Here is a 144,179-nt window from a genome sequence, read left to right on the forward strand (position 1 = left end):
AATAGAGACACCTGTGCAGTGGAATACAACAGCCATGCCAATAAACACTACCTTACTTGAAATGCTCACTTTTCAGCAGTTAGTGCTCACACTCAATGCAATGGTGCAATTTTAAGGTTGTACTTTGTGGTAGTGTTGTGTTAGACCACATTGCATATAGTAAAAGGTGTTTTTAATATGTTGCTCCCTTCATTTACATAAATTGAAGATCAAACATTTTAGAATTTACCATCAACTAAAATCCAATCCAATAACATCAAAAACTACATTCTCGAAACTTTCTGCATGGTTCAATCAACAACTGTCTAACATCCTTTTAAAACACAGCAAAACATATCTCAGTTTGTATTTTAAATTACAATTTCCTGTGTTGGATATATACGGATAGATATATTGACCTTTTCTTTAATTATAATTCATTAGCTGCACAGAAGAACACTAATGTGCATGACTTTGTGCTGAACTGAAAAGGTACTGACGCCCCACTGCAGTCTGTTCGTTTGTGCCGAGATGAAGAGTAGCAGCTCCTCGACTCTGTGAAAAAGCCTGTTTTACTTAAGTGTGTCAAACTCTATCCCATTATTATGCCTGCTGATAAAGGTAATACAAACACCCTGTGCATCAAAGGTCCATGAAAAATTAAATAGCCAATCAGCTGGCAATTATTCTCTTTAATCTCCTGGAGGCAGCCAATGGGGATGTGCCTCCAGTGGTGGTGGCCTGGAAGGGATTCATGCCTTCGGTTCTGCACATTCCACAATCCAAACACTTACTTTGCATTATGCTCAGCTCAGGCTAAAATGAAGTACGGGCAAACTTTCCAAACTGTTTTACTTTTCCTTATTTGTGAAAATACACCATCTCCAGTATTGATATATTAAAGCAAGATAAGTCAATTTGCCTTTGTTTCTCCTAGACTATTGATCATTTAAAGACATTTCAACCGGACAGAAAGACACCCTGTTTATGTTCCAAAAGAGCTGATCAATTGCTCATTTGAAGCAGCGGGATGTGGTGCAACGGTGTTTAGAGGAGGTACTGTTTATTGTATTATCATCAGTGCTTAAGACTGTTGAGTATGGTGTGTGATCTCCAGTTATTACAAAGTATTGAATACTTTGTTATGGCTTACGATAGATGCAGATCAGCAGTTACAAAAATGGCTTATCAATGCTGCAACATTAAAATAGGAAATTGATAGGAATAGGAAAGTGATGCTATAATTAGGGGGTCACAGGCGACATATATGCAAAACCAAATGCCACTCTCTCTGCTGTTTTTCTGCTGCTCTACAATATGATAAGAAACAAGGTCCTTAAAAAAATCTGTGTGCCAAATTGCACCTGAGGTGACTTAAAACCACAATGGCTGACACTAGAGGTTATACAAACCGTCTTACTTGGTCTAGTGTTGCTGTGGCTGTGGCTCAACCCACCAGTTTGATTCCTGTCACTCCTGTCCACACTATCCTCACTAACACCGACTCTCTCCCCGTCCAATCGATGGGCGCGTGGAGGCACTCAATGCCAATGATTCTCCCCTGATCTTAATTAGAGAAACACATCAGATACAAACGACATCTCAAATCAATCGACAAGTACTGGGTGAGGGGACTGAGGCCATATACAGAGGCAACTTTCAGTCTCTTTTTCCACAGCATGAATTTTAAGAAAAAAGTTCTAAATCCTAAATTTTTACTTAACAGCACAGAGGCCTCATATTAAACATAAGCAGCTCCATGCAAAATATCTTTCTGGATTGCAAATTAGTCAGAACCTTGCACAACGTAATTACCAAAAAGAGTTCCTAAATGTGCCGATAAAATATAGATGGAGAGAGATGCTATCCAGTCCATTTCCGACTCCTCCACTCTATGTTCTTTCCTTTACTCTTCATCTCCATTTTCCACTCCATCTCTTCCCCACTCTGTCATGGTAGATGGATGAATGGTGGCGTAAAGGCAGAAACAGGCTGACAGGCTCCTTAGCCGCATGGCTGAGTGTATAACTAGCAACATTAGTGAACACCTACACCCAAGGAGCCCATCAAAGACGAGGCTATTTAGTGCGGCGTCTAGGGAAACGCACACATACTGTACACACACAGAGGCACACACATGCAAAGAAACACACCTGTGTGCCGAATGCTAGTACACACATGTTCATTTTATTGGCACATACGTGCACATTGACACTGATGTGCTCAAATATGTAAGCAAGTATGTTCACACATCGATATGTTGCAAAGGTACACACACACACACACACACACACACACACACACACACACACACACACACACACACACACACACCACTAAGGGAGTCAATAGTGCTGATTTTCCTTGTCAGCTCCTCGGCAGCTACTGGTTTAAAGAGACATCAATCTGTGATGTCAGCACTTACCTAATGAACCCTCTCAGATCGATGGAAGCACTGGTCCGCTACACAGCCTGCCCTCACTGCCTGGCCTGCTTTTATGTATACTCTGACTCTTTTGGGATCTATGTCGGACCACAACATGTCCAGGTGTGTGTGTGTGTGTGTGTGTGTGTGTGTCCATGTGTGCAAGAGGCTGCCTGTAAAAAGGTGTGCTTATGTTCCCATTCCTTTTGCTTGTGTCTACAAAAGTACTGTAGATGTGCACAGCACTAAAAATACAACTGATCAAATGTTTCATTGGGTGTTTGTGTGCAACTGTAATTGCACAGCTATGCAAACCTAGGTAATAGAGATTGTTTGTGCGCTTACCGTTCACTCCTTGTTTGCATTTCTGTCATACCGTCATACAGCTCATGTACTGTACATATTCACACACTTACACACAGGTAAATATAAGTGCATATATACACACAGAGACACGCACATGATTGAACAGGTATATACTGTAGGTGTAAATGTTATGAATACAAGTTGTGTTTTTTTAGCCTATCGATGGCGAGCATGATTATGTGTCAGTGTATGTGTAGTGTCTGTAAATAAAACGAAGATCTAAATGTGTCTATCAACACCTGAGCAGGTGTTTGTGTGAGAGGGCTCCATGGTGAATACATTTCTCTGTATCTATTTTTATGCATACACATGTGCCAGACAAACAAAAGGGCACCTGGCCATCTCTGTACCTGTAAACCTGTACTTCTTTCTCCAAAATGCATCAGTTTATAGGCTGACTGGCGACGGCAATGGCCATGGAGGCAGCAGCAGCGTGAGATGCTGTGCAATTAGATTAGTTCCATTTCCTTTGATCGGCCTCACCCCGTCCCATCTTGCATGTGACACTTCAAATGCAGGAGCCTTCCTGCGCCACTTAATTGACCAGAATAAACATATTATATTGTGATAAGTGTTGCGATTGTAACAAATTGTACGGCGTGACTGACACAAATCATGGCATTAGCCTTGCCTCTCTTATCGGCGGCCTCCTCGTGCCTTTTCAATAAACAATCTAGTAGAAGGAAGGAGGGAGAGGGAGAGAGGGAAAGGAGAGAGGGAGGGATTGATGGTGGGTGAGGCAAGCGGGAGCGCTGTGGCCGTGATCTAACGTTTACCCACTTAACCATTCAAAAAGTCATCTTCTTCCATCAGCGCCTCACTCGGCGCTGCATGAGAAACATTATCTTTCCACAGGAGCTATCATTCACAGATGGCTTCCCCCTTCTCAGCAACCTGCCACCATGCATTTCCAGCGCTGGGTATGGTGTATGTGTGTGTGTCTTTCAAATTTGTTTATTTGTATGGGCATGTGAATGGTGTGGGAAGTTTGGAGAAGAAAGAAAAGAAAAGAAGGAGAATATGCTTGTTTATGGATTTTTTTTAATATGTTCATATTTATGTGTGCAGCTACGAGTGTATAGAGGTTCGCAGGGAGCAAGGGAAGGGATGAAGAGAACTGCTGGAGGCATGGGGGGGAGGGTGCATGTGTGTGTGTGTGTGTGTGTGTGTGTGTGTGTGTGTGTGTGTGTGTGTGTGAGGGAGGCTGACGTGTTAATCAGTGAATCAGCGTCCATCCACTAATGTCTGCCAGTGTAAATAAGGCCCTCATCTCCTGCCGTCACATACGCTGGCTTTCCAGCCCATTAGGCCCGAGCTGGCTGGCTGAGGCGGCCCACCGCTCGCTGGAGACTCATTTACGTGTCTATAGGCATCTGTGGCTGGTGATAGGGAGCCCACGTGAAATTAATGGGACTATGGGTGCTGCCAGCCAGCCAGCCAACCAGCTCTCCTGCGCCCACACACACACTCACACACACACTCTTTACCCACACCAATCACCAGCATGTACGCTTGAATGCATGAGCTCGCACACCTACATGTGCACACCCACACACACACACATAGAAAAAAAGCATGGACGCACACACATGCAGTGGTTTTTATGCATGCTGGGTAAACTAACCTTTGCAGTAAAGATTTAGCAGCTTTATTAGTTTAGGAAATGGCTGTAATTAAGGATAATTCATAATGGCTGCTTCTCCCCACTCTGTGGTATTAAAAGGGGGCTGGCCTAATTTAGACTGCTTGCGTTTGTGCACCAGGGCAGTAAAATGGGTGGGGTGGGGGAAATACATAGGCACGGAGAGTGAGAGGGAGGCCTCCGCAAGGTTCAGATATACTGTATGGTCAACAGGCCGGCTGAGGGTTATTGGCTAATGGCCTTTACACATCCTTCATAAAATTCAACATTTTACACAGCAACATTTTATATGTCTGACAGTTTCCAAAATTCACATCATTTACAGGAAACATACTATGAATTTGGATATAAAATAAGAAAAGCAATGCATTTCACCATCCCCAATTAGACGGTATAGTTTTCACGATGACAGTTATTTGCATGGTTATGGACTTTAACCCACAAAGCACTGCATGATAAAAGGAAAAACGTGACAATCCCAATGTTTTGGTTTAACAATAGCACTAGAGGACAGATATTTTGACACTTAAGTCAATCTCTAGACCAAGGCAAGAAAGGGCACTCTAATCAAAAACAGTGAGACACTCATGTCCCAGTGCCAGGTGGCCAGCCAGGGCAGAGAAACAGGGGAACAGGGGGCTGGGCACGTTCCCTAGGCTCCAGAGAAGAGGTGTGCGTCTGGGTTCAGCCCACCTCCTCTTTCTCCTCCCCCACCGGAGGTGAGGCACGAAACCAGAGGACAGGATCAATAAGTTCACAGATGCTGCCAGCTCCTTTCACTCATTACCACTGATGAATAATAGAGGACAGCCCCCAACCTCCTCAAGATTCTTGTCCTCTGTGAATGTGCGCACATGAAAAGATATAAAATGAAAGCACAAAGGAAAAGAAGCCAGTGCAAGAATATGAGGACAGGAGTCAGATCAAGTTCAATCTCGAGTGTCATAAATGCATTTTATCGCCGAGCTCCTGTGGTCAAGGAACAACAACTACTGTTAGTGTTGCATCTAACAGGAGATATAAAAGATGCTGGAGCATTTTGTTGAACATGCCGAGCTCACACAGCCCACGAAAAAGCAAATTAGTCTCCTCACTCTCTCTATGGACTACAAAACAACAAACAACCCAGTTCTGTAAGGCAGAAAATCCCATTCCAAAGGCACCTCAGTTTTGACTTCATCTTCTACAGCACACCTTTCACCCTCTAGGTATGAGGAGCAGTGAGGCACTGGCCATCAGTCCTTAAGTTGAAGAAAAAAAAGCAGCTTAAAGCTACACCCAATCAATTATGGAGTAGCAACCTGTCCAAAATGTGATTTCCACACTGTCCGCCGCATCTTTCACACCATTATCGATTACCTGAGCTTGTAACGTTTTCTGTTAATTCTGTTCACCCACACAAAATCTATATGTGTGCATTTCAAAGCAGGCATCTGAGCAGAGCACAGGCTGCCTCAGCTCTGCAGGCCAGACAATCACTGTCAATCTACCTAATGACCAAGTGTCTGCTGATGCATGCTAGTGAAGTGGAGAAAGTCCCCGGGTGCAACTTGAAGCAGAATGGAGAGCATCCCCAGCTTCTCAAAGTGTTGAAAGGGCATAAACCCCCCTGCTGGAGTTTTCCCAATGCTTCACACTTTCCTCTGTAACTTTAGTTAGATCAAAGAGAATGGGGCCCTTAAGTAGAAGTAGTACAGATCAACTAGGGTTGGGGTGAGTCACATAAGGATGCAGAGGGAAAGTTGAATGATAGAGTATTCTGTCAGAGTGCGATTCCTCGGCTAACGAAAGTGTGTTTTAACAATGTATGGCGCAAGAAAATCCTCACAGAAGGTTTAGGTTGAGGGAGGAAAGAGCAAAGGATGAGTGAAGAGCAGGAAGTTGCAAGACCAGAGGGCCTGCTGTAAAACCCTGCCCCCCTCCTCTTTCCCGTATCGCAGAAGGCGGCGGCTCTGTCCGGTACATCAGCCTAAGGATGTAGGAGATTGAATCAGACCTACCGGTTCGCCGGCCGTTTTAGCAGCAAAATAAATGACAAGGCAAGTGCTGGGGGAAAGAGAGCGAGGGCAGCCCAAAGGTGTGACCCCACTGATGAGATGAGAGGCAGTCCAGACCTGCCAGACGCACTATTAGAATCCGAGACAGAGATGGGAGATGGAGAGAGAGGGAGAGATAGTGGGGGCCCGGTGTCACTTTATCAAATTCCTCCCTGGCACATGGTAACAGAGGTCAGGGGAAGAAAAGCATGGGGGCAGAGTGTAAAGCTGAGTGAAAACACAGTGCTGCTCTAATACCTTTCATAAAGAGAAAAGCCTCCTCATCCACCAGCCATGATTAAATATAACCTGAGTGCTGAAAAACTAACCCCCGCTACCCCGCCCAGGCCTAACTTTGTGTGTGCATGTGAGTGCGTGTGTACACTCATGGGGTGAGGAGGGTAAAAGCAATTTGTGGAGAACTTGTTGGGTGAGTGGAGTGTGTTTTTCGTGGCACCAGGGAGGGGGTGGAAGGAGAGGTGGGTTCTGGATGCGCACATTCTGGCCTGCAGCTCTCTGACACCAGCCGGGCAACAGTTAATGTGTTAGACTGCTGGTCGCCTGAAATTAATGCTGTCATCAGCAGCTGGAGAAGAGTTAGAGTGAGGGAGACTATGTAACTTTTGCTGAACAGCGGCCACTGTGGTCCCATGTGGCAACCACAGGAAAATGGCATATACACACACTCCTCATTCTCTAAGATTCTCCTGAGCCTGCTGCTTTAAAGATACTATAAGGCGACCTGAGGCCCATGTCACCAGTTTTTCAACATCCAAGCTGCAATTTGCAACATCATATAATAACTTTCTCTCCTGTTAATTTTGGCATGCTTCTTTCATCAAAATAAATTTGCCACCTGTGCATGAACATCGAGCGACCTGCAGAAACAAATCTGCAATTTGTGATCAACAATCATTTGTGAAACATGACGTTGCCACAATTTGCAATCTGCATGTAAATAAGAGATCGTGGTTAAAAGCAAGCAGAAGTCCCAAAACATAGACTGTATGCAAAGATGGACAACAGCTCCCAAAAAGTGAAGGCAAAATATCTCAATGACCCCCTAGCAGCTGGCTGCAGTACAGATCATAAACGGATAGTACATGTCCCAAAATTGGTATCTGTCATTTTACGTATTTCCTTTTTAGGTCGTTTCTTATAAGTTTGGTTATAATTAGTTATTTGATACTTTAAAAAGGGGATTTGACGCCATGACTCAAAGCTGTGTGTATTGGTGTGCCCGTGGTCAGTCACACTGCTTGTGATTAGTCGGACGGGGTATGGGTGGGAACTTGATACTGCAGAGATCTTTACTACGCAGTCTCTGGCTCCAAACGGCGATACTAACAAAAGATGGCAACAGCTGTATCCAGGATCCTTTGGATTCATTTTTGTACAGTGGGAGGAAGAAGAGACACGTCGTCCATCTTCATCTTCCAGCCTATGACCCACAAGCAGGAAACAACAAACACATCTCTTGTGCTGTAGGGTGTGTTTACTTTTGTGATAAAATGGCTGAAATGTTCATCAGTCACACGCTTAAACATAGTGTAACAGTAGCACGGGTAAAAAAAAAAACCTAGCTTGTGTTTGCTAATGATAGTTAATGTTAGCCACCATGAGCTACTGCTCATATCGATCCAAGCAGCAGGAAAGCCCCAGTGTTTTAATTCAGCATGGGTGCATTCATTTGCTTATGAAATCAACTTTTTTATTTGTAAGACAAAGATTGTTTTATTTTTTCTTTTATTACATAGCTTGGCTTTAAGGACTGGGAGCCAAGTGGAGCTACAGTACACAGGGCACATTGTTTAGATCTCAAAATTCAATGACCACACATCCATTGTCCACAAAGCCAATATATACATCCAGTTGAACCTTACTTGCCCCTGAATGCCCCATGACATCCGGCCCCACCACTGAAATACATGTTTGTACATGAATAATTAGGAATTTTCTGTGCAATGCACCAAAAGAAGAGCTTACAGATACACAAAAGGAAGACTACACCATTGACACTCAGATGTGAGGAGCCAATATAAACAATAACCTTATTTTATATATGCCTATGTGGTCCTCGGAGATAGAGAGAAATTGGGCCATCAGTGTCACTCAGAGCCCCGGTGTGGAGCCTTGTTTTCTTGATCTAATAGAAGGTAATGATCCAGAGAGCAGGGCTAGGCTTCCTCTACCACGGAGCAGGCCTCCGGGGGCTACTCCACCCCTGACAGCGGCAGTGGTCGTGGCAGTGCAATAAGAATAAACACATGCAGGCGGGGAGTCTATTTGCCTGAGAGTGATGGCTAGCTTGTTGCTTATCCCAGCCCAATAAATCTCCATACAGGGCCGAGAGATGAGCGGCGCTTATCTCATCAGCCTCGCGACTGATGCCTCTGACCGAGTGCCGCCGCTCAGACCCCTGATTTATCAAGAACAGGGGAGGGGAGAAGTTCTTCGCCATAGTAAAGCTCAAATACAGCGAGGGAGAGGATGGGATACAGCGGGAGATGCAAAGAAAGGGAGGGAGGGAGAAAATGAAATAAAAAGGGGGAGAAAAATAGACATATTGAAAAGCAGAGGGCAAAGGCAGATAATGCAGAAATATAGAGAGCAAACAGAAAGGTTTTCAAGGGAAAACATGGAGGCTTTGGCGTGAGGCGACGCAATAAACTAAAAATAAAAACTCCCAAACCTGAGGAGGAGGAGGGTTGGGTGTGGGGGTAAATGTCACCATCTCCATGTCAGGGGGTGGTGGTGAGGGGAATTGCACTTGACGGCTGGATTCTGTGGGATTCAGCAGTTTTTTTTCAAGGCAGGGAAGAAGGATAGAAAGGGGCACCGAGCTGTTATATTTGAAGGGAGCCAAATGCACTCTGTCTTACAGGAACACATAGCCTTTTCCTGACTGATGCTAGTAGAACACAAACTGTCCCCTGCTTTCTAGGGCTGCTCACTATCAAAGAAAGTACTGTCCTAACTTAGTAACTCATAACATATATACATTAAATCTGCTATACATGCTACATTTTTAGTATTTAGGATTTAGGATCATGGCTGCCATCTTAGAATAACACACAGATGGAGTATCAGCATTGTAGCCTCCTTAATATCTCACTCAGCCTCCACAAACATGAGTTTCATTGTGACAAAACTTCACCAATGACACTGTGCCCCCATCTGCCCACCAACTCCCCAATGTGATAAACAGTTTGGCCCAGTAACACCAGCAGATTAACCCAATAAGAGTTTCTCAGCAGTGTGAGAGCCAAGGGCCACAGGACGAAGAGAATGTGCATGTGTAGGTGGTAGAAGTTGGCAGTCGTGGCGGTGATGTTGGTTTAGGAGGGGACAATAAAGAGGAGTAAGAGGGACTGGGAGAATTATGTTAGTGTGATTGTCAATCATGGGTGGCGGGGAGAAAGCGAGAGTCAAAGACGGCAAGCCAGAGGGGAGGCCTGTGTCCTGCTCCCTCGCTCTCATTTCACCTCCCTCGCTCTCTTTCTCCCCATCTTGTGGCCGTATGAATTAGTGTGGTGAGAGGAGAGAATGAAGAAGGTGGGAGGGGAGGATGGGGAGTGACGGGAAACAGACGGGTATAATATTCTCATCACTCTTCACTCTGCAGTCGTTGGTGAGGAGCGTGGCCCAGGGCACTCAGCGGCCCAGCCAGCCGCCTCGCAGACCCTGCAAATATTCCTAAACCTCAATTTTTCATATTTCCCTGTATGCATAAGGAGATGAAAAATCATCCGATCATTTGTATTGTCTGACTGAGGTTATACACAAATATTAGTTTATCTACCGCACCTAAGATTGCCTCCCTAAGCAAGACGGATTGGTCTTTTGGAGAGGGCAATATTCCCCGGGAACATATTCAGTCCATCTTTTATGTGCAGCAATTCACAGAGCAGCAGGTATGAGTTCCATCTCCAGACAGGCTCGATAAAGCTAAACACCCAGTAGAGACACCGCTTATTATCCACAATACGCTTTAATTGCTAGACAATTTGCAGCCAGGTAAAATTTATAGTTTTCAAAACTGATCATGCAAAGAGGCTTGACACCTAATATTCATATCTATTCTCTGCACATTTACTGAACACCTACCTAAAATGATTATTAAAGCAAAACAAGCAAAGGAATCAATTTGACTTGAGAGAGAGGGGAAAAGAGAAGAAGAAGAGAAAAAAACTCCTCTTCAAATCACGGTCTCAATTGATTTCCGTTACCTCTTCTGTGAACAACCGAGTGTCTGGTCCTCTGCTCCGAGAGAGCAGGAAAGGGAGAAAGTGAGAAAAATGAGAGGAGGAGGGGGTGTGAAGAAGAGTTCTGGGTCAGAAATCACTGGGTGATTATTCACCACTCAGCCATGTGTAAAACTCATTAGACAATGCGTAATGCCTTTAATCAAATCAATGGCACAAGCAACTCCAAACTGATAGCTCCCATCAAAACTTCCATAAAGCATGGCAAATTTCTCATTTACTTATAAAAATAAGTGAAGACAGGGGAATTATCCCCAAAATGGGCCTAATTGTTCTCTGTCTTCAAATCAATACTGTGGTGGGAAATAAATAAACAGATAAATAACAAAAGTTAAATGCGAGAAGAATGTGGAGAGAGGGCTGAGGGGGTGAAAGGGAGAGAGTGAAAGAGCGTCTCCTTTAATATAAAAGGTTTTCTGATCTGTAAGATAGAAATTTGCAGGTAAAAGTGATAAAACTGCTGTGTAAAATCAATTAGAACATACAAAAATGTTCACTTAACAGTGTGTAGTACAGCCAAACATTGCGACTAATCATCTCTGAAGCAGGAAAAATTAAACTGAGGAAAAAAAATATGGTACTGTACGATGAAGACCAGCAAGTGCTAACACTCATCTCACCTTCTCTTATTCCTGCTCCTCTCCAGCGAGCTTTGAGGTGGTGACAGACTAGGAAGCGGTTGGGCAAGGGTGTTGTGGGTAATTAGGCGGCTGGAGGTACAGATGTTGAGCTGTGGAGGACCCTTACCGGGACACTGAGAAGCACTGGAGCATAAATAACCCTGCATCTGCCTCCCTCTGCCAGCTCTAAGTACCTTTCTTTGTTAGGGTATGGGTCTTCATTTTTTACTGTTGACAGGCAATGTTATTTCAGTTATTTGGTGGCATCTGGTTAGGCTGGGTGTGAGAGAAAGGGAGTACGGGAAAAAAAAAACTGCTAACACACACACACAGGACGCACTTTAATTAATTGCGGGGAGATTACATGGTCTTCCAACCGTGTAGTTTGTCATCAGAGCCCATTACACACTTCTATTAGATGTTTCTTCACAGTGTCAAGTGTAATTTGAAGGAGAGTCTTGGTGGAGGATCTCTAAGTACAGTGAGAGGCCTAATCGGGGCTACTAAGGTTCATCTCGACTGAGGCAAAAATAACTAACTCTGCCACACCTCAATTAGCCGAAAGCAATGTGTAAACAAATAAGTCTTATTGGAGCGCTGCCTATTTCATGGTGTGTCACTCACTCATGCCGGTGAAACGGGGCTGTGGTTGTCTCCAGGCCTGGCGCTGGTCTGCCTCTGTTGCCCTGGTGCCATTGCTCTTCATTTCAGCGGGAGAAGCTTTATTTTCATTGCCAAGCAATGAAGTGTCTTTGTATGACTGCGGAGCACACCACAATCAATCTTACACCAGCGGAGTTAACAGGACAGAAACCAATGCAGCCGTTACTCGGCACAGAACATTACCAGTGTATGGACTCATTATTCATCAGAGGCTCCATTAGACACCGCTCACTACGCAGCCACACTGGATATGAGACAGACAGGCAGCAAGTCAATGCTGTGTCACACACAACACTGCCCACAGTGGAACAACACAGCAGAGGAATCATGCACAGGATACTATTGTATACACTGCAGCGGGGAACGCCACAGAACTCGCAACTCATGTTTGTTTCACTAGTTAAATTGAGGGTTTGTAGAGCAAATTTCATGACTCTACGCTATAACAAACCATTCAATGATGTATATTTTTAAAATGCAAGAAGCCAATTTAAAAGTAAAATTGATGTACTTGCTATTTTCCTTTAATTAGATGGCAACCATATAATGTGGTTCCTGGTTTACTCTACTAAAATTCCCCAGAATACTGTCACCGTTTTGCAGGCACATTCCTGTGTCCCATGCCTTGTACCCACAGAGAAATGTGTATGACAGACTGTGTGCCTTCCTGTGCCGCCACCGCAGTTGGTAAAGTAACTAATGACACAGCAGTTAATGGTCAACATTAGGGAAGAAGGAATAATAGACTATAATCCATACATCAGCCTCATAACCCCAGCTCTAATTGGCCACACATACTGTGTAAACCGGGAGGAACGCACATGACTTCAGTTGCAGCGTCACATACAAGATTTTACAACATCAGACAGCAGTTAAAAGTGGTGGGGGAGACAGACAGGGAGAGCTGGCTGCTGAGCAGAACCAAGGTGGCAGCACACAGCACATGAGGAGTCCCTTATAAGCCTGTCTGCTTCTTCCGCCTCCTCGCTGTCACCGCTGCAACCGTAACCATCCCCTGCCATCACTGCCAGTGGGGCCTGGGACAGCTGCTCACCAGAACAACCCCAACACACACACACACACACACACACACACACACACACACACATACACACACACACACACACACACCCCAAACCTACAACTACAACCAGGCACTGGGACCCATGGTAATTGGGCTTTCTCACTCCAGCAGCCAACAACAAGCAATGGCACATTCCTGTCTTGCCACAATGGCAGTTAAAAAAATGGCATAATAAAAGACAGCACAAACAAACATCCCAGAGGACCTCGGCAGCAACATTTCAGATGGTTGCAAACCGGGCGATAAACACCAGCTCGGGAACAGACGACCAGAACATGGTCAGGAAAACAGGAAGCGCTCCCACAAACAGGAAGTGACACGTGCCCTCTCATCTAGATCCGCTAGCTCAGTAATGTGCGGGGCAAAATAAAAAGAAAAGCTAATGAGAACAGCAAAGACATAGGTACGGCTGTTTACAAGTGTCTGCCTTCAATTTGAGAGAGAACTGAAATGGAAATTGAGGACAAACAATCAATGCCTCATTATAATCTCACATCATGTACGCAGGCTTGTTTTTATACCCCTGTCAGTTTATTGTGAGAGACTAATTTTGGCTTGTGTTTGTTATTCTACCGCTATTACAGGCTGATGTGTCCTCATTCTTAATTTCTGTCCCAGTTTTTTTTTTCTGCTTTCTTGTTTATATTCTGCTCAAATGTTTTCCTTCTTACTTTGAGTCTACTTTGCAGCTTCAGCAGGATATGTGCGAGTCCTCCAACAGTGAAATAGTTAAGTGGATGACATACCTCTCTCACGCTTTATCTGCAACATTATCTTTTTATTCTCATTTTCTACCCAAGGCAGGGGGAGTGTTGATGTCTGCTAACTCAACTCCTACTCTCAGTCAAACCTGCAATTACTGCCGTGTCTATCTCTACCTTAAACATTGCTTAACAAGAAAAATATGCCAATATGCCGCAAACGCTTTCATTTGGGCTCTGAAATTAAACAAGCTGCTCGGAGCCATGTTGTAAATTACCCTGAGGAATGTGCAACTGGGCGCAGACACAAAGAGCACATCACATAGACTCCCTCAATAGCAGAGCACTTATAATTTGTAACGTTTTAGAGATATTTATTATTTTTCAACCTGTTCTTTTGTCCCCGTGGCCCTCTCTGGCCTCGGGGGTTGAGCTCTTATCTGATTAGTGTGTCATGTCAGAGATTTGTCACAAAGCCATAACATGCACTTTGGCTTTCCAAAGGAGCAGAGGCACTTCCTTGGCATGTGAAGACATGGCCACATATAGCCGCTAATATGCAGAGGAGCTCAACTGTTTAGCGTCTGTCTGTCTCTCAGTGGCACAGTGCGATGTTGATAGTGCTCTACATATGTGAAAGTGCATCTCAGTGTGTGTCACTTAATATGTGCAGCTTTTCTTTTTGGCTATTAGACTTTTAAGTCACTGGTCAATTTCTACTAACCCAAACATCATGTGTAATTGCAACCATCCATCTAAATAAAAGGTAGCCTGACCTGCATGATACAGAATGTGCGAGTCAATGTCAATGTTGGGCTGTTGGTCCATGTTGGGCCGTTGGTGAGCGTCTGTTGCCCTAGTCTTTGATTTTTGTCCTGCATCATTGGCACCAAATGGCCCTTCTTGGCTTTTTTTCAACCGATTCAGCATGTTTTCTTTTTTAATGATAAAACAGACTACCTCCGCCTGCTGGTATTGAGAGTTATTTCCTCTCATGCAGGGGCAGAAGATGCGTGCTAGTTGGCTGTTGGCTGTTGGCTGTTGTCTTTGCAGTGTGTTCAGTGCAAAGTTTTGGTCAAGACACAGGTGACATGAGGCAACAAAACAGTTGTGTTTTGTCACCACAACTTCTTTTGATGTTGGTTTGGTGTGTGTGGGCCTTAAGCCTGCCATTGGCTGCCTATTCCATACAGAATTCTTCTCCCGCATATCTATCTGTGTGTTACTGCTGTCAAAATCTTTGTTGCTATGAGGAACTAGTCCCGCATAGCCAGACATATTTCCACACTTTGTTTTAGTGCTGTGGGTAAAACAATAACAGCAACCTCCTTGCCATTTTAATGCCTTGGCTCGTCTCCCCATATTCAAATGTTCCACCAAAACAAGTGATTGGTTTAAAGAAATACAAACAAACCAGTGTTATTTTAATTTAGTGCGTTTAGTATTATTTCAGCCAGAAGTTTCCCCAGCGCTGGCACAGTGCTAACACAAAGTGCGGAGATAGGTCTGGTTATGCAAGACTAGTGAAAAGGCAACCTGAAAAAGGGTTATTTTATAAATAGTTAACAATAAATAATATTTATGTCTATTTCAATGTTTGTTGTCTTGTGTTATAGAATGAGTAACTACAGATATGATTAGTGGTTAAAATGAAAATAGAGTCTAATTATGCACCGACAACTCGGTTAGTTAATTTTCCCTGTGCACAGACACCTGGCAGCATTTTTTGTACCACGGCATTCCTCAGATTTATGTTTCCCACACCTCTGATGTGCATAGTGTGCTGCACACATATAACTGAATGGCAAGTGTGCTTGGACACAGCCTGAGCACGTGACCTGGCACTTTGTGACGGACATCTCAATCAGATTCAGTCTCCGCTAATGGCCAGTAATTTGACAACACTACCCGCCACAATTAATTTTAACCCATTTGGTAAGTTTGCGGGTGTTCATTTTAAGTCCTGTGCACTCATGACCACTAGCACCTGAGGGCAGGACTGGGCTCTAAACAGGCCTTAATACCTGTCTCAGTGTCCCGCCCGAGGCTGCTGTCAGAGCATGACGGATCAGACACACCTGATGGCTCTATCTCTAACAAGCATCTCTGAATCCTCATCAGAGCACTTACTGAATTGTGATTAATTCCCTCCAACACTGCTGACAGACAAGGTGCTTCATCTGTCGCTGTTCACTTGCCTGGCTGGGCCCCGAGCGAAAGAAAAAAAAAAAAAAAACAGACAGGCAGAATGGAGCGATACAGACAGAGAGAAAAAGGAGGTGTAATGCAGTTTAGCTGCTGGTAAAACAAACAATATTGAGAGCAGCGTACTGTAAAGGAGGAAGAACAAAGAGAGTGAGTGATCTATTGGCAAACCTTTCATTTAACAAAGGGAGTACTGTGAGACCAGTAGAGGAGAGGGAAAGATGTAGCGCAAAGAGTGAGAGAGAGAAAGATGGAGCGGTAAAGAAGAATGACAAGAACAGAGCAGGAAGCAAAATAAAGAAAATGGCAGGCAAACAACAAAGGGATTACTGGAAAGACATGACGAGACGGGGAGATGTTCGTTATGCGGTAAGCGAGGGAGACAAAGACGATCTGCTTCTGACACCTTTACACTTTAATTGCCAAAATAGGAAATTAGTGCAGGCTCTTTGTGTTTTCCTTTGAGAAAGAGCGGCCAAACAATGAGCAGTCACAGGCAAAAACATACGTATCATGAGGAGGACATGTGAGGGGATGTCAAAGTGGAAGCCTCTATCTCAAGCCTTATGTGCCACACATAATGTATGGGTGTTGTCGGGGAGCAACCACCCCCCTTGTCAAAACTCTGCAAACTGTAAGAAGCCGCAAATGCAAAGCCATTATCCCTCTAAAGTTAAAGTCATCTGTTTTGAAAAGGACAAAAGGAAAACACTCCAAAAACTTCCCTCTATAGAATCTGCATGGATTTCATATTGCACTTCCTGCAGCTTTAAATATCCTGACCAACACTTACGGTTAGTTTGCATATCAGCTGACATAACAGGCTGGTGCTTACTAATCGTTTCCAGGTAGTGACATGTATGTTGTGCTCGATTAGAAGGCGGGAGGTTGGGAGTATCCGCTGCTTTGGTGGTTGGTCTCCAAGGCTGAAATGGAGTAAAGCCGAATCAATGCTAGCTGCTTTACCCCTGTCATCACTGATATCATAAGAAAGTGCTAATTAACTTACTGCAACCCCTGGAACAGCTCTGACCAGAGGGCTAATGTAGCCTAATCGCGTGTGGGGCCCTGCGCTTACTTCCCCAGGACTTTCTCCCTTCCCAGTCAGAGTTAATCGATCGTAAACTGCAGCTGGGGTCACGGCAGCCCACAACTTCCCCTGCTGACCCTTCCACACCCCTGGGCAGGACCTTAATGGAGCCATGCTCCCCAGAAATCAATACTCAAACCGGGCATGGATCACTATATGAGCCCCCTCCTGATGGGATCTGACAATGGCTGAGCTTTGAATGTCTAAATACAAGAAGCAGTTACTAGAATTTATAGGCTGCCTTACATTTTCCCCCCGCTAACCATCTTTGTGAAGCCATTCCAGAAAAAGATAAATGGAGCTGCAGCAAATATGAACAGCAAAAAATTACACTGGCACATTTTCTCCTCTGATTCGATTTGCTTTTTTTTTTCAATCCAGGAGCTTCCTCCAACCCGTGTCTCGATACGGCGCGTGCAGAGGAACACATGTTAGCTACGGGCCGATTTGGTCTATCGAGACGCCTAAGCCCACGCGCTGAGCAGGGAATGACCTAAAAGACAACAGCAGCAATAACCAATAAGGAAACCACGTTAATTCCTCCTCACCTTGGGAGGACCTGTTTGAGTGGCTGTGTCCCGTTAAGATTAATTCCCGCCTAATACTAATTGGTCCTTCGGCTGGGAGGGCCCTGGGGGAATGGTTCCCTTTGGTCCACTCTCACTGGGGCTCGCCACCATTGGAGGGGTGCTGATGAGCTGGCGTTTTTATCAGCCGCAGCATTCCGCCAGAGCTCCCCCAGGGCTCTGCACAAGCTATAATTAAGTCTCACACAATCCATAATTGCTGTGTTTACAATTACTGTAGAAGAGGAACACACAGGCAAAGCAAGAAGAAGATAGAGCGTGCACAAGGAAATGGAATGAAAGAGAAAAAAGGGGAAGGACGAAACTGAGAAAAGCACCAGCCTGGCCCTACATTAAAAGGTGCAAAATTCATATTAAAATCTCTTTTTCTGCTGCCCCATCTCCCTTCACTTCGCCTTAATAAGCTCTCAGGGCTGTTTGGCAGGGGTAAAGCCCATCACTTATTTATTTTTCCCAGATAGCCCTATTAATTTTCCCCAGGCCTGGAGTGCTCCGGCAGACAGAGATGTGGACTGGATCTGCCGTCCCTCGGGTGCTCCTCGAGGAAGAGCCGTAAATGACCCAAATAAAGGGTACTTTTGAAGGCTGCGGAGAGGCGCCGGCACCATTAAAACTAAATGAAGTGTTTATTAGCCATGCCGACAGCACTCTAAACACTGCCAGATCAAGGGCAGTTACAGTTAATGTGTCTCTCCAAAGCATTCGCTGTTTGTTTAGCCTTGCCAATGGGCCTGAAAGAACCAAAGGACAGACTTTTTCATGCTATTTTTCATGCATTTCTCTCGCCCAGTCTCTCCCTTTCTCACACCTGATCTCCCCTCGTCTTCTTTTTCTATCTCTTATGTCCCATCACCCACCACCAAGCTCCCTTTCCTGTCTTTCCAGCAGGAGAAAGCCCGCATATTGTGGTTTGCTCTTGGATCTGGAAGCCACACAGCGAGGTTAATGTAAGGGAGGTGTGACAGCGGCAAAGCACACCCATAGAAGGTAGAATAAAAACAGTGAGACATTGTGTGTCTCGGTGGAAAGGGGGCCCGTTACACTCTGTGTACTGTCTGTGGCTGGGCAGGAGACTCTCTGATGGGGGACCAAAAGCTGCTTTTAAGGCTCTGATTGCTCGGCATTCTGAAATTCCCCTTAAAAGTTTCCCTTCCCTCTAATTACATTCTTCGTTTCATTTCGGCTTTTAGACAAACTGCCAGGGAAGCTTTTGGAGAAGGCATAAAAAAAGAGAAGCTGGGCTCAATTTCACTTTATTTTTTTATAAGGTTTGAGTTTGTAATGAAAAAAATGTGCTGAAATTGGATAAAATGGGGAATAAACTGTCCATTTATCTTCTTTATATTTTCCCTCTAATAGGCAGAGTTATTACGCACATGACATAAAACAGACACTTACATTTACAGAAACATATTTCATAGCAAATACTGTACCTGAGGTGGCTCTGTGGCAGTTTTGGTGATGCCTAAAAAAATCAACCTGTGAGTGCTATTTTCTCATTAACTCATATTTAACATTTAAATGCAATTTTTTTTCCCAAGCTCTCGTATATTTCCTCCACAATAACACCACGTGTGAGTGAGAATAATGACACTCATTTAGAGCTGAATTAAAAGTTCAAACAATGAAAGCTGTGAACTTTCATATGCCACCTCAAAACACATTTTTTTTTCTTTCACACAGATCTCTAATTATTTTTCATAACCTCAAGCAGTGTACAGTAATATCACGGCTTCCTGTTCTAGCTTGCCTGTCTATGGCTGACACCGTTTAAGGCAAACCCTCCACCCTTCTCTGCCCCCCCGCCTCTCCTTAACACTTCACTTCTCCTCTTAAAAATGAGCTGAGTTGGAGACTCCACAACAGTCGCAAATGAAGTTCTTCTTTAAATTGCGGTGGTTTGGTATGAAGATTGATGTTGGGCACAGTACACTTCTGAAGTCAGAGGCTGAAATTACAATCCGGAGTGATTATCCTTGCCCATTAATAGCAGCAGATAGCATGTCACAATCAGGGATGTGCATAATTAATCAGTGGTTACTCTTTGCACCCCCTCCTCTCTCTCCTCTTACCCCTTTTCCTCTGGGCTATTTCCAATGTAAAACAGGGTTACGGACAATTCCCAGCAGTGTAACTAAATGCACCGCCCAAAGCTTACAAGATGATGTGAGTCCTGCTATTGACAAAACATCACTGACTAGTAATGAACACAGTGAGTGCTCTTACTAATTCCTGATTCATTCATTTATCATCTGTGCACATTATCACACACCTTCACGTGAGATCAGTTAGAAAAACACATGCGCTCCCACTTGAGCACGGTACCCACGAAGAAGACATCATTTATGTTCTCTCCCTTTGTTGATGCGTGTGTGCCCTTTTTAATGAGAACAGCCTGATTTTGTAATCCAGCATTATTTTTCTCATTTTCTTTTTGATATCAAAATAAAGCCCTTCAGGCAAGGCAAAAGACAGGGAGGAAATTCACAAACATTCGGCTCCCTTTTATATTTTTTATATCTTCACCTGTCCTGGTCTAACACACTGTTTGTAGATCACTATCAAAGCTTTCCTCTCTCTTTATTTGACCTTCCTCCCCAGAAGAAAACCTGCAGGCTGATTCCCTTCGCAACAAAACAACACTGTCAAACCTAAAGCCCGCTGACTTTCAAACTTTCCCTTAGCATACACAAGACTTTCTGCTCACCAGTCCTCTGGAGAACCAGGCCTTCCATCAATGCCAAGCCCGAACCGAGGAGCTCCAGCTCAGTCACTGTGATTTATATAAGTTATTATAGCCCATTACAGAACAAAAACAGGACAAAAACCCACTTCACAACAGAAGCCGGGCCAAACAATGGGACCACAGTGGTGAACGCCTGCGTATGGGGAGGGTGAAGTCCAGCACATGCCTGAGCCGCCACTCACCACACATTGTCTTTAATCTAATTCTACACATGGTTTCGTTTCAATCCGAATCAAAAGCTCTCATGTTAACAAACCATAACAGATCTCCCTTAATCCGCCTGGCAACAAAAGATGGATGCAAGAGACACTCCGCCTCTCCGTCCCTTAAATCACACCTCATTTGCATACAAAACACTTGCTGGAGGTAAGGGCATATATTAAAGCCATTATTTTGCGTTGTTCTCATTGAAGGAAAAAAAAAAAAAGTTTGCATAATTGTGTTTAGCATTATGTGGGATGGAGGCTCAGCTATCCAAGAGCAACTTAGCAAATCCTTCCTGTTGCTGCTGGCCATCCATACTCCTGCGTTCTCTTGATAATGCGAGAGTAGACAAATAGGGACATGTCTCTGTTGCAATAACCAAATTGGAGACACTGCTGCTTCAAAGGCTTGCATAGTGCGATGCTTCTATGCATGACCTTCTTAAGAGTGTGTCCTCCATGAAATTATTATAACAGCTGCACAGAAAGTCTCATTAAAAACTGTACTTTAAGTGACATACAGTATATTCTTTAGAAACGGAGCGTACACTAATGATTGACGCAGAAAACGCCATGACTTGCTGTATAAACATCAACTGAAATTACTCAATAAATACAGAAATTATCAAATATGAGTCACCACAGTCGTTTGTCAGCACGTCTACTGTTAACTTAAAGCAAGAGTATTAACTCCTTACTACTGTGCATGTTTGACACTGTGTTAACACTTTCTAAAAGTTCAATAAACATCCACAAGAACAAAGACAAAGACGTACTTCTTCGTCATGCCAAACACGGATGCCAGTCGTGTGATTGACAGGCTGGTAAGGCCATGAGCCCAACTGATGCTCCTTAAGAAAACCATGTGGGGAGGAGGGGGCGGAATCAAAGACTTAACTCAACTCTAACAATCATAGTGTGACAGCAGGCCTCAAGAACGTGTACTGTTTCCAAAACCCACAGCCAAGGGAATTAGTCAGTGCTAATGTGGCCACTTTGCTAGATCAAACGGTGGAGAGGTTAGTCAATGGCAACAGGACTGGGTAATAAGCATCCAACGGCATGTCGGTGCAGGAGGTCTGATTTGCACAATCTTCATACTCCAACGCAAACAGTAATGATGAGAACCTGACTTGTACATCTGTTCATGACAGCCACCTCGGGCGAAATATGCAAGGGCTGAATCAAAACATAATTCATTATGTTGATATGATGCTTTTTTATTTTTACAACCCCTCCACTCCCCTTTCCACACACACACACACACACACACACACACACACACATACTCACACACCTCTTTTTTTTTATCAGGTGATGTGACGTTTGTGTTGATCTCTATCACTGGGATACACAGTAACTCACTCAATCTGACTTGCTGGGCCCTGTTCTGTCCCGGGTGCCTCCAGGGCTTTTACCGCACACCTGTGTGTTCAACAGGACTTGAGCTGTCCTGAGCGGCAGTTTTCAATGTTGTCCCTGCCTCCTGGTGGCTCGGAGCAGCAGCAGCGTTACGCATGAAAAAACATAAGTCTGAGCTCGCTTCAAACGCATACATGAAGGCCTTGCTGGATGCTTTTATCATGTTGCACATTAGCCCTGCCCCGTTCATACATGTGAGTGCATTCCCTCAAAGGTGTGCTCATATCATACGTGTGCAGCCCTGTCATCAGAAGTGTGCATACACACACAAAAACACATACACATTAGCATGTTGTCATGGGTGTGTGAGCGGCAGCTGGGTGTAAATTGCACGCGGGTCTAGCGTAATGAGGACTGATGGCTTATGCCTGCTGTATATTCCAGGAGGGTGTCTTCTGACAGCTTTGGGAGCCGATAAAGTAATAACTAATAATGTGCAGATAGCGGCGCCACAGTGTGACAACTACGCTAACGCTGAGAGAGTGTGAGGTTGTGTGAGTGAGTGAGAGAAAGAAAAAGAAAGAGTGAGAGTGAGGTTTGGGGGGGGATGAGAGAGAAGGAGGGGGCCTGTGCTACGGGGGCTTCCTTTCAAGTTTCAAACACAACCTCCGGTGATGGTTTCAAACCTAATTCACTACCTCCAATAAACACACAGGCAGAAAGAGAATACATAAACTGTTTAACAATCACTCACTTTGGAAAAAAAAGAGAGGAGAGAACAGAAGGGGAAAAAAGAGAGGGTATCCATCTGGCATTGCTTTTTTATAATCCGTCAAAACTATAAACAGAAATTGAAATAAGAAGAGCTAAGATAGGTGTGTACGAGAAGCACCAGGGACAGAGGAGACTGCTCTCTCCCCCTCTCTCTTCCTTGCAGAAGCGAGTGATCCTGCTCAGGTTCTTACAACATGGAGACTCCTCCATAAATCATAGTCCCCACTGCAAGAAGACTGAGAAGTGTCTGGCAGTGACAGAAGACTGTGCATACTGCTCTCCATCTCTTCTTCTTCTTCTTCTCCTCCATCCTCTCTTCCACTACAGCTTTACAGGAGTCAAAGCCACCGTCTTACTGACAGGGTCTTGTGACTCGGTAGTGCAGAACAGACAACCTCCACAGAGCAAATACAGTAGAGTTCCGTGAACACTGGGGGAAGAGTTGTGGAGAGCCATTGGGGTTAGCAGGAGTTGGGATCACAGCTGCCGTACTGGAGCTAGCACACCATTTCCACAAAATGCGCTCCCGATCAGAACCATTTGCGCTAAGTAAATTGTACATGTGTTTCTCATGATATGAAATGAGTTGACATTCACAGTGCAAAGGATTAGCCTAAAGATGTGTTCAGACTGAAGGAAAGACAGGATAAAAGTAGATAGAAAGATGTGAACAGATAGAAACATGCATAGGTTCGCTCTAGGGGGTGTTAATCAACGTAAAGACACGTCGGTTCAGGTTAAGAACGAAGAATGTTTCATATTTGGAGGGGAAAATTGCAACCATCCCAAAACTGTATGACTCAGCTTCATGACATACACCAACAAGAGAAGGAAAGGGAGAGTCTGAGGGAAAATACGAGACAGAACAGGAGTTCCTGCTAAGTTTTTAAATCTGCCTGAGTCACGGAGGGACACTGAAAAGCCACACACAGTCAGTACATTTTGCAAGCTAACTACTTTATAGGTTATATCTGTATTGTCAACACATTCTAACTCCCAACTCCTCAAATAGCAGCGCCTGATCAGTGGCCTTACATGTCAAAATATGACGAGCAAGGTAAATGGACCTGAACTGGAATAGCACCTTTCTAGTCTTCTGACAACTCAAAGCATTTTTTACACTACTAGTCACATTCACCCATTCACACACAGTTATACACTGGTGGCCGAGGCAACCATACAAGGTGCCACCTGCCAGCTCTTTTTAACACACTCACACACCAATGGTACAGCCATCAGAAGCAATTTGGAGTTCAGTATCTTGCTCAAGGATACTTCAACATGCAAACTGGAGGAATCAGGAATCGAACCGCTGATCTTCTGATCAGTGGACGACCCTCTCTACCTTCTGAGTCATAACCTTCCCTCCTGCATAACCTTCCCTCCTGCATCAGCCCAGGGATGGTGTGTCAATTTATGCTCATCGCTTGCATTGAGTCTTTTCAAAATAAACTTCCCTTTTCACAGGAAATGTACAGTATCTGCTGGTTGAATGAATACACTCTTTTTCAAAATAAACTTACAACGTGGGTAGAAAAAAAATGTGTTTGGGTTTACTTTCTTAGGTTTTGGCAACAAAAGTACGTGGTAAGGTTTGGAAAGAAACATCTTGGTTTGGCTTAACATAAGTAGGGTTTTTATAAAAGTAATGTAACATCAAGTTTGTCACATGACACACACCACTACTGTAGCATGCTACACATACTAGCACACTATGCTGTTAATGAAAGACCTTGACTGACTTGGTTTTACATGAGACACGAAAGGCGGCCTCCCAGGCTAAAGTGCAGCGTTTGTTTGACGCATCCACCTCCCCTTTTTTCTCGCTCAAAATACTGCGGTAGCTGCGTGGAGTATCACAAAATGCCACCATGTACTGCGCCTCATACCGCTGTCAAGGGTGTCCCTCTGACACCAAGGGCCCCTGACCAAGTTTCAGTATTTGACGAGTTGGAAGTGTTTGTAACAAAGGCCAGCTGAAGACGGAATAAGTAAAAGACTTACCTACATAAAATTAGCCTGACCCTGAATGACAGTGTGGGAAACAACTTTGATGATAAGAGGGCACTCCCACTATTCTCTTCTTTGTTCTACAGTACAATCTCTAGTCTCTAAAACACCTGAAACACCACCAGTATTTCCCTGTTTTCACATTCAAGGTTTAATTAGCAGTAGACATTACATATGCTCTACATACACACATTCTGCTTCTACATGGCATGACAGCCCGCAAGGTTCTGACTCACACCCTGCAGCTGGAGAAGAAAATCTCTCTACCCATCTGAGATGAAACTAAGTATTCTAGCACCGTGCCTGAAATCCACGCGAGCTGTCAGGCTAGATTTTGGCCCTGGTGTTAATCCATTTATTAACAGATCTGTGCAGAACAGTGCAGCTGCACAATCAACTTTGATCAAGTTTGGTTGTAAAAAAGAAGAGTCATGACAGGAGGTGGAGGGAACGACAGAGTGGAAGAAAAAGAAAAGGGGGAAAAAGAGAGAACGCAGGAGTGTGGTTATGTTTCAAGAGGTAAACCACAGGTTGGGTCTGGTGTAGCAGGACTGATCCGTCTTTTCCCTCTGTGTGATTGGGTCTCTCATTAGGAGCCAGGCCCTGAAACCGGAGCCCGGCCTAATGCCTTGCCGTGTTTAGAGAAGCACAGAAACCATTTGGCTATAATAGCAACCTTTTCAAAAACAAACCTCTGAAATGAAAGGCGGCCAGACTTGCAAAAACCGACAGCCGATTATTTTGAAAAGGAGGCAGGGGAGACATGACCATGAAAAATCGTAAACTGCAATTGAAAATAAAGCCAGGCGCGCTGCGTGCACCACCCACTCCCCTCCTGCCATCTTTCCCATTTCCCTCTCCGCCTCCCTTCTTTCCACGGCTGTTCATCTGTGCGTCTTCTGTGTGTTTCACTCACCTTCACCCTCACCACGAGATATGTCAAAGGGTTAACTCACACACACATCAGGCCTTCATTCCACACTGATGCTGTCACACGATAAGCTGCTCTCTCTGTCACTTATCAGTAATTTACTGCTACTTCTTTTTCCCCTTCTGTCTCTCTCTCTTTCACACAAAATGAGCTTGTTTCGCCTGAAGCCATCCGACTGCTGTGGCAGACAAGCACGTATCCCCCAACTCTCTGACTCTAACACAGGGTTTACTGACATCAACAAGCGTTACCTAGGAATGTTCCATATGAACACAGTAAAGATGAGTAGTCTAAAGCACTGGTGTCTTCGTGTCTTGACTTGCAACAATCACCCTAATGAGCATGAAGCTGTATAGCCTGTGTGTTCTCATGTTAATCACCAAGGGTGCTTATGGTGGACATACCTGTTCCCAAGACTAAGGTGATAGCAAAGTCAAGGGGTAACTGGGTTTGGGGTCAGGGGTGCTGGGTGCGGACGCATCCTAAGTTCAGAGCTCCACGCTCCGGGGGACAGGTCGTCAAAGAGAGAAGGCCACCCTGTTTAGAGCAGCAGCCTAGGCCTCAGGGGCCCCACCAGTGACAGCTCCCATGTCACAGCCAGCCCTGTGGAACACAGGTAATGTACCCTGGGGGCCTGCTGAGAGATAAAAACGCACCGGGACACCTGCGTCTGAAGCTGTAATTTGTCTTCTCTCATGTTCAAGGTGTTTTATGAGAGCAAAAGGACAAGGTGAAACAGCGAACAAAACAAGCAAGCCCACGTACTCCTCCGGAAATCCTCCCTCTCTGTCTTTGCAAGCTGCTCGGAGAGTACTCTCAAATGAGCGGCAGCACAAATAGAAAGACGTGCTGCATGCTGTTTATCAAACTGAGGTCTTAAATAATATGAATAATTCCACTGTACAGTATTTTGGAAGGGTAAAATTAGTTCTTGCACCGTCTAGCTTGAGTGACTTACAGATCCATCAACTAGTAGGCAACATAAGTAAGAGTCAAAAAGTTTACTGAAAGTACTTTTCTGTTGTTGTCTAAGTAAGTGGGTGTGTACATGTCTATGTGTATGTATATGTGTGTGTGTGTATGGCTGGGGGTGACTGGTGATCCCTGCCTCTTCCTGTATATCTTATGCTGGGGTATTAGAGAGGGTCCCTCCCAGAGGCAGTGACTACACAGACTCTTCTGAGAAGGCGCTCATCAACGCCCCTGCTTTCAAAGGCAGCTTTAGCCAGTGCCATTCAAAGCAATCAGCCCAGTCAGGGTCTGCCCATCCAGCCCAAATCCCTTCATGGCTATCAGAAGAACTCTGAGCTGGGCCTGCTGGGGGCAAGGCAAGGATGGGGGGTGGGATTTGCTCATAAGGGATTGTGAAAAGGCCGTGACACACGCTTATTCATGCCCCAATAACCCCCAACAAAATATATATACTGTTCATAAAATAAATAATTAAAAAGATAGGAGTTAAGGGATACCCTGCTGCAGAAGTAATGGAGCCCATCTTGAGTATTGCACATATTTATGTACACAGGCACAAACGAGCACTCATACACACGTGCATGCAGTCAAGCTGCTATCTGCCATGGTGGATGACTTAACCTCCTACATTATTCAGATGCCATAGGACATTGCTTTGGTGTTGGGAGGAGATGGCATGGCAAAGGATGCCGAGTGCCAAAGAAGTGACTACTGAGAGGCCAGCAAAGCCTATGTCTGTATCAAAGTGGGCAATTAATATAGCTGTTGAAAAGCTGAACGACATAAATGACAGGCCAGCGGGAGCTTTCCTTTAAAGCTACAGTCGCTAACTTTATAAAAATAACTTTTTGTCATATTTACCCACATACTTTACCCACAGTACAACATACCAAAGATAATCTGAAAAAAATATGTTCCTCTGGTGTTTGCAAGAATACACCAAACCTGAATGAAAACAACCAATCAGACCCAGGGGAGTTTCTCATGCAGCCGTTAACCATGTCAATCACTGCTTGTGAACAGCGGTCAAACTGTCAAACTAGAAACACTGACCAAAAAATGAATCAAGACTCTGAAACTGCACTGACCTCAAATGTTTTCAGAAACATATTTTAGTGTATTGTTTAGCTGTAAAATGAGAACATGTGTTCCTGCCGGTGGGCGTTGCTTCATTTTGGCTTAGCTGTTTTTAACATTGCCGTCTGGTCACAAACTGGTTGTTTTTGTTCATGTGTGGTGGATTCTTGAAAATGCCATGCAAAGTACCATGTGGAGGCATAGGAACATATTTTTTTCAAATTATCTGTGTCATGTACTACCGTGTGGATATAGTGACAGTTTCGGCAAATATGACAGAAAGTTACTTTTTAAAAAGTTACCAACCACAGCTTCAAGACTCTCCAGTGGGGGCTACTCACTCTCCTACCTGAGCTACTGATTGACCGAGCCTGTTAACTCACATGCCTAACCTGGTAACCCATCTGCAACTGAACTGGCTCATTATATGCATTCCAAGGCTACTTACTGAATCTGCCTTGGTTGACAATTCACAGTCGTAGCAGTTGAGTCTGTTTAACACAGGATATTTGGGACATTGTTCATACTGAAAGTACCCCTGCCATGTACGCCCCGCAAATGTTTTGCTTACTAATGGTGCAGAATTATTTATACATACACAAATTTTAGTGGAACATGCTACAGTAGCGCCACAGTTTCCACAGTAAAGCCTTTCTAGTTGTTTATACTATGAGGCTCACTTCTCTGCTACTCTAATCCACAGCATCAACAGGGCATCAATCATTTTTTAAGATGGATGCACTGAGAAATAATGAAAGCAAACAGAAAAAGTGACTGCTGGAAAAACACCCATTATAGCCCTTTGTTTCAAGCTACTGTCTTAGATTATAAATGTAAGCAAATATCTAAATATGGTCCCAGCTGTGATCTTTTAACTGTATTTATTATACAGTATTTGATGTGTGTGAAAGAAAACTGCAACCACTCTGAGTTTTCCTGTGGACTGGTTTTGGTTATATGTGTATGTATGTGTGTGTGTGTGTGTGTGTGTGTGTGTGTGTGTGTGTGTGTGTGTGTGTGTGTGTGTCTGTGGAGGGGGTTCACAGGGAATAACACTGGGCAGAATTTACCCATGAGAAACAACAAAAGATGCTTCAGAAGTATGTCAGAGTGCCCTCATATCTCTGCGGCGAGGGCAGCGAGGGTACAGAGTGCTGAGAAGGGTCAGCCAATTTTAGAGAGAGTCTTGTTTTCTATCTGCATCTAAATCCAGTGGCTGTCTTTGGGCAGCTCCAGTGAAATGCATTACAAAAGCTTCTTCTTGAGAAACACTGAGCCAATCAAAACAGGCATCAGGAGCTAGATGCAGTAAATATGAGCCAGTTATTTGAAGTTTGAGGTTTTTCTCCTACCAAACAAGCTCATTTACTTTTCAAGGTTTATGACAATTTCCCATAAAAGAACAGAAAAAATAGTCGCACAAAACAATTGTTTGGGTTTTGGACCCAGATCATGATGCATTTCAAATATGTATAAAACACAGACAGATGAAAAAAAGACTTAAACAGATACAGCAGAGCTTAGCTTCAGTTATGTAAAAATGCAGGCTGAGAGGTTTGACCGAGAATGACTGTGAATACCAATAACAAAATTTACATCAACATACAATATTTCTGCCAATGGTTAATCTGTTATTTTTGTCTTTTTGTCATGGCAAACAACCTGGTTCTTCAGAAATATGTTACATGACCATGACCCCTTAACACAGCATTACAAGTGGTGGCAGGTAAAGTGTTAAAAATGATGTGCCAGCACCACAGAAACAATGCCAATGGTAAGTAAATTAGTTTCTTTGACATGGTAGACACACAATTTCCCTGGTTCAACAACATCAAGCAATGGGTGGTGGTTAGCAGGACAGTCTATGTAGGTTGGAGGTCAGGGCGGTCAAACAAACACAGTACTTTCACCGGGATTCTGCTGTCCATGTTCAGCATGAAACTAAAAGCCAATTTTGACCTTTACATAGATGTGACATTCTTACGTCACTTTGCAATATACTTACGTTCCGTATGTAAAAAAGGTAGTTATTTTAACCAAAAACAATCTTTTTCCAAACCTAACCAAGTGGTTTTGGTGCTGAAACCCAACTGTACCACCCTGTCTGTAACAAATAGAACTACTTTAAAACAAACCACAATCTTTTTCCTTAATTAACCAAGTAGTTTTGGTGCCTAAACCCAACTGTGCTCCCACCACATAATTCAACACATTACATGCCACCATCACGTAATGCGGCGTTAAGAGGTCGTGCTCACTGAATTAATTTCTGTGGGATCACGTTGTGCCAAAACCTTAAGTCCTAAGTTCAGTGTTTGTTTGGGCAGACCGACATGTGATATTTCAAACTCTGGGATAAATCACTAGCTTTAAATGAAGAATTATTTTTGCTAAAATGTTACTAAACAGTAAAATGATTTGTCAGTGTACTGCTAAGTTCAATGTGCAGTCTGAAAATTATCTTCTGTCGCATCCAACTGTCTTTACAAGGATAAATAAAGTTGTTCAGTGGGCAGTGAGGGTCAAAATGATTAGAATTATAATATACTTTATCATTCAGGCGAGAGTCAAGTTAACAAGGAAACCTTTGCATACTTCTACAAAACAGTCATGACCTGAGAGATGGTTGTGATGATGGGAGTCTTGGGTGGGCTCAACCATGTATGCTCTGCCCAATTAGCTGCAGCTTTCTAGGGTTGATCCACCAGTATGGAACCAAGGTCCAAGCCTCATCCTGCATCTGGCAACCTACAACTCTTAGCATAATTACCCCAGCAACTGTGCTCCTCCTCTGAGTCTTGCTAATCTGTGGAGGCCATGGCCCTGCCGTCAGCACCACGCGGCTGGAAGGGAGGGAAGGAGGCGCAGTACTGTACCACGTACACCCTTGCTGCTGTGAATCATAATGCATAAACAAAGCAAAAGAACAGAGGACATCTTGACCTAAAACAGGATGAGGGACAAGGGAAAGGGCACAGACAGGAAGGAGGTTATTGGCCCAAACTTTGAAAACAACTATCTGCAGAGGAGTTTAAGGAGGGCTAAAAATTCACCTACTGAGAGTTGAGAGCACTGGTGCTTTCAAGCCCAGGACAGTGGGGATATTAGGAAGGTAAAGGGCCTATTGAGTGCCGAGCTATCTTGCCCTGGCACTTAATCAAAGGGATTAAAGCTTGGGAAGCCAAGCCCACAGGTTATCCTCCAGGAAGCATACCAAGTAGTTATCAAAAACACCAAAGTTCAAAGCAGCTCAATTTTCCTATATTAGAAGTGTTTTGGTCAGAGCCCTCAGGCTTGTTTCTAGGTAAAAGAACTGTGTTAGAAATGTTTGTGCTTGCATGCTTGGAAGGCAAGCGGAGTGGGTGGATGCTTGTACTTTAGTGAAGACCTGAGTCCATCAGGCGCAACGCAGTGTGATCAATCATTCCCAGACCCTGCCTCAGTACCTAGAAAACCTGATCAGACTGTGTCTCATATTCACACAAGTGTTTCACACAGACCGAACGGGGTGGGGCAGTGTATTTGTTAGAATTAACCTAATCGCTTTTGGACCACTGTCAGTATGGTATATCATTACCTATTAGATTAGCCTGTTTACTGTTGTGCAGCTTTAGTAGCAAGTCCGGTAGCCATTGTATCTAAAACAGGATAGCAAGCACCAAAAAAACACTCTCTTTGTTCCTACTGACTACTGCAGAATTGTAGCAGCCCAGGAAGATCAGACTGGAAGGAAGAAGACTACTTTGTAACAGCATACACGATTGTGGCCAAGCTGTTTACACACATGCGCTTTGCATAAGGGATCTGTGTGAGATTGTGCGATTTTCTTTGACATTTATAATTGGCCAAGCATAGGGTCAGTGGTTTGAAGCTTAATGTGAGGAGTTTGAAAGTGAAAGCATGTGACAAATCCCATGACTCCTCAAAAGTTGTAAAGTACTGTGGCCTTTACAGTGGCCCAGTGCAGCTCAACCAGAATCAGGGTTCCATGTCCCACAAAATAACTAACTAACATTGTCAGGTTTAGCGGTTAGGGGCCCGATTAGGATTGGGGCTTCTCATGCTGAAAACATGCGCCTACATAGTGCTCTGAGGCGTTGTGCTAAAGACATGTGAAACATGTGAAAGAGGAGATGAATTGCTCTTAATGAGTTAAAACAATATTGGGGTACAGAAAATGCTATTGCATGTATGTATGACTATTAAACTTAAACATAACTTTGTATCATCCTGTGATGACAAACTGTCACTGTGTAATAACAGACAATTTTCCTTCAGATCTCCAGATTTTGGTGTGTCAACAATAAAACCTTAACTGCAGCAGTCTCATGTAACTTGGCATGAGTGAAAAGGGTCCCAAATGCATCTGAAACTTACACCACTAGGGGCAAATACCTATAAACACGAGTCCTGTATTTTTCCCGGACTATCGCCAAGGCTAAAGTGCGATGGCTTAACTTCATGAAAAAGAACATTTACCCATTCTAGCCCATACAGGCCTTGTTATGATGAAATCAGCCTGGTCGCATATTTAGCATGTTCATTACCAAAGCCTCTAACCTGCCAGGATCCTGGTATGGCTTCAATAGACAGACCCCATCTGTCTGACGTTAGGACCATTGGAAACAGATGGGCCTTTAATTGTATTTTTGTCCAAATTGCAAAATAGCTACTTGGGAAAGAAGCTAAAATAACATACAAACAACAGCAACTATGATAACAACTGCGCCTGGAATGAAATGAGTACAGTATGAGATCAAAAACATAAGGCGTACAAATTCAGCTCTGCTCTTTGAAAGGGGATCCCCCCTAACATTACTGGCCCAGTATTGATTTACTCTGCAATTTTGTATTTCTCTCCCCACGCCAGCTCCACAATCTCTGTCGAGCAGGAGGTCCGGCATATAGCACTCATCAGATTTTTCCAAAACATAAAAGATTGATACCTTGCTTCTTTTCAGACAAAGGAATAATTGAGGAAGGGCTGAAATTGGTGTTTGGAGAAAGAAGCACTGAAACCAAAAGGAGATAGCCGGGCCCCAGAGTTAGTTTAATAAACCATAATGGGAAAATGTTGCAGAAAGGGCACTTGTGTGATGGAAAATCTGTACCTTGTAAAAAGATCCGCTCTCACCTGTTAGATCCTTCAAATATAATGCCATGGTTATGTGGATTGCAGTGGCATTTGGTTTGAACACTGAACAGCGATGACAAGAAAAATGGGTAAATAGCTAATAATATGATGAAAACTTTTACAATAATACTTGTTGAATAATTTTCTACCAGCTTCAGACACTAAAACAAAAGAGGAGATTTCCTTTTTTCCAACCACTGCCAGCAGTGCAGTGTATCTGAATAGCCTCCCTTCCCTAAACCCTGCAATTTTCAGCCATGGACGAAAGGGAGAGAACAGATAAACAGGCTTTTTTTATATATTTCAGTCCAAATCACATCAAGGTATAAACAGTGAGCCCAGAGCACATCTCCTATTCTTTTTCAAAGTAAGTCCTGCTGTTCCATTTCAAATACCTCGGGGTTATGGGTCATAATGCTGCTTTCCAGCTTCTGAACACGTTTATTCAGGCATCCTACTGTAAATAGGGGGAGATTCAACATCAAATATCTCTATTCCCCATGCTGGCCCTTTCGTCTGTTCTGAGTGGATGTGTGCTTTTGGCTAACAAAGTAATGGTTTCTCCTCTTCTCTTACCAGACTCTGAATACCAAGTGGCAAAATAATTGAGGCAAGTGTTAGATATAGTTTCTCTTTGGTGTCACGATGCGTTAAGCAAGACCCCGAATAAGACGAGCTATGAAATCAATGAAGTTGGCAAAAATAACCAAAACCAAAAGATAACATAAAGCCAATATATGTCAGGAAATTAAATTAGTGTTAGCTTATGTTATGGCTCACAGCTCCTCGGCCATTAAAGGGGTAATAAATGTGTTATAAAGCTCTTACAAGCCCCTAAGGCCATTAAGGGCTGAGCTGCAGAGCTTTTTATGAGATTGTTTATTACAGGCTAGGCTTATCATCATTTACCACGCAGAGGTGGCTAAAACGAACTCTATAAATAGCAGATTCACTGGTACTAAGCCAAGCTAAACAAGGCAGCTTTAACAGGAATGAATGAATTGTCACAAATGCAAGGTGAGGCAAAGAGAAGAGGAGAGAGGAGGAGTGCTGGGAGGAGAGGAGAGGGCAGGGTGACTAGCAGGTGGCTTCATATTGTCTCTATCCGCCGCATATGTCCCGTCCACTGCTGAGATGACAGGTAGGGACACAATGTGTTGACCTGAGGGCCTGTTAGAGACCTGCAAGTGGATAAATATAGAGCAGTGGGAGAGCATAGGTGTCTTAAATGACATATCTAATTACGATCATCCTCTGCAGTCTATTCCCTGAGTCCAGGAGAGGCTTACGAGAACACAGCTGCCGTTGCGCAGGCAAAGCCACAGCTCTAACTGCTCATTCTTTGAAGTAAACATTGATAGCAGCACAATTGTGTCTTTCATTGTATCTTTCATGTGCTTCGACCAACACCCCTCCATCCTCTTCTCGCAGTCGCGTACACAATATAAACATAAACAGCCCTATGCCTCATTTGGATTTGCAGTGAACGGGGGAGATTGCAGCTGTGTGTGTTCCATTTGCATATGAGAAAACAGTTTCAAAAGGCTTGTCTATAATGCATAAGAGCCTTTTAGGCTGTCTTTACTGCAACACTCTATTCCTCCCACTGACAATCCATGCACGGGTTTGCATCATTTTGTGAGACATGCCAGTTTTGAATTATTCAGTCACTCATCTCTGCCACAGCACCGCATTTAACAAACACACATGCACATTCACATATAAAAGGACGGAGTGGTCTACAAGGATACTACAACAGCACCTCAGTCAGTCCCTTTGGAGAGGTGGGAATCCTATTACCTAGCTGTCAGAACCTGTCGGACGCCTTTCCCTTATGCCAGGCCCCCTTTGTTAGAGGGGGATACGTTGTACACCGCCAGTCCATTTAGAGGCTGCCTGCTCTGTGTGCTTTAATGGGCCTTGGGCCTTGAACGTCATGAGCAGAAGAAAACACAGTTCAATTTCCCTTCACAAGTGCATAAAACAAGCACCTCCACTGTACCAGCCCCATGCATAATTCACTGTCGGTGATGTGTGTCTTAAACGCTGCTGAAATATACATGGCGGCATATGCAAATTTGGCAGCGCTCTCACATGCTGTACTTGCTAAACAGACAACAAGAGAATAGCATGCCACGCAGACAGCCCCTTCTGGACACAGACAGTATGTAGTACAGTATGTAACTGTGTGTGTGCGTGTTGAGGGAGTGTTAGCCGTACATAATCGGACTTGAAATGTGTAGAGAAACGTGCGACGATGCTTGCTGTACCCTTAAATGTCCTCCAAGCCCACCGAGGTATTAAAATCATATGTAGGGATTTACACACTGAGGTGGAAAAACACAGAAGTAGCATCTGTGAAACTGAATATAGGTTTCTGAAGGTTTCTTGAAGGACGTTTTGAAGCTATAGGGTACTCAGTGCCAACTTGGTTATTATGAGAGGAATCCTGTGAAACCAAAGATTTTTTTTCCTGAGCCAGCATCTATTGGTCATTAGAAGAACTGCAGTTTAATACTCTAGGCTGCAGATTGGATTTTCAATGTGTGTGTGTGTGTGTGTGTGTGTGTGTGTGTGTGTGTGTGTTTGTATGTGTGTGTGTGTCTGTGATCTTTGTGAAGGGATGTTGATTAGGGAGGAGGAGAGGGCAGACTGGTGGTGTCAGATTTTATAAATGAGGGAGGAAATGTCTTTATCCCAGGTTTGGACACCCCCACCACTTTCCTTACCAATCCCTCCTGGTGTGTGTGCTCATGTGTGTGTGCGCGGTTTGGACCAGGCGCTGGCTCAGTCCGATTCCCAGCAGTGTATCTTTAACAGGGCCTTCCCGCCGGGCTGCCAGCCTGTTCCCCCCTGACGGGACAACAGCCCAGCTGACGCCCCCACAGCCCTGCCAACACAACCCACACCTTCGACACACAATCTGCTGCCCTGATCCTGATGGAGGGAGGGTGGGGAGTGATTAAAAAGACAATAAGGAAGGAAAAAAGGTAGATAGAAGGGGTATTCTACCTTCTTACACAAAGCAGGTAAAGACGGAGTATGTAATTCTCAAAAGGTATATTTTAGTAGAGCATTCCTTTAAGGGATGAACACACAAATGATGTGTAAATGTATGATAAAGGGCCTTTATTGTGCATTCTGCTAGACTTACAGTGTGTTCACAAGGAGCTCCAGTTCATCCAAGGACACATTGGACAAAACATGAGGTATATCCCGTCCAGGGTGCTGGTCTATCAAGTAAACAAGGGGAGAACATGTAGACTCTACACAGACAACAGTGCAAACCACTGATCCACTGTGCCACCCAGGTTCAGATATTCACAGGCATATTAAACTAAGGTTGTGTCTGTGTGTGTAGAAGGGAATTTTAATCAAACAGTATTCGATCAAAACATCTCTGGCTACAGAAAAGGAATGAAAGCACCTCAAAAAAAAAAAATCAGGGCATCTGTGCTAAGGTAGTAAAAAAAAAGTATCCAATTAAAAAAAGAAATACAGGACGTATAATAAAGGAACGCAATAACCAAATGTTTTATAACATATAAAATAATGCAATATCTGACCAAACAAAGAGTGGATGGGGAGTTGCAGGCGTGTGGTCATTAAACTTGAACTTGACATTCACTGAGCTGCTAACGTGCTGTGGATATGCTTTGATTTGACATTTATATTGCGGCGGCTTAAGCTTTTTTTATATATATATAAGCAATATTTTCTCTTGCATCTTTTTTTTTCCATTTTCTTATAAGTTTATTTAATGACTCCTACTTCAACCTTTCCATAAACGAAGACAATTATTACAATTGTAGTAACAGACATCACTATATTTGATTCTTTTCTGGATCCCACTGCTGAACTACACATTTTCGAGTGATCCTTTTTTCCCCAGAATACAACAAGAAGGCAGCCTTGGTCACTGAATCAGACTTAACTTTCAGGCATACTGCAAGTACAAATAGAATGAAAAGTGTGGCGTATATATTTTTGTTAATGCCGTCACATATCCAGTACCAGTAAATCTGGCCCTCGGTGCACGTGTGCAGCTGCCAAAGTTGCGGTGTCACTGGTGTTCACTGGTGTTGAACAGTGTGTTAACAGGATGTGTAATGCGGTGTGCTGGTCCTGTGCTGCAGCCAGGGCTGGGTGGCAGCAGCACTGTAGGCTGCAGTAGGGCGGTTATCATGGAGCAGTTATGTAGCTGCTCTGCTGGGCCAGTCTAATTACAGGAGAACAGCGTGCACCAGTCTGGGCCTCCAAATGGCACCATATGTTTTCCCAGACTAACCGGCTGAATAAATGCCATTTACCCATTCAGGATGCACTGTGCTCTGTGTCTGGGAAATCAGTCACTCACTCTCATATAAAACCATTCACACACCCCCCAAACACCCTGCCACCCACCTCTCCCATATAAAACTCAGCTGTCGGTGATTTACCCTGCTCACCCCACCATGTATCCTCACGCCGCTTCCTGTTCAGTTTAACCATTTACAAATCCTATTGTAAGCTGGTCTATGTGTCTCTAATACACACGGACTTGCATAATGATGTTGATGATTGTGCTGTAACCAGTTTAGTTAACTGAAGGGGTTTGGTTAATCAGAAACAGTGTTTCCAAAAAGCCAGGGTGTGGTCATGTCCATCCGTCTTTTTCTGGTGACACTTGGTGAGCGACCCGTGCAAAGAACATGATCGGTAACTTGACAAAGGTCACCATTAGTAAACTGGTTGTGGAGTCAGTGACACGGGAGGAATGAGAGACAAAAGAGTAGAAATATGTTCCTTTGGAGTTGTTTACCTTTTAAGTATTGTATATTCAAGGGACACATGGATTTTAGTTAACTGCTGTTTGAGGTTTACAGTTTTGCTATTTAGCAAATCAGGCTGTTAGCTGCTTGCGCTACTGCTTTTTAAAAGCCAATACAAACCCTGCACCTCAGAAACACTACTCAGTCAATGCTTTTCAAACCTTTTGGCTAGTGCCAATACAAAACGGAGCAGTAGGAACTCTATGTGAACAGTATAAGCAACGAGTAAAACATTGTCAGAATGCTTCATTTCATTTTAAATGTTCAGCGAGGACACAATTTAGTTTTTCAGAAAAACAAAACAGCATTTTGTGAAGGTTTTCTTCTTCCTTTCTTCTTACTGTCTTTAATGTTAATCATCTCACATCCCTACCCCAAATTGGGCAGCAGTGATTTAGCTTATTATGGGGCAATAATACAATATAAAGGTATACTAGGCAGGGTTTTCCTAAAAAAGAAAATAAAGTATAAACTTACGCAAAAGTCAATCATCACTTATGACTCACTAGAAGTGTGTGGCAGTGTCTTTACGGGCAGAGACCCTGCCCTCTGCCTGAATTTTCTTATTTACTTCTTACTTTGCTGTGTCTGGAAGATTTTAGGGCCGTGACCTCTGAGCACTGGTGTGTAGCCCCCAGCCAATAACAGCAAGCAGGTGAGGTCTGGACTTTATAAAAAGGTAGGGACCAGGTAGTAGCAGCACACATTCAAGACACAGTGCCAAAAACGGAAATATAGCGGTGAATTAAAAAAGCTTGTTCCAAAAAGAGAGGGAACCCGGGGCCTGCTTTTATTTTAACATACACTGGCGAGCACTGAAGGAGAGGATGGAGATAATGAACAACACAGAGTTAGCCATTTTTCTCTTGTACAGGTAGGTGGTGGTGGTTAGCTTGGTTAGCTTGCTAAACCATTAGCTTTCCATTACAACAAATGTGACGTTCCTGCAATAGTAGGGTGACCATATTTTGATTTCCAAAAAAGAGGACACTCGGCCCGGCCACGAGATAGCCTACTTAAATGATACTCGCAGTTTACTCAAAGATGCCTTATAATTTTAATATATTTAAAGTTTATATGTATGGATAGAAAATTCAGTTATATTACAAAATAATATCTCTCAAAGATAGAAATTCAGATAGGCCCCTATAGGGGACACATACACACACTAGCAGATAGGCCCCTATAGGGGACACATACACACACTAGAGTGTGGCTACCCGATCCGAGCCCGACAGGTCCCGACAGTAGGCCTACCCGACGGGTCGGGCCGGGTTTGGTCAAAAATGTATAAATTGTATTCGGGCTCGGGTCGGATTCAGTCAGCTTTCAGTGAAAATGTAGTGTAAAAATAATAAAATAAAATCCTATTGTCTGTCCTGTTTATTGCTTGGGCACTGTTATTTACGTGACAACACCTGAACACAACACACACACATTGGTTGTTTGTTTCTACCTCTCCCCTCGCTGGAACCCTCGGACCTTCCGCCGCCCGCCTCCGCCTTGATTAAACGCTGAAAATAAAATAAAAGAGGGAGACTAGTTTTCCTATTTTATCTTATTTTGTTATATTTCTCCCTCTCCCCTCGCTGGAAGCCTCGGACCTCCCACCGCCCGCTCCTGTCTCAAACACGGAGGTCTCTCTCTCCGCGGAGCTCCCACGGCGCACGCCCGGCCTGTTAAATAGCTTGTAACCATAACAACTGTGTGACACAAACTCAGTGCTTTAGTCATTAAATAATGTCCGGCTCGGTTCGGTTTCGGACATAACAAAACAGAATGACTGTCGGGTTCGGACAGAAATATGCGGCCCGTGCCGCACTCTAACACACACACACACACACACACACACACGGAAAACTGGACATTATTTATAAACACCCCCCGGGCGCCCCGGACAGGACGCGAAAAGTGGACATGTCCGGGCAAAAGAGGACGTTTGGTCAGCCTATGCAATAGTAGCTTGCAGAGTGCATGAGCCTCTGGTGGCTTGAGTCAGGAAGGCGGGGCGAAGTTTGAATTTGTTTGCCTTTAATAATGTTCTGATACAAGTTCATGTTAATGACTTCTTTCATTCAACTTTGATTCGAACATGGAGTATTTCCCCACCAACACTCACTGGCAAAATTACAATCACAGCGTCACTGATAACAAGAGCATAATTCTTTGTGGTTGCAAAAAGCTGACAACATTTGTATCATGACCTCTTTTTTTGGAAAAGCTCCCTGTATCATCACTAGATAGACCTATCACACATCATCAGTTTGTTAATGAGAACAGCCTAGGCAGAGGCGCTCACAGATGCCTATCGAGGGCAGAAAACAAAAAGAGAATGTAAGTAAATATGGACTGTAATTAGTATGACAAGGTTGAAAAAACAGATAACACACCGCAGCAGCCCGAAGGCCTACTCTTTCACATACACGCGTGTGCACGTGTACGCCTGCACATGCACAGGACACACACAGGCACTCGACTGTACGCTCACACACACACTGGGAACAAATCAAATGTTTTAATCAGCTTGCTACAGCACATAATGAGGATCCACTAAGCCCCAGCTATCAGCTGCCATCGGCCACTTACTTGTGCCTTCAAAGAGCTGATTTTTCACTTCTTCTACAACCGGCTTAACACAGTAGCTATCGAGAGCGAACACAGCCTGTGCATGTGCAATAAAACCTGAAAAGTGTAAGTGATGTTTCAGCAAGTGATATATATGCAGTAAAGCAAGAAAGCAATTATGTGCAAGTGGACAAGACAGTGCAGCCTATGGGGAAATACATTCTATTTGTCACCACTGTGATTTACAGTGTGGAAATACTAGAGAATGACTGTCTGAGGTCTCGGCTGGAGATCACATGAAAGCGTATGATGAACTACGCCACAGCCCATAAATCTGACATGCATTGACCGTGCATACCCTGCATAACCTGACTCACTTCTACACTAACAAGATACAGTATGAGCTTTACCTCTCGCCCTCAGTGCACACACCTTGTGATGCAGCGCACCTGGCCTAGCCACACCTGCTGCACAGCACAAGGCAATCACATGAATCAGTCGAGTCGGTTACAGCCAGACTAGTTTCCACAGAACTGAAGGTATGTCAGAATTCTTACTCAACCATCCAGGTGTGTGTGTGACAGAGAGACAGAGAGAGGAGGTGTGTACGTGTCGAGATGCAGAGAATGTGTGCAGGTGGGCCTCCCGGTACAGTTTTGGCCTCCTGGCACAGCTCTGACCTCTCTGAGGTGGGCTCGCAGCTCCAGCCCTCCAGCTGGAGAAGTGATGACCTGAGAACTGAATGAACTGAGAGACTCGTCCTCCTGTCCTTGTCTCTTTCCTGCCTGCCTTCTGCAGTGTGTCCTGACTGTGGGACATGCAGAGGTGGGTCAGCCTGCCTGAAGATATCAAGCTGGATGACTCTGTGTCCTCCTTTGAATCACATCTTAAGACTGCAGACTTCATTACTTAGCTGGAGTTTTATAAAGCTTTTCATCGTCTATCATCTACCAACATCTTTGTAATCCATGATATACAAAATATATGTATATAAAGTATGTCCTTGAGTAAATATAATGTTATTCCTAAAGGGGTGTATGTGTGTATATACTGGAAAATTGTGCAAAGAACATGATCTGAAAACATGACATGACTGAAAAACAGCTGAATGGCTTAACTACTTATTTTTCTGCTTCAGTTCATATTTAGAAAAAGACTTTAAAATTACATTTTGAATTAAAGTTAAACAAAATTGATATCTTTATGCAGGGCCGGGTAACATACCAATATTATGTTGATATCACAATATGAGACTAGTTATCCTCTTGAATTATGGATGAGCATTTAAGTAAAGTGATGCCATTTTTTTAACTTACCAGACTGTTCTGGCTGTACCCACTTAATCATTATATCCATATTACGGATGTTTATTTAGCAAAAATCTCCTTGTGTAAATATTTTGTGAAAGCACCAATAGTCAGTACTGTCTTAAAATCAATATCGAGGTATTTGGTCAGGAATATTGTGACATTTCATTTCCTCCATATTGCCCAGCCCTCATTTGATGAACCATTCTTGTACTGCACAACTGCGTAAAATATAGAAACAACATACCCCCAAGCAAAACCTTGTCCAACTGAGTGCGGCTCAAACAGACAGAGAGAAGCTGTCCCATCTGTGCCAGAGGTTGCCATACATGTCAAAGCTAAAGCAAGCTAACTCGGGCCTCTGTAGCAACATCCGGTGCAGCCTGCTGTAAAATAAATGACGTTGTTAGCTGCAGTCTCGCAGGTGAAATGTGCTGCTGCTACAATTATTCTAATGCCAGCATGCCAGAATGCCAGTGCTACCAAATGCTGCTGTCAACCCAGGGGTTTAATTAGTTTGGCACGTGTGCCACTTATAATCACCTGCCATTACCAGTTCTGGCTGCATCTGCTTACACGTCTGTCAGTGCCGGGCAGGCTGTGCATGTGTGTATAGGTTTGTGGGTGTGTGGGACAGTAGGGTGGTGAGTGTATAATTTGGCAACAGTCATCAACCAATGTGAAATCTAGACATAAAGGGCTCATTGGCACCGGTTCTCTACATAATATTTATACACACATATTCATGGGGAGAGACTGAAATAAATCAAACAATGTATTATACATCTTTAGTCAAAGAAGCTGTCGACTACAGCCAGGACAATTGTATTAGAGGTACAGACTTGTCAGCAGTCCATCTGTACAGATGCATTGTGAAAGCAAAGGGGAGCAGGGCTTCGTAGTGTCAAACTGCATTGTGAATAGAGCTACACCTCAGGCTGAATACATCACATTGTGATTTCATGAGAGCTGGAAGAGGAGGAAGAAGAAGAAAAAAACTTCAGGGCGGCTAGTGAATCTCGACCCAAAACATGAGAAATGGAAGTTAAAAGTGAATCGTTCACTCCCCCTGGCGTAGCAGTGGCTACCTCTGGGGCTGGGATAGGTGGAGGAGGAGGAGGAGGAGGAAGAACAGGAGGAGAAGAGGAGCCCCCTGGCTCTCACAGTCATGTGACAACTGAGCTCAATAGCTGAAGGATGGACCTCGGGCTGTGTATTTAGCTATCAGGTCATGAGCTCAAATGTGTGTGTGTGTGTGTGTGTGTGTGTATGTGGCTCCATACATTTGTGTGTACTGTAACTGTGTGTGCAGCAGAACACATTCATGTTCCCACTGACAAAAAAAAAAAAAAAAGAGCGGCTCAGTTCTCCAGATTCACCTATGTCTGCTGCAATACAATAGCTCTAACTATCCCTATTCTTTGCAGAAAGTTCCCATTTAGCACTAAAACAAGGCTTCAATATTGTGCCGCCTCAAAAACATCTGTCGGGGACTTGTGTGGCTACACTAATTACAAATATCTGCAGTAATCCGGCGCCGATAAGAGAGTCATTACTCCACCAGACATTTATCACTATGGGATTGATGACCCATTTCAGAGGCAGCCTTTGTACAGGGAAGTGAAATCGCTGATATCCCTTTTATCCTACATCGCTGCTGAAGCCATCCATTCGTCAGGAGGCAAGCTAGTTAGAATTGTAATTAACAGCTATGGACTTTGGCCCTAATAGAATTTTTGCAGGAAACTGCAGATTGACGTAGGAGGAGACAAGGGGGGAGTTTTACTGTGTTTTCTTTTCTTACTAATTGCCACTTGGAGTGGCTGTCTGTCGAGAAGAGCCGCTCTACGCTCTGTCAAGAAAGTGCCACGGCAGCATTCCAGTTTCTCCAAATGCAGAATTTCTGTACATTTGTAAATATGTAAGCATAGCCATTAGGAGATGTGCCTGCACAGGCACATTGCTTCCATGCAATAATCTGTCAAAGACACAAACGCACATTCATAGGTCAAACATAAAATATGCACTTCCCTGCTCGAATACATAAGTTATGGGTTTCCTCTTGACTCCTATTCATTCTCAAACACACTTGCTCACCCACCCACCCACACAGACACACATACACAGAGCGGAGCAGCAGATGATCACAGTAGGTAAGGACTAAAGGTCTGGCCACCTGCCGGCCACGTCCCGTCTCTGTAGCGGTAATGAACAGAGACAGCTTGGGGACCGCCCTGCGAGCTTGTCCCCCCTCCCTGTCTCTCTGCTTCGGGGCAGAGCTGGGGGCCCTGGGGTGACAGGGACGCCAGAGATGTTCCACACACTGACAGGCAGGTCTTACCTGGCCAGCCCTCTGTACACACCGGCCCAGAGACACACACAGGAACACGCACATGCACACAGGGGACAAATGCGGAGATACACAAAGACTTGCACGTGTGAGTGTCGTGTATACGTGCACACTGTAACTGTTCACATGTGTTCACGTACCTACGCATATGCACAAACTGAAGAACACACCCGCACACATACACACAAACGCTGACCCGGTGTAATTCCTCCAGCACACGGCTGGTGACAGGAGCAGCTGCGGCCGCTACGGCAGACAGATGAAATTTTCATAACTATCTCCTCCAACTTCCATCCTCACCTTCAGGATAATTTATGACCTGCCTGCCAGCCTTGAAGAGACAATATGCTTGATATGAAATGAAGTGTTCCAGCGGTGTAGGTTATAATTAACAGAGGAGGGGAGAAAGATGTGTGTATAGGGAGTGGAGGGGGTGGAGGTGTGTGTGTGTGTGGATGTGGGGGTTGTGGTAGATGAAGTGGAGAAAGAATGGAGCATGGGGTGTGCATGCATGTATAATGTGCATGTGTATGTTAAAACATGACATACATTCCTTCAGTTAATTCTGTCATATAGACATTAACGACTCAAAGCCAGCACAGATATGTTTAACCTCTGAGTGGCTGTAGCAAATCATACACAAGAAACACAATGTAAAACTTCAAGCATCCCATATGCAGATTGTTGTGTGTATACTTGTATGTTTACTGAGGCCTACACATAACTATTTACAGAATTCTCTGCCATGGTTCTGCTTTAATTAGCTTACTTACTAGTCACTTTTTCACATGCACATTTTAGCACAGAAATCTTAAGTTGGTCCACTTTCAACTTAATGTTTTAAAGACAGCTGCTATCCAACCAAGAACAAACAGCACTTAGATGAGATAAACTGTAATGACAGTGTTTTTGGTGAGCACACCCTCCACCGACCCATAATGCTATGTTCTCGGCATTTGCTTCACAAGCCTGCCACACATCCTCACCCAATCATGCCCTATCAGCTCTCTGGGATGTTTGGTTTGACCAGAAAGAATGTCCTGGTTTTCGTGACTACCAGTAAAACAGGCCCAAACCCATACCCTCCCCCTCTCTCTCCTCACCACATTGTCTTTCCCAAACACAAATCTCGTTTCCATATTAAAAAAGGCAGCATTTAATGAGCGACTGTCTCTGCAACAAGTGTGTTTAAACATCTGTGGGACTTTTAATGGCATTTTTAACTATCTCTTTCTGCCTTTCTCTGCCACATAGCATTGCCAAGCTCTTACTGTGAAATGCATAATTATGAAATGGCTGTTCCCATTAAAACCTGTGAGCAATTTAATGCAGTTGTGACTCAGCGAAGGATAAACGGAGAAAATTAACAAAGAGAGAACGTGATACTGATCCTTGCCAGTTGCAAGCCTTCCATTCCCACACTTAACCACAGAACGAGAGAAAGCATGTACCTCAACGGCCAATTACTGACTTGTTTGAGAACAAGGCAAGATAGAAGTAAGTGCATATTTACACGGGGAGAACTTGTTTGTACAGTAAGTAGAAGGAAAAGAAATAGCATCACCAGTCGTCTTATTCAAAGTACATTCCTGCAAGAGTAAGACATACTCTGAAGTACTTTACAGCCTGGGAGCTGACTAGGATCGGAGTACAAGTGCTACGGCAACAGCAGCTGTGAGGTTCTGCTGAGGTCAGGACATGTCATGCATAACTGACTGATTGCTAAACAGGGGTGGGTGCATGAGAGAAGAATTCATAATTTACAATCAAGCACACACATACACACACCTCACAAACACACAGGCCACAAGCGATCTCGCGGCACGCATGTAACCGGTCTAAGGGACCACACAGACATGTTTTAGATAAAGACAGACAAATTAGACGACAGCGTCTTAGGCTAACCACTGCGCTTGCACTAATTACAGGCTGGCCGGCGATGAAAGAGACAGATGACATGTACTTATTTGTTTTCTCCTCCAGTGCCCCGAACCGAGTAAACACAGCGATGCCGATGACGGCAAAAGTAGGTGGTACAAAGAAAAACACGCAGATGGAGAACATGGTTGTGGGATGACAGTTCCACCCACCACACACAGGTGTTTGCCCACTATTTCAGCAAGCAAACCCCTGAGCTAAAGAGAAACAATGGCGCAGCCAGCAAACCTTTTGGCTGGCATCTCATGCCAAGGAAAACAGACTGAGTTAGCCCTGTCTCTTCTGCTTGCAAAACAGGGCCGCTGTTGTGGGGGTGATGTAGCTGCTGCCTGGGAGATCTGATTAACCTGTCACCTTGGGTTGCAACTTACATCACACAGGCCTGGTTGACAACGTGCCCGGACCGACCTGCCGCCAACCAGAACTTTGGTTTGAGATGCCAGCCTAAACACCACCACCCTCGCTGATTAAACCTACTTACTGACAGCTTGATGCCATCTTCTCTGAACTGTACCACACAAAGCCTGTTTCCAAAACACATCCACATGATAGCAAGTCAGATTCCTTACACTGAAAGAAAGTCATGGAGGGACATGTTACCTACATTCTAAAATTTCAAAAACCCCACCCAATCACTTTTACAAGGACAGCTGAGCAGATGACAACTTTGCTAGAGGTCTATGGGAAGTTCTGCCTCGCCATGGGCTGTATAAAATAATGGACATAGCTATCATAACATCAACCATTGGTTTGTAGACTCCTGTTTTGAAGTCTCCCGTTCGGCACTTTGGTTTTTAGGAGCCACACGTGACCATATTTGAAAGAAACAGTGGAGCTGTACCAGGCTGTAAATGTATTTGTTTCTGCTGATAGGTTCTCTTACGGGCATCTATAGGGTTGACTTGCTTCTGGAGCCAGCCTCAAGTGGCCTTTTGAGGAACTGCATTTTGGCACTTCCATGTTGGCTTCATTCTTTAGCCCTGGTGGTTGTCGCTAATGCCCAGCAAACTCTTTTAAGTATAAAGACAGTGAGTTGTATATGGCGTGAGAGTAATCCCTGCAGTACAGCGTCTCCATTTCTAAGGCTTTAAGGAGGTCATCGGCCACATTAGAAAAGGCTGTGGTCTGTCCATCTTTATTGTGGATACGACACGGACAATCTTTCCAACTCCCATCTGGGACAGGGGACCTCCATTGTCTCCTAACTCCCTGTCCCACCCCAGTGCAGGAATTAGGGCGGGGTCTGTCAGGCAACAACACAAAAGAAATGTCACCACTCCCGGAATGGAAAGTGCCAGCCAACGAAGGTCTCTCTCTTCCTTTTTTTCTGTCTCTATGCGTCTTCACAGGGGTGCAACTGGTAGCTGACATCACCGGCGGGGTCATCCCCGGCTGGGCACAGCTTCAACCTTGCCTCTCTGGCCCTCTCTGGCCCTCTCTGGCCCCCGCTGGCCCCCGCTGGCCCCCGGTGACCCTTGCTTTTGATGACAGACTGGGCTTTTTGTGTAGAAGCGCCCTGTCCAGGTGAGGACAAGAGAGGGTGACAATGGCAGGAAACATAAAGCCGATGGAGGCTGAGAGACAGCCCTACAGGTCATGGGTCAAGCTGGACAGCTGAGTGATGAGTGCAGCTGTGGACACGTGGACCTCCTTCTCTGTCCTTTGGCTCTGCTTGCCATGTCAGCTGATGTTGCCTTTGTCTTAGGATAAAGACCTCACTAACTCTCAACAAGTTGGAGAAAAGTAATACACACAGGCGACAGATGTACTACGCCACAGATTCTGAGTGCACAGCTATTATAGTGACACCCCAACCTGTACAGAGTGGGTCAGCTCCCTGTCTTATCAAAGGGCAGCTGAAATGGGTCTAGATAATAAAAGGACCTTTGCCTGTGATTAAAAAAGTCAATTGTTGACATTTTCAACTAAAAAATTCAGTTCTTAAAAAGACCCAGAATAAAAACAAATATTAAAACTACACAGAAATAACAGGAACTAGATGCTGTCTCATGGATACATAACTTTGAAAAAATCTTAAAGTATGCAATGCTTCACAAATTGCCATCATTGCAAAAAGAGAGAAAAAAACCCTTGCATAAAATTATTTGTACAAACCAATATCACGTACAATGTCTTAATGGGCTTCAGATTAATTTCAGTATTTCCATCCCTGGCTGCCACTTCTGCAGAATTTACCATCTCTCTCTCTCGTCATTTGGTATAAACCCAAAATGCTGCAAAATTACAGCAATTTAACTTTTCACTTACAAACTTGTTTGTGCTTGCTAATCTGAGTGGGAGCAGGTCTGTGAACAAATGAAAAAGACTATTCTAAACCTTGTTACGTATTACCACCCCAGCCTATCAAGCAATGAAGACCTAAGTGCCAAACTACAGCGATTCACACATCCTGAGCTGTCCAACTGTTTCCGATGCCAAAGGTCAATGGCTGCCTACTCTCCTCCTGGCCCACACTGAGAGATGGGAGGACGGGGTTTGCCAAGTCATGCACAAACCCTGCTTTGGGTCATAAACACCTCCGCCTGTCTCCCCTTTTTCTTTTCTCCTCCACAGAGGTGAGTTGGGTTTGCACTCTGTTAATCTTTCACTACAGGCCCGCTTGCTTTTACACTGGCCCACTGGAGAACAGAGGAGGGGAATGAAAGAGGGGTAGTAAAGGACGAGAGTGGATAAAAGAGCAGGAAGAAAAAGCCATAGAGAGGGCCAGATGGGCACCTTCACAGTCCATTTATCAAACCCAATGTGGCCCTCCCCTCCCCTCCCCGCTGCTCTCATGTCCTAAACCCCCATGTAATTCTGTAATGATTTTCATTATCATATAATGACCTTACAAAGCCTACAGCAGTTTGCATGGTCAGTACAAAACTCACAGCTGTTCTCTTCAGTGTTTGCTCGCCGGCTGTGACAAAGCTCTTTTTTTTTTGGTTTTTCTGTTGGTCAGAGCAGTGACCTCTAGGCTCTGGAAGGTCGGCATGAGTTCAGCTCATCCAGGAGGTTCAATGGTAGCCATACTGTAACCATACAGATTCAAGATAGCATCACACTGAGTATCTACTGTAGGCAAGTTCAAACACAGCACTTTTGAAAACAAAACTATGGAAAAGTGTTGGATTTTGTGGGTACATACTTCAAGTGTTTGTCATACAATGAATCCTTCATCACCCATATTTGCGTGGATGTGAGACAACATCTATGCATTTTTGAAACCCAATAATTCCAGTGCCAAGTGTTTTGAATCTCTTCAGTTGTGGTGCCACTGAGGTGTGCCATTTCCTCTCCTAATAGGCCTGTTCCCTTGAGGTGGTTCCTTGCTCTTCAATCTGCACTTCATGTGTGGCATACTCAACTGCTCTCCTACAGTACAGTCACCCACCCACATAATAATCCATCTATTTCCAGGGCACTCACGGGGCATTTACCAAAGGGACACGGAGGGCAGCATCTATCAAAGAATTCACCATGTGCATCGGGAAAACCCAGTTACCAGAAAAGCTCATAAGAATAAAAAAGCTCTCATAACTTCGTTGGCTCAGAGTGAATGAATGGACTGCTTCCGCGAGCAGGGCGAGCCGAGGCATCACTCACTCTGAGTGCCTATAAGTCACTCGTGAAGAACCACTGGTCACCAGGTCCAATTTCTCTTTCTTTGCTTCTTGGTAGTGCTAAAAATGCCCCGGAGGCAGAAAATGGCAGCAAGCGGGCCCACGTTCCTGCGCACAGTGCTGCTTTAACTGGTGTTTAAGAAACAAAAGTCAGCGAGAAACTTAATCAATCAGAGCTGGTTGTTTATGTTTATGTGCCTCTAGCAAGAGTCATCAATCATGCTTTTTCTTTTCTTTTTTCTTTTTTCATCCTTTTGCAAGCATTATGCGCTGAATGGAAACCATGGAAACAAAAGGCAGTATTATGATAAAAACCTGCCTGTTGCATATTGTGTGGAAACCTAATTAGGACGCCCGTTATAAAAAAAAAAAAAAAAAAGCAGCGAAAAGAATCAGCAAATTAATTTCAAAAGTCCTATTCTGGTGAGTGCTTTTATGAAAATAAATGAAGGTTTAAATACATCTGACTGAAGTGAACTAAATTCCCTCTCTGTGTGTCTGATTCTGTAATACTATATCTTTAATTAAAAATAATGACTTTGTCTGTTAATAGTATGCACAAAAAATTACAAACTTTTTCTTTGTGGAGGCAATTCTTAACCCTCGTCAGCTGCAAATCTCTGATCAGTACCAGTACGTCCCACTTAACATTGCACATAGCCGTGTGTTGTGTTTTGTGTAAATGAGATCTGTTGACAACCACTTGACAGGATGACCCCTGGCTTTTTTGTAAGTGGGGGGTATGGGGGTTAGGGATAGACGTTTAATGTGTGTAGAGGTGAGAGGTGGCATCAGGAGCAGCTGGAGTTCAAACATATTGTGTGGGACGCTTGCCTTCGTCCAAAACTAATCTAATCAGTCTTTCACTGCTGATAGAGTAAACGTCTGTCTGGCCCGCCGACACAGACCGAGCATTTCCTGTCCTGGCCTGTGATACTACTTGTCAGGATCTTAAGGTGAGCTGAGTCTAGGGGATAGACATGGTTAAAAGGTGCTAACATTGCATTGTGGGAGGTGGGGGAACCAAAGTGGTGGGGGTGCGCGGATGTTGGTTGGGGGCAGCAAGATGGTTTGTAGCTTTCAGCACCTGCAGCTGGAATGCACTATCAGAGCAGGCCCTACATCAGAGTTGTGAGGCGGTGGGCGTCGACACAGCAAAGCAAGGTGTGTGGAAACAGCCTGTTTACAAGGCTCATCTGTTTGGGGCATAGCTAAGGGTCAACTTGGGGGGGGGCAACTCAAAACAGAGGGGCGCCATGGAAAGATGAGGGCAGCAACACTGCATAGAGTCGACATATATCTTTCAAAAGAAAAGATGTTGCTTTGGAGAATTTCTAGTCTGCAGATTCTGCCCCTGGCACTTTTGCTTCCTCTAGGCTCTGGATTACGTCTGGTCCAACATGTGTGTGTGTTTTTGTGTGACACTGAGGTCAAACCTGTTGATAGAGACAATAAGCAGTGAAGCATATGTGAATGCAGATCTAGTGTATACATGCATGCCAATGTTTGTGTGTGTCCTTGCTGAGGGGAATAGTGGCTGAGAGGATGAACAGCTAAAACAACACTGTGTTGTGTGTGTGTGTGTGTGTGTGTGTGTGTGTGTGTGTGTGTGTGTGTGTGTGTGTGTGTGAGGCCTTTATTTATCTGAATGAATGGCCAGTGCTCTAATCTGTGCGCTCTGAGCCTTTATCTGGAAGGAAGGAAGTGACTGGGCTTATCCAAGACACACGTGTCGTTGTGATAGCTGTGATAGCTGCCAGGCCCAAGGACCACAGACAAACACCAACTACACCACTGCATATCTGTGGAATTCACATCAGCTCTTCAGAGGGAATCACTTTTCAATCCACACTGAATCAAAGCAGGACTAACGTGATGATTTATGATTATTTTGCCCCCCACTATTTGAGCGAGGCTTGCAAATAAACCAATAGGTGAGACCTGCTACCATTCAACATATCACTAGCTCTGGTCCATCCGAGCAAAATAATCCTTTAATGTTGTTGTAACCTCTCCTTGTGTGTTGTTATGGCGATCCACAGAACATGTATGCATCAAAGTTTTGTGCGTGTCGCTTTTAACTTTTTTTGTGATTTTCAACCAGCTTTGTCTCATAACAGTGTGGTTAGCAGCTATAAATGAACTATGTTAGACTTCCCTCCATTTTGCCAACATTCAGATCTCCCTGCTAGTTTGTCTGCGAAAATTCAACAGATGATGCGTTTCACATCATCCAGCAGATTTTCACTGGCTCTTGGGCTGTTGTTTGACCTATAGATTGTAATTCCTCATTTTTGTATGCCTCCCGCCACCACCAACACTGAGTACAGAAGTGGACCTCTCCCTCTCTTGCTCAAACTCTGATCAAACCTAAAAACTAGGCAGTGCTGATCAAATATAAACCAAAATGTTGTTACTGTCTTGTTTATTTTTTGCCTAAAATGTCTTCAGAACACATTTCAGTGCACTGTTTGGCTGTAATTCGAGAGTTTGTGAGCAGGAAGTAGGCGCCATACAGTTTCCTGTATTGCGAAAAACAGAGGCTGAAAAAACTGAGATCAAATGATAAAACTAATCAGGGCTGATAAGATATGATCCAAGATTCTGCTACTGTGTTACCTACTTCTCTCCTACGAAGTTTTCAGAAATATATTTTAGCTTACAGCTTAACTGTAATACAAGATCGTTTGTTACCAGCCCCCTGCCATATTGTTTATCAGACGTGCCACTCGCATTATGTCACCCAGTGGCAGCATTTATTGATCCAGTGCAGCGCAGTGCATTCTTGCAGTTGTAGATTCTCTTAAGCAAAAGCAAATGCCTTTTTCTCTGTTTTCTCTGATCACGTAGCACCAATTTGATCTCTTTACTGCAGAGACAGCCCAGTTTTATGAAAAGACAATCCAGCAGTGAAATACTTCCTTAATGGGGCTTTACTATATGTTTGCCTCTGTTGCTCATTGGTTATGATGCACATGTAAACTATTCACATCCTGGGTGTTGACCCTTGACCCCAGTGTTTTGGGTGTGTTATTTTTTGGTTGTGAACCTGTTGTAAGCCCATAGTTTCAGTTAGTTTCATTAACTGAGAGGGTTAATAATCACCATGAGCTTTAATGGTTTCACGAACAACATGTACGTTGCAGTTTTGGCAAATCTAATTGTCAACAGGTTGCCCAAAACATATATTCTATGACCTTAAATATTAACCAGAATATCTTATTTCCAGAATGAGTTTGGAGTTATTTTTCTTGTTTGTGTGTGATGGTGTTCCCATTTTGAATATGAGACAGTGCCAGTGCTCGTGCTTCACAGAGCGTCCTACTTTACCAGTCTCACACATCTGTCAGACATGTATTTTTCGAGGACCGATGGAAAGAACAAAGTTGGTGGTACATTGTGTTACCTGTCTCTCCATGTCTGTCTTTGCTGGTGTCTGTCTGTCAAGGCAGACAGCAGGGTTTCTGCCATCTCCCTCCTCCCCTCTCCTGCCTGGCCCTCCTCTTCCTTCTCCACTGTATCCAGGAAGAGCATTGTCTGGAGAAAGATAAGCACAAGTAGAAAATAGCTGCATCAAGTAGAAAGAAATGAAAAGATGTTGGGATGACAGTATGACCTGGACCACTGGAAAAATATGGCATTTAAAAAAGCTCAACCCTATCTTTAATTACTGTAACAATAAAAATAAAATTGTAAACAGGCTATAGTATTGGTTGGTTCACCACCCACTACATCCTCGAGTAAGACATATTGAAACTGTTTGGCCCTATCCCCTGAATATTAAACTGCATGGAACCAAGTGGAAAGACTACCTGAAGCAATTCCCTCCATCCTTTAGCTTCCCTCTTCAGTTTAGAAATTACACAGCTCTGAGCCAAGACTCCATTATAACATCCCTGGGACGGCGACATACAGTAAGTCTAGTATAAAGTCAGTTTCACATCAGAGGATGGGCAAATTACACCCAATATTAGAGTGTGAGTCAATTAATCACGTCCTGCACAGCACAGTGTAATGTGTGAGTATCCCCCTGTTGAACATGAATTACAGGCCGGCTTAAAGTGTGACGTGGCACATCAGTACTAATCTGAGACATCCTGGCAAACCTTCGCCTCCAAGTCCTCCGCAGCCTCTAAGCTGGTTGAGAGGGAGTCAAATGAAAAAGGATCTGGCAGCCCAAATTAAATGCAGCGCTGTCAGCCACACTCAAATCCCTCTTTCTCCCTCTTCTTCTCTACCCTTCACAGACTCTCTCCCTCTCTGAATATCCTTAAATGCCCCCCCCCCCTTCCTTCTTTCTCCCAGCCTCTGAGAAGTGATGGATCTGTAACTCTGACTGACTCTGACGCCTTGTTAAGAACAGTCTCTTCCTGTCACATCCACCAGTAAAGCACGTTCATTTCTTCCCATTAACAGTCACTCGCCTCCCCAGTCATCTAACCCTCTTTTCAAAAAACCCCACAATGTAAGGGAACCTTCATTTCTTCTCCTCTCCCTCTTTTTTTAATCCCTTTCTGACAATCCACCTGTCTGTCTTAATTCATGTGAAGATAGGTTTGATTGTCTGTGTGCGTATTTCCAAAGGAAAGCGGTGTGATTTGCAGCGGAGTAATATGCTTACTTCCTCCACACCACACAGGACAGGTGTCAAAACATGTGGCGGTGTGTGACTGATTACACCTGACTCGGAGGAGACACCAAAGATTACGGTGACCAGGAGGAAGCGGGGCCGGCTGTACTCCCTATGGAAACTGTACCTTTCGGTTTGGATCAAACCTTGTCCTCCTGGGATGAGTGTCAGGCTAAGAAAGTGCCAGAAAGTGCATTCAGACTGTATCACCATCTCAGCTAGTAGACATCACATTGCCATGCTGGCCGTGTAGCACAGTTTCAGTGTCTCAGGCACAGCACTGATGAGCAAGTGATATGTAGTTGATCTGAAACGTGCTCTGATGTGCGTCTGAGCTCACTTCAGCTCTTCCAAAAGCTGTTCTGGGAACAGAATGAGTACCAAGAAAGGAAAGACAGCACAGTCCAATGAGCTTATTCTAACTGCGCCAGAACAAAATGACAATACAGCCAAAAAAAGCCACATAATTCACAAACTGTTCAACAGCCTATAAGCTGACAGCCAAAAGTTTCTTGTCCCAATTCAATGATGATGACAGAAGTCACCAAAATAGCCAAAGCCTGCCAGCACATTGACGTCTGCTTACCTCTTCCATTAAACACGTTAAACATGCTGGTGACAACTCCTGCTTTGGGAGAGTGTGTGTACATTTGTGGGTGTGAATGCGAAAGCCTCTTTTTATGTTTGTTCTTGGCTAGTTTTTGTGAGTATAGGTGTGCCTCTGATACTGCGAATGTGTATTACCAAGACTCCTACTCATGAAATGTGTGCACGTGTATTTGCGTGCCAGAGAGTGTGTGTGCCTATGGGTGTTTAGAAAACCCGGTGCTGAGAGACGCCTTCAGGTTTAGCCACAGGCTGATCCCAAGGCCATTTAGACACCCCGTTGGTTGTTTACTGGTCGAGCCCGGCCTCAGTCAGCCATGGTGAAACCACAGCCCTTTATCTCCAGGCTCTGTGTTAGCACTAATCAGCCTCCTCTTTCCTTCTATTTACCTCATGATGACAGTAGCTATCCTCAGCCTTCACCTCTCTCAGCCTGATGCTGACCACAGATGTCCCCATGACCCAGGCCACATTCCGAGGTGAACAAGAGGACAAGGAGGACCTGGGTACCTCCATCCCTGGTCCCCAGACCCCAAACTCAAACTTGTCTATTTTCCTTCAGATAGGCATAAACATTTCCGGCCCTGTGCAGAAGCAGAGTAAGTAAACAAACACACAGCCAGGCCAAGGTGATATTTTGGTTGGAGAAGAGCTGGAGTGATGATAGCGTTCCAAGCGAGCGCTGGCTGGAGGGCAGCCTGGGGCGACTCACTAACACCTCGAGTCAGGACTGTATCTTAACACCAACAAGCATCTGTCTATTCCATCACATAACAACATGTCACTCATTCTACACAGAATAATAGAATGGGAAGACTGTTTGTTGCTGCACACAGTGCAATATGGTGTACATCCCTTAAAACTTCACAGAATAGCTGTCACAGGTCACATAACAGCTCAAAGGTAGGAGGGTTTAAAAAAAGGATGCATGCAGAACTACAGGTTTACACTCTATAAAACAGAGCTACTAGCTGGCCACCAGAGTGTCTGAGAAACTGTTAACACCCCATGAAATGTCTTAGCTGACTTTAGACCAGGACTTTCAGGGGACCCAGAGCACTCTTAAGCTCACTGGCACTCTCTAATATAGGAAACCTTTTATGTCTGCAGGCCGCAAACACTTCAAGATCTCCAAATTTACCTCCCTTTTACACTATTTTAACAGACATGCGTGATTTCTACACCAGAATAGACCATCCAAATGATGGGTGGTTACCTAAAAAGGCAGGTGGTAAACTAAATCACCGGTAAAACCAAACAGGCACCAGGTTTTGGCTGCTGGCTGGTGTTAATTAGCCACCGTGGTGCTTCTCCTCCTAAGTGCACCTCTGTCTGTCAGACTGGCAACCTCCACGCCTGCCTCCCTGCCACTACCATGTGTAACTGGCCCAGCAACAGGCCAGTATACTCTGCCTGTCTCTCTCTGAGCCAACATGTCTGTGTGCCCATATGGAGTCAGGGACAGCCCTAACTAGTAATCCATCCTCCTGCTTGTGGCTGTTATGCCACCACTGGGGGCTTTAACTCATAGTGATGGCACGCAAGCACTTCAAAATCAGTTCAAAATTACATTTACTGCATTAAAGGAATACTTCACCCCTAAAATGACCTTTTGTATATCAGATGCTTACCCTATGGTACGCTGAAATTGAGATGAAATCTTTATTTTTCTTGCATGTCTGAACAGTGAACGAAGAATCCAAAAACTAAGAAAATTCTTGATAAATTTATGTCATTGGGGTCCACATTTAACATCAGCAAAACTATGTTCTATACTATACTATACTATACTATACAATATTGTAGATACTATAACTATTTGGTGTTTTAAAGGGTTAGTTCAGTTTCAGCAAAGTCACACAATAACACAAACATACTACTTATTGAGGCAGTGGTAGAACAGCAGCTCCCATGTTCACAAAGGTAAAATTCCTGTTGGCGTCTGGCTTTAAAGAGAGCATAGATTAAGTTCCACTTTCAGTTCTGTTCCTAGTCGCAAAGGTCCTTCTGTTTGGGCAGTAGTGAACATACAGCTGGTTAACTCAGACTTGGATTATACTACACGAGTTTTGCCGTTATTAAACACAGACCCTATGACTTCCATTCAAGAACTCAAGGGGTGGATTCTTCGTTTAATTCAGTGTAACACGGGATGAGTATTTCAGATACAAATGGTCATTTGGGCGGTGAAGTAGTCCCTTAAAATGGCAAACTAATCAAGACTGATTTACTCTACAAAGAGTCAAATGTGTTTTGGGAAAAATCCACCTTTCATTTGCAGAGGAGGCTAATAACTGTTTGGTCATGGACCAGTTGGATGTCTGATTCTGGGGACCTGCATAGTATGTAGAGCCCAAATACCTAAATGGACGTCACTCTGTAGTTGAGGCATGAGCTGGTGATTACCAGAAAGTGGCTAAACTCTGCACTGGGGCTCTGCTAAAAGACAGATTTCTACCTGAGGATAATGCTAGGTGAATGACACAAAACTCTAATATCTAATATTCAGATCATAACATTGGCATGACATTTGTGAAATTAATGATATATATACCTTTTCTACCACCCCTGTTCTGCCACTTATATTAATTCATCCCTAACTTGACTTACTCCTGCTCACCAACATGGCCCGCACATCAGAAAGGTTACCTCAAGCTTTAAGGTTTAACCCTTCTTTCTAAATTTTCAGACATTCCGCTGACTTCTGCCACAGTTTAAGCTCAGCTGCTCTGACATCTGATTTCATAGGCCTTGGGAGTGGGAGTTTGGCAGACTCCATCTCCCTCGCCCCTCTAATACAAGAAACCAATATCACTTTGACCGCTGGTGGAAAAAGGCATCAGGCACCTTGCTCGGGGTAATGGATAGCTTCTGCTCACTGATATATACAACTGGGGAGCTGTGATCCTGCCAGGACCAGTTCCAGTCTGGACAAGGGATCTGTGTGTATTTGCTGCATGCCACCGTTAAGTTACTTTGCTCTTGGGGGGGACTCTCCACCGGTGGAAAAATTATATTAGCCCAGGAAGAAATAAGCCCAGACCACATTCACTTTTCTGTGACATCACACTTGATGCCATAAAAAGTGTGTGAGTGTATGTGTATGTGTGTTATTTTTTCTGCCGTCTGCCTGCTGTCACATGATTACAGATGGTTCAAAATTGAGGCATATCTGAAATTAAATTTGTTCAGTTTCCATTACGTAAGATTGGTTGATAAACACACAGTTGTGTGTATGTGTGTGAGCGGGTGCGTGTGTGTGTGTGTGTGTGTGTGTGTGTGTGTGTGTGCGTGTGTGTGTAGGAAAAAAAGTGAAGGGTGTCAACATTGCTGGTCAGGGTTGTCTTCCAGACTTTGAAGATTCACAACCTTTGATATTATCAAAGAGGAAACAGTAAAGAAAATGAGTGAAGCGAGTTCTATAAAAATGTTCTCTCAAAGATGATTCAAGAAAGTATTTTCTTTGTGTGTGTCTTTTGATTTATCTGTGCAACTTTGAGCAGTTCTTACAAGTGAAACTTACAGAGCACTGTCTTTCAAAAAGGTTTGTTGCAACAGTTCTTCCCAGTTACTCCAAATTGATCATTATAGCATTTAAGACATTTTAAATGGCAGTCAGTATCCATTTAATTTGGTACACCTGTATAGCCTATCACAATCCCAGAGCTCTGCCATAAAGTCTACCGTTAAAATGCCTAAAATGTTCAGTTTTTGTTAACACTCTCAAAGAGGTGTTAACAAAATCGAATATTGTAGAGCTGAGGTCCTAGTTGGTGATGGTGTTTCACTGGACCACAATGTATTCAGACGTGCCTGTATGTATTGCATTAGATTGTACAGGCTTACCATAATACAGTGGCCACTTTGTAAACTCATTTGTACTTTAGCCATTAGTGATGAGTACTGAAACTCAACCCTAAAATCTTATTTTTCTTATTTTTTAAATCTTTAATTTTAGAATTTCTGGACAGACCCCTAGAAAGTTTCATTCAAAGCCTGTCTCTGTGTTTTTTTATGATAAAGCAATACTTCAAACTCCTTAGAAGGATCCCTAATTTTACTCTGTGAATGCATTTGTGTGTGTGTGCGGGTATGTTAAATAACGTGTTCTCGCAATCTCCGTGGTGATAGAAACCAAGACCCTTCTGCCAGATTGACCCTTGCAAGGTCGCGGGCACCATCAATTATGTCAGCCAGTAAAATGGGCTTCGCTACACACAGCAGATTATATGGAGTGTAAAACATTAGAAAAATGTGTCTGAAACATCAGAGTAACATGTTTGAAGTGACAATGGGTTGGGGTAGGGAGGGTAGAGACACTCCCAAAAAGGGAAGACCCCTGACAAGTGATTTTGTTTGAAGGCATTGTAACACACTCAAGTGGGCAGGGATGCTTTCTATGGCCCCAACAGCACTCCATCTTCCCAGCAGAATACAAGCGGGATGGAAGGACATATGCTTTCCACAGGGTCAAATGAAGCAGAACTCACAGGCTTTTGTGGTGCTCCCTTTTGGTGGCCAGAAGAAAAGGCAAATCTGTTGTTGGGTTGTAGTCCAATGGGCCCACAAATATCGCATAAAAATTCACCGGCCTGTTTCTTGCAAGGCTTTTGTCTCTGCCTCATGATAAGGAGTGTGGATCCAGTTGGCCTTAATGGCTAAACCACATAGTTCTTGGTCTGAATGAGCTCTCCAGCAGGCTGGGTCAGGGGACACACACACACTTGTGCAAGCGCCTTGCTGGTCTGGCAAGAATGCATCATCCATCCATCACAAGAAAGCTTTGAGAGGCGCTTTGACTAATTCAGGACAATGAAGACAGAGCTGGACAGAGATGTTTGCGATGAGCGTGACACTCAAGCACCTTCTGCTCTGTTAAAACCCTCTTACTCTCTTTCACTATATGAAAGCTGAGTCTAGATTCTAGCTAGATAGCAGATTGTGATCAGCACCTCACTCTCCTGCCAGTAAAAAGCTTTTTGCTGACTGGGGCCAAAGCCAGCCTTTCTAAGCCCCAGAGTTACAGTGTAACACACACTGCACCATACTTCAGGTCTTCAAAAATGCTAAACCAATAAAAAGGGTTTCCATCCATCTAGACACGCTCACATACAGGTTGTGTTTTTTTTTCAAAGGGAGAATATGTCTGCGGGGCTGAAATGTGCTGCTAACAAAGTTTTGATTGACTACAAGAAGTCTGAAGCCCAGTGACTCCTCAATTTTTGCATCTGGCTGAAAACCGTGAAGCGAAACTAAACAGGCCCTCTTATATGTCTAGTCTGACATCAATTGTGATTTACCTATAGAGGTACAGTGAAAAAGAATTACTATGTCTAAAGTAGAACAGATTAGGATCTGCATGTTCCCTACCATAGGAATACTGTTTATTACAGACCATGAGCTCTGAGTAGAAGAATAGTATCAGCCATAGACAAACCTTGGTTTTACGGATAATCTTGTTGCATCGCTTAAGATGAGCCATTATTGTTAATGAAATTTGTTCTTTTGTGACATTATTTGGGATTTCAATCAAGTGCTTAAAGGTACAATGTGTAAGATATGGCTAGAATTTTAGTTTAAAAAATTTAGAAAATAACCTAACAATATCAACAGACTGTGAGGAGTTACCCGTTTTGATGTACTGACATGTATGTTTTGTGTTGCAGAGATATCTACTGAAATAAGCATGCTACAGTAACTAGCTAGCCCCAGACTGTCCTTTCCTGTAATACCACTTGTACCTTGAGAGGTCATAATGAGTCACTGTAGCGTCCAGTCTGCCCTAAGTCCAACATGAGAGGACAAAGACGTCAAGTCCAGTATTTAGTTTTGCTGTTTTGAGATACCTGCGATCTCTCCCAACATAGAGTTCATAGATCTTTTTATGTCCTTGACTTCCTATTTTTCGAAACTGGCAAACAGACGATCGAGGTCCAAAATCCATGATACAGGTGTGGTTAGGTCAGCCACTTGAGGCTGAAATACAGCCAAGCAAAGCTAGCCCAGCTAGCTTTGTCGGTTGAGCAGTCCATGATCTTACATTGTTGTCTTAATCCAGGCATTAGTCCAAGCCAAAACACGTCCAGAGCTAGATAATCTGAGGTAACCCAAAATCCCAAATCCTTTGTTTTTAGGCAAAGACTTTTGAAAAGCTGAGAGACATATGTAGCACAGACGATGCAACTAATGGCAACAAAAAACTTGCAGAAAAGCATTTAAAATGGCGTCGATATATGCTTTTGATGTGGCTGTTTTCTTGCTACATTGGTTTTGTTAAATCTGCCACATGTGAAGAGATAAGAGTGTTTTTGATCGTCTCTCAGAGTTTCAGCAGTTTGGTTGAATTTTGTATATTCTTGCCCTGCTGTTAGTTAGCAGTTAGCTTGGAAGTGAACTGCTGCCCCCCATCTAGTTTGGAGCCAGGCGTTACGCATTGCACCTTTAATCTGATGCTTCCCTATTGCTCAGTTGTGAATCAGACCAGCAGCTTTGTTGTTCTCTCCACACTACATGACTATACAGTGACAGACAATGGCATACATCATGAAGCAGTTACATATAACTTGATTATGGACTCAAATACAGTGCTCTTTAAGACGCTGTCTACTTCAATCTGGCAAAGAGGTCACAGACACTCCAACAGTTTTTACGTCTGTTCAACACAAACCGTTTATGCCCTAAATTCTAGGAAATATACTCTAGAGTACATTGAACTAATTAGTTAAAGGGAATCGAAGATGAATACAGTACACTTTGGATTGAGTCACATCATGTACCTAATTATTGCAATGAATCAAAAATCTATATTACATTGTATCTTGACATCAAAAAGCAGTCAAGTTCAAACTAATTTTCATGACGCTTATGTTTGCTTATCGTTTGTATTCCGGGTTTAATCTTTCGACAAAATAGACCCTAATTGTTATGCTGTTCAGCAGCCAACTCTTGCTGTAAGTGTGTGTGTTGAAACTCTTGATCAGGATTTGAACAAAGCCCCTGAGGACTTTTCAATCAATCTGTACTTTTAAATGCATTACCATACTGAAAGAAAATTCAATTGATGGTAGTGAAAGGAACATAAAACCACAAGGCGTGAGGAAGAAAGGAAAATATAGTTAAGGACTCTAACATGTATATGCTCTGGTAAACAAGCAGCAGTAATGCTGTGTTTCCATACATTCTGTTGGTTATTATTAATAGAAAAATGATTATGTTAGAGTTACTCAAGTGTTTCTAAACACACCTGTGTTTTCACACATTTCCACAACGTACTTTGTCCGCCACTGCTGTGTAATGTATGTGTATGCGTGATTGCTCCCCACCAAGGGAGGCTGATGAGAGCAGCTAAAGGGTGTTTATGAGACTGTTAGCCAGGAGAGGATGCCGCCCTGCAGCTCTTGCCCAAATAAAAGAGCCATTTATTACATCCAACATGACCCTCTCATTACACACAAATAGGAATTAATGAGCGCTATATCGGGCGCTCCCAGCGGAGCGAGGCGGGGCCCGCTAAAGGACTAGCGTTAATTACATTGTCCTACATCTCACCCATTTAACACCACCCATCAGATCGCTCTATCTGCAGGGAAAGGATAGGAGGGTGGAAGAGATTCACTACCTGGAAGGATGGCCACTCTCAGGTTCACCTGTGCAGCACAGCTCACCAACTTTACCGATCAGGCGTGGGGATACAGTAACACTGGAAGGAATGGCTTTACAATACAGGACACAAGGCAGCTGTGTATGTGAGAGATCAGACGGGTTTTAAACAAGTCCAGTAAAACAAAGTAATTACCAAAACAGTCAGTAGTAAAACTCAATTGGATCTTGCACAGCAACTTCTTGGTTCAATGTCAAGTTACCATAATTACCACTGTTGTGCATGCACACAGTTTAATAATGCAAAGTATTATAACGGCACTTTGGGTGTGTACGCTTCAGGTTTTAAAAGTAATTTAAACACCCAGAGTAAAATACTTTGGGATTTCTTGGAACACCAATGTTACTTGTCCAATGGTGCTCCATTGTAAAGGTGTAGCTACCAGCGTTGGGATCTCAGAAGTGAAAACATAACTGATAGGATTGATGGTCAAAACTACAAAAACAGACCCCATGTTGTAAAAGATGGGATTTTCTTTTCAAACTTCACATGGGAGAGAATCTGCTTTACCAGAAAACACACATCTCAGGTTTGATCTCTGTCGGGTTATCCTCTTCATACTGTACATGCCATGTTTTGAAAGGTGCACGGTCAAACAAACAAAACAAAAAAAAAAACAAGGAATGAAACTTCCCAGAATGCTCCCAGGACTTGTACTTCCTCCTGACTGTACTCACATCCTCTTGTCTACAGCATCAGCTTTTCATCTCCTTCTGGTTTACTTTCTCTCGCACGCTCTGATTTCAACTTAAATCTTTACTGTTATCTCACTCTTCCCTTCACCCGTGAAAATGCCACACCTTTCCTCCCCTCATTTGTATCTCTGTTCCACCTCCCTACACGCCCCCCACCTCCCCCCAAAAATGATACAATTATCATCAACAATCTTTTCCCCACATTTCTTCCTTTTCTTTGCATTTCTTCAAGCGAATCAGACAATTTTACACTGTCTTCCCATCAGGATCATCCCCATTCTCTGCACTCATTGTTTTCATGGGAAGCTTTATGTACTTAAAAACCTCAACACGAGAGCTGCTCCAGTGACTCTGAAGAATTAGAGACGTACTGAGGTATTAAGTGGTTAGTATTTTTGCTGTGCAAGATGCAACACTCCCAACAAAAAGCTTATTAAGGATCAAATTCTCACCAAATTGGAGACCTTATGCCGACAGCTTTCTCAGAGATGATACATGCTACAGTGAGATAACTGACTCTGAGGTGTTTGGCCTCTTAGGCTGGTTTGTTTCATTTGCTCATTGTGTGTACGGCATGTTTTTGTTTTTGTACTTAAAGGCGCTGTATGTAAGAATGTGGCCCAAATGGTTACTGCACTCAAATTCAAAATACTGCTGTGAGTCGTGTCCGCCCCCCCTCCCCTACAGATTCGAGGTTGCTGGACAGTGGCACGCTGGAGACTGATTTGTTTGCCCACGGGCGGCTGCCGTGGCAGGGCCGTGTCGCCGCATCCTTGATCTTCGGTTTTCCAGCGGACCGTACGAGCAAGTCCGGCTTCTCTGCTGCTAACGCTGCTGCCGGGATACAGCTGAGGAGGAGCTGGCTGCTAATGCTATGTACCAGGACACTGCTAATGCTGCTTGCCGTGCTGCTGTAGCTCAGTCGTAACTGTAACTGATGCTGAGACTCTACTGACTGCGTGACTGGTAGACGGCGGTGGGTGGCGCAACAGGCCAAAACACAAATTCAAAACATAAACATGATTTGTGGACCGTAAAATATTTTTTTAGATGCAAATATTCTGGCTGTACTATTGTTGTCGGTGAGATCAGTATGTGATATGAACATTATTCCTTAGTCTCTGTGACATATTAGGATGTTTTTTACGACTATTTGCTTTAGATTTCTTACATATAGCTCCTTTAAACTGGTTGCATGTATTCTTTTTGAAAGAACCTTAAACAGGTATGTTCTTTTTTTTGTCCCTAATTAGGTTTTTGGGTGGGATTTTTTCATTGCTCACTTTAGATCTTTAGTTGGGGTGGGCTGTTTTCATTTTCATTAATCAGTTTGAATTTATTGTTTCACTATGTTGGGGAGATATGAAGTCCTCTGAGACTGTGACTGTGACTAGGGGCTGTACAAATAAACGCAAAATTAATCTGAGCTGACATGCAGATAAACAATAATAAGGATATTAACCACAGGACCTGATGAAGATCCAGATTCTGACAATTTTAATAAAAGTGTGCGTACAGAGTTCAGAGCAGGAAGGATCTATTTTTGCTCCCCCTGGCTCATAGAGTTCGGCACCACATCCCAATGTGTGTACTGCTATATCTGAACACGAGAAGTACTGAACAAGCGACAGACAAGCTCTGGTTCTGTATTCAAGAGATGAGATTAATATTCAACTAAAACCATTTTTTTCTTGGCTTTTGGTGACAAATCAGTGTGTTTTCTTGTGTCTGTGATAATTTCTTTCACCCCGCAACTTTGACACGATTGCCTGCAAGAGTAAACAATTACACCTGGATCAAAGTACGGGAATAATTATATATCAACCGCTGGTTAGTGGTAATGTCTCTAGTCAGCTATAAGAGGGCGGGCTTTGCTATGAGATGCTCTGAAATCTCTCTTTCATCTTTTTATACTTTCTCCCCCATCAAGGCACTTTTCAACACACAAACACACACACACACCCTTCTCCCTTGCATCTCTCCCTCTGTTGGTATGACACAGGAAAAAGCTGGGCCCTGCAGCCTACCCCGCCGTCCGCACTGAATGCGATTAAGCTGAGCAGTGATTAATCTGGGCTGCCCCATAATTCCTCTTTACCACTTTAATGGATGTTATCTCCCCTCCTCTGAAGGCTTATCTTGCTGATCGGGGCCAAGGATGAGGAGAGGGAGAGGAAGAGGAGGGGGGACGGCTATGGGTAGAGGGGGAGAGAGAAATCAAACAAAATCCATACAGAGGTAAGTAAATGAATAAGTAAGTAAATAAGTGAGTAAATAAATAAATGCGGGGATTGAGAAAGCTGCTAAGCGGATAAGGCAGATCAGTCTCTGTAAAGTGCTCATTTGTTTTCTAAGAAGACGAGACAAGCCGCCTTCAAAGCCTGCTGATACAGTAAAAACACTGTCAACATCACAATTCACAGACAAACAAAATAAATTATCCAAACCGCTGTCAATAAAACTCCCCACCCCCTCATTGTAAAGAAGAGGTGTACTCTATACTGTAGCTGACAGTCATGAGAACAAAGACATTAAAAAAATAAAAAAGTGGGGACTTTCGATGAGCTCATTTTCTTTCATAAACAGCAGTGACGTAAAACAATGGCATTGTTTCGTTTGTGGTTTCCACGCTGTGACACAAAGTCAAAGATAGCTAAGCTCCTCTGATACATTCCGAATTCAGTCATCCACAGCCCCGAAACAAGTTTGCTCAGGTCTGTTACTGTAGGAATGAAAGCGTAACAACTCTCCCCACCTTAGCTTTCAGGACAATCAGCTACATCCTGTTATTGAGAAATAATTACACACATGTATGAGGAATGGTTTTAATCATTTTAAATGAGAAAGCTCCGCGAGGAATTGTCCTAAAGAAGAGAAGATGAGCTGGTGTCAGGTTTTGTTCACCAACAGACAGTAATACATAGTAAAACACTATGAACTCTGATAACAAGTGCAATTACGCTTGGCAACCGTGTGTGCATGTCTCTGTGTGCACATTTGAATAGGCCACTTTATTGAAGTATTGCAAAATAGATCCGAATTAATTCCATGAAAGGAGACAGAAAAAATAAAAAAAATGCAGCAATCCTCTCCATTTCAAACATTTTTTAAACTCCCCTAAATGGACACCACTGCACATGCAACAAAGTGTGTTTGTTGTTGTGTCTGTCCCACTGTTTTTGCCCTTCCATGTCTGTGTCCATGTGTATAAACGCACATGTGAGACGCCAGCTGAGATGTGACAGGGTTAAATCCATTCGTAGCTCTTCTTTTTTTCCCCCCGCTTCGGCTTACAGCGATGTTGCAGTGAGATTCTGTCATAGACAAACCTCTGTGGGATTCCATTCACTACTAGTGTACATCTTTAGGTACAAAGCTGCGGGCTGCATTGGCTCCAGGTAACATAAACGCTCCCTTCAAGCCACCGCGTATCTGCCCATGAAAATTCTCTAAAGGGGTTTAAGCATTTACGCAGAACACTATCAGGCACTGCCGAAAATTCAGCTTACCCTGTTGAATAGGGACTTCAAAGAGAATTGCAAATACCTTTGCACCGCTACATTTTCTCCCCTCGCTCTCTCTCTTTCCCTCTCTGTCTCTTCCTGCTTCTTTTCATTTTATATTTCCAAACTCAAGCTGCTGCGTGATGTAAAATGTATTATCAGCCATATATTTCCTCCTTAAATGAATAATAACAATAATCTTTGAGTAATTTCTTTTTTATGCAGCTCCGTCTAAATAGGGCAAAGCAAGCAAGCTAATACAGAGCCACGGGTAAACAAGGCCGTGCAATAATGAACGTGTGGATTAGGCCTCTAGTCTATGTTGTGCGATAAGGAAAAACAGCTGCTACTATCCAGGTAACAGCACGTATTGACTGTCAATGAAGGATAAACTACTGTGCAGCTGCACATTTACTTCTTTCAGTCACACTGTGGGCACACGGCACACACATATAAAGACATGGGGACACAAACAAACCCGCATGCAAACACACAGACACACACACACCATGCATATATGCGTAAGAGCCACAAAGAATTGGAATATAATAAAAGTATAAGCCTATTTGCACAGTATAGAGCTTAAAATGCAAAACAATACGATGCATAAACACAGTGTGATTTAATGTAAGAGATAATAAATGGCTTCATAATGAGCAATATAAATGGTCTTTAAACACTTTACTGCTTAGTTCACACTTATAATTAATCTGGGTTCCATGTGTGCATATAAAGTGGGTATAAAACTCTGCCCGACTGTGCCGAGTAAAATGCCGAGCGAAAGAGAAAAATTACTGCTGGTAAACATCTGCAACACGATTCAGCTGTGGCCTCTAGCTCTTCGAAATATGCTGCCTCTTTTTCCCTCAGCAGGACCAGCACGGCAGGCTCTCCAAATAATACATTACAAAAAATTGCTCCCTGAAATTATTTACGGTGAAACGCACAACAGAAACCATAACATTTATAATGTTTTACAAAGCCATCAAATAAGTGGAGAGGGGATTAATTGCCCCGGCCCGACCTTAAAATAATTATTTTGAGCGGTGCAACTCTAAACTCCAATGAAATTGATACACTTTGATAATTAGATTCTTGGCACTGACCCGCTGAAGTCAATAAAGGTTATTAAGGCCAATTGCTGTCTAAACGCATTACGGGCAGGGTAAACTGTCCATCGGAGGCCCCTGCTACTCCAGCGCCAATATGATAATCCATTCTCCGTCCTGGGGGTTTCTTCCCCAGCGCCTGTGTCTCCACTCTGCCATACAAAACCAGATTGGATTCGCTTAACCTTTCCAGGACTTTGATCAAATGAGCTCACACAGCAATAACATTTACATTGACCCCCCACCCCTCCTCCCCAACACACACACACAACCCTTCTCTCTCTCTCTCTTTTTTTTTTTACCTCCTCCCCCTCTCTGTGTCTCCCTACAGCTCACCACCCTCCCTCCTCGACCACTCCTCAGCACCGACCCTCCACACGCTAGGTCAATAACCTAATCAGCTATCGATGGCGGCCGGGGCCAGGCTGCGTATGATTGCAGAGCAAGCCTCCTCAGCAGCCCAGATTGTTTCCGAAGACAGTTATTAAAGTGAGGGGAGAAGATGATATGGTCACCAAAGCGCATCCCTGCACATTCACACACGCACGCATGCAGAAGTCAGCCACAATTACAAATCAGAGGAGGTAAATTTTGCCACACAATGAGGAAAAAAAAAGAGTATACAGCATATACGTGTGTGTGACCAAACCGTCTGAAAACAGGGAGTGACAGGCTGGGTGAATGGAGTAGAGGAAGACGTGGCCCCGATACCACTTCCTGTTTTGTACATCTTGAAGTATACAAATGTATTCAACTGAGTGGATCCAATTTATTATGAAAGTGGATTAATTTCCTTGATATGTGTTGAAAAGATTTCCATCTACAAGGCTCGTTCTGCTGTCAAACGATGGAGAAAGTGTGAGAAAGAGACAGAGATATGGCGAGATTGCGGGAGTGAGAGAGGGAGAGAACAAGGGAAAGAAAGAACATAAAGAGGGAGAGAGAGAAGGAGGGGAGGAGGAGGGGGGGACGGAGTGCATTGAAATCTCTTTGCTTCCGCGGTGGCTTTTGAAGTTGTGAGATGAGCAGCCACAGAAGTCAGGAAAGTGACAAATTAGGGAAAAAGCTGTACTGTGCAAGCAGAGCTGCTAAATCAATTAAAGTCATGCCAAGTGCATACATTAACATCAATGGCACACACATACACACTCTCACACAAACACACACGCGCAGGACAGGGAGAAAAAAAAAGGGGAGATGTGCTCATGGGCTCGTCGCTGTCGCTTCTCCCCCACAGTGAAAAGAGGAGAGATAAAAAAAATAACACACCGGTATTTAAAATATTCTGCATAAAGCCAAGACTCTCTGTCTATTGTCAGTCAGACGGAAGCTATTCATTGTTGCTAGTTTAAGGAAATGTCACTATTGTGTGATAGCCATGATAGCAAAGTCCTGAGGGAACGTAAAGCTGCGAGCGAGGCAGGTCTAAATGGACTTTAGCACCCTGGATCACAGGGGAATGTAAAACCTTTAAGTTAATGTCCTTTTTCCATTCTCCAGAAACAACCTTTACCTTAAACCCCCCCAACACACACACACACACACACACACACTCACACACACGTTGTACTTTTGCTATACATTCACATACACATACCCGCACACAAAGTTTATTCAGCAGCACGTCTCTTTGTTTCTATCAAGAAACCACATGAATTCATGAGGTACCAAAAAGAAGGCAAGCAAGCAAGTGGACTTGTTTTGTGTCGGTTCTTTATTTATTTATTTATGTATTTTATCAGAATGTCATTCAAATGGAAGGATGAGCATTTGCATGACAACAGGCTGAGGAGCAGAGAGGGAGCCCCAGGGAGAGACAGTATCCATAAACAGGAGCTAGTCCCCCCATATTGCAATATTCTTCATACAGACTAACAAACGCATACATAGCCCAGCGCATCCCACAACACTGTGTGCTAAATATGACAATAAAGAGAGGAGGGCTGGCTGTTTGTATTGCTATTTTAGCAGGATAAAACAATAGGCTGTTTTATTGCTACAGCGCAGAGTATAAAACAACACAGTGTCAATTTATAAACCCTATTTAAAGAGACATATATTTGTTATTTTAAAATACCCACGGTGATATCAAATTGGTTAAAAATAATGCTGCGTTAAAATACACTCTGCAGGCAAGAGCAGAGAAATCTAAATAAATAAATGGCAAACAGCATCTGCATGCACTAGGTCACTCGCGTTTCACTAAATTACACTATACTGTCAATTGCCAGCTTCAAAATGTAAAATATATGCAATAAAGGAATGTAGGGGGGGAGCCCACGTAATTTAAATAACTCAAAGTAATTTAGAGGAATGCGTTTTAATCTAACTGCAGAAAAGCCACAGCTATCAAAAGCTCCAAAAGGAAAAAATCTATAAGTCACATCTATAAAGTGCTTTTCATCAGCATATCAGGGGTCGATGCATGTATGTAAATATTGCTTGCGAGAGCAATAATGTTGTCTTTCATCACAATGGTGAGTGATTACGTTTACGCGCTCACCAGTGTATTATTTTTGCAAAGGTTCAATATGCATTTCTGCAGAAGATATACTTGCTTTTCTGTGATTTGCACCAGTGTGATTAAATCAAATTTATCAAACTGTAAAAGTATACACACAGCAAAATAATTTGAGATGTGACAAATTGTATTTACGGATAATATATATATATATATTTTTTTTTTTTTCTTTTACTAAAAAGTGGCTCACATTTTCCTTGCTGTATTGTGTAAAGTCCGATGCTAACTTTCTACTGCATGACAGAAATCCACATGAGTGACACACACACAAACACACACACACTGAATATGGTTTGCTTGCCCATTAGAGTGACGGAGACACAGCAACAGAGAGAAAGACCTCACATTTCACTGATGCCCTTTTCTAAATACAGGTCCAAATCACACACTTCATCTGGGCCCGGAGGTGGAGCTCTAGATGAGTTTAGCCCCTGTCTACTAACCCCTCCACCCACCCACCCTCTGCCAGGCTGTTCGACTAAGTGAGAGAGAGAGAGAGAGGGAGAGACTATGAGTGGAGCAGCGTCGGCAGCAGCAGTACTGTTCTCCTCCAGCCCCTGTCTTTATCCCCGCCTGAGCATTAGATGTGATTACTGCTCAGCGCTCGACACTGACAGAGACAGAGAGCTCCCAGAGACAGCAGGAGTGGGTGAGAGACATAAAGAGACACAGGGAGTGCGGAGGAGAGAGAGAGAGAGAGAGAGAGAGAGAGAGAGAGGGAGCACAGAGGAAAAGAGGAGCACAGCTCTTTCGCTCCCTCCGCTGCTGCTACAGTGATACAAGAGTGCCCCCTGCTGCTTCTGCTGTCTGGGTGTTAAACACACACACACACACACACACACACACACACACACACACTCTTTGAAATCTAGCTATGAGAGACGGACTGCGTAGAACCTGCGGGGAGGGACAGAAAGCGAGACCAAGCATGTATCTGTGTGTGTTTGTGAGCTGCATATCTACACTGCTGTGTGTGTGTTTGTGTGTGTGTGTGTGCGGCACATATGTACTGTATAGAGCTGTGACTAAGGTTAATTATGAGTCTGACATTACTAAGTGATTCCTTTACAGTGGTGTCTAACTAATAGCTGCGTGCCCACGTTCCTCTCTAATAAAACTTCTGTGAGGCTACAATTAAACACATGACACATCCATAATAATGCAGCGTGGTGAGAAGTTAGACAATCATCATGTAATTTTAAACACACCCTCCCTTGTGAGGAACATTATTGGGCAGCAGATCACTTGTGTAGTTTGTATAAGAAGCACAAGCAAAGGCATGTTGAGCATTTAGAAAGGTGGAAACCCTTATTATTAAATGACAGGGTGCCTACAATCATCATGGAGCTGCTCGTATTTTGGGGAAATGGTAGAAGAAAGTATCAGATTTTTTTTTTTTTTTTTGTTTCAATTATTATTATAATATTAACTTTTTAGAATATTATTGGGGTAAAACTTCAGATAGTTGATGGCTTTATTTACAATAAATTACATATTGGCTTTGGCAAAAATGTCTTTCTATTCTCTTATGGAACAGTTTTTGTATATTTAAAAAAGCTATTTCTCCTTATGTTTATTTTCATCTATTTTCTAAAACAGGAGTGGCATCACTTTAAAGCCTTGGAATGAAGATAGTGTGTCTGTAAAACTTAACTGGGAAAAAAAACGTTTCCTGCTATGGAAACAGCCTGCACATTAAAATTAAAATACATTTAATTTAACCATTTAAGGATTAGCAATGTGAGTGACACTGAGTTCAGTAAACTATGCAGGCTGAGAGACCAGACAGTGAGGATGCCTTATGACCTGCAGTGCATCTGAGCGGCCTTACCATCGTCTCCATGAGCTTCCAGTCCTTCTCCAGCTGCTCCATCGGTCTGGTCCACCAGCTGCAGAAGCGGGCGTAGCGATGGCCCTGAAACCAGTACTGTCGCAGCCACTCGAACTCCACCTACACACACGCAGACAGGATGAAAAAGGTGGTTCAGACATACCAAATCTCCTATAGGTGTATACAAATAAAAATAGAAGTGGAAAACTGTCACTGCTCCTCAGTAAAACACATTTGACATTACAACATATTTTATTTAATGTAAAGGAAAACATTTCATGTGTTACTTAAATTGTAAAATTATCTAACAAAACATACATATGGAACTTTATAATGTCATATGTGTCTACAAACAAATACACTGATAATTGTTTTTATTCTCATTTGATAGATTTTTTTCCAAAATAGTCTTTCAATTTTGACCGATTATCAAGTAAAAAATTTTAAATAATACAAAAAAAATTTCTATATATTTTAATAACTTTAAACTGTTAAAAAATATATATATTTAAAAATCACACTTTACATTTTCTATGAGCAGCTGTCAGATTTTTTAACAGGTAGGCTTAATATCTTTTTTTAATAAATATATTACAGTGTCTACCGTCATACCTAAATACAGAATATCAGTCTTTTCCTGTCTGAGTAAATTTATAATTAAACCTTAATGAATTTTAAAGATTTTATAAAACCTCCTTCCAAAATTATACATATAAAAAAAAGTATTACCTTGAATTGTCAAAAATTTAAAATATATATATTTCAGAGTACATTCACTCATTTTTATGAGTCTCTGAAAGGAACAGCACAGAGAAGACACATGAACAACATGAATACAAACTGTCCTACCACAAACAGGACAAAGAGGTCATCTATAAAAGTACAATCACACCCTTATTAAACTAACAGACACCTGGACAAACAGACCCACAGTGCATCACACACAAATATGAGTATGTCTGTTCACACACACACCTTCCCGTCAACACACCTGAAAACTCCGCCCTCCTCCTCCTCTCCTCATTCTCCTCCCTCCTTCCCCTCCTCTCCCACTCCCTCGCTCCGTCTGGAGATGACAGTCTCGGCTGCCGAGCCGCTCCCCTCTCCTCCACTGGGAGTGTTTTTGTTTCCTGCTCTTTTGAAGTGCTGATTTAATCCTCGCAAGGATGCTTCATGTAGCCAGGTGTAGCCTATCTATTTCTAAGTGTGTCTTTCCGTGTGCATGTTTGTGTGTTGAACGCGTGGCAGTGTGTTTGCGCTCTTGCGTGTATCTGTCTACATAGGTGTGTGAGCGGCTTTGTTAACGTCTCTGCATACAATTGCCGATGTGAGTGTGTGTGTGTCAAAGATTGCCCCAATTGCCGCCAACGTAAACGTGAGACGCTGTGAGCTGCCCTCCCCCAAAACGTCCTACAAAGCATCATCCACCCAAAACAATGCACGCTCCGTTTCGTTTTGACGCCGACAACTGTACAACACAAAGAGAAGTTGCATGCAAAGGAGCCGCATATCAAATGGGACAGAGAGAGCTATTGTTGCTTTACTGAAAACTATTTTGTTTATTGTTCTTCTAACAGGGCATTAGCCAATGTGTACAACAGAGCTGTTTTACAGCTGCAAACTCATAAATAGTCCCAATGAGATTTAAGCTGGTGAGTTCTACCAAAAGGTCTCCATAGTAATGGCACAAATTTTCATGTAAACAAGTAATCCACTCTCATCCAACCCTGTCTCTCATATACAACTGATTTGCATTAGCTGATATGTTTTGAAGGACTATGTAACCTATCACCTTTTGGTTTTGAGAGGTACAAAAAGTCAATGCTGTCAGTGACTTGAAACATGAGGAATGGATGGAACATGAGCTTCGGTCTCTATTGCTGATGACAAGTGCTTAGCGCAGTATCCACCTTCACATCCTCCCTAGAACTTTTTGCTGCAGTGCGGGAAAATTAAAAACCTGCACTGGAACAAAAGATTGCCACCAAAAGTAGTCTGGGTGGCAAAATGTATAAACCAATGCAATGTAATCTGTGAGAGAAAGGCTCGTCTCTTCGTTATAAAACCTACAAGTCTACGTTCAACCATAGAGGGCCAGTATACCCCATCAGAACTGCTTGTCAGGTGGTCGAATCGCTTTGGAACTTCAAATCTTCGCAAACATACTTAAGTGGTTGTGGTGAAAAAAAACTGTACTGTAGTTTTGAACTCAAATCAAGTCCTCAACATCCTGATTCCTGCTTATAAAAGTGCAATGGAAAAGTCATTTTCAAGTGGTCACTGCTCTGTATTATGAAGCAAGTCACCTACCGTCCCGCACCCCAAGCAAGTTAAAACAAAGGGCAAGAATGATTTGCACAAACAACTTGAGTGAGGTCTGCCTGGGGTGGAAGCTGTGCACAGAATCATCCTGCCATTTACTTCCAAAAGGCTCTGATCACAGCGGGGATGACATGCAAGGACTGGGGCATGTCAGGGAGAATACACAGCCAGTGGCACTGCTCAGCAGCCTCTCAGTCACTCCATACAACCCACCCTTCAAAGAAATGTCATCCTTTATGGTCCCCTCAACACTCTCCAAATCCACTCCCCTTCGATCACTACAGCTCAAACACACAACAAAGCCACCGAGCGCCGATATTGGACGTCCTTTTCTCTCTGTCAGTCCCTCCTTCCATCTCTCTGATTGTCTGCCTGTCCTTTAGTGAGAAGAAACCAACCTGTGTCTCCACTTTGAGCTGACATGGCTGCCTGTCCCCCACTGTGCAGGCCAGTGGCAGCCACAAAGCAGGCCATCTAAAGCTACTGAGGAGCGCTGGCTATGTGGCATTTGGAGTCTGGCCGACCAGCTGAGAGTTACCAAGAGGGGAACTCGGACTAAATGCCACCTATCCAGGCAGACAGATCGAAAGTGTGTGCGAAAGAGAGAGTGGTTGTTAGGGCTAGTTTTTCTCTGAGACGGCGTGGGGGAGCGAGAGGGGAGCTAGTGGCTCCCCTGCGGCACTCGCTGTCATCTCTCCAGGTGATGGACACACTAACTACACATTAGCCCCACATTAGTCGACTGGCCGCACACCATGGCAACACTGGAGTTAAAGCCAAGTAGCCCCCTTTTTTCCCCATTTAATGAGGCACGTTTTTTTTTTTTTTTTTACACCTTCACGGTATTCCCTGAGCGGGTCCAATCAATTTCCGGGCCGTGGCCCTGAGGTGGGAGCTGATGAGAGTGGGATCGATCCCACTCTGCCGTCCTCTGTTTACCTTCTCCAGCCTCCTCACACATCAGCTGGGATAACTGGTTCCCCTAGCTCTCTGCAAGCAACCAGGCACGCAATTTACACTCATCACGCACTTGCCAGAGTGGTCAGACACAAGCTAGGTTATACTGTACATGCACACATCGCCGTATACATTTCCATTTCTTTCTATATCTATATTGTTTTCTGCTAAAAATGGTCATTCTGTCTCAGCTGTGACTGGAGGAGAGCTCTTTCATATCAATGTGACTAATGTCATTAAATTAGACTTAAATCACTTCACTAAAACATCAAAAAACAACACAGACCTTTGGCTATGATTTTGCAGAGCTCAGCGAGGGTGAAACATATCCACTTTTAGAACATTTTATCCCTTGTGATCTTCGCAGACATTAAAAAACTCAATAAATAAACCATTAAAATGAATAGTAAAAATGTCTCACGCGAATTAAAAACAGGGTACAAGGGTAATAAAACTGGACAAACAAGTACAAACTACATACCGCACAGATCTGCTGGCAAAAATGTGTTGTGAGAGGTGATTTATAAGATTACAATGATATTGCCAGCATAGAGCCCTAAGGAAAGGTGTTTCAAAGCCAAGCAAAGACCTCAGAGCCTGGGGAGACATTTTGGCCTGAAAACAGGACATTGGAAGGTCATACACACCTGCTTCCACACAGTTTACTTTCTGCCAGAACATGTGGGAAAACCTTGTCCCTCCCTTCAATATTTACTGTGGAGGGGGGACCAGCATCATTAGAGGGGGTCCCTCAGGGCACTCTGTCACACACCCACCTGGGAAGTGACACAGTGGCTTTAAATGAGACAAGACGTTTGCATCTGGGATTAGCATTTCAAAGCCAAACATGCACACTGGGGCCGTGTGGCGATGCTATGTTAGACTACCCCCTCGCCACCTAAGACAGGAGGAAAGATTAAAAAGAGACGGTGAGAGGGGCCGCGCTTAACAAACAGGTGGGAACTTCAGTTTTCTTCATTTCTGTCTCTGTCTCCCATCAACCCCTACTTCAACTCGACATCCCGCCCCATCCCCGAACACTCATACTCAGATGGTAGACGCTCTGCTTCATCATCATCAGACCCGCCCACGTCTTCTGACAAGTGTCAACCTCCACTCCCCCCCTCCCGTTGCACCACATTGCACAATACATCCGTGGCACGTCAAGCCGGTGCTAGTTTGCTGTTTAGCACTTTTTAAGAAAAGGCCCATAAGGCGCTGCTCAGGTCAGGCTGCCTGCGCGTCTCAGGCTTGTTCGCTCCTCGGTCGTCCATGTCAAACACGACCTGCGCAATATGCACCCGCCAAGCGCCAAAATGGGTCGCCATCATAAATAACTCCATCAACAATACATCATTTAAGTGGGTGTTCTGCTCTCGTGGGCAACTGCAAACAAATGGCCACATCTATCATTGTGAGTGCCAGGTAGGGTAGGGTTGAGCCCCCGAGAACACCCCCCCTCACTTAAACATTCACACATACATACAGGCACACCGGCTCTTTTATAAATAGCATCCTGTTTTCCTAAATAAACCTGCTTTGCCCTCCTGGTGGGGGCCTATGCTTGGTAATCCTGTGGCGCTATGCGGCAAACTAGCAGGTGGTGCTAGCTCAACTAGCACGGCGCTCCTCCTGACACAGACAGCCCCTATTGTTTGGCAGTGCTGAATAATTAATATTGTCTACAACCTTTAAACAACCTTACGTCAGACTCATCTGTCATGGCATCCCGCTGAGGGGCCTGGGTGCTAGCGTCGGCTAGGATGTGCGCTTTGAGCCCAGGGGTGTAAAGGGGGAGAGGTGAAGTGCTATATTAACTGTTGGCCCGCGGCAAGCTAGCACAAGGGGGCTGGTGGCTCCGCAGGCGGCCCCTCGCGTTCTTCTTTTTTGACCTCGCTCTGTCCCTCAATACCCCAAGCCAGCATCACTCCTTGTGTGTGAAAAGGGGTTAGCGAGGGGAGAGGGGCATGACTCCATCTTTAGATAACATATGGAGAGGCTATTGCCTCACGATCCATCACAGGCCAGGACAAATGAGAACAACCTGGATTTCATATTGGAGGCTTTTCCCTGAGTAGAAACAAGCAGGTAAGACGGCAGAATGCTGGCAGGCTCCCATTCTGCCAATTACTGAGTTTTAACCTCCCACAATGCAGAGGAAATGGAGAGGGCATATCAAACTGGGATTAAATAGTATCCTGTATGTTTCTGCAGATCAATCCCTTTGACTATATTTTATCATAATGTATCACAGTAACAATTACCAAAATGTTGTCAATGTATTTGTTGAAATGCTGAATTGTTTGGACTAGTATAATCACAAATATAATCCAGAGGGTATGTGTTCAATACCTGTAGTGTGCTTTATGCATATACTGTACATGGAGATTTTTTTTGATACTCATCCATATTACTCAAATGCTAGAATTCCATAACAGTTTTCTAATATCTTATGTAATCCTGTCCTGATGATACCCTGTGATATTTGCAGATGGTTGTGAGACATCTTTAACCTCCTTGGAGTACCAGATGGTCGAGAATTCAGGCAGGTTCATGATCACAGAAAAACTTATTAAAAACTTTCACAGACTGGCATGCTATTGTCTAAACTTTATTGGCACATGTTCTGTTGTCCAATCTGGCAAACCTCAATCATCTGGTACTCCAAGCAGGCCAAAACAAATTTCAAATATTTCCAAATGCTGTGCGATTCGGGCCTGCTGCATAAGCAGTAATAAGGGCAACAACAGGTTTCTACAAGTTAAAAAGTAACACCTACACGGACTCACCCGTGCCAATACAAATAAATGTTAACAGTAATGCACAAACATGTGAAATCATGTGAAAAACCACCGACAAATGTGTGTGCAATCATGCAAAACAGATACATATACAAACGTGCGTGCACATGCATGTGAGCACACACCATGTCCCCCACCTCATTGTGAATCTCCTCACAGTTCTGTAGCGTTGTCGGCAGCAGGGCCAGCAGGCTGTGGGAGCCTGTCTCTGGGTCAGTGTGCAGGTTGGACAGGGCCTCTTGACACCGCGACTGGATGTAGGTCAGGGTCCCACTGGAACACTGGTAGGGGGAGGACAGACCCAGTGTTAAACACACGGCTGCCATGCAGGGTTTAACTAAGCCTTGTGAATAAAAAGACAACCGAAAACTTAAAGGGGAACTACGTTCATTTTAGAATTTCTACATGTTATTCCTCTGGGCTAAGACAGTCCAAAAATATAAGTAAACGCGATCAATTCTACTAAATTCAAAAACTAGAGTGCTTAAACTCAAATTTGTGATGTCACAGGGTATTAAGTCTGGAGCTGCTCCATAGACAATGAATTGGGAAAGATGTTATAGATGACACTGACAGCACCCAGGGGAACCTGCTGGGCATATGGGTGCATTTTCTGTTTCACAACTGAGAACATTATACTAGAATTAAGCTCATTTGGGCACAGAAAGAAAACAAACATTCTGTGGGTTCACAAAATCAGGCTCCCATTCATTGTCAATGGAGCAGCTCCAGACTTTATACTTCATGACATCACAAGTTTGAGACTTTCTCTTCTGGTTTCTGGCTTCCAGAGAGAGTAGCTCATGCTCGCAAATGTTGATTGAAATTTACTATGCTGTGGAAACATTGAAAATCTTAATTTAGGTGGTGTTCCCCTTTAAATTTAATGCATTTTTAAAATATGTGCATTTGTTTAAATACATACTCTTTTTAATTCATTATACCTTATGTAAATGCCATTCATTTTCTCTGTAAATGATGTCCATAGATGATTAAAACAAACTTTATTTCCTTCTTTGAAGAGCTTTCACACATTTGCATATTTCTTTAATTTTTTTATTACACTAATATAGCGTGTAAGTACCAGCAGCAGCCCTTACTGAAACCAAAGAGGACTGTTGGCACGCTACACAGCATTTTGACGATAACTTCTTAACACTGTCTTCCCTTTTAGGCCTGCTGGCTTCTCACCTCGGCCACTCTGTGCGTGGAGCTGAAGCGTGCGGTCTCTCCTGCTAGGACACAGTGCTGGTGGGTACTGTTCAGGTCATCTGGTGAATACAGGGAGGAGAAATCGATCAGAACATACTAACAATAATAATAATCACCAACAGTCATCAACAGAGCAGCGAAGAAAAGCAAACAAGAGAACAGACCAGAAGAGAATCAAAAAATAACATTTTAATTAAACATTGTAGAGCACAAAAGCACAGCAGAAGAATAAGAGTTAATATTTCAGATTTTTGATCTTGTGTTTTTAATTAATTATAATAAATAATAAAAAAAAAAGAAGATCATGAAAAGAAAAGAACTGATTACAATAGAAAAACAGATGAGAAGCAGGGCGTGCAGGAACATGACAACTAAATCATCTTGTACGCTCAGACAGATTGCGCCTGGTCCAGCACCGAATCAAATAGAATGAGCAGCATTGTACTATAATTTTAATTACCAAACAAAACCAGATCGCGCTCAATCTGTCAAGATGGAAGAGCCATACCAACAAACATTTGTCCAATATCACAGAAGCTTTACAAAGAGGCCTTACTGCTGTTTCCTGTGTATCCCTCCATGTGTTTCTTTGTGTGTATAGATGTTTCTCAGCTCTGCCATTATTTGCCTCATACCAATAATTAATTTAGCCATGACAGAGCTGTCATTCACAGCACATGTGCATATTTACACCCGCCTTGAGCAAGAGTACACTGGCTAATGCCTGTGATTTGAAAGTCAAACAGCCAAATGCTTTGGGAGGAAGATATTATTGTTTGGTGGGAGAAAAAAAAAGATGGTGACAAACAAAACAACTTGCCGGTGTTTTCTTCACCCTGATGAGATTGTGAGGGATTAGGTCTCTGGGCAGAATTACTCTGCGTCTTTAAAACTGTTTATATCCAATAACAAATTATCTCCATCAATCTGCTCTTTTCTTGGCGCGTCTGATGCGTCAGTGGGATCAGGAGGGAGTAGAGGCAAACTCGATAACTGTAATAAATATTTATCTTTCTTTCAACCCCTGCGCCTGCTGCCACTTGTCCTCCTTTTCCAGGAAGCAGGCTTTTAAATATATTGGGTCAACTCTTTTCTCCAGTCCCCCTGTGCATTGGGAGCTGGAAATCTGATTATTGAACAGGCCCGGTGTCAAGACTTGCATTGTTCTTTTTTAACCACTGAAATTCCATTTGAGTGGAAATGATGGTGATTCAATTTGCCTCCAGCAGCTCAGACATTAGCAGTTCAAAAGGGCCAGCCGGCGACAAATGGTGCTGAAAAGACATTATGGTGTCTGTGGTTATACAACGTTGTAGTTTTCTTTTAATACCACAAAACTATCTATCATATAGTGTATGTCACTAAAACACTGGTACGATATATCTGAACACATGGTTTAGTGGCGGCTGCCCCGTCGGTGTGTGTATATATGTGTGTGTTTGAAACACGGGGGGGGGGGGGGGGGATCGTGTCCTTCCTCCAATAAGCAGAGAGGACTGTGTGTGTTTTTGTGCATGCGAGCTGTGCAAATTTATAGGTGCGTGCATATGTCCGTGCATTGTGCCAAGTATTTAATTCAGGTAGGCCCGACAAAGCGACAGACAGCCAAGGACTGTGCGAGCTGCTATCGTTGTGCAGCAGTTGGCCTCTCAAGGGCGTACTCACCAAGTGGAGCATAAATCCCCACTGATCCGCGACAGTCAAGTCCCATTAGAATGGTCTGCACAACAGCCCATCACTCTATTATCATGGCTGGCCTGAAACTGACTGTTCTATTGTAAATCTTATCCAGCTAAAGGAGGTCGGCTTCAAGCCCTGTCAAGCTGAATATTAGGTACAGACATCGCTGCTCTCAGATGAAAACACAGCCTCTTCAAAGAGTCAACTTCAGGAATTCATTAAAACCTTTCTATTCCTTCCTTGTAAAAATAAAAAGGTGCAGATTGACAAACACTTTAACACAATGTAGATACAATAGATGGGTAATCTAATATTCAGTGTGACTGATATGTGTTAGATGATGTTCTTATAAACACAAATACAGTTAAAGATTGCTCAAGTGAAGCAGCTTCCTGTGTAACATGTTGGAATTTACAAATGTTCCTGATCCTAACTAAAGTACTAACTCACTAAACAGCCATTTCTCACCTGCTGCTGTCATGCTGAATAATTCAGAGCGCAGTCTCTTATATCTTTGCATTTGTATGCAGCATCTGATGTTGGAAACTTTGATAGGAACCAGGTACTGTACCTGTGCAGCATCTGGACAGTCCATGCTTTTGTTCGCCTATGATACAGTATGTCCACGCTAGATAAAAATGTAAAGCAGTTGTCTTTTTGCATTGTTTCAGGTTCTGCCTTTGTTCACATATCAGGCCATACCTGGGAGACAGTGAGTTAACTTGTGGAGGCAAACACATGGAAAAATAAACTACTGTGCTAGTCAATGAAATATGAGATAGTGTTGCATACATTAACACTATTAGATACAAATTTCTCCTTGCTAACCAAAACCTCTCATGAATATGCAAACTTAATTGTCCATGATGTGGAAATTTTCCTTTAGTTTCATCAAAAAAAAAAAACATACATGAAAACGTGCATTCACCATAGCACAGCCCATAAAAACATATTTATGACAACCTCTTGAGTAAATGTACATTTTGTAGTTGTAGGATCTGGGGCTAAAAAGACTCAAATGCAACATCAAAAGAAACACAATAAATCTAAAAGTATAGCGTATCTCCTCCTTTAATGTGTCTGATATAGGCCTGGGGATCGTGTCAGTTACTTCCCCTTTGACTCCCAACTCTGCTCTCAGCCTACAGCTGCTGTAAATCTGAGCTGTGTATTTATGATTCTGACATTTACGCAGAGTGCACAGGTAGGGGTTCAGTGTCTTCATACAAAACACTGACAGCACATGTGATTGTGTTTTAGATGAATACATGTATCTGCTGTAAGAGGGATCAAAACAGTAATCTTTTAATCACAGGAAAGTCTCTCTAATCACTAGATCAAACAAATATATTATCACATGTGTAGATAGCTATGCGCGTCTCAATAATAAAATATAGAAAATAATATTATTAATTTTGATTCTTATTTCATTTAAGTAATTTATTTTATTTCATTTTAATTAATTTATTTGTATTTATTTAATCTAAATTTAATGTATATCTTTTATTATTAATAATTATTATAAAATATTCATTTAATATATTGATGTCTTGTTTAATAATGGGTAAAGTTATGCTGTTAGAAATGTAAAGGCTGGCAGATGGCAAAAAGTGGTTTGGGACGTAGTGTATATCAGAGCAGGGACATGTCTGTCTATACCCACCAAGGGCCAACAGTGAAGAGTTAGAAAGAGTGCACTAAAAGGGAATAAGTCAGTCTGAGTTTGAAGAAAAAAGCAAAAAATAAATGAGGCTATCCTTTGTTATGTAAATATGCTCTGAATAAAAGATGATAAAGGTATATAACTATTAGCTTGATGCGCCAGATGGTTTGTTACACAGAACTAACTGAGAAGCCGTCATTGGAAACTGTTTGGAAAAAGGGTAGGCACTTTAAAAATATACTTACGGTAGCAGATGATTGGATGAACAATCTGTCTATTATGGCCTAACCTAAACTGATCGGATCAATGAACCATATGAGCGGTAACATCGTTTCAATCGAGAGATGCCGTCTGTGACATTCTTTGCTCTTCTTAAGTATTACTCTCAAGTTCTGATATAACTGATGCAATTGCAGCATCTACACTACCCTCTGTAGGAACCATCATTGTTATTTTGAACAAACAGTCACCACAGCCATAGCTACTGGTAGCTCTTCACGGGATGCTGATTGGTGGTTCGGACACAAACACCTTACTTAACTGCTGACAAGATGGATTTTCATGTGATCTTGTGATCCCATGATTCTCATGAGATCTCATGATGCCGTGAGAATCCAGCTGCCATGCACAGTAACATAACTGTGAGTTTCTTGATAAATATCATGGATGAATATGGTGTTCAGGCTCTACTATTATTCTCTATCAGTTAAAATATCTATTCACTTTATCTTTAGCTTACAAATGACATCAATCAATCACTGATTTAAAAAAAAAAAAAAACGTAATTCAATGATCAACTGAAGGGAAGACTGACTCAAGATTGTCCTGCATGTGTATCCATACACACTTATCAAAGCAGAGTGCCTTTTAAAAAATGATAAATCCCCATATTCATCCAAACCAGGGGCTCTGACTTCTTGTACACCTGAACACAAGCTTCTGCTGTGATGTGGATAAATGTCCTCACAGTCAGAAAATATGAAAAAGCTTGGAAGGGCCCACGGGGCCGAAAAGAGGAGGGTGGATTTGTCTGCTGCAGCCAAAAGCATTAAGCTGTGATTTACACCCCTGTGGCTCGCTGTATGTCCTCTCCATAGAGACACAGTCAGCACTGGGTCACAGGACTTCAAAAATAACATTTGGTTTTCTTAACCTCTCTAATGCACACAATTTCATGGAACTTAAAAGTGCCGTGTTCAGGCCAAGTCACCCCACACACACCCCACCCCACACACACAGGCACACCTCAGCTCCACTTCTCCTGCAGGGAGGGCTAGAAGAAGAGAATAGAGCGTGAGAGTGAAGTGCATCCTGCTGGCACGGGTCATTTGGGACAAAGTACAAGAAACACTAAAACACAGAGTAATAAAAGTGTTCCTTCATCCAAAGTCAGACATGGCGGTGAATGTGGTTGAGTTGTGTGAGCAACGTGTTTACATGTGTGCATGTCTGCGTGTGTGTGTGTGTGTGTGTGTGTGTTTATAGAGAAGATTTAGTACCTCTCATGTAATAGCAGTCTCCAGACTCCAGTGGCAGCATCAGGCCAGGTGTGTGGATGTCCCAGGCTACCTTGAGCCCAATCCTCCAGCATGCCTTCTCACCACTGCCTCCCTCACTGCTCTCACCTGTCAGTCATACACAGCCCAACTCACTGTAACATTTGCATTTTACATTTATATTCACATTTCAGGCTTTTGGTTTGACAGTTTCACCCAGCGTGACTTAAACTGAGTGTAAAAGTGCAATGTGCTTAAATTCCTCACATTTCCATGGAAAAGCATGAGGTTTATCGCGACATAAACACAGCTATTTAACACATTATTATTGGGTAATGCAACCTAACACATTATAACACTGCCTAAGATGTAGCGGAAATAAATAAATAAAATAAAATAGAAAAGAGAGTGGTGATAAAATCCATTACACCCAAACAATGGGTGTAAGATGTAAGCCTTTGTCTCAAGGAAGTAAGAATCACTTAGCAGCAGAGCAAAGATGATATGTTGCTGTGATCATATTGGCTGTTAGCACAGGATCTTTATGCCATTATTATGCTGTGCAAGAGGAAATAGTTGGATAAAAGCCTCTGATGTTGTTTCGTAAGTGTGTGAGAGTGTGTTATTGGACAGCAGGTATCCTATGATATTCCTGTTTCTGAACCCATTCACTGTAACCACCTCCCCTGTTCTTCTCTCTCCTTCCATTCTTACACGGCATACTAAGAAAACAAGATTTGGCTTGGCTGGCCAACACCCTTCAGCAAAATCAATACTAAAGTCTTTCTGGGCCTCTCTGCCCCACAGCTGCCTTTTCCTTTGCTCAGCACGGATAAATAGTAACTTAATTTCCAGCCATTGTGCTCTGAGAGCCAGCTAATGACAGCACTCCCTAAGGCCTCAGGAATGGTGGAATATCATCCCCCGTGCCGGAAAACGCTCAGTCGTGGCAGATTCCTTTGGATCAGCGCAGCTGGGAAAAACACTCAGAACACTTCTCCAGCCCAAGCGAAAAAACAAGGTGAGGCTGCTCAAGAGGAGAGGAAGAAAAAACTATCAAAGGAAGCAGGTGTTATCTAGTTTCTGTACATCTGAGATACCTAATGTGCTGCGTCTCTTTCTTCTCAGGGACAATGTAGGAAACGTGAACTTGTTTTAAAACGTGCAACATTCCCCAAGGTAACAATTTCATTAGCGTGGTTCTGGGAGTCCTCAGAGCCAGCCACTGGGATATAGCTCCATCGCGCTCTGACCAGACCTGCCTCTCTAATGTCTGGAGCTGTGGGGTCATTCAGGACTAAAAGAGACACAGCTGCTAAGCACTGCAAGGTGTTATGCCATGGTGTTTGAAGCCCGTGTTCACAGGGTCAGAGTTGAAATGGTCTAGAACAAATCATTGAAACAGACCTCTGGAGCAGGTGTTTCTGGTTAGGAATCCCCAATGAAGAAAGCCGAGCTGTAAAGTGGGCTGGGATGTCAGAGCAGTTGGCATTTCACCTGTTTGATACTGTAAAATTACAGTTTCAAAACACAGATGCTGTGTGGGTGGAGAGCTTCCACCATTAACAGTATGGTACATGTGCTGTATGTTTGCTGAACTACAGCTCCACCTTCATCTCCCTCTGCAACACGTTCTGTTCTCCTTTCAGCCTTTGGAAGGTGCAATGAATGAAAGTAAATACTTAGGGGAACATTTGTTTAAAATACACTCACTTGGTTCGATGACAAAGGGTTAATGCAAAAAGTAATCCATAAAGCTTCATTAAAGGTATACTATGCAGGGATTGTAGGTTACTGTTTGTAAACAGCACTGATGACAAAGTCAAATTGAAAGCAAACCCCAGATTCACTCCACTTGGCGTTTCGCCTCTATATATTTGTGCTGTGTCTGCAATTTTCATAGCTTCCTCTCGGATGCATGCTGCTTCAGGTCTGGCACCTGGTCACTAACTTTTTATAAAAGATCCAAACCTCACCTGCGCGCTGTGCCAAGGTACATCCTGACCACAGCGAAATATAAAGAACATAAGAAAATACAGGCAGAGGCCAGAGTCTCTGCAGATTAAGACACCACCACACTTTTGTAGCAAGTCATCGAGTCAGCAAGTGATGATTGATTCATTTTGTTTGATTCTTTGTTTGATTCTATACCGTGCAGGGTTTTTCGGAAAACCCTGCACGGTATACCTTTTATCATTGGTGCTATGAGTATTATTTTGACAATAAAAATGGGGAAGTATTTTGCATTGTACTATATACTATGTAAACTTTTTTTTAATTCAAACATACAAATTACAAGGAACAATATCAAAATGGAGGTGCAGCCTGCATGTTCTCTAGAAAGCAAAATCCCACTCTTGCTGAGATTCTCTATCACCTCGATCAGCGAGCACTATCAGCTCTTGAAAGAGTGCACATTCCATAATTAGGCGACATCGTATTACCCATACAGTACAGTCTAGGAACACTTATCAAAGCAGGGCTCATTATTCCATATCAGATAATTGCACATCGATCATTTCTTGGGGAAATGATTTAGATGAGATGCGGCGTGTGCGATAAGGCCTGTTTGTTAGACTGCGCCATTGAGCGCATGTTAAGAGCTCAGACCCAAATGTCTGTGATCTCCCAACGCACGGTTGGCGATAAGGCTGTCAGCAGCAAGCCAGTGATGACATTTGATAATGCCCTGACACTATCACAGAGATGGATCTGATGGTTGCCTCACCAGAGGCCATGTCTACAGCTGCTACAGCACTGCTGTAGGGCCATAATACACAAGGTTAGCTGTATCTGATCCACCATAAAGCAACTGAGATAAGTTGATGGGATATTGAAGTGAAAGAGGAAAAGGAATCTTAATTTCAGAAACAACGCGCCAAAGACATGCATGACATACTTCGGAATTCAGTGTTAAATCTACGTGTCTGAATTATTGTTCTGTAATTGTGACAAATAAGCCTTGTTAGTTTTGACCCTTACCTTTGTCATCGTGACAGCTATAGCTGTAAACAGCTACTGGCGTATGAGTGATGAGGTTCTCATCGTGGTGCCACCCTACCGCCATTTTCCCCATGCCATAGTAAGGCTCCTCTTTGAGCTGGCTCATAGCTGCCGGGTCCATGTAGTTGAGTAAGGTGACATTGAACTTGACCGGACCGGTGCATACCGGCGGAGGACTTGGCTGAGAACAGCCCTGCCCGCTTGCCTGTTCCTCCCTGTCCTCAATGTGGTAATCTGACAAGCTGTGCTTGAGTTGGGCCAAAGGTTTCTCTTGGGCCCCTAGTCCCACTGGTTTAGTCTCTGTGCTTGTGACGGCCTTAGGTGCCCAGCCAGGATATTTTCCTTCACTGTGCTCGGACCCTGCTGCGACACCCATTTCACTGGGTTTGACCTGGGAGGACTCTCCTTCCTCACTGCTGTGTTTGGACCCAGTCTCCCATTCTCCTTCTTGTTTTGACCCAGAACAGCCTTCTTCACTGTGTTTCGACTCAATGTCCCACTCCTCACTGTGCTTGGACTCCGTGTCCCCTTCCTCACTTTGTCGGGACTCAGAGTCCCCTCCTTCACTGTTCTTGGAGTCTTCACTGTGTTTAGATCCTGTGTCCCCTTCTTCACCCTGTTTGGCCTCTGTCTCCCCCTTCACACATTGTGTTAGTCTGTCTCCTTCCTTCAGCTGAGACACATCGGAGCAGAAGAAGGTGTTAAGCTCACACAATGCCTTGCAAGCAGCCCTCAAGTCAGTGTCACAACAGTTTTGTCCCTTGACCTCAACGTCCTCACTGTGCCAGGGGATAGCAAAGAGCCGTGTATCCAGATAGCGGTAGGTGTGGCCCGGCTCACCCAGCAGAGCCCGCGAAACGGCGGTGAAAACATCTCGGTCACGGACGCGAACCAAATCCCTCAAGAGGCAGCCCTTCCTTCTGAGGGTGAGCAGAGCTGCCTGCACCCGGCCATGGAGCTCCGCAGGCAGTGAGCAGGATCTCCTCAGAACCAGGCCGGAGTAACTGGAGTCCCACTTGGAAACACAAGACATTCTTATCATGACGATTATGGCATACAAAAACATAAACAAAACTGAATTACAATCTTATTTGTCAAACATGTTTCTGTCTCAGATCTTGAGCAAATTATTACACAGTGCAGGGTTGTAGCAGAAGATTACAGTCAGAGCATGTGAGCCATGTGGAGTGCTGAGAATTTCTGCTCCTTGCTCACAGAGCTATTCATTCCCTTTGCTCCCCCACTCAAAGCCTCTCCAGGCCGCTCTGCTAAATTTTTCTCCTTCAAGAACTTTGTCACTCCATTGTCGAGTTTGCAGCACCCAATTTTTGACAGAAAATAGTGTGTATGTGCAATACACAGATGCATGGTATGTTTAATAGTGTAAGCATTACCAGAGCAAAACTGGAGCAGGATGAAGCCGCAAATAAGGCGACACTCCAACTTTTAATAAATCTGCTCTGCGCTCCATCAAAATTGACAACTTGCGCTCCCCACTCGCTCATGCTCTGCTCATGTTCAGCAGACATTCTCCAGCTAGAGTAGGCAAAAGGCTGCTGTAGGCCCTTTAAAGTAAAGGGCTAGGCATCAGTAGCATTATCTAAAAGTGTGGCTGGCTCACCAGTTGCTGATAGCCCCGATCTGAAGGTCCCAGAAAGGGGATCTTCTGGTCTCCCAACTCCTGCAGTAGCTTCCGCCGCTGTGGAAGACAACACAGTTAAAAAGACTGATAAGTAGCTGCAGGAACCTTCTGCATGTAGGCCTACTTATTGTACATTTTTTACATACTTACTTTGGTGTCCAAGTTATCAATTACCTCTATTCAAAAAAGTTAGTGCATAACTTTTGGGGAATTTGGGTACAGATGGGTGCAGATTGACTGAGGTAACAGAAACTACCACCTTCTAACACCGAACTGCCGTGATTTGGCACATAATTACAAAAGGGACTAACAAGAAAAACTGTTAAACGAAAATGAAATCATGAAACACTGAAACGTCAGGTATTTTGGGGATCTAATTAATAAATGATGCTCTCAAAGCAGGCTGAGATAGCACTGGAACCTGGTCATTTTCATTGACGTCTCACATTTTTATGATTTTGTGAAGGCTGCCGCGGGGTTCCTCACAACCTTATAAAAGATGCCCTGTGCCATACGGAGCTCCCCCAATAAAAATGTCAACCTGGTGGAGGGATCAAAGTACTTTTCATTGGGACGCATTCCATTCGGACCTGTAAATCCAATGGCAACTGGCATAAAAACTATATGCCCAAATAAATTTCACAACTATTTCCCCACCCTGCCTCCCGTATGTGCTTGTGCGAAGCCATGTGTATGCGGAGGCGTTGTATCTGTGTGCGCATGTGGGTTCAGAATCCCATATTCATTCAGGTGCACACACACACACAGCCTCTGCATGGTGTCTCAGCAGCAGGAGAAGGAGAAATGTCACCGACATGCCACTGTCTTTTTACATCTTTAAAAGTTTTGCATGAATGGCCCGTGCATCGGTTGTGATAGTTTTAGGAGAACCCACCCTGTATATATTTCCGAGACATTTACAACAAGCGTCTCACATTTCTTCTGTCCTAATAATGCCAAAGACCTCATGTGGCACGCTACAGGGAATATGGGAACCGGCTGCCAAAACATGTCCTGACTTTTAGAGTGAAATAAAATGTCCTGTTAATAACATTAAAGTGCAGGTATAAAAAAATATGTGTGTCCTGACTCGAAAGGGGCTCTGGATCAAAAAAAGGGCAAGCGGTGAAAGTATGTGCATTAAAGACGGGAGGGAGGAAAACAGATCCCAATAACGGAGGCGGAAGAAATGGGAGGGCATCAGATCAGAAAGCAGTTTGGAATTTACCTTCAGGGCTGAATCTCTACCTTAGGCTAAACAACACAACACCTGCTGAAAGTTTTCTTAAAGGATGCACATGAGTGTACAGGCCTTCCAAGTTATTCTGGAACAAACAAAAACAGACTTGCAGACAGTTGGAATCTAAAAAACAAAACAACATGCACTATTCATGGCCAGACTGCATTCAAAGGATGTTGGAAGAAATTGACAACCTGACACACATTCATTGGTGTCAAATTCTAACTCATGACAGAAGCTCAAGATATCAAGGTGAGACTCTGGGCTAGAGTTGTAGGTGTATATGTCTGTGTGTATCTGAGTGTGTTTTTATCTGTGTGCTGCTGTGAGCCTGTGCAGATCCATATCCTGGCATCCGTTGACTGTAGGTGTGCGCATGTGTGCACATAAGTAAGATCCTTACAGTCTGCTTTAGTCACAGTGCGCAAACCACTACTGTGTACACAAGCCCGAAAGTGTGCCTTCATACTGTATGTGTGTGTGTGTGTTTAAGGCTCCGATAGATACACACACATACATGCCCATGCTAAAAAACGCGCAGCCAGGGTAGCGTGCATGATGCCTCAATGCCAATCGCACACAGCCAGGGCTGTCACACACATGTCAAATACATCAAGCTGCTCAGAAATTCCACAGAAAAAAGGAAAGACAAGAAGTTACCGGAGCCCTCTGAAGCAGATGGACTCTCTCAGTATCAGAGGACCGCTGTGTCTGTCTTCCTGTCTCTGTGTCTGCACCTGATTCTAGAAGGAAAACCGCGAGGTGCATAAAAAAAAAAAAAAAGGTCTGCGTTTCCACTCAGACCCACGAAACGAGATTACCAATCCCATAATAACGCGGATGCTTCACGGTAGCCGCGCCAACCGTCTGCGCTGAGTGATATATCTGATGCTTTTTTTTTTCTTTTTTTAATCTCTCTCTTCCTTGATGGGATTATTCCCTCAGCCGGACTGTTTATCACAGAAAAACATATTAGGTAGAATAGAACTCAATTGGTTTGCTTTGATCTTGGCCTATGAGAGATATCAAACTGTGTACCATATATTTATTAATTTCATTTATTTCCCATCTGTGACACTTCAACGGACACTTTCTTCAAAGCGTTCTTTGCAGAGTAGATTAATGTCCAGTGCTTAGCATCAATAGCTCAAAAGAGCCAGATAACTACGCCGCTGCGGGGATAAAAACACTTCCAGTCTAACTCGTGTCTGCCCCAGAGGGTGCATTGGAACGTACTGGATGTGATATGACTGCTGGAGAAGGACACATGAGTCCCACTGGACTTGTCTAGATTTAGCTGATGCATCATAAACTGTAGATAAAAGCTACAATGTAGAGTAAGCCCTGAAGATGGCTTGATAAGTAAGTGTCATCCCTTGTGAAAGCACTTCCTGTGCTTTCCAGTACACACTTTTTGGTTAGCCATGTTTAGTTCAGAAATCCATCGCAGCAGACATCTATATTTTCTTCCTATGGTAAGCAAGAGGTATTTCCTTCAAGACCTCCAACCAAATGAGGGCAGCACTTTCTCTGTCGATGCAGGTGCCACAGATTGCAGACAGACAGAAAACTCTGGATCTCAAACAGGCCTTGTGCAGCCCTCAGGGATGACGTGATGAGAGATAGCTGTGTAATAGAGCTCCTTGTTGAAACAGCAAGCCATTGGTACTTGTGTGACACCCATTTCAGAACTGGTTCTCTTCTGCAAAAGTGATGGTGAATCAACAGTTTTGACAAGTCGGCTGTAAAACGTCGGACTCAAACAGACGGACTACCCGTGTACATCAAAGGTGTTTCCGCCCCGGTCCATTTGGCACCGGATCGCAGAATGTCGGGAGCTTGTGTGAAGCGACACAGGGCGTAGAGAAGGGTAGGGAGTGCCCATCGCACCAGAACATTTGTGTTTGCATGTGTAATGCATAGAAAGAAAAAAAGGCTGCAGGACCTTTGAGTTCAGCTTTGAACGTAGAAGTCAACTGAGGAAAAACGTACACGAGGGGAGCAATTTTGAATCAAAAACCCCAAGGCTCTTCAGCCAGTCTCAGTCAGATTTGTTCCTTAAAGGTCTCTATAGTTCGAGGTCTACCTCATCCTCAGGGTATGCCACTAACTTGAACTTTGATGAGATAACACAACACCTTGGTGCCACCTCACACAAATACCTACACAAGCACACACATACACGACCACACATACAGAGAGAAGGTCCACTTTTGTTGCAGTGTTTCTTGCTGCAGTTTTATCACTCAAAACTTTTTTTTAGAATATAAATCTTAAAATACATGTCCATCCTACCTAAGACACAAAATGAAAAAATAGTAGCTCCAATGCTACAATGACCTTATTCAACTATTTTTACCATACCACGCTAAAAAAAAACATTCAGAGTAAATATTAACTATTTCTCACCTCTAACATTTCGTTTACAGCTACTTGTGGCATTCATTTATCTTAGGAATACCAACTAGAAGTTTGGTGACACAGTATGACGGCGGGCAGGCTGGTCAATAGCTAACTGGAATGTGTGGGAGTTGACCTCAGAGCAGGGACGTTGGTAATGTGTAACCCCATGTCTCCGCACTCCTGCTCAGGACCAGTTCATGAATATGAATTAGACTGTGGGAGCCAGAGGTCAATCAGGAGGATGTCGCCAGAAACATCCAGTGTTCATTTTGTTAACGAAAGCTACAATATCACTAAATCTGTTCATCAACAACCTTTTTATCATGACTAAGACCTGCCAATGACGACACAGCACTGACGTCATTAAACACTAACTGTGACTACATCAACATGCAATATTGCTGACAGAAGACAAGAGACTAAAAGGTAATTAATAAAATAAAAACTTAGGCTACCTAAAACTTATTTATTTTCATTGACAAATAAAGGAGATACAATACTTTAGACTGCTATTTTTTTCAGTGCAGCAGTTCCGCTTCTGGTGCTGTGCGTCAAACCTTGAAACCTTGAAGTTGAAATTAATAATGTCAGTATAATTGTCTTGGCTAGACTAGACTTACTGAAATATTCAATGTAATCTGATGACTAAAAAGACTAAAATGATAACATTTTAATTGACTGAAATTTGTTATGGTTTTCTTTGATTAAGATAAAAGCCCGGACACGCCAAAAGAGCTAGCGGCAACACACTGCAACAACTAGAGCCAATGGCCAACTAGCACATACATGTGGCAGCAGGTGGCGGTAGTCTGTATTCGTCATTCATTGCGGGAAGTCAGAAGATCATGATCGACAGGATGGATTGAAGACGCTAGTTAGCCAGTTAGCACCAGAGTTGGGTATAGATTACTTTTTGCAGTAACAAGTAACGAGATAGTTACTTCCGTTACTTTTAGAACGCTGGTCCTTCAGCCACGAAACAGCAACGGCTGTCGTTTGGTTCTAATAACGGAGATAACGTTAAACCTATCAGTCTGAAAGAAGCCATGGAGCATGTGGCTCGCTACGTGGTCGGAGAAATGCTGCCGTTGTCTACGGTGGAGTCTAAATAGGTGGAGTAGGACTCCCTGACAGACATATTTCAGACTCAGGACTTGCATTATGCCTGGTACACACTACGCTCGTACTCACCAATTATCCCCGGTCGTCTTTCACGGTGTGTGTGATGTCATCGGGTTATTCTTGTCCTGTTTTTATCACTTTTACTATTATTTGAGTCAGATGGCAGGAGCTACATTTGAAGCGCCATACGTAAACTGTCAAGCTACTGTATCTTCCACAGGAAGTTCTGACAAATGTTTCAGAATAAAAGCCTATTTAGAAAATGGAGGGATTCTCTCAGCCGAGGTTATAAGGGGCTTTTAATTTGAAACAAGTGTTGAGTTTGAAATGACGGTGCGATATGTTAACTTTACAAAGACAACGGAGCGGATAAAAAGTAAATATATAAACACACAGAGGGATTAATAAATAACGGACCGTCTATAATGTAGTTTGTTTCAAATGAAGCTGGGAGCCTCTGCAGTTGTGGTGAGTAAAAGCCCCGCCGCTATTTGTTAATGTTATTACTTTATGTCCGACCGTGAGGATGTACCATTGTTTGCTAGCTTGATGCTAATGACAGTAACGTTAACTCAGCGGGTTGACAAAGTGCCTCTGCTGTTTCACACCATCATTTCCCCCTTTTACTCTGTGTGGTAACATCCCTAGAGGAAATATTAAAAACGCTGGGGTGTTGTTGTCATACAGTTGTCTACGGCAGCAGATCGTTCTGTGTTTCTACTGGTCAAAGTGACAGCTGTGATGGGAGAACTGGATCTCAGTGAAGGGCAAGTGGTCCATAACTTTAATTTTGGAGACAAAAAAATGTAGGCTTAGCGCCCTGTGGTCCATTGCCCAATAGGAATTGTAGAATACTCAAAAGTACTTTAAAAGTGCTATAGGAATTGTAGAATACTCAAAAGTACTTTAAAAGTGCTTGAGTTACTTTTCTCAGGGAGTAACGGTGGAAGTACTTTTAAAGTAATTGAGTTACTTTACTCAGGGAGTAACGCAGTGAAGTAACTGGTTACTTTTTTAGAAAGTAACGCAGTAACGTACTTTGATTACCTTTAAAGTAACCCTTACCCAACACTGGTTAGCACATTAACAACACAACCTGGTGTTGAAAGGACATATTTACTGTGCGCTCGCGAACGATAACACAGACAATCACAAACTGTTTTTGCAAAGAGCTCAATGGCGAAAAAAAAATCTTACCTATTTCAGAAGTTTTTTCAATTTCATGCCCTCTTCACTTAAGTCATTTGTTTCCTTTCCTCATTTCCATCTCCCCTTTGTCCACTGAGCTAAACTGACCATCAGAGTGATTTCATTCACTTAAAGGCTCTGCCATCTCTAACGCTGATTCAACATGCTGAATCTGTTAAAAATAAAGCTAACAAGGGCCGACTAATGCCAAGTGTGCGGGACACACCGCAAAAACTAAGGAGAGAGACATTCACAGATGGCCCGACATTGACCAACAGTCAACTGTCAGCTTGATGTTTCACGGCCCTGAGATTAAAATGCCTGGACTTTTGGTCAATTAAGACTTTACTTAAAAAAAAAAAAAAAATATATGATTAAAAACTAACAAGGAAATCTAACACAGGACTAAGACTAAAAAATTGCTGTCAAATAACATTAAAAACCCCAAACTGTTGGCTTTTAGCTTTCCTGTCAATATTTTTTTCTTTTTTCTGGATATGTATTTACAGATTCAATTTAGCATGTAGGTCGAGCCTACATTCACAAATCACGTTTTATGCAAAGTCGTCCATCCAAGCTCATGCAAATGAAATGGATCAAATGTTTATGTTAAGGTTTTAAGAACATAATCCTCAGCATGTTTCTCATATCGACACATATGACAGCTGCATTACAGGGGTCAGATTCAATAAATCATATACATAAACCTTTTTTTCCCCATTTAAAGTTAGAAAACAAAAAAAGAAAGAAAAATATACCCAGAAATAACGGGATGAAAACCATGCCATTAACCACCGCGCATTGTTGTTGTTGTTGTTTTGTTAAATCGATGAGGTGAACATTATGTATATATTGACAGACACGTTCAGTATGTGTTCAGTGGGGGTCCACAGGTGGGGTACGTTATGACAAATGGCAGACAGGCCGGCTCTGGCCCGTTAATTGTTGTTGGAGGCTGAAGGCTGCGTTGCTCATTTCACCCCGCGACAGGTCGGCGGGGGACGTGATCATTAATATTAGAACATTTCCATCCATCTACCTGAACAAGAGGGCAGTCATTTAAAGGGCTGGCGCTGGGCAGACCTTTCACGCCCTGTTTATAACACTGATCTAAGCACATTACCAGAGCTGTGGGGGACCACTGCCAGCAATTAATTACATTCGCACACACATACACAACCTTTATTGGCGCCCAGTCACATCTGAAAAATGTCACATGTTTGAGATAAGGTACACATCCGGTGTGCCATTTTAACTAAACATCAAAAGTCCTCTCACTCTGTCTTAGTAAGCCATGTGCACACTTTCTCACACACACACTTACTTAAAGCCACTCTCCCCGTCATCCCAGGGTACGTGTAATTCTGTCAGGTGGAGAGTATGTGTGCATGCGTGTGAGAGATGAAGAAAAAAAAGAACTGGACCTCATCTGTTTTTTGATCTCTCTCAGTGCACCTGACAAGCTTACAGAGAGACCCAGGTTTCCAGATCAATCATTCAAAAGTATTTACAAATGCACAAAGCCAGACACCGACAGGTTGGCACATGGCCACTCTGTTTAAGTGCTTTTCAATGTGTCTGTGGTGTCAACATCTATTTCACACTTATCTACACCTCAAAGGGGAAAAAAAGATGTTTCAGTGACCTTTAGCAAGTGTCAAATCTGGAGTGAAGAGGGGAGGAAAAGACGAGCGGGAGAGAAGGGCGATTTAAGAGATCTGTCCATGTATGCCTTACATAACCTTTTTATTTATCCGGGGGAGATTGACTGAGCACGCTCTTTATCAAAAACATACTAGCGGCTTCACACTTGCATTCTTACACAATTTCACACACAGGAGCAGCCTGGTACATCTGAAGATTTCTGGTGGACAGAAAAAAAGTTTTTCTGTTCTTTGCTGGAGGAACTGGGGGGTGAAACATCTCGTTCATGGCCATTTTGAGCTGTACACCCAGTGCAGGATTCAAACTAGCAGCCTCGTTGTCACATATGAACTGTTGGCCACCACCACCAATATGCAAGGGCCTAAATTGTTAGTTTGCGGCTGGGCCATAATGTTTCCATTAAGATTATGTCGATCGAGAAAAGCTTTTTAGTTTTCACCTTCAAATTACAACATGCTTTCATGAGGTCAGCTGTTTTCCATGTGGAATGGCCAGTTTTAATGCAGACGCAGTCCCTTGGCATTCAGACAGGGTCCGGGGGAAAGTCAGGGGGAAAGAGTGAGAAAATGAGGAAGGGAGAAGGATGGAGGAAGGGAGGAAAGAGAAGAGAGGAAGGAGAGCGTTGATTGAAAGACTGTGATTAGCAGTTTTCAGCGGGGCACCAGGGCCACTGAGTTGTTCTAACAGGGTTGTCGCGTCTCGAGGTGCAGTCAAGGAGAAGTCAGTGCTTTAGAAAGCTCCCTCAATTTCTCCTTTCCCCCCCGCCCTCCCTCTCTCATTCACTCTCACCACCTAGCCACACTTTTCCTGCCCCTCCAAAAAATCAATATGGCTGTGCAAAGTGCAGCTTGGCCCAGGGGGAGGGCCGGCTAGCTGTAGGGGCTAGATGCGGAGCTTACAGGGGAGGACAAGAAGCGTCCTCCAGGCCTGTCCCACAGGCAGTGTCAAGGACAGACCTGAGTACCAGAGGACTGAGGCCACCAGATTGCCCTTCCCCTCTGCATCTCGCCTTCTCTTTCTCTCTCTCTCTGCTGGCTGGGCTTGGCTGGCTCAGCGGGGCAGAAGAGATCGATAAGCAGGTGAAGCGTTTAAAATCCCCAGCTCCGGAGGCTGACGTTACGCTCCTCAAGAGCCCAGCAGACCAACACATTGCTCAGGGCAGAGCAGCTGGATGGATGGATGAGTGGGTGTACGGTGGTCGCACCTAGTCATTGAAAGGTTTGTGATTTGTGACAATAAACAATTCAATAGCACTTAGCCGTACACAGTGTCTGAGGGGTGTAGAGCCAGACTCTTCACACACACTGCCATTGTCTCAACATGTCACAGATCAGTGGCATTCAGGTGGGTCAGGCAGCCACAGACCAACACACTCTGGTGCTGTATCTCACTGTAAGTCATCCTGCCACAGCTATGATATACCACTATAGATTACAGAAGGAGAAATGGCGTCAAATAAAAAGAAAAAACTGGCATGTACTATCATTGTCAACAGCGGTGTTCCTCATTTCCATACAGTAGGCTTGACGAAGAAGCCTGTACATGATGTGGATGAAGTGTGCAAGGAGGATTTCAGTCCTGCCGCGTGTCTCCATGTGTGAGTGACTGATCAGAGTGGAAGTGGCTTGTGTCTCTAATCCAGTACCACTGTTAGACAGAGCAAAGACCCGGCTCTGTGTACCGCAGCACGGGTTGATCAAACCCATCATGTGACAAGCAACCTCTTCAAATGACGATGATTTCCCAGCTCTGTGTCCTTTCGGCTCCATATTAGATCATCTTCTGACACTACTGAGTCTGGTACTTCATCTGGGATAAAGATGATGTGCAATCCGACCGGAGGGGCTGGGAGTCAAGGGTAAACGAGGGGCTGAGACAGGGGTACCGCGCCGGATTGGCTGACAGCTGTGACAATTATCATGTGGTATATTATAACCTTATGCTAAACACAAGATTTTAAAACGTATGTTGCTTGACAAAACTCTTCAAAGGTATTTTACCATCAACGCAGCTGTGTGTCACATTCACACGTAACACATAAAATGAGCCATTTTGTAGAGGGGTAAAAAAAAGCAGATCATACAACACATCACAAATACAGAGGGTCCTGTCTGCTTCAATTTTTCCAATCCATCAAAATATGACTAGTTGTTCTACTTTTCCGCTATCAGCTATATCATTTTTTCTAAAGACAACCAGACAGACAAGCTCTTGAATTATTTGCTGAGACCTATTTGTCAGAACTGATTTTTGAATATGGTATTATTAACAAGATACAGCAGTGGGCTACGTTTAAATGCCAACAAGCATCTAAGCCACTGGAAAAACATATGGCACAAAACAGATGTGGACTAAACAACCAGGACAGGTCTAATTCTATCTCATGTAGTCTTTGACCCAGATAAACTGGCATTATGATGTGACCTCAGATTAATATTGAATTAAAGACCGAATATCATTTGTGGCTGTTTACACGACCGTCAGCCCGTCTTCCTGGAATCCTGAAGCAGATAAGTTTGCTATAATGGCATTAGCCAAATCCTGAAGTATAGCAGACGGCACTTGTCTTGCTTGAGAAGCCACCTCATTTCTTTATTTATTTTTCCTTCACTCATTCTGAACAAAGGAAAATATTCTACCAGGAATTGAATAGCTTAATCCTCTTTTCACTCTTCCCAGTAGCTTGAATGGTGACAGATTAACATTCTGGAGGTTTACAAACCCAGCCATTTGAAAATGTAATTGCTGGTGCCACACTGCATGCATGTGTTTAAGTTGAGAGTTAATATTAAAGCTTAAAATACACACATGCACTCAAGTCAGGGGGGTGGATGTGGCCAGGTTGGGCCAGACCCAAGTCACTTAAGCCCAGGCAGGATGGGCCATTCTGTCACGTATGTATCAGGGAGTCGCAAGCTGTCCCAAACCCCGCGCTAGGCGCCATAGTTACTGTTCACTTCTGCTAATTATTACAGCCAATCAGAGGGGTTAACGGGGCGGAGCCTGGCCAGACCATGTTCTGGGGCATTTAACAGCTGGCAGGAACGGAGGTGAATGCATTACACACTGCCCTCATCCAATAAAAATAAAACACCCTGACATCTGAGGTGTACTTAGCACAGAGGGAAGGGAGGAAGTAAGGGAGGCAAGACAGGCGGGAGGAGGAGAGGGAGGGGAGGAGGAGGGTGGGGGTGGGGTGAAGGGGAGAGAGAGAGAGCATCTGATAACATGATGTCCAAGTGCCACCTAGTGACAGCTTCCCAGCTTCTCTGGTCCTTAAGGCTCCAGAGCTTCAGGGGTGGGGGGTGGGAGGGTGGGGGGTTGGGCATACGAAGCAACCCAGGACAGAGGGACCGGATATTAGCAGCATATTGTTTTATTCTCCCAAGGACATCTCAGCAAGCACCAACGCTTTCCTACTAAACCATTTAAGTTTCAAATCAAATTACAACACACAGTAAAAGGATGACATTCAAAATTTATGTCGATTTTAATCACTGAACATCTTGTTTCCAGAGACCAATCAAGCAAAAACTCAGCCATCCTCAAGTGACCCCACTGTATGTTCAGTCGGGGAAGCGGGCCTGTAACACTGCACTGGTATGCCGGTGGCCCTGGGCTCCTAGGTTCCCTCCCCTCATTAACCCAGGTATAAATCACACTCTGCCAGTGCCCAGAGGTGAGAAGGATGAGAGTGGAGGTGAGCTTGAAATAATGCTTATGTCACGGCGGGTCAGCCCTCCATTATGGCCGTTTCAAAAACTATTAATCTTGCTTGTAGTCAGTGGCCTAGAAATAATTACTTCATCTAACCCATGTAATACAGCATGACCAGCAGTCGAGCCTGGTCAATTTGAGGCTGGGGAGGCAGGATGGGGGGACGGCGGAGAGGTTGTGGAGAGACAGAGAGAAAGAGAGAGGGAGTGTGCGAGACGGGGGGGAGAGCCACAAATTACCAGGCCTTGTCTCCTGCTACTGGGTGACTGATGTCCTGCTCACTTCAGCTGTGGCCTTTTACACTCTCAACACTGATTTAGATAGATACACACACACACACACACACACATAAGCACGCTCTGAAAGGCAGATCATGTACAAGCACACATATGTACCCACATTAATCTGTGATTAAATACACACATGTTGAGGGAGGAACACACAAATCACATTATTTTAAACAAGAGTTCAAAACCCTTTCAAAATTAGACACTTTAACACTGAATTAAATTTGTTTTAGTTAGCACGCAGAGTTGACCCTGATAAAATTCCAAATGGCTACCATTTAACACTATATGATACTTTATATAACTGATCAACAAGTTTTTACTCAATTGTACAAATATGCTTAAAATGTGCCCCAAAAAAATATTGATAAATAAAAACATTGCCGCAGTCCAAAATAATCATAAGCAATAAAGTTAGATAAGGCTTCTAAGACTGTTTTTATTTATCTATATTTATGGTTGTAAAATAGTTTGAGATAGTTGTTCTTTTTACATGAGAAATGAAAACTGAGAAGGGGGTCAAATTATATAAGTGTACACTTCTTCCTACTCCTTCACTTGCACGTCTGTTAATGTTTTGTTTCTATCTTTTGTTTTGCTCGAAATAAAGTCATTCATTCATTCATTTATTCATTCATTCATTCATTCATTACTAACTGCCATATCAATTCTAGTATTACAGTGTACTGTAGTTTTGCATGTGGTTTGTCCAAGTGGTGTTGCCGTACCTCAACAATTATTGTCAAACAGTGAACTGTCTTCATATGATAAATAATATATATGATATTAGTTCTCAAATTTAAATCTTTTTGTCAGGGGTGTGGGGGGTGAGGGGGATCCCCCCCCCCCCCAACATTGACTACATGGCTACGGTCACCTGCTATCCACAATTGAACTTTGCATTTAATTTCTCTCTTGACAGATAGCAATTTTTAAGCAAAAAACATATGTTTGTATTGTAAAACATATGTTAAAATAATGCCACCAAAATATACCAGTAAAAATATTTTCTTGAGATATCAGTCAGGAGCAGTTTGAAAGCCATGATATAGTACACGGGAATTCAAACCCCACACTGTGGGTAAACACAGGAGCTACTGCAAACTCAGCCTCCATGAACGTCACAGGAAGTATGTATGGAGTGACATAAATAAATGCAGCCCTCCAGTGGCTGTCACAGCTGGCATTGCAGGTGCAAATTTAATTAGTCAAGGTGAAGTCTCCCTTGTTGTCTGAGAGGGGGGGGGTCCTCGCCATGCACGCCTGTAAACACGCACTATATCCTAATCAGGTGTCACCGCGGCGTTTGATCAGCCCGCGAAAACTTGTCACGAATCCCCGGCAGAGAGTGGGCCGAGGGGGAGAACAAAGGAAAAGAGCTGTCATGAGAGAACAGGGTGGCGGTGGTGATGGCAGTGGCAGTGGATGAAGAGAGTTTGCCCATTAGCAGTCTCTGTCGCCTATCTCTCTCCCACTCCCCTTAACGTCTCTCCTCCTCTTGTTTTCTTTCTTTTCGCTATGTGGCTACCTACAGCACACACCTTACTGCATCCCGTCGCAGCTCTGCGTCTGTACTTCCACTCTGAGGAAATCTCAACCACAGCTGTCACACTCATGCTTCACAACCGCCAACAAAGCTTCCAAAAGAAAACCCCAAAGTAGTACACTACTTTTGTTTACCTCCCCAGAAAAAAACCCACACATGTACAGAGATACAAGCTGCGCTCGTTTTGTTTTTATCAAGCACCGTTCTAAGTAGTTGGGTCCTCCTGAAAAGACTGGAGAAGTAGAGGCAGACATGCTGTTCTTCTCCCACCCAGCGCCTCCAGGCTGCATTGAGGCAGTGCAGGAATACACGCGCCATTAGATACTGTTTACCTTTCAGTTTGGGTGATATTGAATACATTAGCCGATTGAACCTCATAAGAAACACAGGCGAGTGACAAGGCCCAATCGTCTTTGCGACTACCATGGTAACTGAGATTACAGGCTAACAAAGAGCAGACAGGGGGAAAAAATATTTAAAACCCGAATAGTGATACATAAATTAATTAAAGGACAAAAAAACAAGTGGAGAATTAAAGTTGGAACATCTGTCAGCGACTTAGCTTCCCAACGTAATACCAGTGTTAGAACATTTATACCCTTGAAGTTAATGATCCCCTCTTTAATTGACAGTCAAGGAAAACTGGCTGCGGCAGCATCCTGCCGAGACGCCGATAAGAGCCCCCCCCCCTTCCCAAAAATAAAATAAAAAAACAGTTTAAAGAACCTTGGCACTAATCCCTATTGTCATCCCAGCGCAGCAGAAGGACTTACAAACACAGATAACTCTGCTGAAGCTGTCTATTTCTCAGGAGTTATGGGGACAGCCGAGCCGCTGCGCGCCTCGAATCAGTCACTCAGATTAGCCCAATCCCTCTGTGCTGTCAGTCAGGCAAGACAGTAGCCTGTCACCACATTTACATGAGTCCATCTCATATGTGACAATGCCCCCTATATATGACAATGGCTGCGAGGAAGGGGTCCACTCGCTGGAAGATAGCGGGTGTACAGTATATGGCAGACGGGCTGTTGTTGGATTAAGCTCATGGCATGCGCAGCGCTCGTGTCTTCCCTGACACTCCAACAACAAGTTTAAGGAGTCTTAATCATCGCTGTTTTTTTTCCATCGTGGAGAGAATGTGGGAGATGTATGTCAGATGAAACACACACCTACACTGACAAACACAGATACACACACACACACACACACACACACACACACACACACACACACACACAGGGATAAACTTCAAAAAACTTGGAGGTACAGAATGACTTTAGCTTACCTAGTTTATGTCTTTCCCAACGTTGACTTTAATCCACCTACTTCACTTAACATAATGAAGCTCAAAGAATAAAAGGGAAAACAACATAAAATTAAGTACACCCTATAGAAAACATCTGGATCAGTTTTCATCTTGAATAAACACAAGTATGATGGAGATTAAGAGGCCCACCCTAAAACAAATCTCTCTAAAAAAAATTAAAAAAAAAAAAACTAGAGAAGACACAAACTTTGGGGTGTCAAATTATTAAGGGATTAGTTTCTGCGGAGTATGAGTTTGTACTTTTAAATGAATGTGTGTTACTTGCTGGCACCTGAGCGCTCACAGTGTGCTGACTGCTTTTTATGCTTCTGTGGCTCACTCCACTTCAAATAGTCCTGCAACAAATGACAGTGGATGCCCTCTACATAACAGGGCCAGGGCAAGCATGACACAGGGGTTGACAACTGAACCCTCAAACTCCCTAACCCCTACCCCTGCCATGGCACACGCACACACGCACACACAAATAGCCCCGAAAACAGCCCTGACATGACCGCTCAGCAGCCCTTCCTAACCCCTCCTTGTGTTTTTTCTCTCTCCATCTCACTGGAGACAACCCTCAATTCAGGACCGTTTTAGCCAGGCAAGTGGATGTGACCCGCTGCCCCCCAGTCAGGCTCATCTGAATAAACAGAGCTGGAGAAACAGGCAGAGGAGGGAAAATCTGCCTACATTATGATAGGAGGAGAGAAGATGGGATTCAGCCAAGGGGCTCCTTTCTTTATGCACGTTTGATCAAGTGCTTGACAGCGCCGGTGGATGGAATTACGGACTGTTGAACAGAAAGTTGTGGTGTGGGTGTAAGTGTGCGTGGGCGTGAGTGTGTGTGCAGTTCAGTCTGGACAGCTGGGTTTCCGTGGCCTGACAGTGTTGGGCTTGTGACAAGCCTGCCGCACCACACCACCACATACAAAGCGCAAACCCGCCCACCAGCCTTCGCAGTCCATCACTCAGGACGGCGGAGGGAAGCGCCGTGAGAAGAGGTCAGATGTGGAGGAAAGAGGTGGGAGGAGAGAGGAGAAGAGGATGAGGAGGAAGAGGAAGGAGGGAGGGCTGGTCAGGGGTTAAGTGTAGAGAAGACAGCGATGAAAGGCAACTGTCATGCACCAGTGCTCGCCCAGGAGCACCTGTCTCGAGAAGAACATGCAAAGTGTGCCGGTCACGTCCTGACAATACCCCCACTTTTCTACACGCACACATAGATCCGCACACACACACTCACACAAGCTCACAGAAAAGGGCTGATGCTCCACCGTTGGAAAGGCATCGCCTGTCTGACAGCATGCCAGTCAAGCTGTCGTTGGCTCCTTCGCATATGCAAGGAAAAGTTAGGCTGATGAAGAAAAAACACACAGGGGCTCAGAGGAAAAATCACTGAGACATGAACAGACTACCTGAAGTGAGGAGACACTTCTCAAAGACTTGATGCAGAGTAAATGCTGGAACGGGCAATACAAAAAAGCTCCATGAAAGCAAATCCTGGATAACCAGGACACCTACTGCAGACTGAAAGTTAGTGTGGTTATTAAAGTCCTCAGGTGGAGACAGCTATCCAAAACACCTGATGGGACAGGGACTAAAGATACCTTTTCAAAATGCTTTCAGTATTGTCTTCAATTAGACAGGCAGTGTTACACAGTAATTAGATTAATGGCCAATGTTATTTCAACTGAATCATCATTTAAATGAAGAATTTCAATATGTGATTTCCATGGCCTAGGAAAGTTTGATTACTATTTGTGAAGATGAGCTACTCTCCTTTAAAGCCAGAAACCACAGAACTAAGTCTCAAATTTGTGATGTCATCAAGTATTAAAGGTCCCGTGTGTAGGACAAGGGGGCATGTATCGACAGAAATAAAATCTATTTTATAATAAGTATGTGTAAGTAAGTGCATGAAAAAAGGTTGTTGTGTTTTCTTTACCTTAGAATGAGCCATTTAAATCTATCTTTCTATGGAGATTGGCATGTTGCGCCACCATTTTTTCTACAGTAGCCCAGAACGGACAAACCAAAGACTGGCTCTAGATAGGGCCATTCATGTTTTTGTGTTTTGGAGAGGAAGAGACCTCTGTGAATTATTTGGCTCCCAGTAAAAACCTCATGAACTTCAAATATCACCGCTTTGTCAGTGGACTTTTGTATCTAAATATGACGCCCTAGGTAACCTCCTGTGTCTTTTGTTGATGTTCCAGGGCGGTGCATCAATTCATGGTTGTTACATTGTGTCTTTTCAAAATAAACTTCCATTTTCTCAGGAAATGTACAGTTTCTGCTTGTTAGATGCACAATCTTTCTCAAAATACACTTACAATGTAGACAAAAAACTTAACTTTCCATGTATTTCCTTGTGCAACAAAGCATGTGGTTTGGTTTAGAAAAAAACAACATAGTTTGAGTTAAAGGCCCTGACACACCAAGCTGATGGTCGGCTGTCAGTCAATGTTGGGCCACCGGTGAGCATCTGTCGTCCTAGTGGCCCTCAACTGCCCTTGTCAGATTTTTTCAGCCAATTCAGCATGTCAAATGGGTGTCAGAGACAGTGGAGCCCATTTGTGAATGAAATCACTCTGATTAGCAGTTCAGCTCAGTGCACCGGAAGAGAAACAGAAGTGAGGCAAGTAAACAAACGGCTAAAGTCAAAAGGGAATCAGATCAAAACAAACTTGTTATATAAGGTAATGGATGATTATATAAGGCACGTTTTTTTGGCCTCTGAGGTCATTAGCAGAAACATTTTATGATAATTTGTGTTATTGTTCACTAGTGCACAGTAAATGTGATTTGTTCCCTCAACACTAGATTTTGTTAATTTGCTAACTGGCGGATTAGCATCATGACAGCCTTCTGGTTTCCCTTTTAGAATGATGGTTACAGACTACAGCTGCCTGCTGATATGGAGAGTACTTGCTGGTTGGCCATTGTTTGTAGTTTTTGCGGTGTGTTCATGTGCAACCTTTTGGCTGACATGAGGTGATGCAAAAGTCACCTTCTTCGCTGCTGGTTCTTGGATGTCAATCTGGTGTGTCTGGACCTTACAACTCACACCAGACGTGAACAGCAGACTCAGGTGAATGTCCAGGGTATGTTAGACCCATCCACCTCCCCTCCCACCAGTCCTATAGTGACTTTCCAGCTCTTTATATAACATAATTACTGACAGCGTTATAAGCTGATGCCACTCGGCAGCGTTACAAGATGATGGTGCCTGGTGGTGTATCATACTGCTGCAAAAGGTGCCTTTGCGCTGTATCTCACACCAAAGTCACTGATCAAGCAGCAGTATTTGACGAGATGCGAATGAAAACTGGCTGGATGACACAGTAGCAGGTGCTAAGCTAGCAGTCTGTTCCTGGCATGCCAAACAGCATCGGAGAAACACAAATTTGAAACATTAAACTGCTTTACTCAGTGTTTTCACTGGTTTAAATCACTTGTCCATTTGTTATGGAGAGGATGACACCTCTAAGGATAATTCGGCTCCTGGTAAAACCACCTAAACAATGAATACTGAAGGAATTCTAACCAGGAGAACTTTCAGCTAGTTGCAATCTAGTCTCGGCACCAGACAATCAGAGATCTCCGCCTTCTGATAGTCTGGGGACACTCCTTTCTAAAGTGTGTTTAACACACCGGCGAAAACGGCCGGCAACAAAGCAACGCCTCCTGCATTTTTGAAAAGGACACGCCTTCTCGGAAATGTGCGCTCCCCCTTTTCTCGTCCGCAAGGAAACAAACACACAGAGAGCTTGAAAATGGATGCTGAGAGATTTAACTCTGTTTAATCAAACGTGTGCTCATCCGTAAAGAAAATATTTTTTCCAGTGGATGTCTTAGTTACAACATGATTGAGCTAACTGGAGTAGTTTCATGTCGTATCCGACAACGGGAGGCTTTTAACAGATGATGTCCTGTTGTTAGCTTTGCTGCTAGCGTTAGCTGTCCCTGTCAGCTGCAGCCACTGATGCTTTCTAGACATTGTGATTTCCCAAAACTGAATAAATACCACACATAGCAACACAAAACTGCTTTGCTAGCTCAATCATGTTGTAACTAAGATATCCGCTGGAAAAGATATTTTTTATACGGACAGTTTAATGAGTTATTACCTATTACAGACACCGCTAACGGCTAACAGCTAACGGTTAGCCCAGCTAAACGTGCACACAGAAATAGTAATGTTTGTTCAATCATTGTGTTTATAGACTTTACAAACATCGGATTAGTCTAAACGGTGATACAGTGATGTGAAAATGTGATATATAGGCTATATATATATATAGCTAAAAGCTCTGCTGGTTTTCTACCGGTAAGTATTTGTAAACAACAAGGCAATTCCCTCTAACGTTATAGTCCGGCCGGACGGATGAGTCATGGCCTTGTAAAAGATTATGTTTGTTTCTTTTAGTTAGTGAGAATGTGTCGCCGCAAACGCGACAAACATCCACTAACTTTGACGGCATTTTCTGCGAGCGTGGCTGAGCCATTTTGTACCGCTGCACGTGTTTCTAGTGGGACTATGTTCACAAGCACAAGAGTTCAGCAAGCCACCGAAGGACCGCCCTGCAGATTTACTATTGGTTCTGCAACGTAGGGAGTTTTTTTAAACTCTGAAATTGTATCCGCCCATCTAAACACAAAATCAGGGAGAAAGTCATCACTCTTTAGTTAAGCAAAGCGTCTAAAGACTGACTTGTGAGTCTAGTTGCAATCTGCAAACCTCACTGCTAGATGCCACTTAATCCCTCTCCCCAAGAGGGAGAGTTGTTAATTTTAACTAATACTTTTGGACTGCCGTAGATCATAAGAATGATGTATGAATTTAAAAAATGGGAAACTGCCTTTGTTATGCTTTTTTGCAATTGCAACCATGGCAATGGTAACTTCTTTGCTAGTTGAACAACATACAAAATTGAATCCCTAGCTGACACCATTTTTATCAAAACTTTCCTATTAAGTAAAACTGTGCTGTATTACAAAATCACATTTTGTTAGTTTTTACAAGTAGAAACTACCTGTGTTATTTTTGGTAAGCAGGGGAAGCCAAGTATACCTCCAGCTGGCTAAGCTAATTGCAATGCTAAAACCTGGCACTGGCTAAAAGGAGGCACTCTGTATGCTCAGCCTCTACAAAGCACTAAGCTAAACGCCAGGTATTTTAACACACTTTCATTGCTCATGTTTATGGAAAAGAACTTATGATGTACAAATTAACAGTTAGTATTTACAGCGCCCTGTGAACTTGGTCTCCTGCAGCTTTTGTGAATGAAGGGTTTTGGACTTTCCATTGAAACCAGATGTTGGGCAACACCGTAGCAGTAGGCACTTCTACTTTATTGGAAAGGTGAGTCATTACAAAGGAAAATAAATTCACAAATAAACAGCACAGAGACTGTTCTGTCTGATGCAGGTGGTTTTGCATAGTGAAATCATTTTATTAGAGTTAGCTAAAATTAGCAACAACCAGGGCAGCTAGGATGCATTCTGGGTTGCACTGACTGTTACTGACATTTTTGCTTTGAAGGCTGAAACTGAATAGGTGTGATGCAATATTGCCTCTGTAATTGTTAATCTTTCCAATATCCATGGTGCTAAACAAGTTTATTGAAGTTTTTTATCCCATATGTTCTGTTAGCATTCACACAAACAGCAGCCTTAACACACACACACACACACAAGTATAGAGAACCACAGCATTCAAAGACACCAATACCTCACACTTAAATCCGTCAACCTACACAAAACCCCACACATAGTGTACATTCACACACACGCCACCAGAATGCCAAACAAACAGAAATGGAAAATAAGGACTCACCCGGATCATAGCCTCGAGTGGCTAATGAACCCCCTGGAGACTCTGGCCTCTGTGTATGAGTTGAGAGGGTCATTCCCATGTTTATTCAGCACCAGTCCAATGAACCACCGCCATCTATTGATTGAGCTGATTATTCTATGTCTGTCTTGTGACGGGACACATGCATGACAGATGAACCCTACTTGGGCAGGTCACATTCGATGTAATCTCATTGAATCTGACGGCTGATCTGGTCGGCCAGTTTGCATGATCCACATCACGTTCCTTGTTTGCGACCACGCTGACATCTGTGGCTAATGTCTCAACACTAATAGGAGGTGCTCGGTAGGGGCTGTCAAACACGTAAGCTGTCAAGGGCTGTTTGGACAATCCTAGTGACTGTTTCCAGGGAGTAAATGGTAAACATAGCAATATACCCAAGTATTGGTACCTATAGTGGTGTGTCACTAGCACAATATACCATAATGGTTTTAAGCAATCAAGCTTAAATATCATTTCTTAAATTGGGAAGGAATGAAGGCTGCTATAGGAAATCAAACTAAGCTGGTTTGCATGAATGCACAACATGATTATTGCTGCTCATATCTGTGGAGATAAGTTCTATTTTGCTTTTGGTAGAACTCTTTTTAAATTTTGCACCTTGGTTCATGCCAACCAGTCAGAGCTGAGGAGACTGAAGCCGTTGCTGCAAATGTCCCTTGCAATTGCAGCGTGACTCACTTTGGCGTTTGATCCCCGAAATCACACCAAACCTTATGCCTAGAATGAGGCTATCTCTGTTTTTCCATTTAAATGTTCAGTAAGATCACAGGTCCTCTCAAGCACATATGGAAGTCCGTGACAGGCCATCTTAACCATGTACCCTGAGACAATGCAGGCGGGGCCGTAAAAGTTGATATCCTTCCAGATGCAAACCAAATGTAGACATCGTGCACCTTTAAAATGTCATGCATTCAACACAGACCATTATAAAAGAAGGTGCTAGGAAGTGAGGTCACAACATGCAGGGTTTCTCATATTGATCATGAGAAGCTAACCCAACACCTATATGGCTAATAACCACATACACCATGACATGGTTCTCTGTCATCAACAAAGAACCATTTCATGGGTAATAAAGACTAACTTGGCATCATTTTGTCTCAAGGAAACAGCTTGCTTGTGTCACCAGTTGTAGGGCATTAAGACTTGCCCACCAAAACGCTTACTGCAGCTAGAGATGAAATGGTATCAAGACTTAATATCACACTTACAGTTAATATTATCACAGCTATCAATATTATCATGGTATTATTTAAATGTGCCGAAATGTCCAAAAAGTACTGATACACACTCACATCATTTCACCAAGGTTTATACTGAAAACTACAAATAAAATTTATTTGCATAAACATTGATATAACATAGCCAATACCTTATGTAAACATATGAACGCTATATCAAATGTGTATCAAAGATAGCCTGTCTTTGAAATGGTTGCTCAAGTGTCTGTGTCACTGTTAATGAGGACAAGGAATCAGTAGCGTCACTGGGTTCGCCTGCTGCACGCCCACGGCAATAGCAAAACAAACCCACACTGCATGCTGCACCTTTGCACCTGCATCTGGGAGTTTTTTAAAGTGCAGTAATTAAAATTTAAAAGAGTAATACCAACCGTCAGGGATTTTACCATGGTTTATCGTAAAATTGTTAAGCGTTTCATCTCTAACTACAGTGCTCCAACATTTTGTTAGTTAAGGTCAAAGTAGAGAATCTATAGGCTAAATTTAATGAACAAAAAACAATAAAACAAAATAAAGCAATAGTGTAAATATCCAAACACACTGCATGTCCTATCTCATTCGTTTCACTCCAATACAAGTTATGACATTCTTGTACCAAGCTTGGCAGGGGAACTAATGCATTACAGTTAAGTATGTTAGCTGAATTACTTTAAAGAGAAGCTTGACTGACCAAGTTGAACTGTAAACAGCTCAGTCCAAATATATGAGCCAAAGATCAAATAGGCAAGACAAGGTAAAGACATGTAGAGGAAAGGCTCAGCAGCAGACTAATCAGCCCCCTCCAACGCTCACACAGAAGATCAATGAAGGACCTGGGGCCTTGGGCTTGCGCTATATTACACACCAACACTTCATATTCATTCATTGATTTTACTTTTCAGAATAGTATATCATTGAACTCCAATGGGAGCAAAAAATAGAGGCCGGGGCTGAGGTCAACCCTCGCGTGGACGGATGTTTGCACAATATTGATGGCGCACACAGAAAGAAATGACTAAATATCTGGATCAATAGCTAGTTTCCCTAGCCACGACAGGTTGTTCCAGATGGAAATATATAAATACTTCTTATGGCTACTGCAGTGGCCCTAACGAACAGGGCTAAATGCCCCCCTTAAGGTAAACTCTTTGATTAGCTAAGGCCAGAGGTGACAAGAGGGGTCTGCTGATGCTACAATGCCACACTTCCAGTGGCCTGAGGATGCTAATGCACACAGGGGCCCAGTAAAGGGGCCAAGGATATGACAGGTCACAAGCCCTGGGCAAAGTGCTCTGTGCTACCTGACCCTCCTATTCATTTGTAATGATGATGGGCCCAGGCTACACCGTTCTCGGTCATGTTCAAGTAATGCATACCCTGAATAATTTAGAAAGTCTTTTCTCCAGTTGTCACATAAAGTCACTTTCTAATTGTAGTAATCAGAACTGGAACTGAGCGGTCCATTATAGTTAGGCCTAAAGAAACAAATTTGCATGTGGAAGTCTCTAATTTTCAGCCACATGAAGCAAGAACGAAGTAGAGTTAAATGTGTTGAGCATTAGGTAATCAACTCAGGCCAAGGGCCTTGTGAAAATCTTGCATCCTGCTGTGGCTGCTGATGGCACATGAGCTGCCTGTTCTTATTTACAGCACAACACTTTTACTGAGAACAACACCCAACCTCACAGCTTCCCCTGCTCCACGGCGGCCAATGGGGCCATAAAGAGGGAGGAACCACATCGTTGCCTGCTCCTTAATTAAATGAAAGCTATAAGGTTCATTTGCCTCCCTTTGTTACACATTGAACTGGCCAGTCCACTGCTGAAGACCTCCCAGACGCCATCCCTGCTTGGCCCTAAATCATGACTGGATAAACTGCCCGGGGTCCCTGCTGGACACACAGCGGCCGCCCAGCGGCAAGGCCAGAGCAGGGCATGCGGTGGATCGACACCTAGCCAGCGATAAGTAATTCTGTAGAGGATTAGTAGCATGATAGCCTGATCAATACTGTGTGCTCAGGCCATTAGGAATGCAGCGAGGAAATGACCCCCTCCGGTAATAAAGCAGGGCATCTGGGTTCTCCTTCATTTGCCAGCTCCATTAGTGTAATGGTATCATTATCTGCCACAGCCGTATTTTTCTGAGCTCTGGCTTTTCCACAGCTCGACCGGCGGGGGTCTGATGAAGCTGTGAGAGCCCCCATGCAGAGTGTTCCCCTTTCTACCATTCTACACGGAGCCAGGTGTAAATCTAGCTCTGTTGGAGCTTATGTGCTACCCTGCCTTAGGTATCCATACCCATGTTTTATGTCAGCACCCAACACTATTTCTCCATTATTGGCTCATTAATAGAGCAAGCAGCATGTAGCTTGGGTTAAAAGGGAGAAAAAGATGGCCGGCAGAGCGCAAAGCTGCTGAATGTGCTGAATCTGACACCCCCCTCTTGCTAAAACACCAGGCCTGACATGACAGGACGTCGGCATTAGTCGCCATAAATCGTTTCCTTTACACTAATTCACGGGCTAACATTTTGTGTGGGAGAATTGATTAACCATGTCTGGATGTGTGGCCACATAATCAGCTTTTACCTCGGTAGTTGTTAATTTAACAGAATTGCCAAGGGAAACACAAACCATTTTAATGAGTGTTCAGAAATTAAATACCCTAAACAGCTTGCACTAGGTGCCACAACCAGAGCAAACCAATGAGGCTGATCTAAGCAATGGGCTGGGCTGAGCCCAAGACCTCACAACATCTGGTGACCCTGTGTGATCATTACTTAGCCTGCCGCTCACACACACACTTCCTGTTTCGACACAGCACTTTATACTTGTCATCACTGTCCAAATGGCGAGCTTGCATCAAAGAAAGCATTAGAACATCGGGTTAAGGGAAAGGGTCAGTGCCGTTTTCACACTTGCCAAGGCATGCGTGGAAATTCATCCTGTGATGACAATACTGGTAAAACAAAACTAAATGTTTTCAATTCATTCGGCTACAAGGTGAGTTAAATGCTGGGAAGGAAATCCATGAGAATGTAGCTATTTGAGAACTTATGGTAGTGCACAAACTTACAAATAGTCTGCGATTTGTCAGGTTGAAACAACAAAGAAAACTGTTAGTGTGTCAAACAATGTCTGATGGATCCATCCACTAGTCTAAATTTTTTTTAAAAAAAAGTGTCAGTTAATGTGGATGGGGTGTGTTTAGATTTCCCTGGGCAGTTAGGCCAACGTCCTACTCTGTGTAATTTAAAGAATATATATATAGACAATGGCATCCCACCTGTCAGTATGCTATAGTGACATGCAGCAGTGAGATTTTCTAGGGAGATTGTGTGTTCATTTGGCACTAATCTGTCGGTGCTTGCATTCCCTAACTCAGAATGACAGTGGACCCATCATAGTGCATCTCTCACTTTGTGCAGCACTGCAGACACACTCACTTACAGGATAAGACAACCACCGTATCCAAGTTATTCGCTATAATAATATCTGTATCATTATACAACCACTGAAAATATTTTCAAAAAGTAGCCAAAATGCATGCAGCTCCTTCCTTGGCTGCTCTACAGTCACATAGCCGTTTTACAATTACAATTCCTCTTGCTCATCCTTTTATTTATCTAAAGAGAAAGGAAGCTAAGCCATTAGGTCTGTGCAGTGCTGCCTGACTGCCTGAGGGCCAGCTGGAATGAGTTCTCTCTCTGAGCCGCTCATCTGGCCGCCATGGCTGCTTTCATAAACAGGAGGAACCACGTCTTACATAGTTTCACTGCTGTCTAACATGATCCAAACATATGTGCCACAGCAGACGGCGTCCAAGTCAGGAGATAAGAGGAGGAACAGAAAGAGAGGCAGACAGACAGACAGACAGGCAGACACTATGACTATGGGCGCAAAAACACATCCCAGGTGCCTTGGGCACAGCAGAGCCTTTTCCTTCCTCTCCTTTAGTATCTCAACAAACCGCAAAGTTACGGTTATACAGCATGTGAAAGCCTGATTAAGCCCAGGTCAGCACGAAACACACGAAACAACAGTTGGGCATCACAGATTACAGACACACCCACCTCTGTTTATTGTGCAAATAATCCTGCACACACCTCACTTTAATACATTAGCAGATCATACAGCTGACATACTTACAGAGGGTAAGAACAGTAATCACTACATTAGCCTATAATTTCTCATTTCTACTGTACATCAGATTACCAGCTTTTATCCTCTGTATCTATAGCAAAGCCTGAAGCAGCTGTGCACTGCTGGCCTGGCACCTTGCCAAATGTGCTGCCCACTAACTTTACCATTTGTTTTCACTGTTGCACCAGGCTGCTGCACTGCCACTACTACACAACTCATTCACTGTTCATTCTCCACAGCAGAAAAGCATCCCGAAATAAGCTGTGACGTTGCCTTTTGTTTGTCTTGCTTTTTATTAAATGCTAATAATTATAAGCGATGCAACAGTTCTGACTTTCACTGTTTTCTCACCGATATCCTACAGACTGTCGCTCATATCGTGTTTCCAGTACATATGGGATGTTGCAAAGACGTTATTCTGCAAGCAACAGCTTCTCCTCGGCAGTGCGTTTACGTGACAGAGCACCGTTTTAATGCAACTGTAATTCTTCATTGTGGAAGACTGGGGGGGAAAAATGGAAAACACAATAAAGGAAACAAGGCAAGGTGAGGTATGCGCTGACATTCACGGCTTTCTAGCCTCCGAAATGCAGCCAGCAGCGTCACATAAGGAGCATTAGATATTCAACGAGCGACAGGGCTTAGAAATATGCCAGACCTTACGGAGAAAAACGCTATCAATACCTTTCTTCTCTTCTCCCCCTCACTGTCACCCGATCTTTTCATGTTCCTGGACTTGTGTTTACACTGCCTCGCTTTCACTAGAGGAGACGCTGGTTGTTGTAGTACGCGTATAGACGGCGTATTAATGTATTATCATGTTAGAAAGGGCACGTGCAAGTGTAGCTTTTCGTGTTAATTCTGTCGGAGACCCTGTGTCAATATTTTAAGTGTACAATGTTTTTAGTGGAGAGACTCATGAGGGTAACGGTATAAACGTAGTGAAGAGAACTACAAATCCCAATGAGAACGTGTGCTCGCGACGGAAGCAGCTTCAGCACGCTCTAGATATTGCACTGCGCAGGTGCAGTGCAGGTTCAGATCTACGAAGTGCGAATACGCCGGTCAAGATAGTTTTAAATCAGTGATTTAAGTTCAACAGCTCTTAAAATGGCTGTGACATCAAAAAGAAGATATAGAACACAAGTGTAAAAGTAAAAGTCACCACTACCACACACTATAACCTCTAATATTAATATTATTATTATTAGTAGTAGTAGTAGTAGTAGCAGTAGGAGTAGTTGTAGTAGTGGTAGTAGTAGCCTAGTAGTAGCTGTGGTGGTGGTACTGCAGTCCATATTACATAGTATAATAATATTATGCTATATTATATTTTATGATAATTTGATGTTTTACATTTTAAAGGTATGTGTTTTTTTTTTTTAAAAAAAGTCAAATATTTTCTTCAAAATATCTTGGTCTTCAACATGGATATTCCATATGTTTCCCCCTTTTTCTAATCAAAAGCAGTGCCACTTTCATCTGTGTAAAAATAGCAATCATGCTTTGAACGTATTCCAGCTCAAGTCCCGCCAGCCGTCTTTCAACTCTTGCATGCATCTCAAATCCAGGTGCTCCTCCGCCGGTGTGGGCTTCAGCCGCGTCAGCCCTTTTCACCTCCCTACCCATCATGAAAGTGCACCGTAAACGCACGGCGTCCATGTGGCTGCCTTTATGCATCACCCACAGTCGAGGTACCCTCCAAAGAGTTCATCCACATTGCTCATAACATGTTTTGAATAGTGCTGAAATGTGTTCTGTCCATTGTTCCCTATCAAAGCACATGTGAAATACATGAGAGGGTTTCACGGATGAAGCAGCCGCAGTGGTGGGAGGGCGGCGCAAGGGCGGATTGCAGGGGTCTGACACACCTGCTACATATTACCATTACAGACTTTGATCAGTGTCTTCATTAGTTTCCTTTGTAATCTCTTTTCTTTTATGGTAGAGCTGACCCAAGTGAGCCGGGTACAGTGATTTAACACACATGTTTCTTTCACCTGTCTTGTAAAATGCTCAAAAGCTCTCCCACTTTCAAAGATGTCGGTGTCTCTGGCATCCCTTACTAATAAACGGAGGGGGGTTCTTTTGATTCCTATTTATAACCTACATTTCCTCTCCTCTGTCCTGGTCTTCCAAGGGGAGAGTATGTTTGAAAAATATCCTTGGAATCATTTTGAGAAAACTATATCCATGTGCATACATATATAGGTTTTTTTTTCACATTAACATATGTCAGCCTATTGTGCCTTTTGAGAGCTACTATCATGGAAAGAAAATCTTACGATGTTGTAAATAATTTCCTTTTTTTTATCTTATAATGTCAAAATCCGCCTTCATCCAACCTCCCTCACCCCGATCTATCGTTACACTATGTTCCTTTTATGCGTCAAACTATCATTCACATGTTCCCACTGTCAATCATCTTTATGGTTAACATGTCAAGGAACAGAGGGTTCCCTGCCTGACTTTTTCAGCTGAGACTGTCAGATCTGGAGCTCTTTGAGTCAACATAATGTATAGGGCCTTTAATGGCAGACAGGCCGCTTACCTTGTCCAACAATCCCTGCAGTAGCTTGGTTTTTAATTCCATCGCTGGTGGCCCATCGGTGGGATAGTGTCAGAGTCCTCACAGCCCCCATGGCTGAGGAATCATATGTGCATAGTGGGGCCTGTTAAATAATTCACAAAGTATATAAACCATTCAAGTCATGTAGTTTAGTTCTCAGTAATGGGGGTTTGTGGATTTCAGAGACAGGGTAGAGGGAAATGCTTTGATCATAATTAGGTGCATTGCTTTAAAAATGCATTTTAATACACTTACAAGTTACCTTATTAAAACTGTAATGCTATTCACGAGACAGAAAATCTCATTATTTTGAAGGAATACGTAGACATTTGTTTACTCTCTTGCAGAGCGTTGGAGAAGAAGATCAATATCATTCTCATATGATAGTGGGATCGATTCCTTCATCTACTGTAACTCGCAGCAAGAAAACAAAAAACATGTTTCCCACAGCTAGTCCTTTTAGTTTTTTTCATTACTGTCATAAAATCTTTTTAAATCCATACCAGTCCGATCCGTCATTACAGCTTTCTTAACGGAACATGTCAAATTATCACTCTTGTGTTCTCACTGTCAATCACTGTGATGGGGAACATGTCAAAGAGGAGAAAGTTCTCTGCATCGTTTTTGCTCACTGATCAGATCTGAGGCTCTGTGAACAATCATAACGTACAGGCGCTTTACATGGAGACAAGCCAATTACCTTCTTCAACAATGCCTGTCATTTGTCCTACAGTGAATCAGGCTCTAAAACAGGCACCTCTCCTCTCATGGCCGACCTGTGGGGTTCAGCATAAGGCGAGGTCATCCCTGTACACACTCTGATGTGGTATCGTATGAGATGGCGGGGGGGGGGGGATCACTTTGAACTTCTTCTATCGTCATATAGCCCTCCCTACTGGTCTGGCCAATATGTTGGTGCTCATGATGGGGGTATGTTTTCTGTTATTGTGCATTGCATCAGATCCGGATGACCCTTTGACAAGGCTCCTTTTTGTGATATAATGAGTGTTTTAAAAAAAAAAAAGCAGCTTGGGAAGAATAAAAGATGAGACAGTGCCAGAATGTACTAAAGCACAGTAAAGGAAGACAGAGACCATTGTGTCGTGTCTGTATTAAAACCAGAGCCCACAGCCCCGCAATCATCTCTCCCCGGTGCTTCAAACTATTGTATAGCCTGAAAAATCAGAAATACAAGAGACAGGCCTCTTTGTGAATAATGATATCTTTCCGATGCAGGAGTTTCTGTTGGGCCACCTAGATTTTATTATTACTTTATCAAGTTAAGCTGTGGTTTCTGTATGAAAGAGAGGAAGCAAACTACTGGGAAAACTGAAAACAATACAGTCGAGCTTTGTCCTGCATTACACAGGACTTCTGGTGAAGGTACTGTTAAGAACTGTAAACAACATTTTTCGCTCACCGCAACTTCGGCCAGGGACTATCCTCAGCATATTGTGCTGCCCCCGTGAAGACAAGCTCTTTTTTGATTTTTATTTATATCGAATGAGCATATGGAGCAAGTATGTGCTTGCTAACCTTCAATGCTTAGCCCTAGGAAACTGTTATTTGTCAGTGCTATAAAGCAGATTGCTGCCCAGTGGTTTCAATTAACATCAAAGAGCTCTTCGCAGGCAGTAATAGTTATATCAAAACCTGAAATGTATTATTTAGGTTATGTGCTGGAGTCCTCCAAACGATTATGTCCTCTTCAAGACGAGGGTTTTCTTTTCTTGCTGACTTTTTCCATTCCATACAGTCCGCCGCCTTCGCCTTGTTGCTTTGAAGCACCCCCACAACACTCCTGTACAGTCTCTTTGTAGCACCAGGGTACCTGTGTGGCTCACACCCGGTGGCCTATTAGTTACAGGGCATAAAAAAGACCCTACAATAGCGATGGAGAAGATTAAAAGTCCTGTTTAGCTAGGTGGGTAGATTCTGACAGATTTTGGAAACTGTCCCAGGTTTCCGTTATTCAGTTCTCACTGGAGCCTCATATAATGTATCCACTGCTGGTACATGCATTATATTAACAACTGCAAAATGTAGAATGTGTAAAAGGTGCAAAGTTGAGAATAGGCAAGAGAGTGTTAAAGGAGAATTGCCTCTTTGAATCATTTTATGGTGACAGTCTTTCTTCTAACTGTGACACCACATGTAATTTCTATTACCTTGCAGTGCAACAACAAGCTCACTTATAGATTATGCAAAATAAGACACGTTACATTTTTGATTGCAATGAAGAGCCAATCTAAGTAAAGGACATTGTAAATCATTAAGTTTTTATCAGCATGTCATGTGTAGAAATCAAGTGGCAACCTGTGGGGCTGACAAATGAAGCCAAGGCAAAAGTGCCAAAACTGTAGTTCTTTGAATTGCAACTTGAGGCTGGCTCCAAGATCAAGTCAATCCCCATAGAAACCCATGGTGATATTTACAGGAGAAATATACATGTTTACAGCCTGTTACAAAAAACAGTTTTGGTCTCCATTGCTAATTTCCCTGTTCGTGACAACTGTACAGAGGGTACATTTTTATATAACTCACCCAATTAAATCTTATTAAGGTTAACAGTTATGCATAACTAAGAGCATGTCCACATTAAACCCTTGACAAGTCACTGCTATGCTGGTTAGGTAACGTAACCATTGCATAACCCCAGATTTACAGAGTATAGGCATAGCTGTAGGTTTAGCTGTTGCTAGGCTATTTCACGGTTTTCAGTTTATCAGAGTTAACTGTAACATTTTCTTCATCTTAAAAACTCTTGTTCAGTTTTTGGTTGTACAGAAGGAGCCAGGAGTTAAATGTTTTTCCATCAGTTTTTCTAGTAAGTACATGTTTTTAACGGTTTTATGTCTGTTTTGCACTAGCCAAAATTAGCATTAGCATTATTAAACTCAACTATAGACTGTAAATGCACCATGCTAACCAAGTTAGCAGTCAGCATTAGGGTTACCTCCACCCTCCCATCCAAATGTGGTCACTTTTGCTCTATAAATCCTAGATGACGATGGTCAAAATGCCAAACTCAAGGCTTCAAAATGGGACTCCACAAACCAATGGGTGATGTCATGGTGGCTATGTTTATTACTGTTATACAGTCTGTGGCAGTGATACTCAACTAGCAGCCCATGGGCCAAATCTGGCCTGCAACAGGGTGCCTGGTGGACCCCAAACATTTATGAGATCACAATGAAAATAAGTTGATTCACCATGGGATTTTTCCCCCTATTTTTAATGTAAATAAGGTGCCAGGGTGCATAAAGTATCAAGACAGAGGTTGTTCATCAATAAAGAGGTCCGGGCTAAACCCTGAATGTCCTAAAATCCAAGAAACACCCCTGTATACACCTAACATGTGTGGGGCTTTTGCGACTGGACCCTGGCCACCTTTCATTTTGTAAAAGTGGCCCCCAGGCAAAGCAAGCCGAGTATCCCTGGTCTATGCTATAAATTTATATGGTCAGGCACCAGACTATGAAAGGTGGTTGAGCAGCAGGCACAGTCAACATTTAGTCAAAAATCACGGCTATGGGTGTTTTGGATCTAAATCCTTTCTAGTAATAGAAATAGTAAAAGTAATAGCTAGCGCAAAGGTGGAAGATAGACATTCATAATTTTAGAAAAATGTGCTGTTTCTATAATGAGTCATACCCACAATAATTAAATGTGGACATCACCACTCAGCAGTTGTTATCACAATGTGTTATGTGCTGCTTACACCTGTTTGAAGTCCCATGTTGGATTAAATCTGATTATTTTGTTATCTGGACAAGTCTGCTATGTGTTTGTTGTTTATGTGTTTGTTGTTTATGACAGAATAAAATCAAATCACATGACTATTACTGTCATTGATAGATGTATTCTCTGCCACTACAATGCAGAATGAAACAGGATAATGCCAGTATTGTTGTGGCCCATAAGCAAAATGCTGCTTTGACCAGTTCAAACAAGTGGCCCTTTTTCTACATTTCTCAGTGTCCTACATTTGACTGTGTTTGACTAATCCTGATTGTTAACAGAGAGGCCCAGACTGGATCAGTGCAAATTATCTCGAACTTCACTTTGCAATCCTGCAGGGACAGAAGTGCCGGGCCTGAGTAGCACCTGCTGTCTAGCTAGTATAACTACCTTTCCTTAATTCTCAGTGCAAAGAATTGTTTCTTGCCACAATAAAAGCTCTTCAGGGACAGAAGTAATTTATTGCCTCGAGCCCTTAGCTGGAACATTGTTAAAAACCTTGCAACCCCATGGCCGAGGCTTAAAGTGCACAGAGGGGCCTTTAAAATGGCTCAAAAAGTACATACACCATTCAATACATGTTGATTAAGCCTCAATAAATGATTGTATAGCACCACAGGAAAGAGCCCTTGGGTTAGCGAACAGAAAGAGCGTGCAGCCTTAGTCTAAGATGTGGTACACCTCCTTGCCTGGGATCACTTCCAGACACCGAAAATGAGGAAGCGCTTTGCTATTGCTGTGATTTGAATACCATGATCACTGAGCACTTTTATAAGAAACCCATTAAAAGTGAGGTTTTGACATACAAAAGAGCCCCTTTTTAAATCTCACGCACAATGTCAAGCTGAGAGACGTTATAAAACTCTATACGGAAGCATACATTCTCTGTGTGTGTCCTTGCCTCGCGCACCATCAGGAGGGAATATCTTTTGTAGAGGAAGAGATGACCTGTTTTCTGTTGAAGCCTGCACCGTATCACTCAGCAGCACCATGCCGCAGATTAATCACACATTTGTTCAGCACGACACAATCGCCCAGGACCGGACTTAACTTTTAACAAAGACGTCTGCCTGAAATATGCTGATTTGTCAAACTACTCCACATGATCTAAGAAAATAAGTCGTTCTGAATAGGACCAGCTGAGGTGGACACAATGGCCCAGTGTGACCCCTTGCTCCACCTGCTCTTGACAGTGTTTATAAAGTGCCAACTCCTCTCATTAGCGCTCCTATTACCCCAGAGTTACAGCAGCCCCGCAGATCAAACGCAGCCTGAGTGAACAATGGCTGAAATGGCATTAATATTATATGTAAGAGTTCAACAAATATTGAGAGGGATCTCTTTGATGGGGACTGTTTTACATTAGAGGCTTTTTATTAGGGCTTTTCTGGTCTTTAATGTGCATGTTTTCCCCTTGAGTCAGTGTTACCAAGTTTAGGTCTTGTTGTGTGACCAGCCGCTGAATTCAGTAGAAGACACATGCGGGGCACATACGGCACACATACGACTGTGATTGTTAGTGCACACTCAGGACATGTTGTATATTGGTAGAACTTAGTAACAATGCGGGGGTCTTTGATGTTCAAGTGAAAATGCCCTCTGGCTTAATAAAAATCTATTCTATTTGACTTTATTTTCAATGGTGCACTGATGCTACATACACATTCATTGAGCTAATATGCCCATTTGTTCCTAATAACTGTACACTGATGAATGTGAAAGTGATTCAAGTTTGGCAAGTGATCAAGAATTCATCTGACAGCCCAAACTGTACCCAAACCCTCCAGTCTGACCACTGACATGAACGCTGCTGAAACGTGTTTATTTATCCATGCACATTTCTCCCCATTTCCAAATTAGTTGACATTACGGAGCGTGCCGATGGTGACAGGTACATTTAACACTGACTGAAAAGTTTAAATCACACCCAACTTCCCATATACAGAGTTTTTTTTACACTTTCCCGGAGGCCACCTTCACTTCTAATTACTGTACAGTCAATTGAATGGCAGGTTGGTTTATAGTGAGACATGGGCAGTTTACACTCTTCTCCCCGGCCCACCCTCAAAGATTAAATTGAGAATCTAGTAAAAAAAAAATATGTAACATAAATTCTGTCTTTGTCAGTTTGCTTCTCATTTGCTTCTTCTTTCCTTTGTCCTGAAGGGATGGAGGAGGACACAAGTGCAAAAGGCATACTCTGAAAAATAGGCTTCATCACCACAATATAAATGAACTGTTTTCATTCGGCAATAAAAATATTTTCGACTGCACGACCCCTGGTTACACTCGGTCAAGTTATTTGCCATTTTTCCATTCAGTCAACTGTCCCGACTGAGATGTCCCTTGCCGCCACTATACATTTGTAAAAGGGGGAGACTTAGATTAGACGTTATGTTGCTATAATTCTCTGAGCACTATTGAAAATCTTCTGGACGCAGTGCCACATGTGTTTGCATGTCTGTTTGGTTTGGCCAGAAACTGACAGCAGCTTCTGGTTATCCAGAACCCATTAGATGCTTTGATCCCAAATGGGCCTTGTTTCCATTTGCTGAAAATAGTGTTCTCTATTTGTGCTGCGGTACATGGATTGGACCTCTGTGATTTGTTTCTACGTGTTAAATACTATGTCTTGCAAGATCTATTTGAGACACACGCGATCGCCGTCATCGTCATCATCCCTCTTCATGTTCTCATTCTCATTAATACCAGCAGCAAAAACTGATCCCACTGATGAAATATGATAAATAATGATTAGCTGTTTTGGGAACATTAGTTTCTTTTGGGGTTTGTGAGGATTGCACGATGATTTAAAATGCCTGTGAATTGATGATCTCTCTGAGAGGGATTCGCCACACTTGTGTAATTGCTAATGTCTTGGTGATGTCACAGTATCAGACTAACATCCTGACCTCTGAAAGTCTGTGTACCATTCATCACAGAAGTACCACACACCTAGAGGTAATACTTTCCATGCACCCCTGACACAAAAGCAGCCTCGAGCCAAAGTTTGAAGCCATTGAACAATTCTGCAAATTATGTTGTTTTGTGGTGTATGGTTAAAGCAGATTAATAGAGAATGTGGACTGCTATAGGCTGAGGACAAGCAACTGGCAATGTCTTACAAAAAAAAAAACAACACAGCTTTTTTACACATGTAGATCATATATGTCACGGAGCCAAGTCCCCATTTCAACACCGTGTCAAAGGCGTCTCTGGACCGCATCCCGAGCTCTTTGCTTGTTTGTCTTTTGTAAAAAAGGACAACTACCCCGGCAGTGCCAAAGCACCCCAGGCTCTTTGATATGTGAAAGCCTAACAGTGGGACTGCTCCCTGCTCAGCTGGTACACAGATGTGTGTGTGAGAGAGAGAGCGAGTGTGTAGGGGGAGCCCGCTGTCTGAACCGAACACAGATTAGTGACTCCTTTTTTTTATTCCTAATAAATAAACCCCAGTGCATGCTGGGGTATGTGTGAGGGGAAAATAACATGCCACTAGCCAATCAGAAGCAGGTGGTAGGGCTTGGTGGCTTCAGACCCTGCAGCTCTTATCATAAAACAACTGCACTTTTAACTTTAATTGTACTTGTGGATAGATTTTGAGGTTTGGGTTAGAAGTGTTTTATTACTTCGGACTGGAATCAAAGCAACAGAAATGTAATTATGTTAAAAGCAGGCAACAATTTTGTTGTAATGGATGGCGGCCAAGTTTTAGGCTGAACTCACTGATAAGGGTACTGCCACACACAAAAAAGAGGGAAACAGTAGGTTTACTGTACGGCAATGACAAAGTACATTTACTCATGCACTGTAATTCAGTATAGTTCTGAGGAACATTATTTAAGTGTCTCCGTTATGCTCATTATACTGGTACTCCACTAAGTTTCACAGTAAAATATTATATACTTTTACTCCCCTACATTTATCTGACAGCCACAGTCACTACTTGTATTACAGATTTAGATTTTACATTCAAGTTCATAGAACAAATAAGCTCCATCTTGACAACTAAAAGTTAAAAGCTGTTCACATATTAAAGCATCTGTAATAATAAAAATTTAGTAATATATAATGCTGCAACACTGACAGAAGCCATTCTGCTTCCCAGTGAGGTCTTTTACTTTTGATACTTTAAGTACATTTTGCTGATTATATTGATGTACATTTCTGAAGTGAAGTTTTGACTGAAGAACCTGTACTTGCAATGGAGTATTTCTACACTGAGGTAGTGATACTTTTACATTAAGGTTCTGTATGCAACAGAGCATGAATATATTAATATAGCAGCAGAGCACTATTTGCTATGTAAAGATCCTGAGCAGAGAATGAAGTCACGCCACCTCTATGTGTGTTGTGACCTGACTTTCTCTGTGGTTTGTTGTGGTAAGCTGGTCCGGCCTCATTATTTATTCAATGAGTTGCAATACTACCTCTCATTGTTATATCATATTTAAAATAACACTGAAGCACAGTTTGTTTTTTCCACCATTTTACTTCAACTCTTGTACTTATCATAATCCTATTGTTACTCTGTTAGTAGCCTCTATATACATACTCTACATTCAGTGAATGTAGAGTCTGTAGGCAAACCCCGGAGATCTTGATGCGGGAAGAAGAGCGGAAGAGCCCTGGTTTCCGGTTGTAGGCTGTTTGTAGTCTGCGTGATATTGACCAATCACGTTTGAGCCGGCTGCAGTTGTTGCCAGGTTAAACGGTCCGTGCAGTGAACTAACGAGGCGGAAGATAATTAGCATCACTGCAAACTCTGAATCCATCGCAAGGGTTCAGCATATTTACTTATATATAAACGGAAGTCGGAAACGGATAATCGCCTCCTCCGCCCAAATCAAACCGGAATGCCAAAAAATCAGGGGTCTGCCCCAAAAGGCTGTATCGCCGTCTGCCAGAAGTCAGACGACGAATACAGCCGATGGGTTCCGAGAATGCTCTGTTAGGCACTGGTTTTGCTTTTGCTCTTCTAGAACACTTCTGTCCTGTGTATTTGTATATTTTACCAGATATTTGATACTCTATTGTTCTAAATCTGGGCTCAGTGAATGACCTTGACCCGGGGAACTCAATGGTTGTCTGGTTGTTATTGGTTGTGAATCGTTAAAATTGCGGTTACTGTATTTAGTGTTACTGTAATTTGAAGCATTCCCTAGCACAAGAATTTCCGTCGGGATGAATAAAGTTCTATTGAATTGAACTGAACTGAATGGAATTAGGCCTAGTACATGTGCCTCCCACTGACTAGCTCATTTCCATCGCTTTGCACTGAACTCATACCCCAGTAACTGGTGATACTGTACTTAGCGCCCACCCTCCGGTTTCCCCCTGGGTTTACACTGTTACCTCTGTCAGCACTGTAGTGCAGCACTTTTTATAGAGTTAGCACCAATGGCTGCTAACTGCTAGCTTAGCCACCTCCATGTTGAGAACCGCATCTCATACACTCTGAATTTTATATATAGTCCCTTTCAGTAAGGGATCTCAGTACCTCTTCACTACTGTTATGTGTGGGGCAAAACAAGGTATATGATAGTAATTTAAAATGTAACACTGAATTGAGCTGAGAACAAAACCTGTCTTACAACTTCGAAATAGCTATGAACGTTTATTTTCATCAACACAGTTTTAAAAAAAAAAAGAATTTCTCTAAAGACAGACCAGGACAGTGTTAAATTTCCCATTTAAGTCCAGCTTTATAGTAAAATAACATTACTATTTGTTTGTATTTATGGTAAGGAGTATTAAATTCAGCCTGTCTAAGGGTTATGATGCACATTTTGGATGTAGCCTACTTTGGTTGCAGACACCATTCTACCCAGTTTAATTTGGTATAAGTAAATGTCAACAAAATCTAATATAAGTGTAACTATTGGCTGTTTTTAGCTGGTATTTAGCATCTGAGTGTGTGTGTGTTCCTGTATGCAACATGTCAGTTGTCAGTTGGTGCACAAACTAACAGCTGCCCGGCAGGTGACACTCGTGTTTGAGCGGTCAGAGACACACACTCACATGTATGTTCACACAGGCACTTCTACTACTGCATATTTGACTTCCTTTACACTCTTCCAACTTTAAGTCGGTGGCTGTTAATCCATAAGCTGTCTGTATAGTGAACTGCTGAAATAGGCCATAGGTAGATCTCTGTGTGATGTTCTCAGCTGCAGTTCGGGGCTGATGGCCTCCAGTGGGTTTTTTCTCTGAACGTAGTGGGGGAGATTATGATGAAAGGAGCAGAGAATGAGATGACACACCCTGTCTCCATAATTCGCTGCTTCATCATGAACAGAGGCATTAAGTGCCCCCCTTTTTTTTCTCTCTGGAGAATCGTACATGTCACACCGCACAGTGCCTCTATATGAGTCAGTCACCTCAGGTGTTTCGCACGCACATCAACAGAGGCATGGCATGTCGTCAGATTACTTCATCCATGGCATCTGAGATCACAGAGAAAATATTATGATTGATATTGCCGAGCAATGATGCTTCACGTCGCGGTGGAGTTTCCCTCACCACCAAAAAAGTGGGAAGGGTGCTGCGCCTTGAGGATCTTCCAGCCGACAATTTCATTTTTTAGATTTCAATGGAGAGTTTTAGTGTTTCTTTGTTTCAGTGCTGAAACAGAAACCAGGAATCAAACTCTTGGGGAAAACTGATGTAAAGTATGATCTGGCCCACAGCACTCAAATTCACACCCAAACCAGATGTTGTTAGACTGGTGGTGAATTTATTTTAAATTTTTTGTTGGTTAACCTGTCATTATTTCATTCATGTAAATGATTTAATTATATGGCTGCCACTACTGATGACATGTGGCCAAATGGGAATGTCTTTTACTTCTCTAACAGGCTCCATGTCACAGTGGTAGCACGTCATGCATGTTAGCTGTATCCTGCAGGTATAGTATATAAAATGAGTCTTCAATAAATATGCACACATAAATGTATTTGTTCAATTCAATGTTCTTTTGTACTTGTACATTTTGTAAATGTTCATTTTAATCTTCTTGATTAAAAAGCAGTTGTCCCTATTTTGACCTATCTCACATCTGACCTCAGTTTCACACACTGTAAATTGACAGACAATTAAAAAAGCACAAGAAAAGCAGCAATCCAAATGCTGAACCACAAAAAACATCAGACTGCCATTTTGGGGCCTTTCCCATAACCCTTCGCTCTTGGTAATTAGTCAGCAATTGGAGATAAAGCGTGTGATTGGGAGTGAAAACAACGTGGGGATCGCAGACTGTGGTTTGGAATGGCAAATTCCTCCGGGAGACACAAGTCTGTCACAGAAGGAAGCGCTTGATTTAAAGGCGTTGATTCAGTAAATTACGCGCTCTGAGAGGCAGCACAGGAGTTTTTAATTGCAAACATTAAATTACAGACTGAGAAACTGTGGCGTGTACTGTACAGTATGTATTTAGACAGACTTGCAGCTGTTGCTTTGGTCCTGATAAGTGTCAGCGTCATCAAGACATCTACAGTACTCGTTGATCATTGTGTCTGTTATCTAAATGTGTTTGGGAAAACAACTTGTAGGTCCATATTCCATTTACAACAAATAAAACAATAATTTCAGCTTATAGTTTGCCTTTTTATATCATTCAAGTACTAAATGTTACCTAAATTAAAGGGACAGGCCACCCTAAAATAAAAAATAAATATTTTTCCTTTTACTTGTAGTGCTATTTATCACTCTAGATTGTTTTGGTGTGAGTTGCAGAGTGTTGGAGATATCGGCCGTAGAGGTGTCTGCATTCTTTTAAGTATAATGGAACTAAATGGCACTCGGCTTGTGTTGCCAAAAAAATACAATTGAAAAACCCAAGAGCAGTGTCTCTTTCCAGAAATCTCAACCCAGTTACTCAAGACCTTGTTGTAAGCAGTTTCATGAAGGGACTATTTTCTTCGACTGGACTACACCAGCTAGTTATATCACTGCCCAGAAGGAAGTGTACATCTGCTCATGGATGAGAGGCTTGTGCTCGTGACAGCACGAGATGTAAACGTGAATTGCGTCCTCCTCAGCTGAGGTGTAATGTTAACTGACTCAGATCTAGATTATTAATCTAGACTGATAGATAACACTACAGGTGAGAGGAAAAATATAGTTTTTTTTTTTCATTTTGGGGTGAAATGTCCCTTTAACCAGTTTTAAAACCAACTTATAATTTCTCTAAAACCTTCAAGTTTGTTCAGCAGTTCATAATACTTTCAATTTAAATGTACAATATATTTGTATCTATGTCTATTACCTGATTTTCTTCTGCTTATTGCACCTCTTGTTGATGTGTGCTGCATGTATTTAAGGTTTTTTCCCCCCTCAGTAATAATAAAGATCCATTCTACATTTGGCAGCTGCAATAATGTTAAACCATCACACTAAGCCATTTAGGTTACTTGGTATCTGGCACCTATTAGTTGGTGGTAACTCATTTGTATTGTACAGTTAGCATGTGGCATATAAGTGACTCACTTGTCTTCTCACCGCGCTGCATTTCTCTCACATATGTACAAGTTGTGATATCCGGTCCACCGAAATGTCTACATAGTGTTTTTTGGTTTTCAGTGTGGTTGTACTAATCTCCCAGTGGCACCAAACAGATTTGTGTTTCTATATTGGGCTCTGCAATGGTTACCACTCAACTATGTTGATCACTGTGTGGAAGGGTGTGTGTGTGTGTGTGTGTGTGTGTGTGTGTGTGTGTGTGTGTGTGTGTGTGTGTGTGTGTGTGTGAAAAACCTGCCTGTAGCGTGCGTGTGTATTTTTGAATGTGTGCTCCTGTGTGTGTGCGCACACACAGTGACACACGGGTGTGAATGAATTGGTCTTGTACGCGACTGAACGTGTGCGTGTGACAAGTGTGTTGTGGGGGAGAGCTGTGTAATGTCAACAAACAGCAACAACAACAACAACAACAGTTACGCTGGCTGCCACTGAGCCTCAGCTATGTTGTAATTAGAAGTGGATGAAAATGTGGGACAACAGCGCCTTTAACCATAACCAAACATTTCTCTCAGGGCGGAGGATTACAGACACAAACTGAATGCGGTCTGCTTCTCCCCTCTGCGTGCCACATGTCACCGCTCCTCTGGCCACTGATCCTGGTCCTCTCCTCTGCCACCGGCCATTTGGGTCTGCTCCCCAGATGTGTGATATGGTCACCTTCAACCACTCAAGTGACTCACCCTTTGTGTACATACGTGCATTCAAGTGTGTGTGCTCTGCAATGCTATTATCCTCCAGTCTGTGCTGCCTCCCACTGGTTGGGCATGATACTGACAGTGACACCTAAACTACATCCTCCCTTAAAGACAAATAAACTTAACTAATAATGCAAGTAATTCATTTTGCCTTTGTGCTGACCTGCCTGAAGTTAGCGGCATCAACACAATTCAGATGCCGCTGAAGTGCAATAAATCACTTTCACATACTTCACATACTGAGCCTCAACCAGTTGGAACTCCAAGAAGTTAAATAAATGCTAACAAGGAGGTGTAAATCCAATGCTGCCTCACATCTGTATTTTCCACTGTCAAAAAATGAATGATTTTTCACTGCAGCTCGGTTTAAAACAAGACCACCGCATGCATGAATGAGTTTCAGGCTCTGAGCTCTACCACCATGTCCTGGCATGGGGAGCACATCTGAGAAAACTTGTAAACAGTCAACCATAATCATATGTACCCTGAACGGAGACATGATTAATCTAATCCCTGCCTGTCTGAAAATGCCAGAAAACGTCTCTCTTCTGGAAAGCAATCAAGACGGGCTTGCCCTGTGGATATACATTGCAACGGCTGTGAAAAGATAGAAGCAAAAAGAGTTTTATCCAATTTACTAAGTCGATCAGGTTACAGTGGAGGCATGCTGTGTTTAACCCAGTGAAGTGGGGATTATTGAGACCTGCTAACTGTTTCCCCTGCACATCTCATGTTGACCTCTGTGCATCCTCTCAAAGATAGATATTGAGTTTAAGAGTTTTAATTGGCTGCAATAAAACAACACAAAGCCTGCTTTGTTTTCCAAACACTCCTTCCAAATAAGCGAGTCTGTTGCCAGCATCCTCAGCCCTGCATGGGACTGGATCTCAGCAGGGAAGCAGGGCTACAAGTTCAATTTTGGGCTTGACCTCCTACATTCCTGTTCCCCATGTTCGCTCTCCTCAGCCTCCTCGGGGGTTCGGTCAGGTGGGAATGAGTCCCTCTCTCCTACAGCAGCAGCGGGAGGAGGAGAGGGGGGTTTGAATGCGGACAGAATGGTTTGCTCAGCAGCCTGTTGCTTCGGTTTGTTTGGAGCTGCGGTCCTCGCTGGAATATGTAACCAAATTCCTTTCCCTGTCCCACAATCGGAGTTTGCTGCCAGCTTCCCTGGCAATGAGGCCCTGAATTAGGGCCAGTCCTCCTGCTCATCCCACAAAGCCTTTCATGTTCCCAAACCGCAGCCTGAGCGAGGCGCCTTGGTTTCAACAGCAGCAGACCAGCATATGTTTGCCTAATTCCTGAGACATGATGACAGTGGTCTCCCAGCCACGAAAAGACAGCTTCAGTTTTTTTTTCTCCATCCTGCACTTTAATTATTATTTTCTGTTGTTGATGACTTCCAATAGTTACACACCACATGTTTTCTCATTACACATGTTTTTATTCTTTTTTTATGAGCAACCCCCCAACCCACACCCCTACACTTTCCCTCCTCCTCCTCATCCTCCCCCCTCTCCTCCTCCACTTCGGTCACCCTTCTCTTCCCACAATGCTTTGCTAGTGCATGACCCTGCAACTGGAAAAAACCAAAGAGCAGCGGGGGAGGTTTTTCATTGCCCAGCAGGAGATGGAATTAAGGTTGGTTATTACCCACAACTGCTAGGTGTAAGGCAGGATCACAGAGCTGAGAGGTGGACACAGTCTTCCTGCCACAGGTCATAGCAGATTACCCAGAACCAAGCCTGATCTCATAAAGACAGGGCGTTGGAGAGCAACACCCAGCGCTGCACCCGGCGCTGCACCCAGCGATGCCCTCTTGAACTTGCATTCACACTTACTGGCGCCTACTATCAGAGCCTGTGTTTTTTCGCTGTCTGGACAGTTTCACTGATTTGATATTTTTATGAAATGTAGAGCACTTTAATCACAGAGCGCAATTAGGAATATGAATTTTGTGTTTTCACCACAATGGCTCGAAACGACGGCCAGCTGGAGCAGGTAGGTGTTCACTGAATCTCCACAGTGATGGATGAAATGGCCGTTGCTGGAATCAAACTTGCAACCTTATAGTGTTTGCGCCCAGTCTCGAGGCGTGATTGCCATAAAAACACGAACAACACCCAGCGACATGCCGTGATCCCGTCTTGACCTTCTCTTCACATTTGCTGGCGCCTGCAGAAGCGCGGAGTGTTAGAGATTTTGTCTTTGGTGTCGGAGGAGGCTTTATTGATGGCGAGACGATCATAAAACCCACGAGAAGCTTAATACCCACACAATCTACAGTGTAATCTCCAACCTCTGTCTTATTAAGCGCAGAGTCTATTTGCTGGAGAGGTGAAACATAGAGCCACAAATCTGTTACAGAGCCAGAGAAGAGCTCAGCGCAGCCAAGAGAAATAAGCGCCAGAATCGCACTGAAAATAATCAGAATTTAGTGGCACATAATGGTTTGCTTTGAAGGGGAAGGTATTCATATTTTCTGCTCTTTATTCCACTTATCAGTAGCCCTGCTCTCTCTCCCCTCGGGCCAGTCTTTTGGGAGCTAAGACTCCTTGGCGCACATCAACTGCCTGTGGCTGTCATTGCATGTGTTTAGTTTCACCGCTAGTTTCCTATGGCTTACTGTGGCCCTGCTATCCTCTCAGATGGCGTGTGACACACACTTATCCCAGGCAAATCTGCGCGTCCCCTCCTGCCAAGTCAAACAACTCTCTGTATATTGCTGACGTCTAACCCAATATCTTTGGACTTTTAAAAGACGTGTGTCTTTTTTTCTGCTTTTTCATGTACAAATCTGACCATAGTTTCAAATACTCAATCATTAAATTCTCAGCACTGCTTGCTGAAACATTCAGAGTTTATTTTATTCCTGCATGTACAGACAGCCGCAATACATTTTTAGCAGCCGCGGCAGGAGCCGTGTGTATTTTAACGCGCTGGCCATATGTGGCACCCTGACCTCTTTCATAAACAGAACAGTCTGCAGTGCACCGTGGGTCTGTTTCACCAGTTTGGGAGAGGAAGAGAAGGGGGTAGTAGGGGGGTGCTTTGGGAGGGGTTCTGTTGGGGTAGTTTGAATGGAAGTCATGTTGGAGCCGTTCCCCTTTGAGGAAAGATGGGCAGCGCTTGAAACTCTGCATTTAACTGAGGTCCAGCTCATTCTTGTATTAGTTAAGCCAAAGACTTCATCCGTCTGTTTACCAGAAGGTTGACAGAATTAACTTGAAAAGGATCCCCTGTCCTTAAACTGTCAGGCAACATCCAGTCCTTCAGGCAAGTCCAAATATATTGGACTATTTCAAATCCAATCCCGCATCCTTTGTGCTTTGTAGTACAGTCTTGGATGCAGAACAGTGGCTAGGTAGAACAATTAGCTTTCCATGAATAAACAGCTCTTTCTCTCCAAAACAGATGATCACTCTCTGTGTTATGGGGTCTTTGATTGATGTGGGTGGCCAGAGTTGAATGGTAGTTACTCTAAGCGGGCCCTCGGGCCCTGGAGCCCTATCATTGCAAAGGCCCCCCTGTGGCGCTCTACCTGCAGGTATCAGGTGTTGTGAGAGCTTTCGTTGGGGGTGGGGTGGGGCAGGGTGGGGTGGGGTGTAATTACACATTCATGTGAAGGAAAGGCCTCTGAGGGTAATGAGGTTTGGAGGATGCTGCCATCTCGGCGGGTGGTCCCTCCCTCCACTCTGACACCGATCCCCCTGACTCTCTGTCCGCGGCTGCTCACGCAAGTCGCCCCGGTCCCCTCCCCATGCTTGGACAATCGGATGGGCTTCAGTGGGGGCCTGGAAGTGGCGCCCACCCCAGTTGCTCCAGCCAAGCGGGCTCCCAGAGCTGCTTCCAGGCATTTCATCACATTACATCAGATCAAAAGCAATAAGCTAATTACAAACGACTGTGGGCATGCAAGCAGTAAATACAGAATCAACATAATTGATTTAATCCTCTCAATGCTAAGTGAAAAACTTATCAATGCCGGGGCCAAAATTACAGCCCTGTTTTCCAGGGCAACAGCGACAATTGGATGAATTAAAAGATCACATGAAGTTCATTCAACCAAAGTAAACTCTAGTGACGCCAGCACAATTCATACAGAAACGCTCAGCTAAATGGAAAGGGAAAGACATGTAATTTTAGGCCTCGGCGTTGCGCCTAGGACACATTTAGACTTACTTGTTTTGTTTGTTCATCTGTTTTCTTTTTGCCGTGAAGAGGGTTTTGTGTGCGCGAGTTTCCTCCATCATTCATCGCGGCTGCAGCGAGGGGGGCGGGTGGATGTTTTATGCATGCCTCAATATGCATCTTAAAAGCAAAAGCATTAGGAATGATAGTGAAAATGCAAAGGGTTTTCATCGACGTTTACTTATTCATGACGCTCTGAGAAAAGCAACGTATTTTAGAGCAAATCCATGTTATCATTGGAGAAGCTCCCCCACAGAAGTCATTTTCCACCTGAGGACATGCGCTTTAATGACAGTTTGAGGTGGTGCCGCGAGAGCAGAGATACAGACTCCATGTTCACAACACATGCAATATCAAAGCAGAGAGGAGGAGGGGAGGTCTCCATATAAAACTTGTGCTGTATGATAAGGTTAGGATCTTATTCTCCTTTTAATCATCATTCTGCAATGAACATATAAAATTGAATATTTGGGGGAATATTTTCCACCTTACCAGCCATGCCTTGCTTTTCTACTTTATTCTAATTGTCCTGCAGGACTGTAATCATATTGTCTGACATAAAAACAAAATTTTCACTCCTCTTAAGGCACTTATTTTAATAATTATTCTCATTCTCTTTTGTTTATCTTCTGAAAATAAGTTTCAAACCATTAACTTCTCAGATTTTTTTTTTTTTTTGGCAAATAAAAATAGTAGATTCAGTGCCTAGAAATATTTATCTATTGATTATCGTAGTGCTGCACAGATGCTCGTTGCGTGTACACGCCGTACAGTGCCGAACCTGTGAGTGCTAGAGTGTGTGTGTGCCTGTGCGAGAGAGGGAGAGCAGTAATGTGTGTCAAATTGGCTTGCCCCCTTCCCTGTCTTTTGGCTCTTGCTCTGCGGTGGCAGCCCTCTCTCTGACCTCTCATATGTCACACAGCGCTCTTATCCAGCATTGTTTTCCTGGAAGATGTCGACCGTGGCCTGATCATGAACTACGAGCCCCCAACCTCACCAATATGCGGAGAGTTTGTAGTACAAGTAAGCCATCTAATGGACAACAATGGAAACAATTTTGGTGTCAAGCTTACTTTGCTGTCTATCTATCTATCTATGGATCTATCTATCTATCTATCTATCTATGGATCTATCTAGGCCTATCTATCTATCTATCTATCTATGGATCTGTCTATCTATCTATCTATGGATCTATCTATCTGGGGTTTGTAGAGTTTATAGAGTTTATTGGGTTTATAAAGATTAGTGCTCTGGAGTGGAGTAATTGCAGTGAATGAATGTCCAAACAGCAACCAGTGTCCTCTGTACTGCTGTCTGGGGCTCGTTATTTTCTTATTTATCCTGCATAAATAACCTCAAATTATCCATAAAAACATAATGTCTTAGAATTCTTCCCACTTCATCTGGCTCTGATTAATGCTTTTACAGCGTGGAATTAAATGTGCTGGAGACACGACCCGTGCATGTATGGGCCCCAGAGGAGGAGAGCTGTGACTCCTTAAGAGAGGGGGAAAAAAAATCCCTTTGTTTTCTGTAAAGGGACACGTCGTTCTTAACTGCTTCCATGTGGCCCCAGTCAGTGTGGATCTGAGGAGTGAGGTGGCAACAGATAATAACGCAAATAAAACGCATGGCAGTTAAAGCGAATATACCAGCTGTGCTGTTTGAAATCGCTCGTCGTCACTCAGCCGGTTTGTGTGGGCGTGCGATTGCTGGAATGGGACAGAGCGGAGTGTGATAAACTTACAGTTTCACTTATGGAAATGTTTGCATGAGCTCTTGACGGATGAGCGGCACTTGTGTTTGCTGCAGCCTAAAAGAGTTCCCTATCTGTGTCTACCAAGACCACAGTAGCAGGTGTCTAATGTGACCATTTTGGTTATTCAACACATGAGTCCATTATGGCCGCTGAGCCGTGAGAAGAATGGGGGGAAGGAGGGCTGCTCCTTTAAATGGAATCTTTAATTTCACAGGCCTCTTGATATCCCGCCGCAGTTGCGATTGTGTAACAGAAAAGAGGAATCAAGGCTTTTGAAAGCACATTAAGCAGAAAGCAATTAACCAACACACAGTAGTTAATTTTTGTATTAATACTTCAACAGCTGGTGCAGATTGCTTCCTCATTTTTATCTCCGCTCCAGCTGTTCTTCCACCGACAAGAACATTAAAGAGGATTTGTCCGTAATAAAGTGGCTCCATATATAGATACCTCGCTGAGAAACGGAACCCGTAGGGAACGTGGATTTACATATAGAAAAAGTTGGGGAAACTGACATCTTTTCAATACCCCGCTGGTCTTCTTTTTAGCGAGCACCTCCAATGGGAGCTGTTTCAAAGCCCCCTTTTCTTGTCTACCGAGTGTTGGCGTTGGTGTACATTTCAAAGTCCTTTATTGACATCCTCTACAGATGTGCTGCTTGGAGGAACATTTGTTATATTGTGAATTGAGCACTAAAGGCGAGGCCCAGGAACATTTGATTAATGCTCATACATATGGTGTGCGAGGCTGAACTGCCTGTGTGTGTGAGTATTTCCGCTCTATTCTTAAAAAAGCCAGAAGGCAGGGGGATAGGAAAAAAATATATAAAAAAAATAAAACCAAATTAAATGACTTTTTTTTTATACGTTTCTCTGGGCAACAGCTTTCCATATTTGAAGGATAATGTGGCTTCTATTTCTGTCTCCGAAAACCAAATGTATTATGTTTTTGGATCAGCCGGGGCGAGGAGGGCCAGCCCATGGGGTCTTAGCTGACTGTCAAAACAAACATACCAGGAACAAGTTGAGACAGGCTGCCACTAGTGCCACATCCGTCCTGTCTTAAACCAGCGTAAACCACAAGACATGTACTTATGCACCCAGGCAGTTGCCACACCATGCCACATGCCTGCTTGATTAAGTGAGTGCTGGGTACGGCTGAGTGACAAGCCTCGGGCTGAGGAAGAACTCCTCTCCTCTGTTCTGCTTTCCTCGTCCCATTCATTCTGCTCTCTCAGATGTCAGGTCCTTGTAATAAAGAGGTAAACTGGTGCAGATTGTCAAGTGGTCTGATGGATTTCCTTCTCCAGAGGACAGGCTATGAGGGTCAGGAAAGGCTTGCTTGACCGGGAAATTCTCCCTTGCAGCAGTGTGTATGTGTCATGACATGAAAAGAACTGGTATAATAGAGAGATTTAGAGGATTTATGTGGTGCTCTGTAATTGAACATAATTGAGAAAGTGCTTGACACTTGATATGGATTTATAGTGCCACTTACCCAGAGAAATGTTTTTTCTGTTGGCTGGTTTTCTAAATGCTAGTCTCAAGTGAGATGACTGATTCTGGTTATTTGTGTATGAAGATTCCCGACACTAATTATAACAATATTGCATGGGTAACTGTGTCTTTAAAGCCGCTGGATCATTTAATCCTCTACACAAAATGATTTACAAAAGTGGAAACTAATGTTGTTGTTTTTTCACAATCTCAACACACGCCATATTTGCTGTGTTGCTTAGATACATAGTGTTAATAAGAGCGATGCACGAGGAAGAAAAGTGCGCTGTTGCCACTTTTTGCAGCACAGAATTAGTGGCAAACATTATGAGAGTGCAAGCCATTAAAGTAAGAAATAAGTCTTAATTTATAGCTCGGGTCTGTTTGTCATTTGGCTTGGCTACTGCTTTGTTGCATAAGCATGTGTGGAATAATTACGGACACAGTGAGATGGGATTTATAACAGGGCTGAGGATGATGAGGACTGTGCAGGAGGAGGCGGGGACTGCGGCCTTCTGCAGCAGCGCCTCCAGATGTGCAGACGGGGGCCGCAACCCTGTGTGGTTCCACTTTAAACGCAGTGGGAGAGGAACCCAGCCTGTGAAGTTGATGCGCCAAGTCCAGCGTGTGCTCACATGTGTGTGTGTGTGATGGTACCACCTTTGTGATCAAATATTTCAACTTGCATGTCATATGCGTGTGTTTCAGAGAACGTGTTGGCTGGACTTCTCTTCTTGCGGCTGATAGTTTTACAGCAACAGCCAGAGAAAGATGGGCTGTCTGTAAAGCATATGCTAGGGACACAAAGATTTATTAGTGGCAGGTTACCTGATTTCACCCTGCTAGCGCTGACACACAATTAAAACACATTCTTTCAGTCACTGACACACACAGTCACGCACCCACTTTGCCAGGTTCCTCCACCTTTCACCTATATGTTTAAACGTCATTGCTAAGTGTCTCTTGCCTCAGATCATCTGCTCAGCTGTTGTTCCGCTAACACACTTTAACATCTTTAATGCTGCAGCTGAGCGCCGCCCAGGCCGCTCAGAGTGGCACTGCATGTGCTATCCCTATAGGGGCCTCAACAGGGCTCCGGGGAACCAGGTGTTACTTCCTCCAGCTCTTTCTATTCTTCTCTATGATGATGGAGGCTGCATGCACTACTAGCCGGTGGGATGGAAGGGATTAAGGGCCGGCTACAGCCTTTAAGTCAGCTCATTTGCCCAGCTGCTCGACACAAGAGCACAGCATGAATCGAGAAATCAAAAGTCACATCAAAAGCATAGCAGCACATTTATTAGACCATTTCCTTTATCAAAAAGAAGCCACAGTCAGTTTTCAGCTTAGCTTTGCTGGAAGCGGAGAAGTGTTGTTCGGGTCATGGTTGCTGTACTTTGTCAGGAAGGGCAACAGAATTATATAGTGGCTAAACATGGCACTCTTCCAAATGTGCCACCTTTTGGTTGTTTTATTTTGGGTGTTTAATACATCATCTTATTTGGGTTCCTTGTACCAGCTGGTGTTCTCACATGTAGCTCTGCTGTTGGTAATAATAGAAATTCACTTAGCGTGTTGTCTGCCTCTGGGAAATGTCTTTGACACGGCTGGTTACAAGGCCGGCCACTGCACACACACCCATGCATGTTGGCTATTGACAGTACCACGGCCGTATATTTCTGTGTTCTGGCTCTGAAAAGCATGCCGGATAAATCCAATGTCAGTGTGGGTGCTGTCGCCACTGTTTCAGCCACCCACACAGCTGTGGACAGCTGTTAGGACATGGCGGCCCTCTGCCTCTAACTATAGGCCTCGCACCGACTTTTTCCATAACTCCCAAGTGTTGTATTAAGGCTTTATTGCCCTATATTCACATATATGTGAGCATGGGCTTTACATGCCAAAACAATCTGCCCTCTTTGTACTCTGTCAGCAGCTCAGACTGTACTTTTCTGAGGCTGCTTTTATTCGCAGAGCATGTCTCCTGACTTTCCTGTGATCACCTGTGATATAGTAATCGGGTGCAGAGCCTTTGATGGCCTGAACCAACAGCTGAAATGATGATTATATACCATGCCTGGTCATGAAGAGACGGCAAGAAAGTTCACATTTTGTTCTAAAAAGCTTTCCTTTGATTTTTCCATTTCAAAGTCTGGTATCATACAAATATGCCGGGCAGAGATTATGCCACCCCTCCCCTTCCCTCCCCATTTTATACATGCTGCTCTCATCACTGAGAATGGAGTGTATCCATAATAACTTGCACATGTCCCACTTTTGTCTTTGCGGTTTTCATTCGGCTATAAATTGAAGGTAGACACTTTTTTTCCCTGCGCCTCTTTGGGTGACGTGTAAGACAGGTTTAAATGGATGTAATTTCACTTTGAAGCAATTGTGTGACTCATTAAATGGTGCCAGTTTGCGTGTACATTGCCAGTGGTTTTTGGAGCAGCGCGAGGGCCCTCCGAGTCACCGTGCTTCAGGTCCTCGGCTCAGAAAAAAAAGACATCTGGCACCCATTCCGGTGAGAAGGCGAGTGCCAACACGAAAACATTAGGCGACGGACCAAATGCTCTCAACCCCAGTCTAACACGGAGCGCATGACAACCAAAATCCAAACCTTTCGGCGAGCGTCAGCATTTGCACTTCATTCTGCACTGTGTTGCTCTATAGATTTCCCTTCTCTGACTCCAGAGCTCTCTGTAGTGAAACTGATCCTTATTGAATTATGAGGGAAGCATTGCACAACCGTGTAGCCCAGCCACTCTCAAATCCGCTGTGGTCGGCATAAAGGGGATGGTTAATTTTTACATTAGAGAGAGGAGGGATGATTTGGTGAGTGGCATGTTGTCACTACTCCCCAAATGACCCCTAAACCTTCTGGTTCCTATTGGTACATCACATCCCACCCTGTCACAGCTTAGTGGGCAAGCTACATATTCTGCAAACACAAGAAACATGTTTTTGACAAAGCAGATACAATTCATTTCTGCTAATATTCTCAGCAGCAGCACTTGTTTTGTTTTGTCTGGAGTGTTTTTTTGTATTTCCTGTTAGCTTGCAAAAGTTATTGATCACTCTTAAAGGAATACTTCATCTCCAGAATGACCATTTGTATATCAGTCCTCCCATGTTACGATGATTTGTGATGAAATCATTGCTTTTTCTCACACCTCCACGGTAAATGAAGAATGCATAAACTGAGAAAATTCTTGATGAATTGAAGTAAAAGGGGTCCATGTTTAACAACGAAAACACTATGTCCATTTACAAACTCTAACACAACTCATGTAGCATAACCCAATTTTACCTTGCTGAACACGAGAGCTGCTGGTACTACCTCGATTGGTAGTTTGTTTCTGTTGATGTGTGACTTTGCTGAATCCAAACTAACCCTTTAAAACATCAAAGTCATGCAATAACATAAACAAACTAACTGACTGAGGCAATGGTAGACCAGCAGCTCCCATGCTCAGTGAAGTAAAATTACTCAATTTGTCATTGGAGTCTGGCATTGAAGAGAGCATAGATAAGTTTCACTTTAAGTTCAGTTTCCTGCCAGAATGGACTGTCTGTTTGGGTAGAACTGGGCCTATGACTAGATCAATGAGACTTAGTCTAGATCAGTGGTTCCCAACTGGTCCAGCAATGGGGTCCAGATTTCTCCTTAGTCATTAGTTCAAGGTGCACACGGTTTAATACATTAAGCGTCATACTTGTGTTTGGACATGTCATTGAGCTAGTTTGCTGTCTCTGTAAAGTAGCTGTCTGTTAGTCACTCACTTTAAAGCAGAAAGTGCACTTCAAAATAAAAGTTCTGTGGCAGAATTTCACTGTACAAACTTGACACATTTTCGAGTCAGTTACGGTCCATTCAGATTGGACTCGTGACCCAGTTTTGGACCATGACCCACCGGTTAGGAACCACTGGACTAGATTATTCTGCACACGTGTTGAGAGTTTGTAAAAAGATGTTTTGATGCACATTATGTATGCTGTTGTTAAATTTTCTCCATTTTCGGATTCTTCATTCACCAGACACATGCGAGAAAAACACTATTCTATTCACAAATTCAACATAAAATGTCACGAGTGACTGATATACAAATGGTCATTTTCAGGGTGAAGTATTCCTTTAGCATTTTCATAAGTGTCGTTGGGAAACAATGCTGTCTGTGTCGGTTTTCAATTTTCCCATGGCGACACGCATCCAGTACGTCCAAGAGCTGTTTGTGGTTTGAATTTTGCAATGTATGTGAACATTGTTTATATAAAATATTATAATCCCTCATAAAAACTGGCTCCAAATACTCTCTTTTCATTTTATAGCATTTAAAATACACTACTAAAATACTTTATGATGTGATTTTTATATTTACTAAATGAGAGGCAATTAGTCATTTTTGGTAAATTTCGTCAAGTTTAGGTCAAGAGTGTTTAATTAAGACACTACAGAAACATGGCATGTGTCCATTTTCCTTCATACTCACTATTTTCAGGCAGCGTCAAACTTGATAAAACTGATGTATCAGAACTTCTCCACATACAATTTATCCATTCTGTCAGCCAGTTTTGTGGTATTTGAATTGATATGCTCTCTGGAATCCCTTCACCCAGCAGATTTACAGCACACCATTTGAATCAGTGGGGCTGGTGTACTTTGCCAATAATGGCCTGGAAAAGTGACCATGCTGCTTTTCAATTATTTTGCAAAAGTGTTTAAGAAATACGCTTTGAAGTCTTGAAGTGATAAGTTGTAAATCTGCGAGAACTATACACTGTTAACCTGGGTTCAATTACATTTGAAAGCAAGGTCACGAAAAGGGAATAATACATGTTCTATCTTGAGAAAAATCAGTGTTACAATCCCTAACTCAGTGTTATTTTTGAATCCAAATAAAGTTATCAGCTATCATACCGTATTGTGTCGATGTTTTCTTTGCAATCAGTCCTTTTCTAAGACATCCATCCATCCTATCCAGAGATGCAGGCATGCAGATCAAGGTTAGGCATCATTTCATTCAAATACTAGATATCTCATTTCAGGATGAAACTGCAACATCTTGAATGCAACTCTCTATGGAAAACTCTGGAGCCATGGTCCATATCTGACCTTGGGGATATGCTAACGCTGTGGCTTTCGCGGAGATTTAACAGTTGTCATGAAAACATTAAATTGAGACCGCTGCATCTGGCAGTCAGACAACAACGCCGGTACATCACAGTGTAGCTTTTTAGTGCCAAGGAGCGGTGACTCATTTCTGATAAACATCTGCATCATAAAATAAAAGCGTGGCCTTGCTTGCGTCTCGGTAATGGTACAGTGAATATCAGTTATGCGAGCAAGCAATTTTTTTTTTTACCGAATTATAGTTTATTCAAAGCATACATCTGCATCTGATACAAATATTGGGCACAGATTGACTGAGTTATGTCATGGTTTCCACGTTTTACATGGGATGATTAGTAAATTATCAGTATAATTACAGTATTTCTCTGTTACGCAGTCCCATAAACACTGCTGCCATTGTCTATAATATGCTTGGATTTTATGATATACTTCATTTCTTCCAAACATCTGAGCAACATTTCTTCCAACAAAACAAAATAAGTTGTTGATCATAAAGCTGATCAGCATCTGTCCTTAGTCAGGCCATGGACTGTGGATAATGGTCTTGATATTGTTATTTGGAGGAGGTTTTAATGTCACATGTTTCATACATCAGCCAGATACATATGTTCACCTCTCACATTAGGCGGTCCAGTGGAAGTTCAGTTTACTCATCGCAGTAGCTTACTTCTCAGCCAGTTTACTGTTGTATAATGTCTTCTGGGGTTCAAGAGGGAGCTTTCTAAAGTTCAAGAAAATATGTCCTCAGGTACCAATGGGGAGAATGGGGCTGGGAATAGTAATGATAAAAGAAGCTGCTTCTAACAAAGGCCTGAAAGAATTTGGCATTTAGTAGGGTAGGAAAGATTCTATTATGGCAAATGTAGGATCCAGTGTTTTTTGAAACTTAAGGCTTGGACACACTTTCAGCATTGAATGTTCGCAGACAGCTGTGGTCATGCGGACACCCACGCAATTTTGATTCGTAGCAAACTTGAGGGTCTGCATCAGTCCCCAGCAATAAACAGGAGGGCTGGGAGGTGAGCTTAGCATCCTCCCAAAGCCAACATCTAGTGAAGCTGAAATATCGTGGATCTGGAGTGAATGTCTGTCGAATATCAAATTTAACAATAACTTGACCGAGGTGCGCTGGCTGAAGTCGACTTGACCACAGTGTTTTGGACCGGACTGGAGTGTGGCACCAGAGATTAGAGCATGTACAGTCGGTGCGGTCACAAAAAATGGGATCCATATGGTCATCTCCCATGTGAAAGTGGTTGGATGACAACATTTACGTCACATGGACCAAAGAGAACACTTGTGGACACCGAATGCGGAAACTATGACTTGGCCTTGAACGTCAGGTTATCTTGGCCTCTGCTGTTTTGTCTTTAGTGACTTCTCCAGTTTTATAAAAGCACAATATTAATTTGCTGAAGTACTTCTTTAAGTGTGGATAGTTACAAAATTGCTTTGAATTTGAATTTAACATACTTGCTTTACATTGCATATTCTGAACTGCATATAACCTTCTCATTCTTTACTGGAACAAGCTGCAAAAACAGAAAAGACTTGTATATTTTACTGT

General features: G+C 43.2%; 1 protein-coding gene across 1 annotated transcript; it reads right to left on the bottom strand.

The window, feature by feature from the left end:
- Positions 1-30,623: 30,623 nt before the first annotated feature.
- On the bottom strand, positions 30,624-115,261 carry fto (FTO alpha-ketoglutarate dependent dioxygenase). The gene is made up of 9 exons (XM_050044266.1): positions 115,198-115,261; positions 88,777-88,854; positions 87,135-88,170; positions 84,156-84,281; positions 79,293-79,372; positions 78,239-78,382; positions 72,022-72,141; positions 52,873-53,003; positions 30,624-30,681 (listed from the first exon to the last, which is right to left on the bottom strand). Exons 1-9 carry the CDS (start codon positions 115,237-115,239, stop codon positions 30,639-30,641), a joined length of 1,800 nt encoding a protein of 599 aa, XP_049900223.1. The 5' UTR covers positions 115,240-115,261; the 3' UTR covers positions 30,624-30,638.
- Positions 115,262-144,179: the final 28,918 nt, after the last annotated feature.

Source organism: Epinephelus moara, chromosome 1 (genome assembly GCF_006386435.1).
Source record: "Epinephelus moara isolate mb chromosome 1, YSFRI_EMoa_1.0, whole genome shotgun sequence".
Classification (NCBI taxonomy): Eukaryota; Metazoa; Chordata; class Actinopteri; order Perciformes; family Serranidae; genus Epinephelus; species Epinephelus moara.

Bases quoted from the DNA above. Each gene is read 5' to 3' on its own strand.
- fto (XM_050044266.1), bottom strand. From the start codon at position 115,239: ATGAAAAGATCGGGTGACAGTGAGGGGGAGAAGAGAAGAAAG. The intron at 84,282-87,134 runs GTAAGGGTCAAA...TATGACTGACAG, and splicing joins TAGCTGTCACGATGACAAAG to GTGAGAGCAGTGAGGGAGGC. The intron at 72,142-78,238 runs GTGGGGGACATG...GCGTGTGTGTAG, and splicing joins GTGAGGAGATTCACAATGAG to GTGGAGTTCGAGTGGCTGCG.